Source organism: Thalassophryne amazonica, chromosome 1, assembly GCF_902500255.1.
Source record: "Thalassophryne amazonica chromosome 1, fThaAma1.1, whole genome shotgun sequence".
Taxonomy (NCBI): Eukaryota; Metazoa; Chordata; class Actinopteri; order Batrachoidiformes; family Batrachoididae; genus Thalassophryne; species Thalassophryne amazonica.
This window is the reverse complement of record NC_047103.1, coordinates 171,120,884-171,265,062: the sequence shown is the minus strand read 5'-3', so window position 1 is coordinate 171,265,062 and position 144,179 is coordinate 171,120,884. Positions and strand designations below refer to the sequence as shown.

The 144,179-nt window shown below is 42.1% G+C and overlaps 5 protein-coding genes across 10 annotated transcripts in view; 3 read left to right on the top strand and 2 right to left on the bottom strand.

Annotated features, from left to right (window-relative positions):
* bin1b (bridging integrator 1b) overlaps window positions 1-34,308 on the top strand; it is a 53,692-nt gene extending 19,384 nt beyond the window's left edge. The window contains exons 2-16 of one of the 4 annotated variants that reach the window (XM_034179345.1): window positions 2,669-2,749; window positions 4,119-4,173; window positions 4,445-4,539; window positions 8,389-8,484; window positions 8,949-9,056; window positions 10,010-10,102; window positions 10,216-10,301; window positions 10,385-10,460; window positions 11,222-11,277; window positions 11,362-11,406; window positions 20,032-20,074; window positions 22,260-22,370; window positions 27,705-27,749; window positions 29,409-29,510; window positions 33,805-34,308. In XM_034179345.1, coding sequence (XP_034035236.1) covers window positions 2,669-2,749; window positions 4,119-4,173; window positions 4,445-4,539; window positions 8,389-8,484; window positions 8,949-9,056; window positions 10,010-10,102; window positions 10,216-10,301; window positions 10,385-10,460; window positions 11,222-11,277; window positions 11,362-11,406; window positions 20,032-20,074; window positions 22,260-22,370; window positions 27,705-27,749; window positions 29,409-29,510; window positions 33,805-33,906 — 1,194 coding nt within the window. In that variant the 3' untranslated portion in view covers window positions 33,907-34,308. The remainder of the gene's footprint in view (window positions 1-2,668; window positions 2,750-4,118; window positions 4,174-4,444; window positions 4,540-8,388; window positions 8,485-8,948; window positions 9,057-10,009; window positions 10,103-10,215; window positions 10,302-10,384; window positions 10,461-11,221; window positions 11,278-11,361; window positions 11,407-20,031; window positions 20,075-22,259; window positions 22,371-27,704; window positions 27,750-29,408; window positions 29,511-33,804) is intronic. The other 3 variants (XM_034179351.1, XM_034179368.1, XM_034179360.1) reach the window with 3 other exon arrangements.
* Window positions 34,309-36,697: 2,389 nt separating this feature from the next.
* LOC117518244 (tubulin alpha-1A chain-like) lies at window positions 36,698-39,577 on the top strand. The gene is made up of 4 exons (XM_034179333.1): window positions 36,698-36,866; window positions 37,945-38,167; window positions 38,265-38,413; window positions 38,509-39,577. The coding sequence occupies exons 1-4, from the start codon at window positions 36,864-36,866 to the stop codon at window positions 39,484-39,486; spliced, it is 1,353 nt and encodes a 450-aa protein (XP_034035224.1). The 5' UTR covers window positions 36,698-36,863; the 3' UTR covers window positions 39,487-39,577.
* Window positions 39,578-56,676: 17,099 nt separating this feature from the next.
* ptprnb (protein tyrosine phosphatase receptor type Nb) lies at window positions 56,677-115,875 on the bottom strand. Its single transcript, XM_034179324.1, has 21 exons — window positions 115,727-115,875; window positions 107,687-107,737; window positions 104,745-104,855; window positions 104,544-104,649; window positions 102,957-103,137; window positions 101,848-102,232; window positions 92,942-92,976; window positions 91,431-91,639; window positions 90,341-90,420; window positions 89,945-90,009; window positions 89,614-89,823; window positions 89,241-89,519; window positions 88,820-88,967; window positions 88,231-88,304; window positions 87,842-87,919; window positions 79,096-79,215; window positions 77,759-77,925; window positions 65,625-65,678; window positions 65,471-65,535; window positions 65,015-65,088; window positions 56,677-56,799 (listed from the first exon to the last, which is right to left on the bottom strand). Exons 1-21 carry the CDS (start codon window positions 115,833-115,835, stop codon window positions 56,728-56,730), a joined length of 2,673 nt encoding a protein of 890 aa, XP_034035215.1. The 5' UTR covers window positions 115,836-115,875; the 3' UTR covers window positions 56,677-56,727.
* Window positions 115,876-117,001: 1,126 nt separating this feature from the next.
* Window positions 117,002-125,529, bottom strand: dnpep (aspartyl aminopeptidase). Of its 3 annotated transcripts, none has more exons than XM_034179293.1 (15): window positions 125,419-125,529; window positions 124,857-124,932; window positions 121,846-121,934; window positions 121,563-121,676; window positions 121,189-121,314; window positions 120,751-120,875; window positions 120,574-120,658; window positions 120,237-120,344; window positions 119,298-119,375; window positions 119,119-119,199; window positions 117,944-118,104; window positions 117,801-117,840; window positions 117,632-117,733; window positions 117,299-117,466; window positions 117,002-117,072 (listed from the first exon to the last, which is right to left on the bottom strand). In XM_034179293.1, the coding sequence occupies exons 1-15, from the start codon at window positions 125,422-125,424 to the stop codon at window positions 117,022-117,024; spliced, it is 1,410 nt and encodes a 469-aa protein (XP_034035184.1). In that variant the 5' UTR covers window positions 125,425-125,529; the 3' UTR covers window positions 117,002-117,021. The 3 variants fall into 3 exon arrangements, with proteins under 3 accessions (XP_034035184.1, XP_034035202.1, XP_034035193.1); XM_034179311.1 differs by lacking the exon at window positions 125,419-125,529 and adding an exon at window positions 125,262-125,279; XM_034179302.1 differs by lacking the exon at window positions 125,419-125,529 and adding an exon at window positions 125,186-125,215.
* Window positions 125,530-130,705: 5,176 nt separating this feature from the next.
* desmb (desmin b) lies at window positions 130,706-143,632 on the top strand. Its single transcript, XM_034179256.1, has 9 exons — window positions 130,706-131,302; window positions 138,553-138,613; window positions 138,818-138,913; window positions 141,234-141,395; window positions 141,692-141,817; window positions 141,886-142,106; window positions 142,994-143,037; window positions 143,179-143,267; window positions 143,564-143,632. Exons 1-9 carry the CDS (start codon window positions 130,728-130,730, stop codon window positions 143,603-143,605), a joined length of 1,416 nt encoding a protein of 471 aa, XP_034035147.1. The 5' UTR covers window positions 130,706-130,727; the 3' UTR covers window positions 143,606-143,632.
* Window positions 143,633-144,179: the final 547 nt, after the last annotated feature.

The window sequence follows — 144,179 nt, the reverse complement described above, 5'->3', positions numbered from 1 at the left end:
TATTACACAACAGATTTAATTACATGGCATCTTAAGTCGATGTGGAAGAAATTCCTTGCTGTTGTTTTGTCATTGTTTGGTGATTTGTTTGTTTGTCTAATTTTTAAATAATGTATGAACACAGTGACACACCAGAAGGAAAAATCAGTCCAGTTTGAATGTCTGTTCAAATTTTTTAAGACAATTTTTAAAATAGAATGTGAGTAAAATGAGTATTTAGATTATATGAAATTTAAATTTTTACATCCATGTTTATATCTTTATATCAGTTGATCAGATTGATTTTTCCTTTCACATCAATAAAAACTTACTTTTTTATTTAACTCTAGTGTGATAGGAAATAAATAAAACTACAGAGCACACAATTTTAATTTCAATTTATTTTCATTTATATAGCTCCAAATCACAACAGAGTTGCCTCAAGGTGCTTCAGACAGGTAAGGTCTAACCTTACCAACCCCCAGAGCAACAGTGGTAAGAAAAAAACTCCCTCTGAGGAAGAAACCTCAAGCAGACCAGACTCAAAGGGGTGACCCTCTGCTTGGGCCTACAAACATAAATTACAAAACAATTCACAAAACGAACATACAGGAAATGTTGCCGGTGCACAGGACAGGAGGGTCGCCAACACAAATACCACTCCCATCTCTGGATGGAGCTGCACCTTAAACGGAGAGGAAAAAAAAACAATCAGCCATCAGAAAGACAACAAATACTGTATAATTTGTCAGCATTAAACAACAAGAAAAACAGAAGAAATACTAGCCGGCGATCACGCATTACTCTAATCTGACCACTTCTTTTTAGTAACAAGTAATCTAACGCGTTAATCTTTCCAAATCAGTAATCAGATTAAAGTTACTTCTCCAAGTCACTGTGCGTTACTATTATTTTTACATTGTGGGTCGATAGCAGCATTAAACTTGGTCCGTGGGCAGGAGGTCGGGGTTCGACTGAACTGCCCACTTTAAGCGAGCTGTGAGCTTTTCATCTGCGGTTTTCTGCAGCAGCTCCACTCGTCCACCTCTTAAAGTGCGGTGACAACAGCACACCTGCACTGAGCTTTACAAAGACATTTCATGCTTTTTTTCTCTCCTTTATTTAGAATTCTGAGCTGAGCCGCTCCGTATCTGCTCGTTAAAAACAGCTGATCCTCCGCGACGCGTCAACAACTAACACTATTTTCCACTCAAATGCACCTAAACTCTCTTTCTGAGGACCACGTGATGTGAAAACACAATAAAATTTTCTTACCTGTAAATCTGGTCATGTTTTCTGCATAAATAAATGTTATCCATTCTTTGTGCTCAAACGCCAAAGCAGGGGCGAATCCAGATGGAATGGGGGTGTGGGGCAAGGATGTGCCCCCCCCCACAACACCCCTAGATTAAAGGTCCAGTTTTGAAGCCTTTTTTTTTACTTCAACTAATACTACATATAATAATAATAATAATTTTGACAAGTAAAATGTTTAGAGAGAATTTAAATGTTAGAAAAATGTTAGAAAGAATTTAATAGTTACATTTATAAACAATGTAGGTTAGAAATTGCAAGTTTTACTATTACAGTGCTGTCAACAGTTAAATATGAGGTCAAGAAAGAGGTCTTTATTTTACTTTTTATAAAACAAGTATTTATTTCCACTGAAGTCAAGAAAAGGGTGACTATAAAGTGAGTTTTGGCAAAACAAGCATCATTGTCATGTTGAGGTGGCAGAGGGTTTTTGTCGGCAGCTGGGGAAAGTAACTAAAAAAGTAACTAGTAATCTAACTTAGTTACTTTTACAATTGAGTAATCAGTAAAGTAACTAAGTTACTTTTTCAAGGAGTAATCAGTAATTGGATTACTTTTTCAAAGTAACTGTGGCAACACTGATCGCTGGCCACAAGCCCTAAGCTTCACTAAAAGACCCAGAATTTAGGTAAAGTTGAGGCCGCGGCACGCTCCGTTTACTGATAAAATGAATTATGAAAGGGAAAATAAGTGCATCTTATGTCTGGACTTGAAAGTCTCCACAAAATCTGACTGTTTTATTGACGCAGGGAGATCATTCCACAGAACAGGGGCACGATAAGAGAAAACTCTGTGACCCGCAGACTTCTTATTCACACACACACAACTCGCTCATCTTCAACTGCTTAGTCTAATTAAGGGTCGCGCGGGCTGGAGCCTATCACAACAGTCATAGAGCGTGAGGTGGGTTCACCCTGGACAGGACGCCAGTGTTTCGCAGGGTCACATACAGACAAACAAACAAACATTCACATCTACAGTCAATTTAAAGTTTCCAGTCCATCTAACCCCCATGTCTTTGGATGTGGGATGAAACCGGAGCACCTGGAAGGGAACCCACACAGACACGGGGAGGACATGCAAACTCCACACAGAAAGACCACAGGGGGAATTGAACCCATGACTGTCTTGCTGTGAGGCAACAGTGCTAACAAACAATCCACTGTGCTACTATAGAGAACAATGTTTTTGTTTTGTTTTCTTTTATAAAAATGCAGGTATTTTGGCTTCTTTTTTTGTGAAGGTTTGGTTAAATTCAAGATGTTTGGCTCTTTATCAGGTGATATTTTTGAGATGAAGTCACTGATTTTTGGCTAAACTGATGAAGAGACTCTGTGGAATGTTTCAGGTAGTATTTGTGTTGTTCCTGTTGCAGGTTTTGCAGAAACTTGGAAAAGCGGATGAGACTCGAGATGCCGTCTTTGAGGAGATGTTGGGCAACTTCAACAAACAAATGGTCAGTAGCCTTTTTCCTGATCCACTAGCCACAATTAAAACTGTATGTGATTACTGGAAACACTTAAAAAAAAAATGTAAATTCTGAGCGTGTGGAGCAGCATCTTGATATTCCTATTATTCATCTGGAAGAATCATTATTTTGAGATTCAGTTCCTTTTAGATATTTTGTCATAAAACAAAATTCCAGTTTTAATAATCAGAAAACTAACAAAGAAAGAGGGGAAAAATAGAGCTTTGAAAATAAGTTGTTTTTTTTGTGGTCATACTGCCTCAAGGTGCTGCTGATGGCAATTAAAATCACCGTCAATAATGACATTTTTAAACTGAGGAATAAAAACCGTCTGTTGATTTACTTATTTAACTTATTAGGAATTTTAAAAAATAACTTTTAAGCCTCAATTAAATGTCCAAGAACATCTATCCAAAATGGACAACAGTGTGTTGATGCTGTTAGTTGTTAGCTACAAGTTTTGATTTCATTGATATTTATGGACATAAATTAAATTTTTGATGAATTTGGCCTATAAACAGAGGAATCAAATTCCAGATTTTGGCAGGTCCAGATATTAATGAGCCACTCATTTTTCAGCTTGTTTTGTTGTGACTCATCACGTTGGTGGTAAAACTTACAAAACACAAAGTATTTTTATTTTTTTTTAAATAAAATACAGATTTAAGTGAGGGGCAAAAATTAGTTTGGAACAAAAGTTTTTGTGTGTCATAAATAGGCGTGGCCTGACACTTGCTGTCGGCTAATTGTATAATTCACAAATATCTAACATTGCTGTAAAGTTATTGATTAAAATGAGTAAAAAGGTGTCGGTGAACGTCACCTTTTAACACATAACAGGTGAATAAATCATTTATTTACTCATAAATGAGTGCAACAAGCTAGTTTTCAAGCCAGCTACATGCTAACTGCTGTTTTAACAAAAAGCTAGGCTAGTTAGCTTGCTGAGTGCATACACAGTTCATACATTAACAGTTACAGTCATGGATTTTTAGTTGAACATATTTGTATGATCCAGTCTGAACTTGCACCTGACGGTAAAATTTACTGATCAGGTTTTTGAGAAATATGATTTTATTGGCATGTTAGATAACGTGTTAGCTCGTTTCCCGTTAGCACAAATTAATGTCAAACTTCACCACAGCTGAAATGTGACAACAAAATATCTCAATTGAATGTTTCACCTTAATAATAAATAAATATGAAACAATAATTTGAACAGTTTTTAAATGTGGACGGCCGATTTACTGCCAAAATACTTGATTCTTTGCATGAATGATTCAGACTGAATAGAATGTGTCTGCCATGTTTAAAATGAGGATTCGAGCGTCTGATTCGTTCACGGTTTCTGTTTCAGGCTGATGGAACCAAACTGCAGAAGGACCTGAAGGCGTACGTGGTCGCCGTCAAAAGTAAGTTTTGTTCAGGTTCTGAAACATCAAGCTGTGCTGTATGCAGCCACTGTAGGGGGTGCTGTTTCACATTTCTGTTCTGACGTTTGTTCTGATCAGTAACGGGACATTTTGATATATTTGCGATGGGTCCGGGGTGTTGTTACTGAGTCAGGTGTCCCAAATAAAGCGGTGGCTGAAACACGGTCCAGCAGTCCAGATGTGATCCGGTGTGGGTAAGGATCCAGAAAGGGCTTCAGACTGACCTGAGCACTTCCTGTTTGTGTTCCAGCGATGCACGATGCGTCTCGCCGGCTGCAGGACTGTCTGGCTGACATCTACGATCCCGAGTGGTTTGGAAAAGGGGAGGTGGATTCCCTGGCAGAGGTGAGTCCAGGAAACCTGAGGAGGTAAACACACTCAGAGATTTCTATTTCTTCTCACTGTCACTGTATTTCTGCTTCTACATCAGCTGGCATCTGCTCAGAAACAGTTCCTGAAACCCATAAAGAAAATCATATATGAGTAAAGAATAAAAAAAAACAAACAAAAAAAAAAAAACTGCTAAATAAAAAATGGAAGGAAAACAAGAGGGCTCCCAACCCCGTGGGGCTTGGACCCCTAAAAATACACACACACACTTTCTCTTCCAACTGGAGCCCACAGGTGGAGGCGGGGCAAAGGAGCAGCACTGACATGGCAGAGGGGTAGCTGGGAAATTATTGCGTCTTAAATAGCTGCCCAGTTTAGAGGGCATGTTTTAGAGGATCAGGTAAACAATGTGTTGTAGTAGGAGGTATGTGGTAATTACGTTAATAAGGTGTAGGTGTGTGTGTGTGTGTGTGTATATATATATATATATAGAGAGAGAGAGAGAGAGAGAGAGAGAGAGAGAGAGAGAGAGAGAGAGAGAGAGAGAGAGAGAGAGAGAGAGAGAGAGAACACAAATTGAGTTGTCTGCGTCAAATGTTCACTCCATTTTTTTTTTTTAAGTAGGCTGTAAACATTTATTTCTGCTCAGTGTAAATACTACAGTTTGAAGCGATAACTTCAGCATTGTGATATGTTGATTATATTCAGCACCCATTGTGATCCTGTGTGGGACTACTGTTACTGTAAGTTTGCTCACAATGCTGAGTACATAGTACTTTGTAGTATTATATAATATGGCCACAGCATTTATTTTTAATCATTTGCATTATGTGTTCTAACCAGCGGGTATTTCTGCTAGCTTATTTAACAAGTTTCCCATGATAAATTGATGACTACTTAAACTTCTTTGTTAAATTCTAATTTGACCAGAGAGGTCATTCTCCTTAAAACTGAGTGTTGTGTTCAGGCATCACATTGCAAAATAATCATAACTGAAACAGCTACTGTGGCGCCCCCCCCTGTCTGTAACGTCCCTAATCCGTGGCACCCCTAGGCTCTGCTGTTTCCAGTCTGTGGCACCCCCCTCGTCTGTAACGTCCCCAATCTGTGGCACCCCCAGGCTCTGCTGTTTCCAGTCTGTGGCACCCCCCCCCGTCTGTAACGTCCCTAATCCGTGGCACCCCCAGGCTCTGCTGTTTCCAGTCTGTGGCACCCCCCTCGTCTGTAACGTCCCCAATCTGTGGCACCCCCAGGCTCTGCTGTGTCCAGTCTGTGGCGCACCCCTCGTCTGTAACGTCCCCAATCTGTGGCACCCCCAGGCTCTGCTGTCTCCAGTCTGTGGCACCCCCCGTCTGTAACGTCCCCAATCTGTGGCACCCCCAGGCTCTCCTGTCTCCAGTCTGTGGCACCCCCAGGCTCTGCAGCACCCCCCGTCTGTAACGGCCCCAATCTGTGTCACCCCCAGGCTCTCCTGTCTCCAGTCTGTGGCACCCCCAGGCTCACCAGCACCCCCCGTCTGTAACGGCCCCAATCTGTGGCGCCCCCAGGCTCTGCTGTTTCCAGTCTGTGGCGCCCCCTGTCTGCTGTGTCTGTGTGCACAGTCTTTGTCTAACTGCTGACTTTCTTCTTCTGACCTGCATGCTTCTTTTTCTGAAGGAGATGATAGAGAAGGAGCTGGACAATATTCTGGAGGTAAACTGCTGATGAGCAGAATTTTTTTTTTTTTTTTCTAAAACTAGCTGAGAACAAATCTGTACAAGTAAAAGTGCACAAACAGTCATTTCAGTTTACAGAATGATTTAAATATGTATGAAGGAAAAAACAAACTTCTTTCTTTTCCTGATTTGATTTCTGGTGAGTTACTCATACCTGGTTTTTAAAAAGAAAGATTATGGCCATATTTTACTCGACCCCATGCTCTTAATTAAAACACTGCTACATTTTAATTATAATTAACATTTTATTTTAAATGTGGCCATATTTTGTGAATCATGGCCATGTTTAATTAAAGATTTCAGAAAAATACAATTTTAACTAGGGTATTGCCTCCGGGGATCCAGAGGCTCTAGATTGGGTAGTGTTTATAAAATAGGTAGCTAACCTTTTTTCAAGGGTTGTAATAAATTAGGCAAAGCTTATATAATGAGTTGGAATGGGGTGTGAGTCCAGAATGTAATTGTCAACATCCACTGTTCAATGTTGTTACCTGTAGTTTCTCCAAAAATATTAGTCTTATCAACATTTCATTTTGGTGGTGTTCTTCCTTGACCCAAAATGCATAAACATACCAAACAGCAAATGTCAGCTCTCCCCAGTTTGTCCGTGTTTGAAACTGCACGCATGCACACACTTATTTTTACACACTCACAAACAAACGGTGGCGGAAGACATCAAACGCACTGCACTTCTCACTTATGGCAATGGCAACATGACACTTAACTAACTAAACTGACTAAACCAATAGAACTACAAAAAAACAATAACACTAACAGCAATGTTAAACTAACAGCCACAATAACCTTTACAACCCCAAACTCCCATGGTGCACTGCGGGACACCATCCATTGTTCACTGGTTAGATATCACTAATTTCTCCAAAAATATTTGTCCTATCAACTTTAAGTTTTCGTGGCGTTCATCCTTGACCCAAAATACATGAGCATACAAAACGGCAAATGTCAGCTCTCCCCAGTTTCTGCGTGATCGACGCCAAACACACTTGGCTATTATAATATAGATTATTTTATGTATTTGTGGCTGTTTAATGAATTTGTCTTTGGAATGTTAAGTCATGAACACATTTTGTACTTTTGTTTTTGATGAAACAGGAATTCCGCAGATGTCCCAGTTTGTGTGAGACTGGTGTCCTGCCATGATTATGCCACTTAATACACAGGAACCATGACACCTTTTTTTTTTTTTTTTTGGTCAGAGGAGTCTGATTTCAACCAATTAGCCAACCAAAACAGCCATTTGCTGTATTTTCCGGACTATGTGTGGCAGCTGAGTATTGGTCACATCTGTCCAGCAGTCAGTGTGTCACGAAGGGTGGGGGAGGACACATGGTGCTATGAGCAAAATTAATTTAATCAGTGTCATATTTATTTATAATGCAAACACCACGTTAGTGAGCAGAAGCTAACTGGTTCATTAATGTTATTATATGAAGCACAAAGAATTCAAGGGTAAACTTCCTTCAACTGTCCTACAAAGTGCCAACAAGTGGACTACTCAATAGTATGAAGGTTTTTACTTTTATTTATTGAAGTGTATATGAAGATTATTCTTTGTTTTTATGGAAGATTATCTGAAGGTTATTTCTTCAAGAGTGTATGAAAGTTATTCCCTCTCTTTAACCAAAAGTGCAATCTTTCAGTATGAGAGCATGATTTATCAATTTAATTCATTCTCTAAGATCCAACATATCTCCAATCAGATCTTCTGCTTATTGATTTACGGTGGTTGGCATCCAGCTTAATGGTGCATTACTGTTGCAGTCTATGGTGCAGTGTGAATCACATAACCGCTTTCTGATTAGTATACAGGAGCAGCTTGTCATGCATGTAGATGGTGCTATCTTGTGGCCATAGGTATTAATGCAAGGGGTTTTGTGTTGCTTTTTTGTTTTTGGTGGCTCTGTCACTTTAAAATAAAAGTTTTAGGATAAGAAAAAGAAGTAATGAGTCCAGAAACTGTGGTTAAATCTTTTGATTGCCAATAGTTAAATAGTGTAGAATAATGATTGTTGGACCAAGATGTTTTTGTCATCAGTATGATTTGATGTTAGTGTTTGTGAACTCGGTCGAAATCTGGCGAAAGTCTGTGTGTTTCAGTTTTGAAGATGAAATGCGTTCTGTGTTGCAGGACACAGACACTCTGTGGTTGGACTACCACCAGAACATCACGGACAAGTCTTTGACCTGCGTGAACTCGTACCTGGCTCAGTTTCCAGACATTAAGGTGTGTATTTCTGTGTGGCCGTCCCCCTGGCTCACACTATACACAGATGACATTGTGTTGTGGAGCAAAAAGCAAAGAAGAGGAAGAGAATATTCAAAGTTTGAGGACAAGCTAATTTGTCTATGAAAAATGCTGATGGGTTTAACATGTGGGTCAAACTGGCATATTTAGTCACATGACTCATTGATGTCACATGTTATCAGTGCCATACCAACATGAAGAATTGAGTTTGACGCCACCTTCAGCTCTGGTTCTGGTTTTGTTGTTTATGAAACACTTCAGAAATCAGTGATGAGAGGAAGTTTCAAACAAAAACTTAAATAATTTGTGTGCACAAATTATTAATTGCAGAGAAATGATTTGAAAATCTAGTTCACTCATTACTAATGTTTTGACTTTTGCTCCCCTGGAGTTGTTGATGCTTAACCACTTAGTCACAGTGAGCTCTTCTGCGCCCCCCACAGGCCCGCATCGCAAAGCGTGACAGGAAGCTGGTGGACTTTGATAGTGCGAGGCATCATTTCTCCTCTTTACAGAAAGGAAAGAAGAAGGACGAGGCCAAGATCGCCAAGGTAACCACGTGTGTGTGTGTGTGTGCATGCCAGCACAGAATTTGAAGAAATGGTTCAGATTTTTGTGACTTAAGAACCTCGTTCTCACTGATATAGTGGAGCTTAACGAGGAACTGAGGTACTGTCTGTGGTTCCTGCTGTCAGTCACACCACAGTTCACATTTAAATTTAGAGTGACTCGATCAGCTCTGATCTGATTTAATTTTAGACCAGCACTGATTTTTATTGGATGGGACTTTGAGTTCTATAAAGTGGTTCTAGTAGAAGTCAATGTTATACCATTTTGACCAATCAGAGATTAGTTTGTTTTGTAAGCTTCAGCAGCTAAACTGGTTCCTGGGTCTTTTGTGCACATCAACAGGACAGTTCCTGACTGTAGTTCTATCGCCCTCAATCATTCCATCTTAAGTCAAAAAAAATCTAAACTATGGTTTTTAGTTTGCTCATTAACCTTTGACCTTTGGCTTTATGACTGAAAGATAATTAACATGTTTTGTTTTTGAATTGTTTGCTTTTTCTTTTTGTTCCTCCCATCGCTCCCTTTTTCTGCATTTTCTTATCCACCCTTCATCCTAGGCTCTTTTCATTTTCCTCTCTCTCCTTCACTCTCCCCACCTTGTGCCTCCTTTTCTTTATCTCCCACCACCTCCTTCTCCTTATATCATCTGCCTCCTTCTTTCCTCCCTTGTCTCCTCTCTTCTCTCCTTCTCCCTTCTCTCCTTCTCTCTCTGTGTGCTCCCACCTCCTGGTCCTCCCTTCCTCTCTCACATCTTTACTCCTTCTGTTTTTCCTCCTGTCTCCCTTGTTCCTCACCCTTCTTTCCTCCCTCTGGCCGCAGCTCCTTTCTCTCTCACTCCTTCTTCATCTTTCCTCTCATGTCTCTTTCTGCTTCCTCCTCCCTCTCTCTCCTCTCCTCCTCTCTCCTGTCCCCCGTGCATGCTGGGTGTGGTTAGCCTGCGGCCCTGTTGGAGATGGCGGCTCCCAGCTGGGCTCAGGGTTTGATATCAGCCCACCAGGTGGCTCAGACTAACCTCAGCTACAACCAGGTGAACCTCTGGTTCTTAAACCCTGTGCATGTTTGTCTGCATGCGTGTGCACGTGGAAACCCATGCACCTTTACAGGTGTGTTCGTGCTGTTTGTGTAACTGTGTGTTGGCAGGCGGAGGAGGAGCTGGGTCGAGCTCAGAAGGTCTTTGAGGAACTGAATGTGGAACTTCAAGATGAACTTCCAGCCCTGTGGGACAGGTGAGACCTGACGCAGATTCTTCACTGCAGGTTTCTGCAAACGTGTTTCTGACATGCGTGCTCGTGTGTGTTTGTGCGCGCAGTCGTGTTGGCGTCTATGTTAACACATTCCAGAGCCTGGCAGGTCAGCAGGAGAAGTTCCACAGAGAGGTGGGCAAGGTGAGCCAAACCTTTTTCACACCGACACTTTGAGCGGCTGAGGTTTCAAGAACAAACACTGCGATAATCGTGCACATTCTAATGTTTGAGGTCGGAGGTCAAAGGTAAACAACAGGTTCACTCCCTCAGCATTTAGTTTCATTGATTTGTCATCAAATCAAAGTTAAAATAAAAAATGCTCCTTGTCCCCCACCGAGAAAATTAATTTTTCCACTCAGGTCTAAATTAAATAAAGTGTGGTAAATGTCTGATCCAGGCCGTCCTCAAAAACTGAGTGAGGGAAGCCTCCAAGATGCCTGTGACAACTGTGAAGGAGCTACAAGCCTCTGTTGCTTCTTCAGTCACAGCTTCAAAATGGAAGAAGGAAATCACAGCTGCAGTTTATCAAAAGAAATGTCAGAGTCAAGAGATCAAAGAATCTCATTTTTTTTTAAATTATCATATAAATTAAAGCTGTAGTTTTTTGAAATTGACTTTGAAAACATGTAAAAGATAAAGTGGCTGAATACTTCATGTTTACCCAAGACTGTCCTCAAAACCTGAGAGAGAATACAGGAAGGAAACAAGTGAGGGGAAACATCAAGACACCAATGATAATGTGTGGGAGTTCCAATTTCATTTTTTATCTTTCACATTACATCGATTTTAAACATTTTTTTTTCTGCTCCTCAGTGGCTCTGGATTTGCTCTCAGCATAAATCCACAAAATGTTATTTATATATTATAGATATAAATGTGTTGTTGATGCGTCTCCTCCTCAGCTCAGCCAAAACCTGAATGACATCATGACCAAACTGGAAGAACAGCGGCAGGAGAAGTAAGTTACCCCTAACCCCGACAAGGTTGAAAAGTTATTAAATATAATTAAGATTGATGCCTCTTAAACTGCCCCCTACTGTAGAAAAGGTGCTACTGCAGCAGGAAAGACATCAGATGCTGGGAAGAGGTAAAAAGCTCTGCTGCGTGTTCATCACAGAGGCTGCATGCTCATTTTCGATTAACTAATAAACTTAATGTTTTTGTTTGCCACAAACTTAACTTGGTGTCCGCTGCATAATAGCAAGTCATATTGAGACTTGACCCACCACTAATTGCAAAAAAAAAAAGTTTTATGTGGGATTCCCCTCTGATATAGGTTTAATATTAAACATAAAGGATAATAGAGGGGGTGGAAGGGGCCAAAATATGCTAATTAGGTAGAAACATTAACAGAACCAGTCACACAACTGGAAATCTTATATCTGTTATCAAAAGGACTGACTTGCTGTCCAAACTCACCTGTAGTGATGTTAGAAATACTAGAAACTGAAATCGGGTGCCCTTTTGCATAACTAGCTAATTATGTAATCCTAATTTTAATTATCACCATTATTGAAAAGAACACCTATTTTACCATAGTATTTAGAACTTCAAACATAATGTGTTCAAATAACACATGTAAGGATCATAAAGAGGTTGTAATTATGCAAATATGGCTTAAACAAAAAGTATGCCTTGTGTCAGATAATGATACGGATCTCAGATCAGCGAGATGATTCCAAAGTAGCCAAAACACTTTTTGAAGCTCTGTGATTGTTCATTCATCAACTTCAGTCACAACTTCGGGATCCACTGCATTAGAGCAGCTAGAATCTTTGCAGTCTCCACAAGCAAATGTACACTCAAGGCCACGGCTGCAACAAGTGCATTTCAAAGTTCTGCATCCGGTTACAGTGAATAGTAGGGACTGAGACTGAGCACAACTACAAGTACATACATCTTGGTACTCGTCGATACGGAGTACCGATACGCATACTTAATGATACCATTACAGTTTTATGACTTTGAAAAGATGTTTTATTCATCAGTCGTTCTTTACTTTTTGACTGTAACTGCTACCAGTTTTTATTCACAAACATTTCACTGAAATCATGTAACTTCACTTTTTGACTACAACAAATTGTCCTTTAAAGGAAAAGAAAACCCACTGATAATTTACGATTGCATTGGTAGATAATGATGTTGAGACCCCATATGAAAAGTTGAAGGCATGTGTGATCATTTATGTCAAAGTTAAGTGCGTTTTTGTGTGGCTGGTTTAAAGCCACCTGCAGGCAGCCATGTTGGCTGTTTATACAACAGCGATGTGTGACGTCACATGGGCACAGAGGTTCAAAACGCCAGCAGTGTCGCCCTTCAGTATAGAAGGGGTAAAGCATGTAAGCGCCAAGCAACATCCCAGTTCGGTATCGGAACCCGATACAAACGTAATTCAGGGATCGGAATTTCCCGATCCAAGGTGCAGAATTTTCCGATTGGGTCAATGGCGGCATTTATGAAATCATTGAATTCTGCTTATGCTGACTTTTGTGGCGGATATTTCAGTTGTAAGAGTTCCTTATTTTCATTGATACGCATCAATCATCAGTCTATCTTCCCAGCTGTATTTTATCAGTGGGTTTTCTTTTCCTTTAACATTAATTGTGTGTTTCTTAACAAACATGACACTGCCAGACATCTCACTGAAATGTAAGCTGTGGACTTCAGCACTACAAAATACAGAACTCCAGGAACAGAACTGAAAGTGTCCAACACTTTGTCTGTGAGGACTAAAAGCCTTTTTTGAAAATGTGAGGACAGATTCTTTTTTATGAAAAGAAGCTTCTCTGTGTTATCAGCTGTGAGCCTGTTTCTGTTTTTATCTACACTGAGATACACAGCCTTTCACTCTCCACACTATTTTTAAAATTTTTTTAATTAAATACATACTGGTAACATACAGTATTCAGAATAATAGTAGTGCTATGTGACTAAAAAGATTAATCCAGGTTTTGAGTATATTTCTTATTGTTACATGGGAAACAAGGTACCAGTAGATTCAGTAGATTCTCACAAATCCAACAAGACCAAGCATTCATGATATGCACACTCTTAAGGCTATGAAATTGGGCTATTAGTAAAAAAAAAGTAGAAAGGGGGTGTTCACAATAATAGTAGCATCTGCTGTTGACACTACAAACTCAAAACTATTGTGTTCAAACTGCTTTTTTAGCAATCCTGTGAATCACTAAACTAGTATTTAGTTGTATAAGCACAGTTTTTCATGATTTCTTCACATCTGTGAGACATTAATTTTGCTGGTTTGGAACCAAGATTTTGCTCGTTTACTAGTGTGCTTGGGGTCGTCTTGTTGAAACATCCATTTCAAGGGCATGTCCTCTTCAGCATAAGGCAACATAACCTCTTCAAGTATTTTGACATATCCAAACTGATCCATGATACCTGGTATGCGATATATAGGCCCAACACCATAGTAGGAGAAACATGCCTGTCAGGGTGGGCGGGAGCCCGTCACCAGGGACGGCTGGACCCACAATGCAAACCCCCGGACAAGGCTTTAGTGTGGGAGAAATCATGGTCTTTATTCCAGGCTTGGTTTCGATACACAGGTTATCAGTCAGCGTGGCAGAGGTACAAACAGGATTAGGCTGAGGCGTAGTCACAAACAAGCAGGGTTCAGAGGCACAAGCAAACTCAGACATCTGGGATGAAGCAAAAGGTGTGGTCGAGGTACAGAGCAATGTTCAGAACAAGGCAAGACAAAAACAAGACGGTGAATGGCGCTGGAAAGAGTTCAAAGACTACAATCTGGCAGAGAGCAGTGAGACTGTGGAGGCTTAAATACTTGTGGGCTAATTAGTGCGAAATGAGGGACAGGTGGTGTAAACAAGGTGCACGTGAGGAACAATCTAGAAGGGGTGTGGCTTCTGGCTAAAGAGTAAACACTGTGCAAGATAGTGAAGGAAGGGAAACTGAGTGGAGTGATGTAAAAGACAAAGACACATGAGCTCGTGGCAAGAGTGTGAGTGAAAGACGTGAGGCAGGTACAGTGAAGTGAAATGAACCAAGACGGATGGGCGTGAGGGCAAACAGAACAGAAATCAAACAGAGGACAAAAATAGAGCATGAACATGAGAACAAAACCAGACATAAAAGCGTAACAGACATCACAATTGAGAGCAGCCAAAATAAACTACTGAAAAACAGAGAATAATGCAAATAATAAACAAGATAACAGATAAACAGAAAATGCCATAACTAACGAAGGGAACATAATCGAATAAGCAGCACTGCAGGTAAATAACAAAAAACCCTGTGACTAAAGTATAATAAAGTAACACAAACTAAATGGCAAACAGAGGGCACCAAATAACTAAAGGAACATAACCAGGAGCAAGATAACTGATAAACAGAAGGTGCAATAAATAACAAATTGAACATACAGAAAAGAAGCACTGAAAATAAATAGTAACAAAACCCTGTGACTAAAGCACAATAAAGTAACACAAAATAAATGGCAAACAGAGTGCAACAAATAACTAAAGGAAAATAACCAGACAAGAAACAAGACCAGCAGAAGCATGACAATGATACATGGAATGAAGGAGAGCACAAACATGGAAAAAAGACTTCAAAACAATAACAGCCAGGCCCAACCCGGCTGAATCATGACAATGCCCATATCATGATGCGTGCACCACCATGCTTCACTGTCTTCACTGTGAACTGTGGCTTGAATTCAGAGTTTGGGGGTCGTCTCACAAACTGTCTGCGGCCCTTGGACCCAAAAAGAACAGTTTTTGTTGTGAAAGTGTAGTGACACGGACCCACAACAGGGGGCGCAAATGAACGGTCAATAGATGAGCCAAAAGGTAACAATTTAATGTTGTGAAACGTGCACAACGAACATACAGACAATCTCAGAATATAATTACAGTCAAATTACAAAGGTGACGTGTGGGCAGGCTCGAGGATAGAAGACGTCTGTCCTGAGAAGAGCCGGAACGACACGATTTCCACCCCCACAGAACCTGGTGAATACTGGAGCCGCCAAGTCCCGAATTCCCAGGTGATCACCGTCCCCGACTGTCGGATCTGGTACTGCTGGCGAAGAACAAAGACAGTTAAGTGTGGGTGTGTGTACACCCAGTAACAACAGCGGTGGGAATGCCACCTCCACCTCTCACTCAATATGATGCAGAGTACCGCAGTGATTCCTCAGGGGAAAAGAGTGCCGTCCTGCACTTACTCAGCCTCCACAGAAAAAGGAACCGGTACTCCTGCAAACACTCACAATATACAGATATATTGCAAAAGACACAAACGGCTGAGGATATTACCTCCAATGAAGTATGATATCTCGGCGATGAGGTGGAGATGACGTCTGGTCTTTTTGGAGTGCGATGATGAAGAATGTGTGACAGCTGTCAGGAATTAATGAGTGACAGCTGTCACTCCCGGCTGTGTCCGTGGTGGCAGCGCCCTCTCGTGCCTGAAGCCCGCACTTCAGGCAGGGCGCCCTTTGGTGGTGGGCCAGCAGTACATCCTCTTCTGGCGGCCCACACAACAAGTTTTACTCTCATCAGTCCACAAAATATTCCTCCATTTCTCTTTAGGCCAGTTGATGTGTTCTTTGGCAAATCGTAACCTCTTCTGCACATGTCTTTTATTTAACAGAGGGACTTTGCGGGGGATTCTTGCAAATAAATTAGCTTCACACAGGCGTCGTCTAACTGTCACAGCACTTACAGGTAACTCCAGACTGTCTTTGATCATCCTGGAGCTGATCAGTGGGTGAGCCTTTGCCATTCTGGTTATTCTTCTATCCATTTTGATGATTGTTTTCCGTTTTCTTCCATGCGTCTCTGTTTTTTATTGTCCATTTTAAAGCACTGGAGATCATTGTAGATGAACAGCCTATAATTTTTTGCACCTATGTATAAGTTTTCCCCTCTCCAATCAACTTTTTAATCAAACTACGCTGTTCTTCTGAACAATGTATTGAACGTCCCATTTTCCTCAGGCTTTCAAAGAGAAAAGCATGTTCAACAGGTGCTGGCTTCATCCTTAAATAGGGGACACCTGATTCACACCTGTTTGTTCCACAAAATTGATGAACTCACTGACTGGATGCCACACTACTGCCACCCCCTTTTCTACTTTTTTTTTACTAATAGCCCAATTTCATAGCTTTAAGAGTGTGTATATCATGAATGCTTGGTCTTGTTGGATTTGTGAGAATCTACTGGTACCTTGTTTCCCATGTAACAATAAGAAATATACTCAAAACCTGGATTAATCTTTTTAGTCACACAGCACTACTATTATTCTGAACACTACTGTACCCAAATACAAACCATATTTTTTTTTTCCCCCCCCAAAGGTTGAACATGTAATATTGGAGGAGCACAGCATCACACACACACACACACACACACACACACACACTGTTGTACAGCATCTCTGCAACATGCAGAGGAAAAATGGAGTAATTTTAACATTACTGTACTTTTTCTTTGTGGATCATGGGATAATTTCCTCGCGTTCAGACAGAATCACCTGTTTCCTGGGGTAACTGAGCAGTTAATGAATGAGGCGCACAGTGACTCAGCTTCTGGCACAAAGTGCAACTCGTGGAGGCGAGCAGAGGTTCTGAACGCAGTGCCACAGATATTCTGGAAACAGATTACACCTAGACCAAGCCAGTCTTCATCGGCCTGAACACCCACACCAAATGCTGAAACTCGCCAACCCAAGGGACGACCTCCGCGGCTGAAACCCTGATCGGAGTACTGGTGGAGGAACTGTGGAGCAAAGTGCCGAACTCACGGGGAAACTTTTTTCAGCCACATGAGCACATGTATCGGCCTGATCAGCCTGTTTTCTGAATTCATAATCATGAATTTCCTGTATATTTGTTTTTGTCAATTGCGCCAGTAGCAAGGCCCAAGCAGGGGGTCACCGCTTTGAGTCTGGTCTGCTTGAGGTTTCTTCCTCAGAGGGAATTTTTTCTTACCACTGTTGCTCTGGGGGTTAGTAAAGTTAGACCTTGTTTGAAGCTCTTTGAGGCAACTCTGTTGTGATTTGGCGCTATATAGATTGAATTGAGCAGCATAATTGCATAATTATCTGTAAGGGTACCCAATTTCAGTTTCTAGTACAACCCAAATTCCAATGACGTTGGGACGTTGTATGAAATGTAAATAAAAACAGAATACAATGATTTTCAAATCCTCTTCAACCGATATTCAATTGAATACACCACAAAGACAAGATATTTAATGAACAAAAACAGAGTTCACTGCGCTTCTGTATAAAAAGTACTGATGTCCACATCTTCTGCCATTTTTGTGTAAGTCAGACGACGTCCCGGATCAACAAAGCCTTCACATTGGAAATGATCTGGTTGTTTCAGCCTGTTGATCGGCGCTGGGAGCGCGCTGCGCTCTCAGATGCTGTGGGCGGTCTTTAAACCGGCTGGAGCACTCCTTAATCTGTGTAATCCCCATAAAATCGTCCCTGAAAGCCATCTGAATTTTCCGAATGGTGTCCACCTGGACGTCTCTCACAGTTTCTGGAAAAATTTGATGCAGCAAAGCTCCAAATCGTTCAGACATTTTATTCGCAATAAAAATCCGACGAGGGGTGGACCAGTGCTCACACAAAGCCTGCTCACAGGCGAATGACCCAACCGACAGGCGTGAAAAAACTCACACATGCGCACGAAGGTTCAAGCTTGGCTGATGCAATCACACGTGATTCAAATCCATATGGTCTTTGAAAAAAAATAAAAAGGTCCGATAATTTTCTAACAGATCTCGTATCTAAAAAGGAAGAGTAGAAAAGAGTAGAGTAGAGCCACTTAGGTGCCTGTCTTGAGAACCAGGGATGGTAGGTTGAAAAGCATTTTTAGCCCATGGGAACTCTCCCTACCCACCCAAGCGGCTCAAGAAAAAAGTATATATAATAATAAGACATAAGAAAGATAAGGCATCATATGTTATATTTAAATATTAAGGGTAATAAACAACATATACAATAAATATGGTAGTATATAATATACAGGAGTAGGTATTAAAACCTAAATATTAATACAGGAGAAGATTGTAGTATCGGTAATTTAGTATGTAGACTAGTAGTAAAATTATAGTTAGTAGGCTAAGCTATAAATCTGGTATTTTATTATAGAAACAGAAGCTATGATGTAATGTGTATTGGTATCTATCTAAAGTAACTCTGCTAGCATACTATAGGAAAATAAAAAGCATAGTCTATATGCTATCAAATGGAAATCTAAGAACTTAGGTACTATATGTTGATATCTTTAAAAGAAAACAAACTGATGAATTATTAAAAATCTACACCATGTAAAATAAAATGTAAATAACAAAAATAAGCTACTTTTAGTTAGAGCTAAATTAGCCGTTAATAAGCCAACCGTACCTAGCACTTGTTCAACAGTCTGGGGTCTCCGTTGTCGTGTTTTGTGCTTCATAATGCGCCACGCATTTTCAATGGGCGACAGGTCTGGACTGCAGGTAGGCCAGTCTAGTACCCACACTCTTTTACTATGAAGCCAAGCTGTTGTAACACGTGCAGAATGTGGCTTGGCATTGTCTTGCTGAAATAAGCAGGGACGTCCCTGAAAAGACGTTGCTTGGATGGCAGCATGTGTTGCTCCAAAACCTGGATGTACCTTTCAGCATTGATGGTGCCATCACAGATGTGTAAGTTGTCCATGCCATGGGCACTAACACACCCCCATACCATCACAGATGCTGGCTTTTGAACTTTGTGATGGTAACAATCTGGATGGTCTTTTTCCTCTTTTGTCCAGAGGACACAACGTCCATGATTTCCAAAAACCATTTGAAATGAGGACTCATCAGACCACAGCACACTTTTCCACTTTGTGTCTGTCCATTTCAAATGAGTTTGGGCCCAGAAAGGCGGCGGTGATTCTGGATGTTGTTGATGTTTGACTTTCACTTTGCATGGTAGAGTTTTAACTTGCACTTATAGATGTAGCAACGAACTGTGTTAACTGACAATGGTTTTCTGAAGTGTTCCTGAGCCCACGTGGTAAGATCCTTTACACAATGATGTTGGTTTTTAATGCAGTGCCTCCTGAGGGATCAAAGGTCACGGGCATTCAATGTTGGTTTTCAGCCTTGCCGCATACATGTAGAAAGTTCTCTAGATTCTCTGGACTGTAGATGATGGAATCCCTAAATTCCTTGCAATTGAACATTGAGAAACATTGTTCTTAAGCTGTTGGGTTATTTTTTTCCACACAGTTGTTCACAAAGTGGTGATCCTCACCACTTACTGGTGAAGCAGTGGTGTCCAAAGACATTCCAGAAAGGGCCAAGAGGGGGCAGGTTTTCTTTGCAGGGGATTTCACGGATGAGTTCATCAGTGGAATCACCTGCTGGAGTCAGTGGCTGCAAAAACACCTGCCCCCTGTTGGCCCTTTCTGGAATGTCTTTGGACACCACTGCTTCACCAATAATACTAATGTGCTGGAAGTAAACATCACACACGTCTGCTGTGTATTTATTTTTTTTTTTTTTTAGCTGACACAAACTTTCTGCATGTGAAGGTTGAAGGTTTGAAGCTCATTGTCGCCCCCGTGTGGAGTACTCTGGGTTTTTTTTTTCATTTGTTTTTATTTGCTGTATTTCACACTCTTTGTGTATGTTAATTGTTCCGTACTTGTCATACCCTTGTTTACTTGTTTGATTGTTTGCAGTGAGGATGCCAATCACAGTCAGTCCACCGTCTCATCACCAAAGGTAAAATAAACTGCACCATGAGGCCACCGACCTCCTTAATTATTCACTTATTAATATTTGGAGACAGCCTTGACTTGAGTGCTGGATGGAAACCAGCCAGTTTTTTATTCATTTATTTTAAACATTTCAGGTCTTAAAAATGTTTATCTTTAAAGGTAAAAAGTGTTAACACACATTTTAATATCTAAATGTTTTTATTTTCAAAAGGTTTAGCCAGAGTCAAAATGTCTAAAACCAAAACTGTAAGCCACTGTGCAGCACAGTGGCTTAGTGGTTAGCACTGTTGCCTCGCAGTGAAAAGGTCGTGGGATCGATTTCCACCTGTGGAGTTTGCATGTTCTCTCCGTGTTTGCATGGGTTCCGTCCGGATGATCCGGTTTCCTCCAACATCCAAAGACATGCAGGTTAGATGAAATGGAAACTTTATAATTGTCCAGGTCTCCCTTGTAAGAGAGATCTTGATCTCAGTAGGACTAACCTGGTTAAATAAAGGTCAAATTAAGTGAAATGAAATCAATAAAGACTGATGGCAGTAAAACTACAATCCACCAAGTATCAATTAAAAAGATAAGTAAATAAAATATGGATGTGAGCAAATAAAGTGTAGTCTAATCCAGATTAAACCAAAGCATGAACCAAAATCACAGTATGGGCTGATATTAAGGGCAGACCAGATTGGACAGTTGGGTGGTAAAAGATGATCTTAGTGAGTTTTATAATTGGACGCTGTCCTGCTCCTGTGAAACTTTTAAATCCTGCAGCCAGTCTGCTCTGTCAGCCTGATTCCCATCAGATTTCAGAAGCTAAGCAGTGTGGCACCTGGGTAGGCTTGGATGGGAGACCCCTTCAGAATACCAGGGCCCGTGTGGGTTTGTCCAGATGAAAGTGGAGTTGCATCAGGAAGTGCATTCGGTGTAAAACTGTATCAAATTCCAGTGTGTATCTGGCTGTATCCGTTGTGGCGACCACAAATAAATGGGAGCAACCAAACGGACAACAACAATCTGAAGATTTCTGGGTTTGTCAGACAGGACAGGTTATAGGTTCTGATTTGTGCATATAGCTGAGTGTCATCAGCATAGCAGTAGTTATTTACATACAAATAATTGAACAGAACCACAACAAAGGTCCTAGAACACAGCCCTGTGGTACTCCATGGATTTTTTTTTCCCCCCTTTTTTGACAGTGATTGTTCAGCTATGTGACTTGTCAGCAGGTCATAGTTTCCACTAAAGCAACAAAACTGCTGCATGTTTCTTTGACAACTTTGCATAAAACTGGTTTCAGTTTTCTGTCTCTTCCTGATAAAATCATATTAGTTGTAAAGGCACGAGTCAGCCATTGCAGGAATCGGCCATGCTTGGAGTGGCATGGCTGTGATTCGTCTGTACGTGGTTCTCCCACCTGTGGAAAACACCTCTCAGGGTCGTTGGTGGAACTGGCGGCACAGCTAGTGCAACAAACACTCAGCCAGGTGGAAACTCAAAGAGAAGACTTGATGGTGAGACCAATTCTGCTCCTGTCTTCACTGGAGGACAGCGCCACCTGGGAATAGGATTAGGAACACATTTGGAACCTGGTGGTGCTGAAGCATCACCAGAAGAACGAAGCAATGTGAAGAAACTGGATGTGGCAACATGAAGCTCCTCGGTCGATAATCTGTCACACTGGTGTTTATTCGGACTCTGGTTGGTCCTGTCCCCGTCTCTCCAGAGGTCTTTTGCTGCTCTGACTCCGTCTTTGTCTCCCTCTATTGCTATCATTCTGCATGGTTGTATAGTGTCTGTATGGCGGTCGGACCTCACCAGCAACACCCCCGCCACGGGTCTGTGGGCCACCTTATAGGAATACTGAGAGAAAAACTAGCAGGTGTGGGCCAACTCGCGGGGGAATAGCGGCCCAAGGTGTCAATAACTGTGGCCATCAACCACTATCATCACAGTGAGAAACTAAAAATGTCAAAGTTGATTTCAAACATGATCCTGTTGTCCAATGTGTGTCTGTCTGTGTAAAAAGGTCAATCTCTTTTCTCACAGGTCTGTTGCACGTGGGGTTGTCACTCTGACCTTTGAACTGACCTGACTTCACCTCCGTGTGTCCTGATGTTTTTGCTAACCTCTTTTCGTTGCTGCTGTTTTGCATGCGTGCACGTTGTGGCTTTGGTCTAACCGGACCTGGCCTGCAGAGACCCGGTCGGCTTCCACCCAGACTGATGCCGTCTCCTGACCAGAGACAGCAGCACACCGGCGTGATGTGGGATGAGGCCTCGAAGTCTGACGCTGACGCCGCCCCACAGGTCAGGATGCGATCCAGTATGGTTGCATAGCTAGACAGCCTACAGTAGGTTAGCTGGTGGATTCTTGACGGGAACCTTCAGTCTGATCACTTCCAGCCGGAACAGACCAGATCCGTCCTCTGACATCTCAGTCTGTGGACAGTAACACATAGTTTATGATCCTGCTAACCTGTGTGTGTGTGTGTTTATTGGTGGGCGGGGCAGTGTGAACCCTGCTCAGGGGTCAACCTGCTGCTGGACTGGGGTCTGGATGTATTGCACCCTGTCACATGTCCAGCTCCTGAGGTAGGTCAAAGGTCAGCGAGGACCTCAAGGAGCTGAGGATTTGAAGTGTGTTTAGAACCTGTTTCTGGGTCTGTCCCACGTTCCTGCTGTCAAACTTCAGCCTGGTCACACTCGCAGTTTGCATCCAGCTGATCGTTCTCATAGATCATGGAGTAAAATCGCTGATTCTAACATCTGAGCTCGCTGAATGCTCACCGAACGACCGACCGAGCTTTGTGAGTTCTTATGGTGACTGAACTAGGCAGCTAGCTAACTAGCTCAGATGATTTCAATTTCAATTTTCAATTTATTTCATTTATATAGCACCAAATCACAACAGAGTTGCCTCAAAGCGCTTCACACAGGTAAGGTCTAACCTTACTAACCCCCAGAGCAACAGTGGTAAGGAAAAACTCCCTCTGAGGAAGAAACCTCAAGCAGACCAGACTCAAAGGGGTGACCCTCTGCTTGGGCCATGATACAAACATAAATTACAGAACAATTCACAGAACAATTAATGGACGAATATACAAGAAATGCTGTTGGCGCACAGGACAGGAGGATCGCCAGCACAAATACAACTCCCATCTCTGGATGGAGCTGCACCTTAAACAGAGAGAAAAAACAGAATCAGATATCAGAAAGACAAAAAATACTGTATAATTTCAGCATTAAACAACAAGAAAAACAGAAATACTAAGGTGATCGCCGGCCGCTAGCCCTAAACTTCACTAAAAGACCCAGAATTTAGGTAAAGTTGAGGCCGCAGCCCGCTCCAATTACTAATAAATGAATTAGAAGAGTAAAAAGCATAAAACAAAACTGTACCAGTATGCTACAACCCCTGGCAATAAGTATGGAATCACCGACCTCGGACGATGTTCATTCAGTTGTTTAATTTTGTAGACAAAAAGCAGATCACAGACATGACACAAAACTAAAGTCATTTCAAATGGCAACTTTCTGGCTTTAAGAAACACTATAAGAAATCAGGAAAAAAAAATTGTGGCAGTCAGTAACGGTTACTTTTTTAGACCAAGCAGAGGGAAAAAAATATGGAATCACTCAATTCTGAGGAATAAATTATGGAATCACCCTGTAAATTTTCATCCCCAAAACTAACACCTACATCAAATCAGATCTGCTCGTTAGTCTGCATCTAAAAAGGAGTGATCACACCTTGGAGAGCTGTTGCACCAAGTGGACTGACATGAATCATGGCTCCAACACGAGAGATGTCAATTGAAACAAAGGAGAGGATTATCAAACTCTTAAAAGAGGGTAAATCATCACGCAATGTTGCAAAAGATGTTGGTTGTTCACAGTCAGCTGTGTCTAAACTCTGGACCAAATGCAAACAACATGGGAAGGTTGTTAAAGGCAAACATACTGGTAGACCAAGGAAGACATCAAAGCGTCAAGACAGAAAACAAAGCAATATGTCTCAAAAATCAAAAATGCACAACAAAACAAATGAGGAACGAATGGGAGGAAACTGGAGTCAACGTCTGTGACCGAACTGTAAGAAACCACCTAAAGGAAATGGGATTTACATACAGAAAAGCTAAACAAAAGCCATCATTAACACCTAAACAGAAAAAACAAGGTTACAATGGGCTAAGGAAAAGCAATTGTGGACTGTGGATAACTGGATGAAAGTCATATTCAGTGATGAATCTCGAATCTGCATTGGGCAAGGTGATGATGCTGGAACTTTTGTTTGGTGCCGTTCCAATCAGATTTATAAAGATGACTGCCTGAAGAGAACATGTAAATTTCCACAGTCATTGATGATATGGGGCTGCATGTCAGGTAAAGACACTGGGGAGATGGCTGTCATTACATCATCAATAAATGCACAAGTCTATGTTGATATTTTGGACACACTTGTGATGTTCGGGGATGAAGAAATCATTTTTCAAGATGATAATGCATCTTGCCATAGAGCAAAAACTGTGAAAACATTCCTTGCAAAAAGACACATAGGGTCAATGTCATGGCCTGCAAATAGTCCGGATCTTAATCCAATTGAAAATCTTTGGTGGAAGTTGAAGAAAATGGTCCATGACAAGGCTCCAACCTGCAAAGCTGATCTGGCAACAGCAATCACAGAAAGTTGGAGCCAGATTGATGAAGAGTACTGTTTGTCACTCATTAAGTCCATGCCTCAGAGACTGCAAGCTGTTATAAAAGCCAGAGGTGGTGCAACAAAATACTAGTGATGTGTTGGAGTGTTCTTTTGTTTTTCATGATTCCATAATTTTTTCCTCAGAATTGAATGATTCCATAATTTTTTCCCTCTGCTTGGTCTAAAAAAGTAACCGTTACTGACTGCCACAATTTTTTTTCCTGATTTCTTATAGTGTTTCTTAAAGCCAGAAAGTTGCCATTTGAAATGACTTTAGTTTTGTGTCATGTCTGTGATCTGCTTTTTTTCTACAAAATTAAACAACTGAATGAACATCCTCCAAGGCCGGTGATTACACAATTTTTGCCAGGGGTTGTTGCCATATGAAAGGGAAAATAAGTGCGTCTTAAGTCTGGACTTGAAAATCTTCACAGAATCTGACTGTTTTATTGACGCAGGGAGATCATTCCACAGAACAGGGGTGATAAGAGAAAGCTCTGTGACCCACAGACTACTTCTTCACCTTAGGGACACAAAGTAGTCCTGCACCCTGAGAACGTAAAGCCCGGGCCAGTACGTAAGGTTTAATTAGGTCAGCTAGGTAGGGAGATGCCAGTCCATGAATAATTTTATAGGTTAGTAGCAGAACCTTAAAATCTGATCTCACTGGGACAGGAAGCCAGTGAAGAGACGCCAAAATGGGTGTAATGTGGTTGTACTTCCTGCTTCGTGTCAAAGGTCTGGCTGCAGCATTTTGAACCAATTGGAGACGCCTAATGCTAGACTGCAGTAAACCAGAAAATAGAACATTGCAGTAGTCCAATCTAGAAGAGATAAATGCATGGATCAGGGTCTCAGCATCAGCCATAGACAGGATGGGACAAATCTTCGCTATATTTCGCAGGTGGAAGAAAGCAGTCCTAGTAATATTTCTAACGTGGAGGCCAAAGGATCAAAAATTACCCCAAGGTTCCTCACTGTGTCAGTGTGATGTATGACACGCGAGCCGAGGCTGAGCGTTAACTGGTCAAATTGATGCCGATGTCTCACTGGACCAAGAACCATCATTTCAGTCTTATCAGAGTTTAAAAGTAGGAAGTTTCTAGACATCCAACTTCTCACTGCTGCAAGGCAATCTTCTAAGGATTTTATGTGAACGAGATTACCAGCAGTTATCGGCATGTATAACTGAGTATCATCTGCATAGCAGTGAAAGGTAATCCCAAAACGCCGCAATATGTGCCCAAGGGGTGCTATATAAAGGGAGAAAAGCAGGGGGCCTAAGACAGACCCCTGTGGAACCCCAGTGAGAACGACATTGTATTAAAGCCATAGTAATGTTTGTGAAAGATTTTAGAAAAATTGATCATATGATGCAGGTAGCTAGTTCGTCGGTTTGTAAATTCTTGTATATTTACAGGTCAAAGTTCACCATAGTTTAGCTTGATACGAGACATTAAACATTTTTATTCAGTTTATTCACACAGTGTCATAATGTACAGTGAACAGCTACACCCTCGAATCCTCTGACAGCGACTGAATTACGTGGAAATTTGTTAAAATTATCGACAAATGCTGCTGTGAGTGCCGGCTGTCTGATCTACTGCTTCTGTTTTATATACCCTTAAAAAAAGATGGACGTACAAACGCTCTTCAGGATGTAAAACCAAAATGTGTCCATTGCTCCCTCAGTGGCAGTACAGCTTCTTAACTCCGCCTCCTCAAATAAGTAACTGTGGGTCAACACAGAAAGTAGAAAACACGATAAATAAAATCTTTCCTGAATATCTCACATTGTTTGATGTGATCAGCGGGTTAATTCTCGATCTGCGTTGGTATTTTAGCTTCACTTTCTGTGATTGGAGCTGTGCACGCCATCTTTTTTTAATGAGTTATTAATTATGTGGCTTTGCACGTGCACGCTCACACTGTCTCACCTTGCATGTGAATGAATGTTTTACTTGGAATTGATAAAGTAATCAGACTGATTGACATTGGTGTCAGAATATTTGTTACATGTAACATTATTTTATACTTTTAGCTCGTTTTTGTTGTTTTCATTGTGTAACCTGTGATATTTGTGTATTTATATGATCTCATCTCCTGTTGGAGGATATTTGATTCTGAACTTATGTAAATTAGTTTCCCCGTGTATGGAACATAAATGAACCAACAACCACCGAGCGACGCTCATGTGTTCACTGAAGTATTTAAAGTGTGTTTAAGGAGGCAGCTGAAGGGTTTTTGTGAATTTTTATACGGTGGGATGTTTTCTTTTGCTGCCGTCCTGGAGCTGCCGTCGTGGGATTCATGGGTAAGAATCTGCTTCAGCAGAGAGGCGGTGACTGTGAGGAAACGTGTTCTTCTTATGAGACTTGAGTCTTTATGACACCCTGAAGGTCATGGTGATCTTTCTCTTTTAAACCTCTGCCAACCTTAAATCCTGCTCTGGCTTCCATCCAATCTTCCGCTTTCCTTTCCATCCACTTCCTGTCCTGTCACAACACTACACAACCCTTAACCGCGTAGCAACACCAGACCCCAGCAGCCCAGGAGCCACAGTCCTGCGAGGATGGTGACGATGCCCAAAGTGACTGGGAGTATGATGAAAGAGGCTCCGCCCATCAGACCAGCTGGGAGGACCCAGAGATGGCTCACTGTCAAGAAAACTGGGACCAGGACCAAATGGACTGTGCTCAGCCCGAGTGGAACCATGAGGATGTGGAAGTGAGCGGCTGGTACGATGACGGAGAGGATGAGGTAGGACCAGGATGGAGATGCAGGCACATGGAGAGACAACTTCACTGACCGTGAAACTCAAAAATACTACATTCAAACCCTTTTTCTCTCTTTCTTCTACTTCTTTACTTTTTTTAAGGTGCAGTCTGAAGTTAATTTTTTCACATGAATAATAATCATTATTTTTGTCTCTCCTGATGCAGAATTTGGTGGGAAACAGTGAACTTCCTCCAGGATTCCTCTATAAGGTGACGCTCTGCACGGATCCTTAAATATGTGCTCCGTAAACATGAGATGTGGCACTTTTAAAGACATTCTTACTAAACATGTTAATTTCACACAATAATACCACACACTCACATCGCCTCAATTTGGAAAACGGACTGTTTCAAGTTTAGTGCACATAAACAATGTCAGATGTATTGTGTATTGAATTTTGTTGTCTTAATTCTGATGTGTGCCATTATTACGGTAAACAAGTAATAATTGTGGATAAATTGTTGTTTGTCTGTGGAAATTTGAGTGTGGACGTAATCTCGTTGTTGCACTTGTAATGACAATGACAATAAATCTCATCCATCCAATAATCACAATGGAAGGAATATTAAAGTTAATTTGTTCTTTGTCAACAACTCTGAAAATATATGAATCTACTGTATTTTCTGGAGTAAAAGTCGCATTTTTTATTTCTTTTTTTCACTAATATAGTAATATAATATCAAAATCATGTTTCTTATTCACAAAAATATCATAGTAACTATTTATATTGGGCTTTCACAGGAATCAAAGCAATGAACAGAACTCCAATAATAAAAGAATAAATGTCAAAAATAAGAAGTACACAAAAATCCAAAATGAATGCGCTGATAATACAGACAAAAGGTGCATCTTGTACTCTGGTGTGATTCATATACACTCATCTTCAACTGCTTATCAGGTCGCGGGGCAGCAGCTCCAGCAGGGGTCCCCAGACTTCCCTTTCCCGGGCCACATTGACCACCTCTGACTGGGGGATCCTGAGGCGTTCCCAGGCCAGTCTGGAGATATTAGGTTGGGTTTAAATCGGGGAGACTGTGGTGTCAGAGTCCCCCCCGCCACCCGAAGGTGCAGGGAGGCGACCCTCTCATCTACCAGGGTAAACTCCAATGTAGGGGCACTTAGCCAGGGACTTGTGAGTATACCCACACCCGCCCGGCACCTCACCCCCTGGGCAACTCCAGAGAAGAATAAGGTCCAACCCCTATCAAGGAGATTGGTTCCAGAGCCGAGGCTGTGCGTGGAGCTGAGGCCCACCAGATCTAACTGGTATCACTCCACCTCCCACACAAGGTCCGACTCCTTCCCACACAGCAAGGTGACATTCCACACCCCCAGAGCTAGCCCCTGCCACCCGACTCTGGTCCACTGAGGCCCTCGACTTTCACTGCCACCCATGGGACAGCGCACCCGACACTGGCGGTTCTCCCTGCAGGTGGTGAGCCCACAGTGTGGAGATGGAAGGTCCACGTTGCCTTTTCAGGCTGTGCTCAGCTAGGCTCGGTGGCAAGCCCGGCCACCAGGTGCTCGCTGACGGGCCCTACATCCAGGCCTGGCTCCAGATGGGGGGCCCCGGGCTTCCTCCGGGCCAGGTCACATTTCCTCTGCCTCATTTTGTCATGGTGTCTTATGAATTCATGTTTGTTTTTTTGTTTGTTTGTTTATTGTTGTGTTTTTTCTTCAAGAGGCATTTTTTAACAGGTGGGACTTACGATATACTACGGAAAATATGGTACTAAATAAACTTTAAGTAGTTTATGAAGCAAGATTGTTTATAAAATGTCCCTTGAATTCTCAAATAGCACTAACGGTATGAATGTTTGAACCGGTAAAACCTACTGTTGTTAATATTATTTATTGTTTTACTCCAGGTCAAAGCGATACATGATTATACCGCCACCGATGGCGATGAGCTGGAACTAAAGATTGGAGACGTTGTGCTGGTTGTGGCCTTTGATAACCCTGATGAGCAGGTCAGTCACATGCATTTTGTTGAAATTAAAGATCTCGCTGGTTGTTATTTGTGTTCGTATCAGTTTTTGTTCTTTGAAGTCGTGGAATTTGACCACAGCTATATATATATATATATATATCAATCAATCAATCAACTTTTTTCTTATATAGCGCCAGATCACAACAAACAGTTGCCCCAAGGCGCTCCATATTGCAAGGCAAGGCCATACAATAACCATGAAAAACCCCAACGGTCAAAACGACCCCCTATGAGCAAGCACTTGGCCACAGTGGGAAGGAAAAACTCCCTTTTAACAGGAAGAAACCTCCAGCAGAACCAGGCTCAGGGAGGGGCAGTCTTCTGCTGAGACTGGTTGGGGCTGAGGGAAAGAACCAGGAAAAAGACATGCCGAGAAGGGGGGCAGAGATCGATCACTAATGATTAAATGCAGAGTGATGCATACGGAGCAAAAAAAAGAAAGAAACAGTGCATCATGGGAACCCCCCCACAGTCTACGTCTAAAGCAACATAACCAAGGGATGGTCCAGGGTCACCCGATCCAGCCCTAACTATAAGCCTTAGTGAAAAGGAAAGTTTTAAGCCTAATCTTAAAAGTAGAGAGGGTATCTGTCTCCCTGATCTGAATTGGGAGCTGGTTCCACAGGAGAGGAGCCTGAAAGCTAAAGGCTCTGCCTCCCATTCTACTCTTACAAACCCTAGGAACTACAAGTAAGCCCGCAGTCTGAGAGCGAAGCGCTCTAATGGGGTAATATGGTACTACGAGGTCCCTAAGATAGGATGGGACCTGATTATTCAAAACCTTATAAGTAAGAAGAAGAATTTTAAATTCTATTCTAGAATTAACAGGAAGCCAATGAAGAGAGGCCAACACGGGTGAGATATGCTCTCTCCTGCTAGTCCCCGTCAGTACTCTAGCTGCAGCATTCTGAACCAACGGAAGGCTTTTTAGGGAACTTTTAGGACAACCTGATAATAATGAATTACAATAGTCCAGCCTAGAGGAAATAAATGCATGAATTAGTTTTTCAGCATCACTCCGAGACAAGACCTTTCTGATTTTAGAGATATTGCGTAAATGCAAAAAGGCAGTCCTACATATTTGTTTAATATGCGCTTTGAATGACATATCCTGATCAAAAATAACTCCAAGATTTCTCACAGTATTACTAGAGATCAGGGAAATGCCATCCAGAGTAACGATCTGGTTAGACACCATGCTTCTAAGATTTGTGGGGCCAAGTACAATAACTTCAGTTTTATCTGAGTTTAAAAGCAGGAAATTAGAGGTCATCCATGTCTTTGTCTGTAAGACAATCCTGCAGTTTAGCTAATTGGTGTGTATCCTCTGGCTTCATGGATAGATAAAGCTGGGTATCATCTGCGTAACAATGAAAATTTAAGCAATACCGTCTAATAATACTGCCCAAGGGAAGCATGTATAAAGTGAATAAAATTGGTCCTAGCACAGAACCTTGTGGAACTCCATAATTAACTTTAGTCTGTGAAGAAGATTCCCCATTTACATGAACAAACTGTAATCTATTAGACAAATATGATTCAAACCACCGCAGCGCAGTGCCTTTAATACCTATGACATGCTCTAATCTCTGTAATAAAATTTTATGGTCAACAGTATCAAAAGCAGCACTGAGGTCCAACAGAACAAGCACAGAAATAAGTCCACTGTCCGAAGCCATAAGAAGATAATTTGTAACCTTCACTAATGCTGTTTCTGTACTATGATGAATTCTAAAACCTGACTGAAACTCTTCAAATAGACCATTCCTCTGCAGGTGATCAGTTAGCTGTTTTACAACTACCCTCTCAAGAATCTTTGAGAGAAAAGGAAGGTTGGAGATTGGCCTATAATTAACTAAGATAGCTGGGTCAAGTGATGGCTTTTTAAGTAATGGTTTAATTACTGCCACCTTAAAGGCCTGTGGTACATAACCAACTAACAAAGATAGATTGATCATATTTAAGATTGAAGCATTAAATAATGGTAGGACTTCCTTGAGCAGCCTGGCAGGAATGGGGTCTAATAAGCATGTTGATGGTTTGGATGAAGTAACTAATGAAAATAACTCAGGCAGAACAATCGGAGAGAAAGAGTCTAACCAAATACCGGCATCACTGAAAGCAGCCAAAGATAACGATACATCTTTGGGATGGTTATGAGTCATTTTTTCTCTAATAGTCAAAATTTTGTTAGCAAAGAAAGTCATGAAGTCATCACTAGTTAAAGTTAATGGAATACTCAGCTCAATAGAGCTCTGACTCTTTGTCAGCCTGGCTGCAGTGCTGAAAAGAAACCTGGGGTTGTTCTTATTTTCTTCAATTAGTGATGAGTAGAAAGATGTCCTAGCTTCACGGAGGGCTTTCTTATAGAGCAACAAACTCTTTTTCCAGGCTAAGTGAAGATCTTCTAAATTAGTGAGACGCCATTTCCTCTCCAACTTACGGGTTATCTGCTTTAAGCTACGAGTTTGTGAGTTATACCACGGAGTCAGACACTTCTGATTTAAAGCTCTCTTTTTCAGAGGAGCTACAGCATCCAAAGTTGTCTTCAATGAGGATGTAAAACTATTGACGAGATACTCTAGCTCCCTTACAGAGTTTAGGTAGGTACTCTGCTCTGTGTTGGTATATGACATTAGAGAACATAAAGAAGGAATCATATCCTTAAACCTAGTTACAGCGCTTTCTGAAAGACTTCTAGTGTAATGAAACTTATTCCCCACTGCAGGGTAGTCCATCAGGGTAAATGTAAATGTTATTAAAAAATGATCAGACAGAAGGGAGTTTTCAGGGAATACTGTTAAGTCCTCTATTTCCATACCATAAGTCAGAACAAGATCCAAAATATGATTAAAGTGGTGGGTGGACTCATTTACTTTTTGAGCAAAGCCAATAGAGTCTAATAATAGATTAAATGCAGTGTTGAGGCTGTCATTCTCAGCATCTGTGTGGATGTTAAAATCGCCCACTACAATTATCTTATCTGAGCTAAGCACTAAGTCAGACAAAAGGTCTGAAAATTCACAGAGAAACTCACAGTAACGACCAGGTGGACGATAGATAATAACAAATAAAACTGGTTTTTGGGACTTCCAATTTGGATGGACAAGACTAAGAGACAAGCTTTCAAATGAATTAAAGCTCTGTCTAGGTTTTTGATTAATTAATAAGCTGGAATGGAAGATTGCTGCTAATCCTCCGCCCCGGCCCGTGCTACGAGCATTCTGACAGTTAGTGTGACTCGGGGGTGTTGACTCATTTAAACTAACATATTCATCCTGCTGTAACCAAGTTTCTGTTAGGCAGAATAAATCAATACGTTGATCAATTATTATATCATTTACCAACAGGGACTTAGAAGAAAGAGACCTAATGTTTAATAGACCACATTTAACTGTTTTAGTCTGTGGTGCAATTGAAGGTGCTATATTATTTTTTCTTTTTGAATTTTTATGCTTAAATAGATTTTTGTTGGTTATTGGTAGTCTGGGAGCAGACACCGTCTCTACGGGGATGGGGTAATAAGGGGATGGCAGGGGGAGAGAAGCTGCAGAGAGGTGTGTAAGACCACAGCTCTGCCTCCTGGTCCCAACGTTGCTCTGACTTGCATTGAAACCACTTAATTTCTGCGTCCTGTGCTCGAAGCAGAAAAAATTAAACATGTTTAATTTTTGCTGTCCGATTCGCTTCGTCCTTTGTGCCCCTTGCGCTGCTCTGGCATTGAGCTACATCGTCTCTGCACTGGGTTGCTTCCACGTGGCGTCGTCATGACGCTGCACGATGCAACTCGAAGTGGGCCTGGTGTGAAAGGGGCTTAAACCAACAATGGTGTAGAATTTCCCATTAAGCACTTATTTAACCTTAATAACCATCATCCACCAATGTCTTTGAATACAAACACCCAGAATATTGGTGCCAACATCTTGATCAGCTCGTGCTGTGCTGGTGGCTGAGGGGGTAAACTTTGGTAGTTCAGCCTTTATTTTTTTTTGATTGGTTGCCTGAAAGCCCACCTAGCAACACACCAGCAACCAGTGAACCCCCCACCACCACCAAACTATATACTAAAATGTAGAGTCCAACAACTACCGAGCGAGACACGAACGCCACCAGGGACACTGTGCTGACAACCCCAACACTTTGGCAGGGACCGAGCTAATGTCAGCCAACATTAAATTCTCATGTTAATATAATTTTATTAAATTATTGTGCTTAATTCTTGCATACTGTCGTCATAGTTTGTAAGCCTGTTTGGACTTTGTGTTGTCTTTCAGGATGACGGCTGGCTGATGGGGACGAAGGAGTCTCACTGGTTGCAGAAACGAGATCTATCGGCCAAAGGAGTTTTTCCTGAGAACTTTACCCAGAAGGTTTGAAGTTAGTGTCACATAAAGATTATTTTGGTCCTGTGCTCCAAAACGGCTCCTTTATGACATCTGTCAGATAAAAACACAAAATGTTAGCTAAATGTCAATCTATGAGCCTGTGTTTAGTCAAAACATATAAAAAGTATTACGTGGATGAAGAACTCGTTTAAAATGTTTGAGTTATTTAGATTTATTAATTCCTGACATATTTTGAAATAATTCTGATCTCAGACGGCCTTCCAAAGAGCTTGCTAGAAGTATTTTTAAAAGGAGAAACGAGTCGATGTACTGTATGACTGTCAAAATATTTTATAACATGTTAACAAAAAAAAAGTTTGGACATTTTCATTTGCATGAGGTGTTTGTTTGTACTGTCACTTCTTTTATTACACAATAAACACTGTGACACCAGCTTTGGTTAAATATGGAATCTTTATCAAATGTTGCTGCAGGAGCTGGAAAAACACAAATGTCCTAGACCAACACCCTGGAGAACACTACTGTTTTTTTTTTGTTTGTTTTTTTTTGCTGACTTGAATTTCAAGAAGACGGTTTCTTGTTGGGTTATTAAAGGGAACACGCTTTTTGTTGTTTTGTTTTTTTATTTAATTGGAGGTCTTGAGGAAAGCACATTGCATGAACAATTTTATTTTGATTTTCAATAATTGAAGAAACATCCTAAACATTAGGATCCACCTTACCTGTTTATTTTTTGTTTACCGTCTTTAATTGTGACTGTTTTTCACAGTTTAACTCACATTTTGATCTCTGCTGCTGGAGATGATGTTATTTGACAGCAGAGTATTATTTGAATTTTGGATGAATTTCCATTGATTCTGGGATGGTTGGTATGTCAATCACTGTAAAAACGTCAACCCACTCTGACATCACGTGTGGGAGGAGTCTGCAGTGACGCTAATGTGGCTGCACGTGTTTGTGTTATCAGGAGTGAGTGTGTGCATTTCTTTTTTTATGATCTAACTGTACTTTCAGGTTTTACTTCTGCAGAAACTCTGAAATGTGCATGTTTTCTGTAGCGATGTTTCTCAGAAGAAGAAAAAAAAACCCTCTTTAATGCTGCTGACTGTGCGTCTGCTACACTGATGGTCAGTGCTGTGAGTTCACACTGAGCTGTGTGGGAAAATAAAACATTTAAAGTGGAAACTTTTTTTCCTGTTTCTGTTATGCAGTTAAAAAAACAAAACAAAGATAATCCCATGAAAAGGGATTTTTACACTGTGGCACTGAATAATCAGGTCCATAAGTACTGGAACAGTAATTTTGTCTTTGTCCACCACCATAAAGTTCTTCTTGTGTTGACTTTCAGATTTAACTCAAAGGAGTTGAATAAAAATATCACTTGGGCCATTTTGGAATTACAGCTGTTTTTCTGCATAATCCCTCCACTTTTGGAGGTGAGAGGTAATTGGACAAACTGAATATGAAGAATATTTCTAAGACAAATCATCACTTTTTCAGCCAGTATTCTTTAGATAAATCAGGGGATGGACACATGAACATTTCCATCAATGCAAAGAGTATGATACTGTATGGAAAATCTGCCTGAAGGAGGCATTTCTCAAAAACTGAGCAACTGTGCAAGAAGGAGGCAAGAGAGGGAAGCCATCAAGACCCTCAGACAACTCTGCAGGAGTTACAGAATTCTGTGATTGACTGGAGAAACTGTACATGGTGCATTTGTTGTCTGTTGCATCACCAATTACTCAGCTTCATGACTGAACAGAGAAGGATTTCCTTAAAAAGAAGCTGGACAGTTTTCCAGAAGACACTCGGAAGACTGGAGCCTGGATTTGATCTGTTTTGTTAAGGTCCAGCTTGTGTGTGACTGTTTTATTTATTTATTTTTTTGTTTTTTTTTTCTTCAGGCAATAAGCCTTTCTGAATGACATCTGAGAGCAAACAGGATGATCATTGACGGGGTTCTTTCAACACAACCTGATTATATCTCCATGGTTCCCTCCAGACGCACAACAACACACAACCGTCAAACAATAAAGGGCAGAAAAGAGTTTTACTCTCCTTATGAAGGAAATATGATTAAATTAATGTTCTCTCTTACTGTTTTTTTTTTTTTTTAAGGCTAGTTTTTGTTCTTAAAACAACTAATCTGTTATTTATCTGGATGTAATTTGCTAACATAGACATTGAACAAAATAACAACATGTGAAACAAATATTCTCCATCCCTAAAGAAAAACATACAAAACCAGCCATGTGACTCAGACGACGTACAACAGAAGACTCGGGTTGGATTTTTCTTTTTTTAAACTCCTGAATTCTTTAGTTGTCGTGTTCACAGTGGAGGAGACGGCCTCATTCATTCATTGTGTTCACTCACTGCATTGTTCAGGCTACATGAATTTGTTTGTTGACATATTTTTTGACACATTGTAGATAAACATTTTTACTTCAGTATTGTTGGGTTTTGCACCTCGGGGCCACCTTAGCCTGGTCTCAAATGTCACATCTGCCTCTAATGTTTGCCTTTGAATTGCAAATGAATCTTACAGTGTAACCGAAGCCTGATGGGGTCACAGTTTTTCGGTTTTGTCTGAATGTTTGTGAATAAATGTATTCTGCTGAAGTGTCACTGAGCAAGGCTCCACCACCAGTTTGGATGGGTCTAAAATGAAGATGTGATACCTGACCTGACAGTGATGGGTTGAATTTCACAGCCAATCAGATGATTGTTGACGTTTACTCGTGTGTGTGTGTGTGTGTGTGTGGATCAGTTGACGTGGCTTGGATGTGTGCGTACCTCTGGGTTTTCTTTTTCTCCTCTTCCTCCTCTTCTTTCATCCGAGGCGACTGTGTTTGGCGTCTCCTCCGGTTACCACAACAGGCCGAGCCGTTGCTCAGTGACGCTTTGCTATAAAGCATCTTGTTGCCCTCGTTCCCACTCGACTGATCCCAGGTCAACACCGGAGCACTTCAAGAGACAAAAACATGGTGAGAAACTTTCATCTTTTACAACACAAATGCCTTTAGAGCACATTGACACAAATACTCTCTGACACACAGTTCTTGCTAGCGTTAGAGTAACGGCCCGTTGTTTTCGAGGGTGTGTAGCGGGTAAAGGATCATTTCTCTACATTGATTGTGGATCCACCATTTATTCATCAACCTCCGTCAATTCCATTTAAAGATGTCAATCATGACTCACCTTTCTGCTGATTAAAGTCGCTACCAGGACTCTCTTCTATTGTTGCGGGCAAGAAGTGAGACTTGTCTGCCATTTCACACTAGACAGTTTTTTTCATTCCTCATTAATGTGGGGCATTTTTGTAGGGCAGCGCACAAAGGTACTGCACCAACTGACATCCCATTGATCAACTGGAGATGCCTGTTAAGTCCATGATGAAGAGTCATCAGGCTTGGTTTCTTATAAAGTTCGCCATTCGCCTGTCTAGCTTCCGCGTAAAATCGACCGAGTACTCCGTCAAGCATCTGTCTGTCATAAGTTTCAGAGTTGGTTCATGTCCCTTTTCAGTGACGTATTTGTCAAACAGGTTGGCTGCTGACTGTGTGTTTCTGTGGGTGTTCTTCGCATCTTTTTCATGTAAAATTTGTTTTTAAGTCAGCGTCGCTAACAGACGCAAACCTGACTTCTGCCATCTTGTCAACAAACTGACAGCCAAAGTTGGCGTTGTATCGTGTTATCTGATTGGTTGTTATCGATAGAAGGCGTCGCTCGATAGGCTAGCACTACGCTGCACGCGAGGTATACTCATTTCGCACGCGCGGTCTACTCGGCTCCACCAGCAGTCAACTCGGCATGTGGTACAGCTCAGAAAGTGGCGAATGGGCCAATCAGAAGTTGGCAAAATCACATACCATATAATAATGATTATTATTGTATGATATGGGACCCCAAATGATTTTGCCCAAAGCCCTTTAAGGGCAATTCTTGAGTTGACCCTCACCTCCACACCAAGTCTGGTGGAAATCAGACAAAGGCCTTGGGAGAAGCAGAGGGACAAACGTTCAAATTATAGTGTGACTTCATCTTAAATGGTGGTTCTTGCAGCGTGAGTGCATCTCTGTGCACGTTGGTCAAGCTGGAGCTCAGATCGGCAATGCATGCTGGGAGCTGTACTGCCTGGAACACGGCATCCAGCCGGACGGTCAGATGCCCAGCGACAAGACCATCGGCGGTGGAGACGACTCCTTCAACACCTTCTTCAGTGAGACTGGAGCTGGCAAACACGTTCCCAGAGCCGTCTTTGTGGATCTGGAGCCAACGGTCATTGGTGAGATCATTTCTGTCTGATGTCTAATGACAGATGTGAGTACTGGAACAGGTCTACCAAAACGGTTGACTGTACTGTTGCTGTATTTTGATCACAGATGAAGTCCGTACTGGCACCTACCGCCAGCTCTTCCACCCTGAGCAGCTGATCACTGGAAAAGAAGATGCAGCTAACAACTACGCTCGCGGTCATTACACCATTGGCAAGGAGATCATCGACCTGGTTCTTGACAGGATTCGTAAACTGGTGAGATCACTTGGAGCAGCCTGATACTGTGGTTCTGAAAGCCACCGGTTTGAATTCTTATGTTTGCTTTTTTGTTGTTGTTTGTTCTGCTGTAGGCAGACCAATGCACCGGTCTCCAAGGTTTCCTTATCTTCCACTCCTTTGGAGGAGGAACCGGCTCTGGTTTCACCTCTCTGCTGATGGAGCGCCTCTCTGTTGACTATGGCAAGAAGTCCAAGCTGGAGTTTGCCATCTATCCAGCCCCCCAGGTGTCCACAGCTGTAGTGGAGCCCTATAACTCCATCCTGACTACCCACACCACCCTAGAGCACTCTGACTGTGCCTTCATGGTGGACAATGAGGCCATTTATGACATCTGTCGAAGAAACCTGGATATTGAACGCCCCACCTACACCAACCTCAACCGGCTGATTGGTCAGATTGTGTCCTCCATCACTGCCTCCCTGCGCTTTGACGGTGCCTTGAATGTTGACCTGACAGAGTTCCAGACCAACCTGGTGCCCTACCCACGGATCCACTTTCCTCTGGCCACCTACGCCCCTGTAATCTCAGCAGAGAAAGCCTATCATGAGCAGTTATCTGTGGCTGAGATCACAAATGCCTGCTTTGAGCCTGCTAATCAGATGGTAAAATGCGATCCTCGCCACGGGAAGTACATGGCTTGCTGCCTGTTATTTAGAGGTGATGTGGTGCCCAAAGATGTCAATTCTGCCATTGCCACGATCAAAACAAAGCGTACCATCCAGTTTGTTGACTGGTGTCCCACTGGTTTCAAGGTGGGCATCAACTACCAGCCTCCAACCGTGGTTCCTGGAGGAGACCTAGCCAAGGTCCAGAGGGCAGTGTGCATGTTGAGCAACACTACTGCCATCGCTGAAGCCTGGGCTCGACTTGACCACAAGTTTGACCTGATGTATGCCAAAAGGGCCTTCGTCCATTGGTACGTTGGAGAGGGAATGGAAGAAGGTGAGTTCTCAGAGGCCAGGGAAGACATGGCCGCCCTGGAGAAGGATTATGAAGAAGTGGGCACCGATTCTCTTGGTGATGAAGGAGAAGAAGGGGAAGAATATTAAATGCCCAACACCTGAAACACCATCGTTAATTGGTTTCTCTTTCCTGTAGGCTAGTTCATAGTCAGAATCTTGTGGAAGCAGATGTCTGCAAGAATAATCTTCATTTGTTTCCAGTTTTTTTGTGCAATTCTTTCTTTGCTTTTTCTTTACATAAAAAACTATTTCTCAGCTTTGGATTCTGATTTAAATCACAGCCTGTATCATATTTCCTGTTAAAACCTTTGCTTCATTGTTGTGTGGGATATGACATGGCAGCATTCTGGCAGATAAATCTGTTAAAATTTCATTTATTTCAATGTAATTTTCACTGTTTGCAGACGCCTGTTTATTCACTCAAAAATAAAAAATATCCCCTCACATAACCCTCGTGGATAAGACCAGAGGATCCTCGCTTCAAACACCAGTCTGACCTGAAAATCATGGCAACACCCTGACATCGGTGTGTGTGTTTGTGTGAATGGATCAATGTGAGGCATCATTGTAAAGTGCTTTGAGCGTCTGATGCAGATGGAAAAGCGCTATATAAATGTAGTCCATTTATCTCACCTCCTGCTGATTGATGGAACCAGTGTTGAAAATCAAGTCCGGATCACCTCCAAAATTTAATAGTCTTCCATGCCCTAATATCTATCTCTGATGCAAATTTGGTGAGAATCCCTGAAGTAGTTTTGACGTAATTCTTCAAAGCCTATATAAAGGGAAATCTTGATCCATAATCCAGATCCAGATCACCTCCATAATTTAATGGAGTCTTCAATTGCATAATATGCATCTGTATTGAAAATTTCATCAAAATCCATGATGCAGTTTTGACATAATCCTTCAAAGCCGACTGTAGCAATAGGAATTGCTTATATGTTTTTGGTTCCTACCCGTACTGAGTTGAGTGATGCACACTGAGGAAAAAACGTGACTTCTGTTATGACTTGTATACCTGTTCAATAAATGTTCCCTGTGAGTGGGGGAAATGCTCAACCGTCCAGATTGTAGAGTCATGAGACGGAACAAGCTGAAACATGGTGGCAGTGGTTTCTAAAACTGGAGTACCAGTCGTGTTGGAGCTGTGAGTTAGGAGGGAACAGGTACCGCCAAACAGCGAATGAATGAAGTTAACTAGCACTAGCCATTAGCCCGAGAACGGAAAAACGCTTAAGTGTGCTAGATATGGACGGATTAAAACCGCCTCAACAGTGGTGCATGGACTCTGCCAATCTCTCAAAGTCGTGGAAAGCTTGGAGAGAAGACTTCACACTGTATGTAGATTTGACAATGCCAGAGGCAGAAGAAAGGTCATGAGTTCAACTTTTCTACTATCTAATCGGAGAACAAGGCAGAGAGATCTGTAGTACGCTTGATGGGCTCCGCAGCTAAAGTGACAGTGAGGGATTTGATGGGCAAGTTAGATGAACATTGCAACCCAAATGTAAATGAAATAGTGGAACGGTACAAATTTTTTACTCGCAATCAAGCTCCGGGAGAAAGTATCAACAAATACATGACAGACTTGAGAATGCTAGCTGGCTCATGCAACTTTGGGCAGCTGAGAGATTCACTGATACGCGACAGGATCGTCTGAGGCACGTACAGTTCAGGTGGGAGGGAGAGGCTACTCCGAGAGGGCGACCTTAACCTGGACAAATGTCTCGAGCTTCGTAGAGCAATGGAGATCTCGTGAGTACAGCAAGACAATTGAAGGACAAAACGCAGAGGACATACATGCATTGAAACAAGCAACAAGGAGCGTGAAGTATGGTTAAGTATCATGCAAATACTGTGGGAAAACCCACGAGAAACTGAAACAAAAATGCCCCGCTTTTGGGAAAAGATGTAAAAACTGCGGCAAGAACAATCACTTTGCAGTAATGTGTAGAAGCAAAACTGGAAATAAAGAGCACAAGACAACCGTACATACTGTAGCAGAAAGTGATTCGGACTCGTGTGAGGACATAATGACTGTCACTGCAGTAACTAAGACCACAGCTGAAGTAAACCACATAAGGGACAAACAGAATAAAAAGGAACAACTGTTTGCAGGAATGTTGATTGACAACAATGTTGTGCATTTTCAGACTGACTGTGTAATGTCATTCCAGTCAACATGTTGAACCCAAATGTGAAACTGGAACACACGGACAAGGTTCTGGTAATGTACAATAAAGCAAAATTGTCTCCATTAGGAAAATGTAAAGACGACAAATCCAAGCAATAAGAAAAAGTACAGAGTGGAGTTCCAAGTTGTAGAAGAAGAATGCAAAACTGCTTTACTAGGGCGGAGTGCAAGTGAAGCAATGAAACTCATCCAGGTGCAATACGACAACATTTATGCTCTGGACAGTATTGGGACCAAAAGGCCAGTGATTCAGGACAAATAGCTGATGCAAGACATAAAGACAGAGTTTCATGATGTGTTTACAGGTGACAGCTGCTTGCAAGGTGAATGTAGGCTTGAAATAGATACAACAGTGCAGTCGGTTAAACTCCCAAAGCGCAGAGTACCAGTATCAATGATGAAACCACTAAAAGAGGAACTCATGAGTCTTGTGGACAGACAAATAATAGCACCAGGTGAGAGGAGTACGGAGTGGATCAGTGGAATGGTGTCGGCGCAGAAACCCAATGGCAGGCCTAGAATATGCATAGACCCAAGACCACTTAACAAAGCCTTGAAAAGGAGCCACTTTCCACTTCCAACAATCGATGTTTTACCAGACCTGGCAAAAGCGAAAGTCTTCACAGTGTGTGATGTGAAGCAGGGATTCTGGCACGTGAAGTTGGAAGAAGAGTCAACTTATTTAACAACTTTTGCAACACCCTTTGGTCGTTTCCATTGGCTGAGGATGCCAATGGGAATAAGTCCAGAGCCAGAAATATTTCAACGCAAACTCACACAAGCACTTGAAAATTTACACGGCACATACATTATTGCAGATGATGTACTGATCACAGGAGAAGGTGAAACAAAGCAGGATGCGGTGAAAAACCATGACAAGAATCTCAGGCTCTTCTTGGAAAGATGCAGAGAACTGAACATAAAGCTGAATGCAGAGAAACTCAAACTCAGACAAGAGGAGGTCCCATACATAGGACATTAGCTCATGGCAGAGGGACTCCGGGCAGACCCAGAGAAGATACACGTGGTTTGTGAGATGCCCGCACCAACGAAAGTGAAAGGAGTGCAAAGACTGGTAGGACTTGTGAACTACCTGTCAAAGTTTTATGGACATTTGTCAGATGATTGTGAGATACTGAGGCAACTCACACACAAAGAGAATCTCTGGGAAAGGACTGAGATACATGAAGATGCATTCAAACACATAAAAGAAAAAAATCACACAGGCTCCAATACTGAAATACTACAGCCCAGAAGAAGAGGTCACTTTACAATGTGATGCGAGCGAAACAGGGCTTGGTGCAACTCTGACACAAGTTGCCAGGACAGATCTGGCAACTTGCTTGTTTGTTGCTGTGACGCTACTCTGAACTTCACACGGTTGTATACACTTCTTTTATTTCTGTTTAGCACTCTTCTGGTTATTAATTGTATCTACTCTGAACGTTATTTAACAACAGTCCTGTTGTGAATCGCTAGCGGTTAGCTTTCGCTAGCTAGGTCGACACCTCCTCTCTCCATTGTTACTTTTTATAGCTGTTTCTTTTCTACCCGTTTAATACTTCTGTTCATTTTTCAGTTGTCCTGCTGTGAATTTTAAGTAATTTTTACTCCTGTGTAAAATCTTAGGAGCGGCTAGCATTTTCGCTAGCGGTTAGCTTGCGTTAGCTATTTCTGACCCATCTCATCATTTTTTCATTTCATTTTTTACACTCCTGTTAGTTATTAACTGTTCAGCATATTTTATAGCTGCTGCTTTTTTAACCTGTTTAATACTTCTGTTAGTTTTTCAGTGTAACTGCTGTGAATTTTAATTCATTTATCTGCGTCTGTCTGAGCCTTAGGAGTGGTTAGCTTATCCATTATTGGTTAGCTCATGTTTGCTTGGCTACATTTTTGAATTTCTTAGTGCACAAAGTACACTACTTATTATACTTTACACCCTCTGTAAATCCTGCGTGATGTTGGAAGATAGGGTGGCTTAGAGAGCTGTGTCCGTAAGTTAGAGCAGCTTCTTAGCGCAGTGGAGTTAGATGTTACGGGCACTCCAGATGAGGTTAGTGAAGGCCGGCTAGCGAGCCCATTAGCATCAGCTTAGAAACGCCGGCTGTGGAGGACGGCTTTCGGACTGTGGCTAGGCGGAGGAAGCCCCGTAGGGCTTGGTGCCCGGTTGTGGCAGCCCGATCACACTCGCCAGTGCGAACTGTGAATCGGTTCTCCCCCTTGGATTTGCCAGATGTGAATTCTCTGAGCCCACGAGTGACTTCCACTCCTGTCTCCAGGCCGAAACACCGGACTTTAGTGATAGGGGATTCTATCACCCGCAAAGTCAGGTTACAGACGCAGGCTGACGTTAAATGTATTCCTGGGGCCAGAGCTCCCGACATTGCATCTCATCTTAGGGTGCTGACGCTGCAGAAGACAGACGAAGGAACATGACATGAGATATAGTCACATAGTTATTCACGTTGGCACCAATGATATCAGGATGAAGCACTCAGGGGTCACAAAAATGGACATAGAGAGGACTTGTGACCTTGCCAGAAAGATGTGTCGGCATCGATTAATAGTCTCTGGTCCCCTCCCCTCCCGGGGTACTGATGAGGCGTTTAGCAGGCTGACATCATTAAATAGGTGGCTGGCACAGTTTTGTAGACAGCAAGGCTTTAGCTTTATTGATAACTGGCCTTCGTTCTGGGGCCACCGTGGCTTGCTGATGCCGGATGGCCTCCACCCTACTGGGGAAGGCGCCGCCATCTTGTCTGCGAACATAGATAGAGCTCTACAGGGAGGGTAACATTAGGAATCTACAACAGGCCACAGAGCAGGTGATTAGAGACCCTTCAAGGCTTATGACAAATGTGGGTGTGGAATCCATTAGCTTAGCGGGAAATTTAGTGCAGAAAATCCACTATGGTGATAGTGCAGTTTATTTGTCAGGGAGGGAATTTCAACAAGTTGAGACTGTGGCCTGCTTCCGTAGTTGTGTCCATAAAAATCATAGAGGGATATGCTTTCCAAACTTAATACCCATTACTATATTGGATGATGTGGAAATTGAAGATGGCCCAGTGGTTGTTCCAGCAATAGCAAAGATTTCGTGTCTGCTACCTACAATGCGAGTGGAATGTCTTAAACCCAAACCTACTTCTCGGCATCTTATATATGCTACTCTGGAAACACCCCTAAACCCAAACAGTTCAACTGTCAACCCCACTGAGGTCCTTAGACTGGGTCTCATTAACATAAGTTCACTGTCCTCAAAATCATTGTTGATCAATGATCTAATTATTGATCATCACTTAGATATGATTGGGCTATGTGAGGACTAACCTGTCCTCCCCTTAAATGAGGCCTGCCCACCAGCATATACATTTAGTCACATCCCTCGTGATGCGAAGCAAGGCGGGGGTGTTGCTCTTATTAATAAATCTAGGTTTAGCTTATTAGCTGTTGAGGGTTACAAATATCACTCATTTGAGCATCTGATTCTCCGCTCTGCTCAGGATATTACACATTGCCAAGGTCAGAAGAATAAAAATCAGTCGTATTACTTTGTCACTGTATATAGGCCTCCTGGCCCATATTCTGAATTCTTAGATGAATTTGGCGTGTTCATCTCTAACTTGTCAACTAGTGTAGATAATATTCTGATCACTGGTGACTTTAACATTCATATAAATAAGCCTTCTGATCCCCTCTGCAAATCATTTCTGGAAATTGTGGATGCATTAGGATTTCGGCAATGCATTCGGGATTTGACACACATTAGTGGAAATACCCTGGATCTGGTTCTTGCACGTGGTATTGCTGTCACGAATATTGACATCATGCCTCTTACATCAGAGGTGTCTGATCACTCACTTATTAAGTTTACAGTTTCGCTGCCGTGTTTAGTGGAACAACAACCTTATATATCTTTACGGCGATGCATCAACTCCTCAACTAAGACTGAACTCCAAGCTAGACTGCCTGGTGTCTTAGCTTCACATTTGACAAACACCTAGTCAGTAGACAGACTTGTGGATAGTTTAAACTCAGTGCTCAAAACTACACTCGACATGATTGCACCACCTGTGTTAAAACCGCGCTCCCCCAAATCACAGTCACCTTGGTTCAATGATTATCTGCGTGACCTCAAGCATAAAGCAAGAGGTCTAGAACGGAAATGGTGTCGTTCAAAATTAGAAGTATTTCACCTTGCGTGGCATGATGCTATCTTAGACTATAAGCATGCATTATTGGCTACAAAGCGGACTTACTACTCTGATTTGATCAACAAAAACAAGCATAACTCAAAGTTCTTGTTCGACACGGTGGCAACACTTTTGCATGGACAACCATCTGTAGTTCACTCTCCTTTTACAGCACAAGATTTCCTGGATTACTTTGGGAAGAAAATAGAAGACATCAGGTTAAACATATCCCAGCATGCCTTAATCCAGCCACTACACCCTGCTATTGATGTGGGTGCCACTACTGAGGTATTACCTAGATTTAAAGAATTTGACAGTATCTCACTAGGCATGCTGACGAAACTCGTAATGTCAACAAAAAGCACAACCTGTTTATTTGATCCTATACCAACAAAACTGTTTAAGGACCTGTGGCCCACTCTTGGGCCGACTGTGCTGGAAATTATTAATCTTTCTTTAACTTCTGGATCTGTTCCAAAAAGTTTCAAATCTGCAGTGAATAAACCATTACTTAAGAAACATAATCTTGACCCTAGTGTATTGACAAACTATTGGCCAATATCGAATCTATCATTTTTCTCTAAAATTCTGGAAAAAGTGGTGTCACGGCAGCTCGCAGACTATCTTACTGAGAATAATCTCTTTGAGCCACTGCAGTGTGCTTTTAGAAAATATCATTCCACAGAGACGGCTCTCACTAAAGTGGTGAATGATCTTCTGCTTACAATGGATTCGGACAGTACTACTGTTCTGTTGCTGTTAGATCTCATTGCTGCATTTGATACAGTGGATCATCATATTCTACTTGATAGGCTGGAAAATCACTTTGGGATTACTGGGAGTGTCCTTGCATGGCTTACGTCATACTTGACCAGTAGTTCTCACTGTGTTTTGTACAGTAACACTAACTCTAACCTTAGTGACATGAAATTTGGGGTTCCACAGGGGTCTGTCTTAGGCCCACTGCTTTTCTCCCTTTATATAGCACCCCTTGGGCACATATTGCAGCGTTTTGGGATTAAATTTCACTGCTATGCAGATGATACTCAGTTATACATGCCAATAACTGCTGGTAATCTCATTCACATAAAATCCTCAGAAGATTGCCTTGCAGCAGTGAGAAGCTGGATGTCTAAAAACTTCCTACTTTTAAACTCTGATAAGACTGAAATGATGGTTCTTGGTCCAGTGAGACATCGGCATCAATTTGACCAGTTAATGCTCAGCCTCGGCTCGTGTGTCATACATCACACTTTTTGATCCTTCGTTGTCCTTTGGCCTCCACATTAGAAATATTACTAGGACTGCTTTCTTCCACCTGCGAAATATAGTTAAGATTCGTCCCATCCTGTCTATGGCTGATGCTGAGACCCTGATCCATGCATTTATCTCTTCTAGATTGGCCTACTGCAATGTTCTATTTTCTGGTTTACCGCAGTCTAGCATTAGGGCTCTCCAATTGGTTCAAAATGCTACAGCCAGACTTTTGACATGAAGCAAAAAGTTCGACCACATTACACCCATTTTGGCGTCTCTTCACTGGCTTCATGTCCCAGTGAGATCAGATTTTAAGGTTCTGCTACTAACCTATAAAATTATTCATGGACTGGCACCCTCCTACCTAGCTGACCTAATTAAACCTTATGTACCGGCCCGGGCTTTATGTTCTCAGGGTGCAGGACTACTTTGTGTCCCTAAGGTGAATAAGAAGTCTGTGGGTCACAGAGTTTTCTCTTATCGTGTCCCTGTTCTGTGGAATGATCTCCCTGCGTCAATAAAACAATCAGATTCTGTGGAGATTTTCAAGTCCAGACTTAAGACGCACTTATTTTCTCTTTCATATGGCAGCATACTGGTACAGTTTTATTTTATGCTTTTTACTCTTTTAATTCATTGTATTAGTAATTGGGGCGGGCTGCGGCCTCAACTTTACCTAAATTCTGGGTCTTTTAGTGAAGCTTAGGGTTAGCGGCCAGCGATCACCTTAGTATTTCTCTGTTTTTCTTGTTGTTTAATGCTGAGAAATTATACAGTATTTCTTGTCTTTCTGATGCCTGATTCTGTTTTTTCTCTCTGTTTAAGGTGCAGCTCCAATCCAGAGATGGGAGATGTATTCGTGTTGGCGATCCTCCTGTCCTGTGCGCCAATTGCATTTCTTGTATATTCGTCCGTGAATTGTTCTGTGAATTGTTCTGTAATTTATGTCTGTATCATGGCCCAAGCAGAGGGTCACCCCTTTGAGTCTGGTCTGCTTGAGGTTTCTTCCTCAAAGGGAGTTTTTCCTTATCACTGTTGCTCTGGGGGTTGGTAAGGTTAGACCTTACCTGTGTGAAGCGCTTTGAGGCAACTCTGTTGTGATTTAGCGCTATATAAATGAAAATAAATTGAAATTGAATTGAATTGAAGGTGGCAAACCAGTTGCGTATGCAAGTCGTGCTTTGAGGACTACAGAAAGCGGATACGCACAGATTGAAAAAGAATGTTTGGCTATAGTTTTCGGCATGGAAAATTTCACCAATACACCTATGGCCGACTTGTGAGAGTACAATCAGACCACAAGCCTCTACAGACAATTATCAAAAAACCACTCATCCATGCACCAAAAAGACTACAACGTATGCTGCTCAGGTTACAGAAATATGACCTCATTATCACATACGTTCCTGGACGTGACATGCTACTCGCTGACACTTTGAGTAGGGCGTACCTGCAGAACAGTAGTAAAAGTCAGGTTGAATTAGAAACTGAATGTGTTAATATGATTGACTATGTACCCATCTCATCTGAAAGGTTAGACAAAATACGCATAGCAACAGAGGCTGATCCAATGCTGCAGAAGTTAATTACTATTATGCAAAAGGGTTGGCCAAAAGACAAAAAAGACTTACCTCAGGACATAATGCACTTTTACTCTCTACAAGATGAACTGAGCACTCAAAATGGACTGGTTTTCAGGGGGGAGAGAGTTGTGATTCCAAACTCACTCCAGATGGACATCACACAGCGGATTCACTCGTCACACCTGGGGACAGAGGGGTGCCTCAGGAGGGCGAGGGACTGCGTCTATTGGCATGGTATGAATGATCATATCAAAAATCATGTTGCAAAGTGTGACACACGTCGATCTGTGGACACAAAACAATCGAAAGCGACTTTGCAGCCACATGAGATCGCAACCAGGCCTTGGTCCAAAGTGGGCACGGACTTGTTCACATTTGACAACAAAGAGTACTTACTGACTGTAGACTATTACTCCAACTTTTGGGAGGTAGATTACTTGCCAGATACAAAGTCAAACATGGTCATTTGAAAACTCAAAGCTCACTTTGCGTGCCAAGGTATTCCGGACAGTTTTTTCAGACAATGGTCCGCAGTACAGTTCTGCAGAATTTGCAAACTTCAGTTGCAAATGGGAATTCAGACACAAGACTTCCTCTCCTGGCTATCCCCAAAGCAATGGCAAAGCAGAGTCAGCTGTTAAAACTGCTAAACGGCTGATGAAAAAGGCGAAAGTGTCTGGACAGGACCCCTATTTGGCCATTTTGGATCATCGGAATACACCTACACAAGGGCTGGGCACTAGCTCTGCACAGAGACTGTTGAGCAGATGAACGAGAACCATCCTGCCGATCAGAGACAGTCTCCTTGAGCCAAAACTGACGGACAACAGATCAGGACTTCTAAAAAACCAACAGAGACAATCAAAATACTACAACAAAACAGCCAAAGACATAGAAGCTTTGAAACCAGGTGATCTAGTGCATGTGCAACCTTTTACGCCCAACACTTTATGGGAAAAGGCCAGAGTGAGTGCACCACTTGGACACAGATCATTTGCGGTGGAGCTGGACACAGGCAGTGTTCTTACCGCAGGCATCTGAGAAAAGCTATGGAAACACAACCGGACAGGGCAATACAACCACGAAGAGACCAAATTCTCCACAGAGTCCCGGGACACAGTGAGCACAAGATCAGGGTGTGTGATACACCGTCCTCAGTACCTTAATGATTTTGTATGCACTTAAATGTCTGGACTTTGTGTAAAAGAAAAGGAAATGTGGAAGAAAAGTCATGTTGGAAGAAAAAAAAAAGGTGTTATATTTGAGTTGTGTTTAAGGGCTCTTGCACTAAAAAATGCATTTGTTTATGAGGGGTATAGGGAAATTTTGTTTGTATTGAATATACTTGAAGAAAGTGATGTTATTGAAGAAAATTTAAGTTACATTCAGGGGCCAATTTAAAATGTGATTTTTGTTTATGTAAACAAGAGTACTTTTCCTTTTAAAAGAAAAGGGATGTAGCAAGAGGAATTGCTTATGTTTTTGGTTCTTATCCGTACTGAGTTGAGTGATGCACACTGAGAAAAAACGTGACTTCTGTTATGACTTATATACCTGTTCAATAAATGTTCCCTGTGAGCGGGGGAAATGCTTAACCGTCCAGTTTGTAGAGTCATGAGACAGAACAAGCTGAAACACCGACATAAATTGAAACTTGATCCAGAATCCGGATCCGGATCAACTCCAACATTTAATGGGTTCTTCCGTGGCCTAATATCCAGCTGTGGTGAAAATTTCATCAAAATTCAGGCAGTGGTTTTGATGTAATCCTGCTAACAGACAAATAAACGCAGGTCATTTTATTACGTCATTGGAGGACATAATAAGATTAGAGAAGCTGAAGATAAAATTCAGACTTATTTGTTAGCATTGTCCACAAATCCAGTTCTATCAAAATCCTTCTTTCAAAGAAAATACTGTACAGTACAAATATTTTCAAGTACTTCTTAATTTAATATCCAGGTAGCAACTAAGTTAGGTAGCCTAGCCTAGCCTAGCACCCCCAAAGGCTCCCCAAGCTAGCTGGCTTGGCTAGTTAGCATATAGCTTGCTCTTAACTAATTTCCAAAAGCTTGTTATTAATGAGTTCATAATACCAGTGTACTATGTTGATTAATTTTTATTTTAACCACGTTATACTGGTCACAGAAACACTTCACACCAAGGAAAAAAATATTTGTTGAGCTGCTAAGTCATCACTTAAACTCAGAAACTGCTAGCCACAGGAAAAGCAAAGGCTCGTAACATTACAGACCAAAAAAAGAACAGAGCTGTTCATTCAGATCACTTCATCATGGGGGTTCAGATTAACTTTTTTTTTTCTTTTCATTTCAATGTTTATGTTGATATGGAACAGATGGTTAACTTTGTGTTTGCTAACATCATTTTGGTCTGTGAAGTGTTGCCTCAATGTCAAATTATTAAAAACTAAAACACTGACACTGTCATTGTCTGCTTGCATTAATATTATCATTTATCTTATAACTGGTGTTATAAATGATGAGGCTTACCTGGAGTGTTGGGTACAAGTTGGCGAGTCTCACGTTTGTGTGTAGCAGCTAGCAGGCCGGGCGACTTGACGGTTTTGTCACACCACAAAGTGATGATTTGTAGCCTTTCTTGCTGAGAAGACCATTTATCACAGCAATCACACGTCATCCTATCCACAAACATCAGCAGCTACAATCCGCAATGTTAGCAATCACATAAAACTAGCATCTCAAGCTAAATGTCAGCTAATCACTATCGTTGGGATCGCCATGCACAAAACTACAACAAATTAGTAAACTCATTAACTGTGAGGATAAAATTCCAAAATAAAATTGGGTGGTACAAATGCATGACAATTATGAACTTTATTTTAGTAAGCCAAGTTAGCTAGTCATATGACAGCAGTTTAGACAGGGTAACTAACGTGGTAAACAACATACTAATTTGCTAATAGCAAAACATTTTCGCATCGGAGACTATAAACTGTAATTTCACTATTTGGTACGCAAACACGTCTTGGGTTAAGAAATACGCGTATTCATAAATCTGCATTAATAGAAATGTCACCAATAAGTGATCTTTGACAGCAAGCAAAAACCAAACCAAGGATATGTTCGCTACAAAACCGGTAATGTGTCCTCTAAAATAAAAACAGAAAAATGTCCTGTTTTTCTGCAATCCTCCCATTCTGTGCACCGACATGGATGCACAAAATTCCCTGTACATTCATTTTTGTCAATTGTGTTGGTAGCATGGCCCAAGCAGAGGGTCACCTCTTTGAGTCTGGTCAGCTTGAGGTTTCTTCCTCACATCAGAGGGAGTTTTTTTTCTTACCACTGTCACCTGTGTTCTTGCTCTGGGGGTTGGTAAGGTTAGACCTTACTTGTGTGAAGCACCTTGAGGCAACTTTGTTGTCATTTGGTGCTATAAAAATGAAATAATTAAAAAAAAATGAATTACAAAACCAGTAATATGTCATCTACCAAACTGTAATGTCCTCTACAAAAACCACTAAAATGCTCACTACAAAACCAGTAATGTCCTGCCTGTACAAAAGAGTAAAATGTCCTCTAATAACCAGCAATATACCCTGAACAAAAGGGTAATATATTCTTGACAATATGTCAAAACCACTAAAATGCTTACTACAAAACCAGTGATACGCACTCTACAAAACAATAAAATGTCCTTTCCAAAACCAGCAATATGTTCTCAAAGACTTGTCTGTAACAAGACGTGTTGATGTACTTTGATTTCAGTATTTTGGATTTTTTAAATCCAGAGAGTCAGAGTTCACCCAAAGTGTTTGCAGCAAACAATAAGATTTATTTCAAATCTCACAGTTACAAAATAGCTTATTTTTTTGAAACTTTTAAATTAAATTTTTTTTATTATTATTTTTGTACTTGCATGAGGTATACAATATTAAAATGATGTGAATGGCACAACAACATATTTGCTTTTTCTTTCTGAGAAGTATACAAGGAAAGGAAGCAGGACATAGAAGCTCAGCAGTTTACCCAGAATTCATTGCCATCACTCATTCTCTTCTCTAAAGCCTCAAATTTCTGCTTTTCAAACCTTTTGATGTTTTATTTTCAGCTTTTCTATCAGAAATCACAATATCTGATTTTGATATCAGACATATATAGATAGATAAATCTTAGATTTTGTGGTAAATTTTAGTTAACACTCAGGACACAGAAATGTCAATTGACTAAAGTTTAACATATGGAATTTGAGGAGAAAAATGTGAAAAAATAACAGTGATGTTAATTTTTTAAGCATAAATGTTGATTTGGTTTTACAAATGCATGTTTGGATTTTTCTTATTCATCGTTTATGACCTATGGTGCAAACCTTGTAGCCTGAAAGGTGATTATATATATATATATATATATATATATATATATATATATATATATATATATATATATATATATATATATATATATATATATATATATATATATATATATATATATATATATATATATATATATATATATGTGTGTGTGTGTGTATATGTATGTATATATATATATATACACACGAGGTCTGTTAGAAAAGTATCGGACCTTTTTATTTTTTTTTCAAAAACCATATGGATTTGAATCACGTGTGATTGCATCAGCCAAGCTTGAACCTTCGTGCGCATGCGTGAGTTTTTTCACGCCTGTCGGTTGCGTCATTCGTCTGTGAGCAGGCTTTGAGTGAGCACTGGTCCACCCCTCTCGTCGTTAAGGAAATGGCGGAACGATTTGGAGCTTTGCTGCATCAATTTTTTCCTGAAACTGTGAGAGACCTCCAGGTGGACACCATTTGGAAAATTAATATGGCTTTCAGGGACGATTTTATGGGGATTACACAGATTAAGGAGTGATCCAGCCGGTTTAAAGACCGCCCACAGCGTCTGAGAGCGCGCCGCACTCCGAGCGCCGATCGACAGGCTGACACCCCGCTGAAACAACCAGATCATTTCCAACGTGAAGGCTTTGTTGATCCGGGACGTCGTCTGACTTTCACAAAAAGGCAGAAGGCGTGGACATCAGTACTTTTTCGGCACATTCCACTGTTACAGGAGTTTTTTTTCATGGAAAAAGAAGCGGATGAATGCGCCACCGTGCCGCTCATGGCGCGGGACAAAACCACCTCCGTGTTGGTCTCACAGGACGGCTTTCAGGTGGCTTTCAGACGGCTTCCGGTTGCTTTTCAGTCGTGTGAATATCCGAGAAATTGAGCATGAACTGGACATGCCCCAACATGTCCTGTGAGGGACATCACGGCGTTGCTTTGCGCCATGCGGCTCTGCCGCGATGCGCAGGATCCTCCGCACGTCTGTCTCAATGTGCCGAAAAAGTGCTGATGTCCACCTCTTCCGCAATTCCTGTGCTAGTCAGAGGACGTCCCGGATCAAGACAGCTTCCAGTTTAGAAATGAACGGCACATTCCACTGTTACAGGAGTTTTTGTCATGGAAAGAGGAGTGGAATTCCGCGCGTCGCTGTGGAGCCGCATGGCGCAAAGCAACGCCGTGATGAAGCCTCACAGGACATGTTGGGGCATGTCCAGCTCATGCTCAATTTCTCGGATATTCACACGACTGAAAAGCAACCGGAAGCCGTCTGAAAGCCACCTGAAAGCCGTCCTGTGAGACCAACACGGAGGTGGTTTTGTCCCGCGCCATGAGCAGTATGGTGGCACATTCATCCGCTTCTTTTTCCATGAAAAAAACTCCTGTAACAGTGGAATGTGCCGATAAAGTGCTGATATCCACGCCTTCTGCCTTTTGTGAAAGTCAGACGACGTCCCGGATCAACAAAGCCTTCACTTTGGAAATGATCTGGTTGTTTCAGCGGGGTGTCAGCCTGTCGATCGGCGCTCTGAGCGCGCTGCGCTCTCAGACACTGTGGGCGGTCTTTAAACCGGCTGGATCACTCCTTAATCTGTGTAATCCCCATAAAATCGTCCCTGAAAGCCATATTAATTTTCCGAATGGTGTCCACCTGGAGGTCTCTCAGTTTCAGGAAAAAAATTGATGCAGCAAAGCTCCAAATCATTCCGCCATTTCCTTAATGACGAGAGGGGTGGACCAGTGCTCACTCAAAGCCTGCTCACAGGCGAATGACGCAACCGACAGGTGTGAAAAAACTCACGCATGCGCACGAAGGTTCAAGCTTGGCTGATGCAATCACACGTGATTCAAATCCATATGGTTTTTGAAAAAAATAAAAAGGTCTGATACTTTTCTAACAGACCTCGTATATATATATATATATGTGTGTGTATGTCAAAGTAGAGTCTGCGATTTGGTAGAATTTTCTTCTACTAGTAGAGACTGCGATCGGAGTCTCTACTAGTAGAGTTTCCATTGATTACAAGTTCTTACTTTCTTACTGTGTTCACTTCAGCGTGGTGTGGCTACAATGTGAAGTTGATATGACATATTTTTCTAATTTTCACAGTAAGGTATTGCTGTCATTCTATGCCTAGATATCAGCTTGTCGTGATAATGAATGGCTTGGTAGAATTGAAGTCTCTACTAATAATATATATATATATATATATATATATATATATATATATGTGTGTGTGTGTGTGTGTGTGTGTGTTTTTATTAGGGAAAAACCTGTCAGTCTGACTCATTAAACACTAAGACACACTTATATGTAAACAAACTGCTACCTGAGATTATTCACAGAATGTAAAAATATAATAACATTCTGCAAAGACTTCTGAAAAAATATGATCATTCTGTCCAAGAGTTGACGTGTTGACATGATCGCTGTGGAAAATAAAAGATAAAAGCTGTTTCTGGATTGTGTGCAGGGATTTTTGATTTCTGTGAACAGCCCACAAAATTGATTTTGTATCACTGTGTATTGTATTTCAGTTTCAATATATGGTATCATTACAGATAGTTTTTGTGACAAATCTGTCACATGAAAAGTGAAACGTACTAAACAGCTGTTCAGAATTCTTGGGTTAAAGTTTACAGTAAATTTTGAATGTTTCCTATTGAACACTTTCTGAATTTATTATTATTAAAAATGATTTTAAATACAGTTTTAGTAGAAAACATCCAAAAATTACTGTAGTTTCATAAGAAAATGAAAATTTCTGAAATTAATTTCAGATTTTTCTCCTTCATACTGTGATTTCACACTGAAAACAAAAAGTCACAGAATAAAATTTCCATTTCTGTCTATTTACTCTGGACCCATCAAACCTTCAGACTGGATGTGAATCTGATGTTTAAATTAGTTGCAGTTTATTAAACCAGAATCAAGTTGGAAAAACTAGTGTTTGTTATAATCTGATTACATTTTACTAAAACAGCCTCAAAGATAATAAGACTCATTTTCTGCATTTGTTTTCTTGCCTAAATGTATATTATTGATGACACACCCTGTTGGTCTGGAGGCTTCTAATATGATCAATATTCAAACTAAAACTGATTTCATGACACTCAGACTTTCTCTGCACAAATATATCATCCAGAAGTTCCAGACTAAGGTCAATAACTGAACCTTACCCAATAAAATAGAACATGTAGAATCTTTTCGTAATCTAAGTTACTTTTCATTAAGGCGCATAAATTTAATGAACTATTGATCGATACTCCAAAGTACTGTGAGGTAACACATTCCAAAGAAAATCCCCACATTGATGTTTACATTGACTCGGAATATGGAGAAAAATTTTTTTTTTGACTATTTTGTCATTTCCTTTGAAAAGCAACATACTTATCAATCCCTCCTTTTAACCTGACAACCCAGCTGAAACCAGCACATCATCCGTATATAAAGAAACGTCACTTTCAGTCAGATTCCCTGGAAAAGCTTCAGCAGCTGATCTGACAACACGAAAACATGTTTATGATGCAAAGATTTAAAAACCAGATCCATGCCTGTATGAATCCAGCTGCAGTTTTAGGTCACCATGTCTGACATCAGCACTGTTGTTTCAAGGCAGCGGGTACAAAGAGAACATAATCAGTTATCATCACAGTAATCGTTGTAGAGGAAGAAGGCAAGGTGAAGATACATGTGTGAGGGGAGCGGCTGGAGCGACGGAACAGCAGGCCAGTCCAGATCAGACCGGGTTCATTGGGGCAGAGCTTTGAGAATGGCGTTGACTTCCTCAGCGACCGCCGTCAGGGCGAACTCAAACTGATCCTGAAAAAAGACACGAGCACAGATCAGGAGGGGTCGTGTTTAAAGGAAGGAACTTGCTGGATTCCTTCCTCAAAGATCTGATCTGTTCACAGTTCAAAGGGAATCTGGTAGCATGGGTCAGGCAATTCATGACCATGTTGCCAGATTTGAGTTAATAACATTTGTTGCCAATTCCTGGAGTGAGATAATCAGATGGGATCAGGAGCCAAGAGGAGTGTTAATGTCAGAGGACTACCACCTCCCAGCTATCTTCTAATACAGAATGTGTGTGTAGCTATACACTGAAGCTGTGACAGGTGTGACTGTGTCACAGTAAGAAACACTCTGATAAAGACTACAGACTCACACATGAACATATGAGAGGCGACTGAGAGGTTTTGAGCCTGACCCAGAAAAAGGAGGGTGTGGTTCTCCATCTTTTGCATTCTGGGAAACCAGCATTTCTCAACATTGCACCCAGTGAGTCCAGGCTTCACAAATTCTTAAGAAATGTTGGTCATATTTAGCAGACCTGCATCGCTTCTTCAGACCATCTAAAATTCTACACAGACACCTCTGTGATGTCAGTTTGTCGTGATGTCAGTTTGTTGTCATGTCAGCTTATTTTGATGTCAGTTTGTTGTGGCGTCACTTTGTCGTCATGTCAGCTTATTTTAATGTCAGTTTATTTTGATGTTAGTTTGTCGTGGTGTCAGTTTGTTTTGATCAGTTTTTGATGTCAGTTGGTTTTAGTGTCAGTTTGTCGTGGTATCAGTTCGTCATGGGGTCAGTTTGGATGTCAGTTTGTCATGGGGTCAGTTTGGATGTCAGTTTGTCGTGGTGTCAGTTTGTTTGGATGTCAGTTTGTCGTGGTGTCAGTTTGTTTTGATGTCAGTTTGTTTTGGTGTCTGTCGTGTTGTCAGTTTTTGATGTCAGTTTGTTGTCATGTCAGTTTGTCATGGTGTCAGTTGTTCGTGGTGTCAGTTCGTCATGGTGTCAGTTCGTTTGGATGTCAGTTTGTCGTGGTGTCAGTTTGGATGTCAGTTTGTCATGGGGTCAGTTTGTTTGGATGTCAGTTTGTCATGGGGTCAGTTTGTTTGGATGTCAGTTTGTCATGGGGTCAGTTTGTTTGGATGTCAGTTTGTCATGGGGTCAGTTTGTTTGGATGTCCGTTTGTCATGGGGTCAGTTTGTTTGGATGTCAGTTTGTCATGGGGTCAGTTTGTTTGGATGTCAGTTTGTCATGGGGTCAGTTTGTTTGGATGTCAGTTTGTCATGGGGTCAGTTTGTTTTGATGTCATTTTGTTTTGGGGTCATTTTGTTTTGGGATCCATTTGTTTTGGGGTCATTTTGTTTTGGGATCCATTTGTTTTGGGGTCATTTTGTTTTGGGATCCATTTGTTTTGGGGTCATTTTGTTTTGAGGTCAGTTTGTTTTGATGTCAGTTTGTCATGGTGTCAGTTTGTCATGGTGTCAGTTTGTTTTGATGTCAGTTTGTTTTGGGGTCAGTTTGTTTTGGGGTCAGTTTGTTTTGATATCAGTTTGTTCTGGGGTCAGTTTGTTTTGATATCAGTTTGTTCTGGGGTCAGTTTGTTTTGATATCAGTTTGTTTTGGGGTCAGTTTGTTTTGATGTCAGTTTGTTTTGGGGTCAGTTTGTTTTGATGTCAGTTTGTCATGGTGTCAGTTTGTCATGGTGTCAGTTTGTTTTGATGTCAGTTTGTCGTGGTGTCAGTTTGTTTTGATGTCAGTTTTTCGTGGTGTCAGTTTGTTTTGATGTCAGTTTTTCGTGGTGTCAGTTTGTTTTGATGTCAGTTTGTTTTGATGTCAATTTGTTTGGGGTCAGTTTGTTTTGATGTCAATTTGTTTGGGGTCAGTTTGTTTTGATGTCAGTTTGTTTTGGGGTCAGTTTGTTTTGGGGTCAGTTTGTTTTGGGGTCAGTTTATTTTGATATCAGTTTGTTTTGGGGTCAGTTTGTTTTGATATCAGTTTGTTCTGGGGTCAGTTTGTTTTGATATCAGTTTGTTCTGGGGTCAGTTTGTTTTGATATCAGTTTGTTCTGGGGTCAGTTTGTTTTGATGTCAGTTTGTTTTGATGTCAATTTGTTTTGTGGTCAGTTTGTTTTGATGTCAGTTTGTCATGGTGTCAATTTGTTTTGGGGTCAGTTTGTCATGGTGTCAGTTTGTTTTGGGGTCAGTTTATTCTGATGTCAGTTTGTTTTGATGTCAGTTTGTCGTGGTGTCAGTTCATTTTAATGTCAGTTTATTCTGATGTCTTTGTTTTGATGTCAGTTTTTAAAACCTTTATTTAACCAGGTTAGTCCCACTGACAGTGAGTACGGAGCTCTAGAATTGTCACTGCAAAATATTTTGAATGGTGAGACAATGTGCATTTGTTTTACTGCATTGTGTGCTCATTGTGCCAAATTGTGTGAATGTTTCACTAAATTATGCTCTTTTTACCATGTAAAGATGATTCTGTTGTTCATTGTGCCATAATTAACAATTTAATCAAATGCCAATACTTGATACAAGTGATTTTATATCACAAATGTGTCAGAAAAATAAATAGAGGTTAGGAATGAACACCACATTTCATGTACTGACCTCTGGAAAGGGCTCCGAAACCAAATGTTCATTACATTTTCAAGATGCATTTGAGTAAATATAAGATGTACATATTTGTCTTTGAATCTGTATTTTTATGTCAGTTATAGAAGCTGAAACCAGTGTTTTGATTCATGGAAAGTGAACTCAACATTTTTATAAATGTTTCTCATTTCAAAGACATTCAAGTTAAGCAATCAAAAGTATGCTCCAAAAAAACATTAAAAAGTGGGTGGGTAACTAAATACTAGGGTTCTCCTGGTCGTTACCATAAATTCGGTGTAAATATCTTTTTCTGAAATGCTGTAGTATGAAGAATATCAAACAGTTTTAACAAAGAAAAACTCCCCAAAATTATGCAAAAACAATTTTTTTTCACCAACTGAGTGCTGTAATATAATCAGCAGGCAACCATTGATGGATGTCGTGGATTTTGTGTCACTACACCTTATACCAGTGGTTTTCAAACCGTGACAAGGCATGGGTATCAAGAACCGGTTCTTTTTGAGAATCGTTAAGAAATGATTCGATCCACCGACATCAACAGCCTTTTTGCTTAAAGATTCCCTTATCGGTCCTTCAGAGCGGCCATTGTTTTTGAGGGTGTTTTTTTGAGAAAATGATCATTTCATTTCTTTACGTTGATTGCAGACCCTGCAGCGAAACAGTGGAGCTCTGCTTCGTTGGTTCAAGCTTCACTGCTTTTCAGAAGTGGCAAGTCTGCTTCTTAACTCCTCTCAAAGCCATTCAAAAATGTCTATCCTGAGACACTTTTGTGTGGATTAAAGTCACTAACTGGGACTCTTGTCTTGTTGCAGCTAAGAAACGAGAATCGTCCTCTGTTCCGTTCACACAGCTCCAAATGCTGCTCCGCTCTCTGCCGAGTCAAGTTAGAGTATGGCCGGAATCAATAACTTCAAAGTGAATCACTGCTTTAAATCAAATGACACCTCTTTACACACGTTGTAACACAACAAACTACAACAGACTAAAAAGTTTTTCCTCCCAAAATGAGACGTCCTGCGCTGACGTGCAGCAGCCGGCTGAGCTCGGCTCAGAGGTACGGAGAGACATTCATGCCAAAATGTCTGAAAGGAAATGCTTTTGACAAAAACTACAGATTTTATTTAGTTTTATTTATGTCCAGAGATCAAGGATCCAGTGATCAATTTCACATTTATTTACTTTAAAACTCAAAATGTTGTTGACATAGAAAACCTGTAAAGCCTATTTTTAGTATACAGAAAATTCACAAGAGGTATTGATAAGGGAATCAATAAGCAATCGGTTTGATAAGCGGAATTGATATCGGTAAAATCGTATCAATTCCCATCCCTGTTTGAATTAATATTATTTATGTTAAAATGTGTTAGTTATGCCAAAGATGTTTAAAAACACACAGAGATGTTTTAATGTTAAAAAAAATTATGTATAAAATATGACAAAAGATAAAAATAGAAGAACAGAAAGTTGTTTAAAATATTTTAAAAGGGTGTAAAATGTGTAAAAGAATAGAAAGTTCTTTAAAAACATGTTTAAAATGTTTACAAAGGCTGTAAAATGTGTAAATGCAGCGACATTTCCTTAAAAACACACAAATACTTTTAAAATGTGTTCAAGATGTGTAAAAGAATAAAAAGAAACACACAAAGATGTTGAAATTGTGTGTATGTGTGTCAGTGGGGGTGTGTGTGACCATTCATTTGTTCTCTGGGGGGAGCTCACTCTCCCACACTTTGAACCCCCCCCCCCCCCGCCTTATACCATTGATGCTATTGAAAATATGAACAATGAAAATACATTTTTCCAAACTGAATGTTGTAGTATAACCAGCAGGTGACCACTGATGTGTGAATAATAAATAAATAGCTTTGAATAATAAATTATTAAGATTTTATTCAAATTTATAACAATAAAAAAAAAAATCTAAATTATATAATCATACATGTTCCCAATCTATGTGCTAGAGTACAACCAGAGGGAATTCACTGATGTGTGATGTGAGTTTGGTGGCACTAAAAACCATAAATGTGACGTTATTGAGTTTTTTTCCAACGCATTTCCTTTCGCCATGGTAATTTGTTGATGGTCCCTGAGCTCCGGTTTTGCAGCCAGCTGCACGTCAAGTTCAACGTAATTCATAAAGAACAGAGGACCCCCCCCCCCCCCCATTTTGGGGGAAAAATGGTTTTGGTCGGTTGTATTTTGTTGTCTGTATTACAATGTTCTTTAAGAGGTGTCATTTGATTTAAAACAGCAATTCACTTTGAAGTTATTGATTCCGAAAAATTTAATCTTTGAGTATCTTTCCAATTTTACATAACTGTTACAGACAGCCTACAAGTAGCCCAAATCTCTGTACAATAGCTTGTAAAATGACTAAATGTAATCACCAAATACATATGTCGAGAGCTCAGTTTAGGCTTATAATGTGCTCATGTTTTATTACTTTGAGGGCTCAATTAAAGGAAAACGTGCTCACAAATTATCATGGCCAGAAAAATCTGACTTTAAGTGACCTCTCCTGGGCAGTGGCGGCCCTAGAGTGATTTACTCCCAGGATGAAACCCCCTGCGCACACTAATGTGGCCACCACCTCCGCCCCACCATCCATGAAAACACTAACTTCGTCCAGAACACCCACAATCCCACAAATTAACTCAACAGCTATTTTCAAGAACAAATTTCCAGTTTTAATGACTACTGCAATAACAAACACAAAGAAACTGGCACAGTCTAATGTGTCATCATCCATGGACTTATCTGCAATGATCATCTCAAAAGTTTACAGGAGGCATCATAATTGTTTGCCACAGTGCTCACTATCCGTGATGTGAAATTCCATCGAGTAGGAGCATTTCTGGGCAACCTTGAGCAGTCTGCAGACTCAAGAAAAGACATCCTCTTTGTGGATTTGGAGAAAAATGTGGCAAACCCAGAGAGTGATGCAAAAAATATTCTGCACTCAGATAAGCATTTAGCCCCCTGAGACAGAACCAGATTCAGTCTGTGAGCAGAGCAATGCACAAACATTGACCTGGGGGCTGTTGCTAGGGTTGCCAACCGTCCCTTGAAAAACGGAATCGTCCCTTATTTGGAAATAAAAGTGTGCGTTCCGTATTGACCTGAAAGGGGACGCAGTTTGTCCCGTATTTCTGTGAGAATCAAAAAGTGTGTAAAATGTCAATGGAATTGACTGGCGCTTTATATGGAAACTTACGGTAAATTTGATCCCAGCCTCTCTCCTGCTTTTCACCAATGAACTGACAATACAGAATCACTCTTATCTCATTGGTCGAGGGACATCTGCTCGCAAGAAGATACCGACGTCATGAGCCGACAACGGTCGTTGGACGACAATAACAAATCAGCATGGCTGATATCGATACAGACACCGACACTGGCACTGCAGATATGTCTACGGACAGCAATGTCTGTAACGTCGTTACTACTCCTCCTAAAAAAAACAAACAAAAAAGAATGCAAAAATACAGGGGAGAATGAGAAAAGGAAAATGGGCTGGGTGGAAAGGTGCGCGACAACAGTATTGTTTACTTTTCAGACTTTATTTTTTGCACTTTTTATTACACTAAATGTGTAAATGTGCACTGTTACATTGTTTTGGATGATGCAAATTTTCTATTGTTTTTTTTTTTGTTAATTTATACAATTTTAAGTTAAGCAATAGCACTACAGAGATTTATTTTTAAAGAAGACAGAATGCTCATATTGAAATTGTGAGTGAAAATTTATTTTGCACTAAAAATAAATTGCTAAATAATTTGTTTTCCACGTGTTCATATCAGAACAAATGCATGTGTGCATCTACCTAAATTCCGGGTCAAGTCAACAGTCAAATGGTTAAAAATCGTTTCACACAGACGCTGGGAAGGGTGAAGGCGATGGTCAGTCGGCCGGTCGGCCCTGGCGGTGAGGTGTCCCTTATTTATTTTTCATAGAGTTGGCAACCCTAGCTGTTGCTTTAACTTTGGCCTGCAAACCATTGAGAGCTGAAGCCATGACAGCAGCCACGGCTTCTTCGTAAGGAAGACTATCAAATGACTTCACCAAAATCTGGTCCACAACATTCAAATTGTCTGCCATTATGTGCAGCTTGCTACCTAGCTAGCTCGCTAGCTGGGACTGGCGGGAGGCTAGTGTGAAGTTCGTCCGCCTGTGAGCGCTTTGTGACGGTGGAGGAGCTCAGCAGCACCCGCTGCTCGGTAGGAACAGAAACTGAGATAGAAAGTCAGAAAGAGTGATAGAAGTCAGTCTCCAAACACAAGCAGCTACAAAAAAAACACCAGAAATAGAAGCTCGATTTGTCGCTAGTCGCTTTTAACAAAGAAAATGCCGCTAAGAGGATTAGGAAAGTCTACAGTTCAACTCAGAACAGAATGAAAATTAAAAAATGCTCCCATGGATGTTTACACCAAAAGATCCCTGATTCGCTCATTTCGCTATCAATCAAAAAGGGATTCAGCCTCAGACAGATCATCCAATCATCATGCAGAAGCTGAGTGCCCGGGCCGGCCGAGGCCCGCCCACTGCCCCATAGACCCCCAGACACGCTGAGCGTCCGATGGGCGGGACAAAGCCCAGCAATTATCCAATGACTTGTCTCGTTTTGCTGCAGTCTTTGCTTCGCTACTGTTTATAGCACTGTGAAGCTGCGTGAATGAGTGAGAGGAAAGCTGCCATGGGACGGGAAGGTGGGGGCGCCGCTCTGCCGTAACGTAACGTAACCACGAACCTCCCCATCAGGACAACCCCCCCACCCCGTTTTTTTTTTTGACCGTTTTTTTTTCCCGCACGGTCGTGCCGCCTCCCCTGCGATGCCGCCCCGGGCAGCTGCCCAGTCGGCCCGCCTTCAGGACCGTCCCTGCTCCTGGGTTCCGTACAGGAGAGACCTGGGGAGGAAGCTGGAGCACCCAGATGGAACCTGAGCAAACACGGGGAGAACAAGCAAACTCCACACAGAAAGGCCACAGGTGGGAATCGATCCCATGACCTTCTTGCTGTGAGGGAATAGTGCTAACCATTAAGGCACCACACTGCCCTTCAGTTTGTTTTGATGACAGCTTGTCACGACATCAGTTTGCAGTGATGTCAGTTTGTTGTGATGTCAGTTTATTTTTATGTCACTTTGCTGTAATGTCAGTTTGCTTTGATGTCAGTTTGCTGTGATGTCAGTTTGCTTTGATGTCAATTTGCTGTGATGTGAGTTTGCTTTGATGTCAATTTGCTGTGATGTCAGTTTTTCATGATGTCAATTTGCTTTGATGTCAGTTTTTCATGATGTCAATTTGCTGTGATGTCAGTTTGCTTTGATGTCAGTTTGTTGTGATGTCAGTTTGCTTTGATGTCAGTTTTTCGTGATGTCAATTTGTTGTCATGTAAGTTTGCTTTGATGTCAGTTTTTCATGATGTCAGTTTGCTGTGATGTCAGTTTGTTGTGATGTCAGTTTGCTTTGAAGTCAGTTTTCTGTGATGTCAGTTTGCTTTGATGTCAGTCTGCTGTGATGTCAATTTGCTGTGATGTCAGTTTTTCATGATGTCAATTTGCTGTGATGTCAGTTTGCTTTGATGTCACTTTGTCACGACATCAGCCTGTGACCTAGTCAGTTGCTCACCTTGGTGCGGACCATCCCGGGCCTCTGGTCTCGAATATGTTCCAGGGTAGCAGCGATGTCAATCTCCTTCACGCCTGCCATTTACAAACATGAAAACATTGAAAAAGCTGCCGTTTACAACTTCTCAAAAGGAATTTTGTGATCAGTTACACAATAACAACAGAACAAACAAAAACATATCAATTATGATTCTTGTGAACATTTTGTTTTGCAATTTGAATTAAAAAAAATCATAATAGGTATGACTTGATTACATTTTCTATCAACTGATATGATGAGTTAAAGATTATCAGAAACAATGACAAACTTCTGAACAAACACTGCCCTCTAGTGGCTATTAGTAGAAACTGACTGTCCTTCACAACAAAAATATTATTTAAAATGTGACTAAATAAATATAAATTAATATAACAAAATATATAAATATAAAGACACTTAGATAAAGTGAACGCTCACCTTTAGCCATGCGATTCAGAACCATATCGATCAGGATGTAAGTTCCTGTTCGGCCAGTACCATCACTACAGAATCAAAATAAACTTTATATAAGTATATTAAGAGCTTTTAAAGACAACTTTATGTTGTTATTTTGTTGTTTCATTTTAATGACCTGCAGTGCACGATGATGGGGCAGGATCGTCCTCGGTAGCATTTATTCACCTTCCTGTAACATAGAAATAATTTCTAAAATAAACAGCACAATTACAACAGGGTCCTCGCAGGACTTTGTCCAACTTGGGCCCTAATTAAATACATCACTTCAAAAAACATGAAGTAGAACACTGAGTTCTGTCACAGAGTTCATCATAAAAATGATTAAGTGGCAGCTAACAGAGAATTTAACAGTAAATATCAAACTATTTTATTGTAATTTACTAGGCTCATGCTAGCTAACATAGTCACATAATGATTTTGTAAATGTGCTGCATATAAAAAGCTGTAAGGCAGAGTCAACAGTACAAACACATTCATTTCTACGTAACGTTTAACTTGTAATGTTGGTGCAACAAAGCTTGCTGGCTAGCTAGCACAGCCCAGCGGATTAGATATCTGACTGTTTTGTAAATCTTCTTTGTCTTTCGGCTGTTCCTGTTAGGGGATTTTTTTCCACAGCAGATCAATATGTTCCATCTCACCCTGTCCTCTGTATCTTCCTCTGTCACACCAACCACCTGCATGTCCTCCTTCAACACATCCATAAACCTCCTCTTTGGTCCTCCCTCTTCTCCTCCTGCCTGGTGGCTCCATCCTCAGCATCCTTCTCCCTATATACCCTGGGTCCCTCCTCTGCACATGTCCAAACCATCTCAATCTCACCTCTTTGACTTTGTCTCCAAACCGTCCCACCTGAGTTGTCCCTCTGATACGTTCATTCCTAATCTTGTCCATTCTTGTCACTCCCAAAGAGAATCTCAACATCTTCAGCTCTGCCACCTCCAGCTCTGCCTCCTGTCTTTTTGTTAGTGCCACTGTCTCTAATCCGTCCAATAATCAATCACAAATCCCTCCTGCCACCTTTCTCCACCCACTCCACCCTGCCTGCGCTCTCTTCTTCACCTCTTTACCACACTCTCCATTACTTTGGACAGTTGACCCCAAATATTTAAACTCATCTACTTTCACCACTTCTACTCCTTGTAACTGCACTATTCCACTGGGCTCCCTCTCATTCACACACATGGACTCAGTCTTGCTTCTACTGACTTTCATTCCCCTTCTCTCCAAAGCATATCTCCACCTCTCCAGACTAGACTCAACTTGCTCTCTACCCTCACTGTAGATCACAATGTCATCTGTAAACATCATAGTCCATGGGGACTCCTGTCTGATCTCATTAGTCAACCTGTCCATCACCACTGCAAACAAGAAAGGACTCAGAGCTGATCCTTGGTGTAATCCCACCTCCACCTTGAATGAGTCTGTCATTCCAACTGCGCATCTCATCGCTGTCACACTATTCTTGTACATGTCCTGCACTACCCTAACATACTTCTCTGCCACTCCAGACTTCCTCATTCAATACCACAACTCTTCTCTTGGCACCCTGTCATAAGCTTTCTCTACATCTACAAACACACAATGTAACTCTGTCCTTCTCTGTACTTCTCCAACAGTATTCTCAGAGCAAACATTGCATCGTAGTGCTCTCTCGGCATGAAACTATATTGCTGCTCACAGATCTTCACCTGTTTTCTAAGCGTAGCTTCTGTTACTCTTTCCTATAACTTCATGCTGTGGTTGATCAACTTTATGCCTCTGTCGTTACTGCAGCTCTGCACATCACCCTTGTTCTTAAAAATAGGAACCAGTACACTTTGTCTCCACTCCTTAAGCATCCTCTCACTCTCCAAGATTTTATTAGATAACCTGGTAAGAAACGCTACTGCCATCTCTCCTAGACATTTCCATGCCTTCACTGGAATGTCATCTGGACCAGCTACCTTTCCACTCTTCATCCTCTTCATAGCTGCCCTCACTTCTTCCTTACTAATCTTTTGCCCTTCTTGATGTACTTTTTCCACTTCATCCAGCCTTTTCTTTTTTCATTCATCAGCTCTTCAAAATATTCCCTCCACCTTCTCAACACACACTCCTCACTTGTCAGCACATTACCATCTGCCTCTTACCACCCTAACCTGCTGCACATCCTTTCTAGCTCTGTTGATTTGTCTGGCCAGTCAGTACAAGTCCTTTTCTCCATCCTTACTGGTCAACTTCTTGTACAGCTCGCAATACGCCTTTTCCTTCACTTTTGCCACTTCTGTTTTCACCTCACGCTGCATCTCCTTGCAATCCTGTCCATTTTAAACTTGAACTTATTTATTTGGCACACAACTCATCAATAACAAAAACTGATATACAAGACAATTCCACAGTGACATGTGTGAACAAAAAGGGGGTGAGCAGAAGCAAGGCTTATAAACGCCCACCCCATATATACATACATACATGCATACATATACACATTACCAACCCCCAGAGCGAGCACACAGGCAACAGTGGTAAGGAAAAACTCCCTCTGATGTATTGAGGAAGAAACCTCAAGCAGACCAGACTCTAAGGGATGACCCTCTGCTTGGGCCATGATACAGACACATTTAACAACACAAACTCAAATCCCATTATCATAAACATATCAAGTAAACACCGTGTCTTCGTCTACATACATATTTACATACATATACAGTATACACACACCAACATACACCTACACATACATACATAATTACACACACACACACACACACACACATATATATATACACCCATACATACATACATATATACATAGATATACATACACATATACATACATGCACATACACAAATGAATGTTACTGAACAAGTTCACAATTACAACTGACAACACAAAACTCATCGTACTTCATTAGATACATATCTTGAAAACATTTTTTTATATTGCTTTTTAAACTGATTGATATTTGGACATCATTTGAGTTCATCCGTCAGGTTATTCCATATTCTAGGGCCACACATGGAGACACAGAAACCTTTCCTGGTTGTCCGAGCGCCAGCAATTTTAAAATGATACAAGCCCCGTAAATTATATTTTCCTTCTCTCTCAGTAAAATATTCTTGAATCCTAAATGGAACTTGTTTATTTTTCACTTTGTACATTAATTGAACAGTCTTGAATGAAATCATATCATTAAGTTTTAATATTTGAGATTTAATGAACAGTGGTTCTCGATAACCTGCATTCTGAATTGTCCTTAATGCTCTTTTTTGAAGAATGAATAATGGTTGCAATGTAGTTTTGTAATTGTTGCCCCAAACATCAGCGCAATAAGTCAAGTAGGGTGCAACCAAAGAACAATAGAGAGTGTGTAGTGCTCTGCAATCAAGAACATGCTTTACTTTATTTAATACTGCAATACTTTTTGATACCTTCTTTTGAACATGTTGAATATGAGCTTTCCAATTAATTTTTTCATCAATAATGACACCTAAAAACTTATTCTCTTTGACACGTTCTATGTTTACCCCATGTATATTTAACTGAATTTGTATGTCTTTTTTACAATTTCCAAAAAACATCAATTTAGTTTTAGACAAATTTAATGATAATTTGTTAATATCAAACCATCTCTAACTTTATCATTCCTGTTCCTAATAATTGTTGCAGATTTTCCCCTGAGCAAAACAGGTTTGTGTCATCTGCAAAGAGCACAGTTTTAACCATATCTGAGACTTTACATAAATCATTAATGTATAAAATAAATAATTTTGGGCCCAACATAGAACCCTGTGGTAGCCCACAAATGATGTCCAGATATGAAGAACAGTAGTCCCCGAGTTTAACAAACTGCTTCTGGTTTTGTAAGTAGCTTTTAATCCAACTCAGAGCAACTCCTCTGATCCAATACTGTTACAACTTTTGAAATAATATATTGTGATCAACTGTGTCAAAAGCCTTTCTTAAGTCAATAAATAACCCTTCAACTATTACCCTTTGGTCCACATGTTTATTGATCTCTTCTATGGAATCGAGCAATGCCAGTGTCGTGGACCTTTTTGCTCTAAAACCATATTGACTTTCATCAAGCAAGTTGTGTCGATCTATAAATTTATCCAGTCTGATGTTGTAAAGTTGGACCTGTTGTGTGGACCGCTGAAGAGGAGGTACTGCTGGTCCACCACCAGAGGGCGCCCTGCCTGAAGTGCGGGCTTCAGGCACAAGAGGGCGCAGCCGCTTCGAGGAGGCAGCCGGGAGTGGCAGGTGCCACTCATCATCTCATCATTTCATCCATCCATAAAAGCCGGACAGCAACTCCACCTCCCTGCCGAGATATCGTTCTATCCGTCAGATAAAACTCTCAGCCGTTTTTTCTGTGCCGAACGCACGTGTTTGTCTCTGAGTTTTGCAGGAGTACCTGTTAACTACTGTCAGCTGGGAACTGGGTTTGTGGTTAGTGGAGGAGTGACGTTCTTCACCCCTCACTCCAAACCAGATAAGTAGCACTTTCAGGCTCTGCACGAACTGTGTTCCTGTGTAGGAGGTGGAGATTTTCCTACAGAAAGAAACTGACTGTTTGCTGACTGTTTTGCTGGGTGTGCACTCACCCACCATAAGCTGTTTCTGCTTCCTGCCAGCAGTACCAGGTCTGACAGCTAGAGACGGTGGCCACCTGGGGATTCAGGACTTGGCGGCTCCAGTGTGCTCCAGATCTGTTGGCAGTGGAAATCGTGTGGGACCCAGCTCTTCTCTGGACAGACGTCTTCTATCCTCGAGCCTGCCCACACGTCACCTTTGTATATTGACTGAATTCTAAATCTGTGATTGTCTGTATTCCGTTGTGCACATTCACAACAGTAAAGTGTTATCTTTTGGTTCATCCATTGTCCGTTCATTTACGCCCCCTGTTGTGGGTCCGTGTCACTACACTTTCCCAACAGCTCCAGTATCTTTGAAAATTGTGACAGTAGAGACACAGGCCTGTAGTTAGTAAAAAGATGCTTGCTACCAGATTTGAATAAAGGTATCACTTTTGCCACTTTTTAGGAACAATCCCAGTTTGAAATGATTTGTTAAAGATATATGATAATGGTTTTGCGATTTCAGAAATTATTTGCTTTACTAAGGACATATGCACCTCATTATGATCCGTTGACTTTTTACTTTTACATGTACTAACTATGTTAATAATTTCCCTTTCATCTACTGGGCTGAGAAACACTGTGCAGATTTCTGGTGATTAATTGCTGATTTTCCATGGGGTGTGTGGGATTTCAGCTGCCAGATCTGGCCCAACATTAGCAAAAAATTTATTGAAACTATTCACTACTTGGCTCATGTTATATTCATTTTTGTTGTCCTAAGTAAAGTATGTTGGATAGTTATTTGATTTGGGTTTATTTGCCATAATACTATTCAATATTTTCCATGTTTCCTTTATATTGTTTTTATTATCTAGTATTTTTCCAAAGTATGATCTTTTACAGTTCCGCATAATAGTTGTTAGTTTATTTTTATAGTCCTTATATTTAACCTCTGCCTCTCTTGATTTACTTTTAATGAATTCTCTGTATAGCCTATTTTTCTTTTTACATGCCTTCTGAAGACCTTTTGTTATCCATGGGTTAGCTTTCTAGTTATTATTTTTATTATACTGTATAATTGGACAATTTTTGTTATATATATTGAGAAATATGTTTTCAAATTCGGAATATGCTAAATTCGCATCTTGCCTATTGTAAATGGGATTCCAGTCCTGTAAAAGTAAATCATTTTTTAAGGCAGTGATAGCTTCTTCAGATTGCAGGTGCTTGCAATATTGTTTTTTCTCAGTACCTTTTTTATTAAACTTCAAATCAGTTACTATAAAAATTGGTAAATGGTCACTAATATCATTAATTAATAAGCCACTTAGTGTTTTGGTATCAATATCATTTGTAAATATATTATCAGTGAGAGTAGCTGAATGTGAAGTGATTCTTGAAGGCCGAGTAATTTTTGGATATAGATTTAGACTGTACATAGTGTTAATGAAACCCTCAGTTACTTTATGCTGATGTGGGTTTAAGAGATCAATGTTTATATCTCACTTATTACCCATCTGTGAAAACAATTTCTCTGTCTAATTTTGAAATTCTTCCATTTTAGAGCCTGGAGCTCTATATATGCAGCTAATAATTATATTTTTGCCTTTTTTCACACCTATTTCAATTGTGATGGCTTCCAAAAGATTTTCCACAGCCACAGTCATTTGATCTTTAATTTTGTAGTTAATCCTTTTGTCAACATACAAAGCCACTCCTCCTCCTCTATTTCGTCTATTCAGATGATTGAATTCATAACCCTCCAGCTCATAGTTTGTATCATCACCCTCTGTAAGCCATGTTTCCGTTATGGCAATTATACTGAAGGGTTGACAAAATTGTTCTAAATAGTCTTTGATCCTCCCAAAATTTTTGTACAGACTCCTGCTATTAAAGTGGATTATTGACAATTTCCCATCACATGAAATGCAGTTATTAGCAGGGGTGGTGGCCAAGTGGTTAATGCGCTTGGTTTCAGTGCAGAAGGTTCCGGGTTCAAATCCCACCCCTGCCACATTTCTCCGTGTAATGTGGAGTTGCGTCAGGAAGGGCATCCGGCGTAAAATCTGTGCCAATTCAACATGCAGATCCACCTTGGATTTTCTGTGGCGACCCCGAGTGCAAACAAGGGAGCAGTCGAAGGGACTTACTTATGAAATGCAGTTATTGTATTGTTCCTCTGTGTAATAATAATACAATAACATGCTTTTGGAGGGCGGTGTGCATTTTCAGAGGCCCGACGTTCACGCTCAGTTGCCCAAAATGACAGATATAATATCTGTCATTTTGGGCAACTGGATGGACGGAGGGACTCAGAAAAATGCACACCGCACGACAACAGCATGTTATTTGCATTATTATCACTTTCTACTGAGATACACAACACGTAACGCGTACATAAGAAGTTGGCTCACTTTTGTCGTGTCTCGCGCTGTCTGGCGCGTGCTGCTCTCCCTCATCAAGCTGGTTGCTTTAGCTGCTGTTCATTGTCGTACTATCCATGAGAAAAATCATCCGGAATATCCATATTGGGACCAAAACACACTGCTCGCCTTTTCATCTTTTCCTCTGCAGACAGTTTTTTTTTTTTTTCCTCTGCGTACAGTTCTTGGGCTGCGCGCGCGCGCTATGATGTCATTTGTTTACGCACAGTGGGCGGGTATAGCCAGATACCGTTGATGTAAATCTACGATACCGGCCTAACAACGCCCCGGTAAAGTGATAATACTGACAGTTACTATCTATGAAGGCATAGAAATGATTGTCCAGATCTATCTCATATTCTGGATCCTGTTTATGATGCTCATTGTACTTAAAAGGTTGTAATTCCACATTCTCATAACCATGTATGATCCCAGTTATATTATTACTGTTCAGAAGCACCGATGAATGGTCTGTATGTTTGTCAGTCATTATGAAAGTTGGTTGCATTTACTTACCATGTTTTAGTCATATTTTTCCAGTTCCTCCATGGTTCTGATCAGCAACACTTTGGCTTCTTCTGGAGACCCGTTCAGTTTGATGAATACTTTACAGTTTGTAGTCCATGTGTTTTGAATTTTTTGTTGTTTTCTCAAGTATCTTGCCTTCTTTTCTATATCTGCGTTGTGTTTAGTGAGATGTTCATTTATGTAAACACTGGATCCTTTAGGTTTATATCCTTGTTTGAGCAGAGCTGTTTAGTCTTTCCTGTTAACAAACCTCATGATGACTGTAGGTTCGTCTGATGAATTCTTCCTGGGTAACGGATGACTTGCTTCAGTAGTGTTTACATCCAGATCAATCCCCTTTGTTTATAGAAAAGCAGCAACTTGTTGCTCTGTGGAGCGTTGGTCTTGTTCATCGGGCTCCCCCGTTACCAGGGGCTGCTGCCCGAGCACACGATCTGAGTCTGATGTAGAGCCCAGATACAACATCATCATTCATTCGCGTGTACTGCTCCATTTGTCACCCTTCTTTCCAGCGACGCAATCCGTTTGTCCTGCTGCTCAATAAGGCCTCTCAGGTCCTTAACTTCCTTCACTAGTGCCAGTATCTCCTTCTGCTGAGTTTTTACGGCACAAACCTCCTCCGTGAGAGTATGCAGAACCTTCTTAATATCCTCCAGATCCTCCGTCACAGGTGCTTTCTTTGGCCCCATTCTCACCGTCTTATTTAACAGCTGTTGCACAACAGATGGCTGATGGCGTCCACCAACGCGCCTGGTCCTGGCTGGGGCCTTCGGCAGCCCGTGGACTCTGATCGAAGTTGTACAACGGTACGGCCGTCTACCCAGACGCTGACCGTCCGCTCCTCACGCTGCTCCATTTCCTTCATCTTTCCAACTATCCCAATTCTTTTTTGCCAACTTCTTTCTCCTTATGCTTTCCAAAACATCTTTGTTCCACCACCAAGACTCCTCATCTTCCTTCCACTGTCCAGATGTCACACCCAGTACCTTCCTGTCCGTCTCCCTCACCACATCTGCAGCACTTTTCCAATTGTCCAAAATTGCTTCCCCTCCAACCAGTGCATCTCTCACCTGCTCACTGAATTTCACACAAGTCTTCCTCCTTCAGTTTCCACCATCTGATCCTTGTTGAGCTCTCACTCTCTTCTTCACCTCTAAAGTCATCCTACAAACCACCATCCTATGTTGTCTAGCTACACTCTCTTCTGCCACCACCTTACAGTCTCTAATTTCTTTTATGTAGCTTGCATCTCCTACACAGAATGTGGTCCACCTGTGTTTCCATTACTTCCTCATCACCTCTGTTCCCTTCACCAACTCTTTCATGCTTGGGTTCACTCTCCACCACCTCATCTGACTCCGTCTCCTTCTTGCTCCTTCCTGGCGTTGTTTGTCCCAGCCTGCAACGAGTCACAGCAGCTTTGAGCTGCAGCTTTTTTGAACTGAATCTGTCATTTCCCGTCCTTTGTGCCATTGTTTATCGTCCACCAAAAAATAATAAGGACTTTATAAATGAGTTTGGGGACTTTCTGTCCAGGACCGTGGTGTAATACGATATTTTAATCTGCTGTGAATCCCGTCCTCTGGTCAAGGACTTTTTAAACCTGATTGGTTCCTTTCATTTTACCGTGTGTTTCTGGCCCGACTCATGAAAAGGGGCAGATTGTAGTTCTTGTGCTGTCTTCTGGTTTATCTGTCTCTATTAAGGAAATCTGTGCAACTCTGTGTACTTCCGATCATCTACCTGTGCTGTTCATTTTGACGCTTCCGTGTTCGGCGGATAAACCACCACCTTTTCTCTGTGCTCTGCTGCCCTCGATCAGTTCAAGCCTTTGTCCTTCTCCCGGCTTTCTGATATAATCAGTCATCTGCGTCCTACAAATTGTTCTTTGGACATCATTCGTCCTCGTCTCCTCAGAGACATTTTTCATTTGGTGGGAGCCACTATTTTGTTGCTGGTTAACACCAGTCTTACCTCTGGCTGTGTGCCTTTAGCTTTTAAACATGCTGTGGTGAAACCTTTAATAAAAATGGCAATCCTTCTATCCTTTCTAATTTTAGGCCTATATCTCAACTCCCCTTTTTATCCAAGGTGTTGGAGAGACATCCAGTTGCAGTCATTTTTAGCCCAGCATGACATTTATCAAAAGTTTCAGTCTGGCTTCAAACCCAGACATAGCACTGAAACCGCTCTACTGAGAGTTTTCAATGATTTGATTTTAGCTGCTGACTCGGGTAGTCCTGCCATCCTGATGCTTTTACACTTCTCAGCTGCCTTTGGCACAGTGGAACACGTGATTCTGCTGCATCATCTCGAGCAGCGTGTGGGCATTACAGGCTCTGTTCTCAGCTGGTTCAGTTCTTACCTCACAGAGCAGAGCTCTTCTCTGCAGCTGGGCCAATTTTCTTCAGATGTGGCGCCACTGACATGTGGAGTCCCTCAAGGCTCCATTCTACGTCCTGTTGTTTTCCTTTTGTACATGTTGTCTCAGCGGTATCTTTTGAAAATACCAAATATCTTTCCATTGCTTTGCTGAAGATGTCCAAATTTACCTGCCACAAAGGTCATTAGGCAATGACCCAGTGCAGCCATTATTGGATTGTTTGAGTGAGGTCAAATCTTGGATGAGTGCTAACCTATTAAATCTTAATGAATCCAAGATGGAGGTTATCCTGTTTGGGGGGAGCACTTCCACAGCCTGCTCTGCTGATGTCCTGGGTCCCCTGGGTTCCAACCTTCACTCCTGTGTGAGAAACCTTGGGGTGATTTTTGACAGCCATTTTAAATTTGATAAGCAGGTCACTGCTGTTGTTAGAACAAGTTTCTTCCAACTTCATCTGCCAGCCAAGTCCAAGCCATATTTCTCTAGGACTGACCTTGAGAAGGTTATCCACGCCTTAGTCACAAGTAGACTAGATTATTGTAACTCTCTGTACGTTGGCTTGGATCAGTCCTCTCTAAACCGCCTCCAGCTTATTCAGAACGCTGCTGCTTGTCTTCTTTCAGGAAAGAAATGTCCGAACACATTACGCCGGTCTTGGCTACTCTTCACTGGCTTCTGATCTGTTACCAGAGTGATTTTAAACTTCTTTTAATTGTTTTTAAAGCCCTCAATGGCCCCAGTGTATCTTTCGGAGCTTCTTTTTCCTTACACCCCAACGAGAGCCTTAAGGTCTTCTGACCAACTGTTGCTGGAGGTGCCTAAAACCAGATTAAAGATGAGGGGTGACAGAGCCTTTGCAGCGGCCGCCCCCAGGCTTTGGAGTAGTCTCCCCTTTAATATTACATCATCCCTGTCCCTCGAGACTTCTAAAGCCTCTTTAAAAACCTATTTCTTTTCTCTGGCGTTTCCTAAATGAGCGATTACATCTCTGTTTCACCTTAGGATTTCTTCTGTTTTGCTTAATGCTGACAAATTATACCTTATCTGTAGTCTTTCTGCTGCCTGCTCCTGTTTTTTGTTTGTTTCTTTCTTTTTAATGTGCGACGTGCGGCACCATCCAGAGGTGGGAGTGGGTGTCTTCTTCTGCAGGCCTCCTGTCCTGTGCACCAGCATGGACTCCCAAAATTTCCTGTATATTTGTCTAGTGTGTCGGTAGCATGGCCCAAGCAGAGGGTCACCCCTTTGAGTCTGGTCTGCTTGAGGTTTCTTCCTCAAATCAGAGGGAGTTTTTCCTTGCCGCTGTCAAGTGTGCTTGCTCTAGGGGTTGGTAAGGATAGACCTTACTTGTGCGTTGTGCCTGAGGCAGTTTTGTTGTGATTTGGCGCGATGTAAATTAATTAAATCCAATTAAATTATTTCCTACTACTTTTTACTCTTTATTTTACTTTTTTTATTTGTTTTATTGCCTGTTGTAATTTTATTGTTATTTTTAATGGAGTAACTTGGTGCCCATTTTTTAATTATGTACAGCACTTTGGTCGACTGCTGTTGTTTTAAATGTGCTTTAGAAATAAAGGTTGAGTTGAGTTCATCTCACAACCTACCTGTGGGGCATATGCACTGATGATATTCATCATCACCCCTTCAATTTCTAACTTAACACTCGTCACCCTGTCAGACACTCGCTTAACCTCCAACACACTCTAAACATACTCTTCCTTTAAAATGACCCCAACACCATTTCTCTTCCTGTCCTCACCATGATACAACTACTTGACCCCACCGCCGATGCTCCTGCTCTTACTTCCCTTCCACTTGGTCTCTTGCACACACAATATGTCTACCTTTCTCATCTCCCTCATGTCAGCCAGCTCTCTCCCTTTACCAGTCAGACTGCCAATATTCAAAGTCCCAACTCTCACTTCCACCCTTCTAGTTTTCTTCTTCTCATGCTGTCTCTGGACCTTTCTCCTCTTCTTCTTCTTCACCTAGCAGTGGCCCAATTTCCACCAGCACCCTGTTGGGCAATGGCACCGGCTGTTGTTAACCTGGGCCTCGACCAATCCGGTATGGAAATCTGATTTGTACTCTGTGTGTCTATTTTGGCTTGTTTTATGTCGGATGTCCTTCCTGACACAACCCTCCTCATTTATCCGGGCTTGGGACCAGCACTCAGAGTGTACTGGCTGTTTAATTACTTCACTTACAAACTTATAAAAGCAATAACAACAGGAATCTGACCACCAAACATCATGGACCCTCGGGATGTCCGGACACAAACACACACAGCAGTAAAAACAGAAACAAAAGATTTGTGTCTTTGTACTTATGTTTAGATTAGTGCAGTACCTCCGGAAGTCCAGTAGGGGGCGTGTGGAGGTGGGGATTCCCTGAGCGGGCCAGCTGAGGAAGTGGAACTGTGTGAGCGTCCTGGTTTCCTGTGTTTGAACGTTCTTCAGGTAGAAGCTTCGCACCAGAAAGTCATTACACCAAATGTGCTCCGACACCAAGTTCACCTTAAAAATATATCAATAAAAGGCATGTTTTATTGATTTTATTACAATGTGAACTCAGATTGTTCTACAACATTTTGGTTTAAGTGGTTTTTATTTAAAAGTTCCAATGGACTGGGTGTGGTTCCTGTCAAGGACCCAAGGTGGCTCTGTGCATGCTCAAAGACCTGACCTGAACAATGATACAGTTATGATGAAATCAGTATATAAATTAAAATTAAAGAAGACATAGTACTTAGCTCAGTCTAGGTCCAAGACCATCCAGATGTAGTCCTTTATTTCTTTCTCCCACTTTTATTCTCTGGTTTTTAACACTGCATGAGTTGTGTGGTCCTCTGTTTTATTGGTTTTGTTTTTATTTTGGTAGATTTTATTGGTTTTATCTTTTGTATGCTGTATGTATGTATGTATTTATTTATTTATTTTGCACATTTTAGTTATTTTTATTGTTAATTTTCTTATTTTTAATTTATTTCTTGACTATTGGGGTTTTATCTATCGTGATTCTATTGTATGTGCAGCACTTTGGAACGTCTTTGTTGTTAAATGTGCTATATAAATAAAGTGGATTGATTGGATTGGATTTATTCTACAAAATATTAAATTCTTTTACCACATAGAGACAGGACTGTTTACACTTCTTTTATGATATCATGAAATGAAAAAAGTTAAATACGAACTCAGACTCGTTGCCTTTGCTACATGCTAACTAGCTAAACTGTCTGACTAAGCTAGTTTGACTACCGCAATAATACGTTAGCAAGACACTGTATGGTCCAGTCTGTTCTTACTGCACACAAGAACACTATCACATGTTTGGAACAATTATTTTATACATTAGTTTTTAAAACAGTGCAACGTGACAGTGCTAGCTAATGATCTGCCATCTCTATTTAAACTACTTCTTTAACTATCAAGTTCACCAGACAAAAAATAAAGTTCAGGTCTGTGTGCTTTATTCCTATAATGTTTGGACTTCGAACTAAATCCACAAATTTGAGGCGACTGTAAGTTTCACAGTATTACAGATGGACTAATTACTCACCACTGCCACCTGCTGTTTTGGAGAATATCACAGCAGAGAAAGTGTGTTGAAATGTGTACATGCTGTATTTTTTTTTTTTTTAATGACGTGTTTTGCTGTGACGCACTCTTTGTACAGCGCCGTCTCACCTCGTAGATGTGGTAGAGGGACGAACCCTCATCAGGCCAGTAACGGTCGCACTGTTTCTCTCCGTCCTCCACCAGAGCTGTCATCATCACGATCACCGTGCAGCCGTTCTCCCAAACCATCTGCACAGCAACAACAACACAAGCTCTTCATTTAATCAACAATACCGTTACTGGTAGTAGTACTACTGTTATTACGGTTGTTACAACATGACCTCATTCCTGCTGCAAAACGTATTCTATGAAAACATTTTGTAAATAAGAATCAAGAGTCTCCACGAGTTCCACTCCTGAGAAACGAGAATTCTGAAGTAAGTCCTTTATTGTCAATATTCCTTATAAAATAAAATCCAATTCAGTCTAAGGAAGGTTCAGAAAACAGAGCCAAGTCAGGACTGATGTCTTGGCAAAACCAAAATAACTGTTTTAAACTCTGATTACACTATTATTTTTTTTTTTTTTCTTACAATCAATTGTAATTGTTCTGTCTTTAAAATGGCATATAGACACCCCCCCCCCCCCCCCCATAAAAAATACAATTTCTGAAAACCCACAGAGGATAAACAAAACAGTCCAAAACAAGAGATATTTAAACATTTCTACACCAGTCTAAGCCAGTATGAACCAGTTTAGCAACAACTTCAAACCTTATAAAATAACTACATTACTACTACTATACTACATTATCTTCAATGGAGCCACATTAAAGAAATGTAACATTCATTTATAACAGTTTAAATCCAGATCAAAGTGGAAGGTGAAGTCCAGGGTTCCCCCAGCCAATGTACAGGTCCGGCAGCCCGCCAGGCCAAAGCTGGTCAACAGGCCTGAAAATTTCAAACCAGAAAAATAACTCAGCTGTTTTGAACTTGAAGAGAAACACGTAAAGCTGCAGATAACTTGTGTTTTCATGAATATCTTTCACAATAAATGTACTTTAACACCAAAGATGTGCCAGCTGCAATCAGAGCAAAGCTTTATAGTGAAAGTTTGAATTTACAGTGCTACGGCTAATGTTAGCAGGATAATGTGTCAAAATAAGCATTAAAGTTTCACTAAAAACAATGGAAGCTTTATTCAACACTGACAGGAAATTGTTCGGAAACTTTGCCATTATATATACTCAACAAAAATATAAACGCAACACTTTTGGTTTTGCTCCCATTTTGTATGAGATGAACTCAAAGATCTAAAACTTTTTCCACATACACAATATCACCATTTCCCTCAAATATTGTTCACAAACCAGTCGAAATCTGTGATAGTGAGCACTTCTCCTTTGCTGAGATAATCCATCCCACCTCACAGGTGTGCCATATCAAGATGCTGATTAGACACCATGATTAGTGCACAGGTGTGCCTTAGACTGCCCACAATAAAAGGCCACTCTGAAAGGTGCAGTTTTATCACACAGCACAATGCCACAGATGTCGCAAGATTTGAGGGAGCGTGCAATTGGCATGCTGACAGCAGGAATGTCAACCAGAGCTGTTGCTCGTGTATTGAATGTTCATTTCTCTACCATAAGCCATCTCCAAAGGCGTTTCAGAGAATTTGGCAGTACATCCAACCAGCCTCACAACCGCAGACCACGTGTAACCACACCAGCCCAGGACCTCCACATCCAGCATGTTCACCTCCAAGATCGTCTGAAACCAGCCACTCGGACAGCTGCTGAAACAATCGGTTTGCTTAACCAAAGAATTTCTGCAAAACTGTCAGAAACCGTCTCAGGGAAGCTCATCTGCATGCTCGTCGTCCTCATCGGGGTCTCGACCTGACTCCAGTTCGTTGTTGTAACCGACTTGAGTGGGCAAATGCTCACATTCGCTGGTGTTTAGCACATTGGAGAGGTGTTCTCTTCACGGATGATGCAAAGGAGATGTGTTGCACTGCATGAGGCAGATGGTGGTCACACCAGATACTGACTGGTATCCCCCCCAATAAAACAAAATTGCACCTTTCAGAGTGGCCTTTTATTGTGGGCAGTCTAAGGCACACCTGTGCACTAATCATGGTGTCTAATCAGCATCTTGATATGGCACACCTGTGAGGTGGGATGGATTATCTCAGCAAAGGAGAAGTGTGTTATGTGTCGACGCGGGTTGAGGAGCGAACCTGCGTCTGACGGAACCCAGCGCTAAAATAACCAGAAAGCGGTTCCAATAACAAAACAATTTATTTCTTTCACCTCTGGTGCAAAACAAAGTGTATAAACAAAAGATGCGTCAGTCTGGTGGAGTGAAGGCTGGCACGCTCTCAAGCGCCTAAAAGGATCGAGGCCCGGCGCTTCTGGACTCACTTTACCGCCAAACACCCCCCAGGTGGACACGACAAACCGACTCTCTGCGAAGGATAGAAGAGGTGAGGTAAGTCAGCAGTTACAAGCAATATCCTTCAAAAGGCACACACTATCAGCAACACATTCAGGTCTGTATTTAAGCTTTATGTAAATGAGCAGCTTCTCACAACAGGTGGAGGATCAGTTGTCCGCACGCCACAGCAGTGAGAAGCGAGCTGCACAATTCTCATCACAATTCAAATATACTGCGTAACAAAATACCAAGTTACTATCAACAAGTAGTCAAACAATTAATCACCTCTGATGTGTGCTGACAGCATGTGTCCCTCACCCGTCCTCCTTCACAGGCACGATGTGTCAAACCCAGGTGCGGTCCTCAGCGTCTCACAAACGAACATCACAAGGTCGAGTTCCCGGCAATTCTGCTTGAATCACACATGGCTTAAATGCAGAACGCCATCTAATTATCTGCTTCAGCTGAAAGTCTTTAAGGTTGCATGTGAGCACCATTCACAGGTGCTGCACATACTGTTGATGAGGGTGAAGGACTCTTCTGCCAGCACCTTCTCCACAGACAAATCAGTTTTCATACCACCTGGAGAGCAAAGAAAAGAAAAGAACACCAAAATGTCCAGCCACACCCCCCCAACACACAACAAAGTGCTCACCATCACAGATTTAGTCTGGTTTGTGAACAATATTTGAGGGAAATGGTGATATTGTGTATGTGGAAAAAGTTTTAGATCTTTGAGTTCATCTCATACAAAATGGGAGCAAAACCAAAAGTGTTGCGTTTATATTTTTGTTGAGTATATATATATGCGTGTGTGTGTGTGTCTAGAACAGAATCCTGATCCTGACTCAAGGAACGGCTTCACCCTGAAACTGCAAAAAAAAAATAGTGCACATTTCTGCCCAACAACAATCCCTCCACCAAATATGAGGGGTCTTTCCACTTAGCAAAAGTAGACCTTTGTGATGTCATACAAATACCAGGAAATAGATTAAACGACAATAAATGCAAGAGTCTTTGAGATTGATTTGGTTCACCACCAAAAACCATCTGTTGTGTGGGCCGCCAGTAGAGGAGGTACTGCTGGCCCACCACCAGAGGGCGCCCTGCCTGAAGTGCGGGCTTCAGGCACGAGAGGGCGCTGCCGCCACAGACACAGCCGGGAGTGACAGCTGTCACTCATTAACTCCTGACAGCTGTCACTCATTCTTCATCATCGCACTCCATAAAACCCAGACGTCATCTCCACCTCATCGCCGAGATATCGTACTTCATTGGAGGTAATATCCTCAGCCTTTGTGGTATTTTCTGAATCTGTCTATTGTGAGTGTTTGCAGGAGTACCGGTCCTTCATTTGTGGAGGCTGTGCAGGACGGCACTCTTTTTCCTCTGAGGGACCGCTGCAACACATATTGAGTGAGAGGTGGAGGTGGCATTCCGACCGTTGTTGTTACTGGGTGTGCACACCTACACTTGACTGTCTTTGTTCTCGCCAGCAGTACCAGATCCGACAGTCGGGGATGGTGATCACATGGGAATTCGGGACTTGGCGGTTCCAGTATTCACCAGGTTCAGTGGCGGCGGAAATCGTGTGGTTCCGGCTCTTCTCAGGACAGACGTCTTCTATCCTCGAGCCTGCCCACACGTCACCTTTGTGGATTGACTGTAATTATATTCTGAGATTGTCTGTATTTCGTTGTGCACATTTCACAACATTAAATTGTTACTTTTTGGCTCATCTATTGGCCGTTCATTTGCGCCCCCTGTTGTGGGTCCGTGTCACTACACTTTCACAACAGGATATCTCGGCCAGCGTCATGGACTCCGAGGGGCGTCACCCGGCTGTTGAACGACCAATGGGAGAGCAGGGAGCGCAGGCGTCTGCAGGAGGCGTGATTGGTGAGCTGCAGCACATTCTCACCGCCTTTACGGCTCGGTTGGATCAAATGACCGAGCAAAACATCCTCCTGAACTGCAGGGTGGAGGCTCTCTCCGCGCAGGTGGCGGCGAGCGCTCAGGGCGCTGCTGCAGCTCCTCCTCCTGCCGACCCTGTGCAGGATATGAACGTTCCAGTGGTGGTTCAACAACCCCTCCCACCATCCCCTGAAGCATACATAAGCCCTCCTGAGCCGTACGGAGGTAGTGTGGAGACGTGCGCGGACTTTCTCATGCAGTGTTCGCTCGTCTTCGCACAACGTCCCGTCATGTACGCGTCAGATGCTAGTAAAATAGCTTATGTGATTGCTCTGCTTCGGGGTAAGGCACGCGCCTGGGCTACGGCGCTCTGGGAACAGAACTCACGGTTGTTATCAGCAGACACTGGGTTTGTGGGGGAGTTCAGAACAGTGTTTGATCACCCTAACAGAGGAGAGACCGCTTCAACAATGCTGCTGTCAATACGACAGGGGCGCCGGTGTGCAGCCGAATATGCAGTCGACTTCCGCATCGCGGCTGCGAGGTCCGGCTGGAATAACGTTGCGCTCCGCGCCGCCTTCATAAATGGACTGTCGTTGGTCCTGAAGGAGCATCTGGTAGCTAAGGAGGAACCGCGGGATTTAGATGGGCTTATCGATCTCGTTATACGGTTAGACAATCGGTTGGAAGAACGCCGTCGGGAGCGAGGCGAAGGACGTGGCCGGATACGCGCCGCCCCTCTCCCTTCCGGGTTCGAAAAGGGGCCGCCCTCCCCATGCTCCACAGCTGCAGTGCTCTGTGGGGCAACAGCTCCCCCTGCTGACGTTGTTAGGGAAACGCACAGGGCCAAAATGAGGAGGCTGATCCGCGGGGAGTGTTTTCTCTGCAGCTCAAAGGAGCACACACAGAAAAACTGCCCCAAACGGCAACAACAACAACCGCCCTCAGAGACTGGGCTAAGGGGGGGTCAAAACATTCACGTGAGACACACACAGATTGCCACACGACTCCCAGTTACAATCCTGAGCGGGGATTTAACCCTTCAAGCCCCAGCACTGGTGGACACGGGGTCAGAAGGGAATCTGCTAGACAGCAGATGGGCAAGGGAGGTAGGGCTCCCTCTGGTGGCGCTTCCTTCACCATTGCAGGTGCGGGCACTAGATGGCACCCTCCTCCCTTTAATCACACACACAAGACACAACCAGTAACTCTGGTGGTGTCTGGAAACCATCGGGAGGAGATTGAGTTTTTTGTAACTCCTACCTCCCGCGTGATTTTGGGCTTCCCATGGATGTTGAAGCACAATCCCCGGATTGATTGGCCGTCTGGGGTGGTGGTTCAGTGGAGCGAAACCTGCCATCGGGTGTGTTTAGGATCCTCGGTTCCTCCCAGTTTACAGGCTAAGGAGGAGGTCAAAGTCCCTCCCAATTTGACGGCAGTGCCGGTTGAGTACCACGATCTTGCTGACGTCTTCAGCAAGGATCTGGCACTCACCCTTCCCCCGCACCGTCCGTACGATTGTGCCATTGATTTGGTTCCAGGCGCTGAGTTCCCGTCCAGCAGGCTGTACAACCTCTCACGACCTGAGCGCGAATCAATGGAGACCTACATCCGGGACTCATTAGCTGCCGGGCTGATACGGAACTCCACCTCCCCGATGGGGGCAGGTTTCTTTTTTGTGGGCAAGAAAGATGGCGGACTCCGTCCATGCATTGATTACAGGGGGCTGAATGAGATTACGGTTCGCAACCGATACCCGTTGCCATTGTTGGATTCCGTGTTCACCCCCCTGCATGGAGCCAAAATCTTTACTAAGCTGGATCTTAGAAATGCGTATCACCTGGTTCGGATCCGGAAGGGAGATGAATGGAAGACGGCATTTAAGACCCCGTTAGGTCACTTTGAGTACCTGGTCATGCCGTTCGGCCTCACCAACGCCCCCGCGACGTTCCAAGCCTTGGTTAACGATGTCTTGCGGGACTTCCTGCACCGATTCGTCTTCGTATATCTGGACGATATTCTCATCTTTTCTCCGGATCCTGAGACCCATGTCCAGCATGTACATCAGGTCCTGCAGCAGTTATTAGAGAACCGACTGTTTGTGAAGGGCGAGAAGTGCGAGTTTCACCGCACGTCTTTGTCCTTCCTGGGGTTTATCATCTCCTCTAACTCCGTTGCCCCTGATCCGGCCAAGGTTGCGGCGGTGAGAGATTGGCCCCAACCAACAAGCCGTAGGAAGCTGCAACAGTTCCTCGGCTTCGCTAATTTCTATAGGAGGTTCATTAAGGGCTACAGTCAGGTAGTTAGCCCCCTGACAGCCCTGACCTCTCCAAAACTCCCCTTCACCTGGTCGGATCGGTGCGAAGCCGCGTTCAAGGAGTTGAAACGACGGTTCTCTACTGCGCTAGTTTTGGTGCAGCCCGACCCTAGCCACCAGTTCGTGGTTGAAGTGGACGCCTCTGACTCAGGGATAGGAGCCGTGCTATCCCAGAGCGGAGAGACCGATAAGGTTCTTCACCCGTGTGCCTACTTTTCTCGCAGGTTGACCCCAGCTGAACGGAACTATGACGTCGGCAATCAAGAACTCCTTGCGGTGAAAGAGGCTCTTGAGGAGTGGAGACACCTGTTGGAGGGAGCGTCTGTGCCGTTCACGGTTTTCACTGACCATCGGAACCTGGAGTATATCAGGACCGCCAAGCGGCTGAACCCCAGGCAAGCCCGCTGGTCACTGTTCTTCGGACGTTTTGACTTCCGGATCACCTATTGCCCTGGGACCAAGAACCAGAGATTGGATGCCTTGTCCCGGGTACACGAAGACGAAGTCAAAACGGTGCTGTCGGATCCACCGGTGCCCATCATTCCGGAGTCCACTATCGTGGCCACCCTCACCTGGGACGTGGAGAAGACCGTCCGGGAGGCCCTGGCACGGAGCCCGGACCCCGGAACACGTCCGAAGAACCGTCTATACGTCCCACCAGAGGCCAGAGCTGCAGTCTTGGACTTCTGTCACGGTTCCAAGCTCTCCTGTCATCCAGTGGTGCGAAGGACCGTGGCAGTTGACCGGCAGCGCTTCTGGTGGGCGTCTATGGAGGCCGACGTCCGGGAGTACATCCAGGCCTGCACCACCTGTGCCAGGGGCAAGACAGACCACAAGAGGTCCCAAGGGCTTCTCCAGCCACTTCCTGTGCCTCTTCGCCCCTGGTCCCATATCGGCCTGGATTTCGTCATGGGCCTCCCGCCATCCCAGGGCAACACCACCATCTTCACGATAGTGGACCGATTCTCCAAGGCGGCCCACTTCGTGGCCCTCCCGAAGCTCCCAACAGCCCAGGAGACAGCAGACCTCCTGGTCCACCACGTCGTCCGTCTGCATGGGATACCCACCAACATCGTCTCTGATCGTGGTCCCCAGTTCTCCTCACACGTCTGGAGGAGCTTCTGCCGGGAACTGGGGGCCACTGTGAGCCTCTCGTCCGGGTATCACCCGCAGACCAATGGACAGGCAGAACGGGCCAATCAGGAATTGGAGCAAGCCCTGCGCTGCGTAACGTCCGCACACCCGTTCTGCCTTGTTGAAGGCCCGGACGAGGGCGAAGACCCATGCGGACCGCCGGCGATCCCCGGCCCCTGCTTACCAGCCCGGGCAGGAGGTGTGGCTGTCCACGAAGGACATCCCCCTCCAAGTGGACTCCCCTAAGTTGAAGGACCGTTACATTGGACCATTCAAGATCCTCAAAATCCTCAGTCCTGCCGCAGTGAAGCTCCGACTCCCAGCTTCACTGCGGATCCACCCGGTTTTTCATGTGTCCAGAATCAAGCCTCACCACACCTCACCCCTCTGTGCTCCCGGTCCGGCGCCGCCTCCTGCCCGGATCATTGACGGGGAGCCGGCTGGGACAGTGCGCCGGCTCCTGGACGTCCGTCGAATGGGCCGGGGGTTCCAGTATTTGGTGGACTGGGAGGGGTATGGACCCGAAGAACGCTCCTGGGTGAAGAGGAGCCACATTGACCACCTCTGACTGGGGGATCCTGAGGTGTTTCCAGGCCAGTGTGGAGGTATAATATCTCCACCTCATCCTGGGTCTTTCCCGGGGTCTCCTCCCAGATGAACAAGCCTGGAACACCTCCCTAGGAAGGCACCCAGGGGGCATCCTTAACAAATGCCCGAACCACCTCAGCGGGCTCCTTTCAACGCGAAGGAGCAGCGGCTCTACTCCGAGCTCCTCACGAATGACTGAACTTCTGACCTCATCTCTAAGGGAGACACCAGTCACCCTCCTGAGGAAGCCCATTTCAGCTGCTTGAACCCATGATCTAGTTCTTTCAGTCATGACCCAACCCTCATGACCATAGGTGAGAGTAGGAGCAAAGATTTTTAACTGAATAATGCCAACAACAACAATAATGATAATAATAATAATTATTGTCTAGAATATTTATTTATTGATGATTTTTTCTTTTTTTTTTGCTTTTTTTTTGCTTTGTGCTGCAATTCACAGATTGAAGAAATATCCACCTACCTGCCAAAAGTCAGAGATGGTGTGCGACAGTGGCCCCTGGGTGGCGATGTAGGCTGGCATCCTGGGGTCATGTTCAATCTGAACAGAACATGACGAGAAAGGGGTCAGAGGTGGTCAAAGGTCACCTCAGGCTAAGCACAAAATCTCAGTCAAATGGATGAAAGATTCATGGACTCTGAGGAATAAAAAGACATTAAAGTATTGATGATAAAAAACCAGACTGGATCCAGAACGTTTAATTTATCGAACTGTGACCAGAACCTGAACCTGTGGTGATGAACTTCATCAGATCAACAACATCTGTCCTCAGTTTTGATTTCTGGGAACCAAAGATCACAGTGAATAATGTGGTTACTATGGTGACTGTGTGTAGAGAGGCGGAGCCTTACTATAGTGCTGGCGTTGATATAGTCAGAGCGCGACGGGTTGAGTTCCGCCTTCAGTTTCACCCTCGAGTGGTCGTCTGAAGGAAACAGTTAAACAGCAGCCAATCATCAGCCATACAACAGCAACCTCAACATCAGGGCGGCCTGTGATTGGCTGCTGGATTACCGTGAAGGTCAGAGAAAATCATTTTGAAATTTTGCAGAAGTATGATTGAAGTGTTGGCTCTAAGGAGTCGGACGGGACTTGTTTTGTGGATTCGTTTTTACATGGGAAATAGACTGCATTTATACCGCGCTTTTCCAACTGTATCAGACGCTCAAAGTGCATTACAATGATGCCTCACATTCACCCATTCACACAAACACTCACACCCTGATGTCAGGGTGCTGCCACACAAGACGCTCACTACACATGGGGAGCAACTAGGGGATTAAGGACATTGCCCAAGGGCCCTTAATGATTTTACGGTCAGGCTGGAGTTTGAACCGAGTCTCCTCTGGTCTCAAGCCAAACGTTTAACCACTAGACCATCACCTGTATTTGAGTGTTTGTTGCAAACCGTTTTTACCGCTAATGATTCGTCAGACTCACAGGGGGCAGAGTCGGAACAGCGGTTCTTCTTGGCGTTGGCGTCGCTCTGAGCCACGGACACGGCACTGGGCTCGGCCTGGTAGGAACACAGCGCCTCCCACTCCTTCATCAAACGGTCCTTGTTCCTTAGGTGATCCTCCATGTAGGCCTGAAGGGGGCGCACACACAAGTGAGACAATATCGAATGCCGAGCAACAGATTTGGGTCTTCTTCTTCCCGTCTAGTCGGGATTGAACCTACAACCCTCCAGCCACATTATACCACACCCACTTTTCAGCACAGTAACAGTTGCTAAGCACTGACTGGCTGATTGCTGTGTCAATCCAGACTCTGTAAACAGTTAAATCTTTTCTTTGGACCCACAAAGTGCCTTCAGTGCTCACTGACACCGGGTGGCACTGAAGGGCTCTCCGGTACTGACCAGGATCATGTGACCGGTGGAGATGTCCATGTTGGCCTGGGCGGGCTCCTCGCACCATGACGGCGTGCTGCTGTGGGAGCCGGGGCTGGCCTGGGCCGCGTCGCTGAACTGGGACGACACACTGCTCACCCTGGAGTCGCCACCTCCGCCTCCTCCTGCTCCTCCCCCAACACCAGCACCTCCTCCTCCTCCTCCACTGGCTCCTCCCACGGCTCCCAGAGCGGCTGCTTCCAGTCGTCCGAAGGCGCCTTTAGAGGCCATGTGCTGGCGACACAGGTCCTGGTGAGCCAGTTACGTCGCATCTCGTTGTTACACTTTATGTTTCTTCAAACGTGCGCTCAGTGAAATCAAATTGTGTCTCTCTGCTCCTCACCTGGTACTCCTGATGGGTGAAGGCGCCTCCTTCTGGACCCAAACCCAGTTTCTTCGCTGCCAGCCGATGGGCATGGTGGCGCAGACAGGCGATGGTCGTGGCTACCACCAGGAGGCTGCCAATGCAGGCCATGACCACCAGGGCGGCGACCCCCCAGCGGGAACTCGGCTGGACTCGAGCCGCCAGGGGCAACGCCTTCACGTCACCTTTCTACATTAAAAAAAACAACATCCAAGAGAAAAACGACAGAGGTTTTAATTCTAACATCAGATTTATATTTTACATTTGTGTTCAGATGGAAGAGTTTTTAAAATCATAGACCAGCAGCCACCTGTCCAGCGCCGCTCTGCAGGGTCTCCAGAGCCGTTCCAGACTCCAGCAAGTTCTTCTCTGCAACTGAGTCCAAATAAAACACATTCAAGCAAACATCTGCAGCGTGGACATAAAGTACTTTAGTTTTACTCCATTTATTCGTGTACTTTTACTGCACAAAGTTTGATACGTTTTAGGAAATAATGGATTTTGTTTTGTCCGTTTGTTTTTGGATGACTTATAAAACCGCTCTCGGGTTCTGGTGACTCGACGAGGCCACGGCTCTAATCCAAGTGTAATTTGTAGTTTGGTGTAACAGTGCCCCCACAGGCAGGGTGGTGTATTGTTGTGTTTGCACTTTGTGAACAAACGACTGTAAATATCATTCTGTGGGGATTTCCAGACGTGCACGTACCGGCTTTCTCTGCCACGTCTTCAGCCGTCACGTTCTCCGAGTTTGGTCTGACCCGGAAGGTCAGCGCCGGTCCGACCGCACTGCAGAGGAGGAAGGAGGAAAACACAGGAAGGAGGAGTTCTCTCTGTGTGCAAAAATCTAAACATCATAAGATGGTTTGATGAGAAGGAGCAGAACCAGAGGAGAAGAGCAAAGAGGAGGTGTGAAGGAGGACAAGCAGGAGGTATGAGTGAGGAGGAGGAGGAGGTAACAGAGTTCCTCAAAGTCACAGGAAGAAATGTTTACTACTTCCATTCACAGCCACAGAAGCCTGTAACTTCTTCTGGGTTGTCTGGGTGTCTTGGTGGCTTTCCTCACTCTTCTGCATTAGTTTTTGAGAACTGTCTCCTCCACACAGATTTACCACAGAGTGTCATACTGTGTGTATTTCTTCATAACTGATGTAAATAAAGTCTAAGACATATTCAGTGGGAGCTTCACCATCAGAGAGCCTCGACCACAAACCACCGCAAAAGACTCCAAGCTGTCAGTGATGTTAAAAGGGGCAACACACAGTATGAAGAACGGGGGGATGGAAACTTTTGATCAGGGTCATTTGGGTCGTTTCTGTTGTCATTATGATTTAAAAAAGAGGAAACACAGTTATTTGACAACAAACGGCTTCACACAACCAGTAATCATGAGTGGAAATATGTTAATATGTTATCATTCGTATTCTCATAAAATTTCATTAAAAAGTTTCATAAAAAATGGCCAAAAACTACAATTCTGCCAGGGTATGTAAACGTATGAGCACCATTGTATTTCCTGAGTAAACAAATAACTTCTAGCAGGAGTTAGTTTGCTCGTTTGAGTCGCTTCCAGTGTCATTTTAATGTTTTCTTCTTTCTTCTGAAATCATTTATCTTTTGTTCTTCACTCTTTTCTTTCTTTTTCAAATAATTTCTTTCCTCGTCTTTCTTACTTTGGTACGTCAAATGTTTTTATCGTTTTAAGTTGTTTTTTGGATTTCAGGACATTGAAGTTCCTCTGTGATGAGATCAAAGAGAAACCAGAACGTGACTCCGTGTTACAAACGTGGGATACGGACCTGTGGTTGGTGATGATGTAGCCGTACTCCTTGGCCTTGGCTAGCCCAGTGCCAGCGCCGGCGCTGGGGTTCTTCTTTCCCAAACTGTCCTGTCTGGATCTGGACTCAGTACCAGGATTGGCCTCCTTCTGGGACATGCCTGCTTTGGGAGATTTGATGGCAAAAGTTGCTGGGTCGATCATCTTATATACCATGGCGTCCTCTGTGATCTGACAAAAAACAAATTCCAATAATAAAAGCAATTAAACAGAAACAGGATTTGAAGAAATTACATTTTCATCAAATCAACAACAAATTTTATAAATATGTCACTTAAGAAAAGAGAAAACAAATCTGTGTCAGTCCCAAGTCCGGATAAATGAGGGAGGTGGCATCAGGAAGAGCATCCAGCATGAAAAGCCACAATAATTATGCAGGTTACAACAACAATAACCACCACTGGTGCTGCTGCCCAACAGAGAGAAGACCAGAAGGAGTTACAAAGCTTACGACAGGGTGCCAAGAGAAGAGTTGAGGTATTGTATGAGGACGTCTGGAGTGGCAGAGACGTATGTGAGGGTGGTGCAGGACATGTACAAGGACAGTGTGACAGCGGTGAGATGTGCAGTCGGAATGACAGACTCATTCAAGGTGGAGGTGGGATTACACCAAGGATCAGCTCTGAGTCCTTTCTTGTTTGCAGTGGTGATGGACAGGTTAATGGATGAGATCAGACAGGAGTCTCCATGGACTATGATGTTTGTAGAGAACATTGTATCTGTAGTGAGAGTAGAGAACAGGTTGAGTCTAGTCTGGAGAGGTGAAGATAAACTCTGGAGAGAAGGGGAATGAAAGTCAGTAGGAGCAAGACTGAGTCCATGTGTGTGAATGAGAGGGAGCCCAGTGGAATAGTGCAGTTACAAGGAGTAGAAGTGGTGAAAGTAGATGAGTTTAAATATTTGGGGTCAACTGTTCAAAGTAATGGAGAGTGTGGTAAAGAGGTGAAGAAGAGAGTGCAGGCAGGGTGGAGTGGGTGGAGAAAGGTGGCAGGAGTGATTTGCGACTGAAGAATATCAGCAAGAGTGAAGAAGAAAGTTTACAAGACAGTAGTGAGACCAGCTATGTTGGACGGCTTAGAGACGGCGGCACTAACAAAAAGACAGGAGGCGGAGCTGAAGATGTTGAGATTCTCTTTGGGAGTGACGAGGATGGACAGGATTAGGAATGAACATATCAGAGGGACAGCTCAGGTGGGACGGTTTGGAGACAAAGTCAGAGAGGACAGATTGAGATGGTTTGGACATGTGCAGAGGAGGGACCCAGGGTATATAGTGAGAAGGATGCTGAGGATGGAGCCACCAGGCAGGAGGAGAAGAGGGAGGACAAAGATGAGGTTTATGGATGTGCTGAGGGAGGACATGCAGGTGGTTGGTGAGACAGAGGAAGATGCAGAGGACAGGGTGAGATGGAAACCATTGATCTGCTGTGGCGACCCCTAATGGGAGCAGCCGAAAGAAGAAGAACACACTCACCTTCTTTCCTGTTGCTGCATTGTTTATATATTTATCTGAAAATAAGAATAACAAAAATTAAAAGATTTCTAATAATAATCAACACTGTTTTGCCAACATTTGTCATATTTAATCGTAAGAACTAAGCAAAAGCTGATTTTCAGCGCCACCATCAGGATAATGTCAGTTATGTTCCACTTATCAATGTACTAATAAAAGATTTGATTAAATGCAAACAAACACATTTTTATGTTTTATTGTGATGTCAAATCAAAATGAAAGTAAACAAATGGCCTCAAGTGACACATAAGTGAAAAACAAATCTCTTCAAGTGTACATATATAACAACATTTACATAGTAACATAAAATTCAAAGGTCTGGAGTTGATTTTGTGTCTGTTTCAGTTCATTTCTATCAATGATGAAGAAGCATGACGAGTATGAAGCAGGTTGTCATCAAAAACTGAGTGAAGACACAAAGGAGATTAGTGAGGGAAGCCATCAAGTCACCCATGACAGATCTGAAGGACTAACATGCTTCATCCTTTTCACTGTGTGATGAAGAAGCTTTTATTTTGTATCAAAGAACCTTGTCTTTTTTGTTATTGAGTGGTTTTTATGAGTCTGTCTGATTGTGGACGCTATAAGTAAGTTAGTAAGTTTCCAGATTTTTACAAAATAAAAATGGAAACGTTAAGTTGTCCGTAAGTGTGCGTGCGGATGTGACTGTGTTTGTTTGTCTGTTTGTGACCCTGTGACAGTCTGGCGTCCTGTCTAGGGTGAACTCGCCTCACACCCTATGACTGCTGGGATAGGCTCCACCCCCGCGACCCTCAATTGAACTAAGTGGTTGAAGATGAGTGAGTGAAAAACAGACTGTCACTTTGATATTGAAGTCTTCAGTGAATATTTGCTGTTGATTCAAATCAAATCAATTTTATTTATATAGCGCCAAATCACAACAAACAGTTGCCCCAAGGCGCTTTATATTGTAAGGCAAAGCCATACAATAATTACAGAAAAACCCCAACGGTCAAAACGACCCCCTGTGAGCAAGCACTTGATGACAGTGGGAAGGAAAAACTCCCTTTTAACAGGAAGAAACCTCCAGCAGAACCAGGCTCAGGGAGGGGCAGTCTTCTGCTGGGACTGGTTGGGGCTGAGGGAGAGAACCAGGAAAAAGACATGCTGTGGAGGGGAGCAGAGATCAATCACTAATGATTAAATGCAGAGTGGTGCATACAGAGCAAAAAGAGAAAGAAACAGTGCATCATGGGAACCCCCCAGCAGTCTAAGTCTATAGCAGCATAACTAAGGGATGGTTCAGGGTCACCTGATCCAGCCCTAACTATAAGCTTTAGCAAAAAGGAAAGTTTTAAGCCTAATCTTAAAAGTAGAGAGGGTGTCTGTCTCCCTGATCTGAATTGGGAGCTGGTTCCACAGGAGAGGAGCCTGAAAGCTGAAGGCTCTGCCTCCCATTCTACTCTTACAAACCCTAGGAACTACAAGTAAGCCTGCAGTCTGAGAGCGAAGCGCTCTATTGGGGTGATATGGTACTACGAGGTCCCTAGATAAGATGGGACCTGATTATTCAAAACCTTATAAGTAAGAAGAAGAATTTTAAATTCTATTCTAGAATTAACAGGAAGCCAATGAAGAGAGGCCAATATGGGTGAGATATGCTCTCTCCTTCTAGTCCCCATCAGTACTCTAGCTGCAGCATTTTGAATTAACTGAAGGCTTTTCAGGGAACTTTTAGGACAACCTGATAATAATGAATTACAATAGTCCAGCCTAGAGGAAATAAATGCATGAATTAGTTTTTCAGCATCACTCTGAGACAAGACCTTTCTAATTTTAGAGATATTGCGCAAATGCAAAAAAGCAGTCCTACATATTTGTTTAATATGCGCTTTGAATGACATATCCTGATCAAAAATGACTCCAAGATTTCTCACAGTATTACTAGAGGTCAGGGTAATGCCATCCAGAGTAAGGATCTGGTTAGACACCATGTTTCTAAGATTTGTGGGGCCAAGTACAATAACTTCAGTTTTATTTGAGTTTAAAAGCAGGAAATTAGAGGTCATCCATGTCTTTATGTCTGTAAGACAATCCTGCAGTTTAGCTAATTGGTGTGTGTCCTCTGGCTTCATGGATAGATAAAGCTGGGTATCATCTGCGTAACAATGAACGTTTAAGCAGCACTGTCTAATAATACTGCCTAAGGGAAGCATGTATAAAGTCAATAAAATTGGTCCTAGCACAGAACCTTGTGGAACTCCATAATTAACCTTAGTCTGTGAAGAAGATTCCCCATTTACATGAACAAATTGTAATCTATTAGATAAATATGATTCAAACCACCACAGTGCAGTGCCTTTAATACCTATGGCATGCTCTAATCTCTGTAATAAAGTTTTATGGTCAACAGTATCAAAAGCAGCACTGAGGTCTAACAGAACAAGCACAGAGATGAGTCCACTGTCTGAGGCCATAAGAAGATCATTTGTAACCTTCACTAATGCTGTTTCTGTACTATGATGAATTCTAAAACCTGACTGAAACTCTTCAAATAGACCATTCCTCTGCAGATGATCAGTTAGCTGTTTTAAAACTACCCTTTCAAGAATTTTTGAGAGAAAAGGAAGGTTGGAGATTGGCCTATAATTAACTAAGATAGCTGGGTCAAGTGATGGCTTTTTAAGTAATGGTTTAATTTCCAGATCTTCCAATTCCAGATAAAATCTTCTAGATTTTATCTTCCTGGTTGTTGTCCTCCTTGACGCTCGTCCGCTACAGAATCTGTCGATCAGCACCGGGACCAGCGAGACTCAGGACCTGGACAGGACTGACTTCTTCTTTACCATTCTCAGCTTTATGACATCACAAAGATCTGAAGTGAGACTTCTAGCTGCATGACTGTTGTGTTAACCCTCTGGGGTCTGAGGGCATTCTTTGGACAGTTCACTCGCCTGGCATAAATGTTTTATTATTGCTGTTAACAGCTCTGCCTGCATCCCACAATCAAGTTTTATGTCTCTTTTTTCAGGACAACCTATCCTTCAGAATATATATGTTTTTATTGTGTTTTATAAGTGTAATAAAGGTTTACAATCAAAAATAGACAAGGAAAAAAATAAAGCAAAAAATAATTTTCCACACACATTTATTCAAAACACACAGCAAGCTATAATAAACAACTGTTTTGACACTTTATAAAGGTAATTTGAGGTCCTGTGTGAAAGACTGTACAACAAAAAGGTTCAAACAATAAACACAAATGCACATTTTGAACAATATATACAAAATGGTCTATGCGTTTTGTTGTCCATTGATATGGTAAACAGTGTTTTATGCCGAGAAAGCAACAGAGTTATCCAGTAACATTCACATGCAAACTAGTGGAGCAATCCTGATAGCTACACACTCTTTGTTTGAGAACGTGAGATTGTCATCAGAGGCTCTCCGACTGCTTTCACTGATCGCTGTGCGTAATGACGCAGGGTGCATTTGGAGCCCAATAGTATGTACTCACTGGAGCACCCAGGGGGCTATTCAAACAGGCCAACTAGTAACATATCACTCCTGAAAACGATCTTTGGCTTTTCACGTGAGGTGAATCTGCCCTACAATTGGATTTTGGAAAACCATGTGACGGTGAACCAATTCCGAGTGGACACTCACATTGCGCACATCATCACACAGCTTCTAAGAGGAGAACAAAGATGGCCGATGGCTGGCTCGAAATTCAGCGGAGTTAACTTTTCAGAAAAAAAAAAAACCTAAGTTTCTATCTCATATCATTAAAAAGTTATTTATAATTAAGTCAAGCTTGGTCTTAGCCGTCGTATACGATGGTGTCAGGCCCACAGTGTTAATGATCGGATGTTGAATTTGGCTCTCTGTTGGGACTGTTTACACAGAGACTGCTACCTGCTGCTTTGGACTTGAATTAACAGTCTTTTTCAAGACTTTTTTACTTTTTACCTTTTTACTTTTTTTTTTTACTTTTTTACTGTGCTCCAACGCCTAAGGAAGACCTCTAACGGTCGAAACATCGCGACGGAGCACTTTTATCAGCTAACTTTCATCAGCGTTGGCAAGCTAACTAGCTTGCTAACGCTTTCGTTTTTATTTTTTTTATTTATTTTTTTTTATTTATTTTTTTTTTTAGCACTGTTGTCGTGCGTTATCTGTGCTGCTCCACAGCGTGTTTAGTCGATTTTTATTTTATTTTAGCACCGTTGTCGTGCGTTCGCTGTTGTCGTGTCTTGCCTGTGCTGCTTCATGGCCTGTTTGGTGCCTTGATTGGGGCACTCCTTCTGCTGAATCACCTCTAAATTATTTACACATTATTCACTTTGTGTGTTTTTAGGAATCCGCTAGGTTGCGTAGCTACTAGCTCTTAGCCGATTTAGCATGGCGGCTTCTCCTGTCTCTCCCGTACTTTTCTGCTCTGGGTGTGAAATGTTTAGTTATTCCTCGGCCTCCTTTAGCAGTAACGGTACTTGTAATAAGTGCAGCTTATTCGTAGCTTTGGAGGCCAGGCTGGGCGAATTGGAGACTCGGCTCCGCACCGTGGAAAATTCTACAGCTAGCCAGGCCCCTGTAGTCGGTGCGGACCAAGGTAGCTTAGCTGCCGTTAGTTCCCCCCTGGCAGATCCCGGGCAGTCGGGAAAGCAGGCTGACTGGGTGACTGTGAGGAGGAAGCGTAGCCCTAAACAGAAGCCCCGTGTACACCGTCAACCCGTTCACATCTCTAACCGTTTTTCCCCACTCGACAATACACTCGCCGAGGATCAAACTCTGGTTATTGGCGACTCTGTTTTGAGAAATGTGAAGTTAGTGACACCAGCAACCATTGTCAATTGTCTTCCGGGGGCCAGAGCAGGCGACATCGAAGGACATTTGAAATTGCTGGCTAAGGCTAAGCGTAAAGTTGGTAAGATTGTAATTCACGTCGGCAGTAATGACACTCGGTTACGCCAATCGGAGGTCACTAAAATTAACATTAAATCGGTGTGTAACTTTGCAAAAACAATGTCGGACTCTGTTGTTTTCTCTGGGCCCCTCCCCAATCAGACCGGGAGTGACATGTTTAGCCGCCTGTTCTCCTTGAATTGCTGGCTGTCTGAGTGGTGTCCAAAAAATGAGGTGGGCTTCATTGATAATTGGCAAAGCTTCTGCGGAAAACCTGGTCTTGTTAGGAGAGACGGCATCCATCCCACTTTAGATGGAGCAGCTCTCATTTCTAGAAATCTGGCCAATTTTCTTGGATCCTCCAAACTGTGACTGTCCAGCGTTGGGACCAGGAGGCAGAGCTGTGGTCTTACACACCTCTCTGCAGCTTCTCTCCCCCTGCCATCCCCTTATTACCCCATCCCCGTAGAGACGGTGCCTGCTCCCAGACCACCAATAACTAGCAAAAATCTATTTAAGCATAAAAATTCAAAAAGAAAAAATAATATAGCACCTTCAATTGCACCACAGACTAAAACAGTTAAATGTGGTCTATTAAACATTAGGTCTCTCTCTTCTAAGTCCCTGTTGGTAAATGATATAATAATTGATCAACGTATTGATTTATTCTGCCTTACAGAAACCTGGTTACAGCAGGATGAATATGTTAGTTTAAATGAGTCAACACCCCCCGAGTCACACTAACTGTCAGAATGCTCGTAGCACGGGCCGGGGCGGAGGATTAGCAGCAATCTTCCATTCCAGCTTATTAATTAATCAAAAACCTAGACAGAGCTTTAATTCATTTGAAAGCTTGTCTCTTAGTCTTGTCCATCCAAATTGGAAGTCCCAAAAACCAGTTTTATTTGTTATTATCTATCGTCCACCTGGTCGTTACTGTGAGTTTCTCTGTGAATTTTCAGACCTTTTGTCTGACTTAGTGCTTAGCTCAGATAAGATAATTATAGTGGGCGATTTTAACATCCACACAGATGCTGAGAATGACAGCCTCAACACTGCATTTAATCTATTATTAGACTCTATCGGCTTTGCTCAAAAAGTAAATGAGTCCACCCACCACTTTAATCATATCTTAGATCTTGTTCTGACTTATGGTATGGAAACTCCCTTCTGTCTGATCATTTTTTAATAACATTTACATTTACCCTGATGGACTACCCTGCAGTGGGGAATAAGTTTCATTACACTAGAAGTCTTTCAGAAAGCGCTGTAACTAGGTTTAAGGATATGATTCCTTCTTTATGTTCTCTAATGTCATATACCAACACAGAGCAGAGTAGCTACCTAAACTCTGTAAGGGAGATAGAGTATCTCGTCAATAGTTTTACATCCTCTTTGAAGACAACTTTGGATGCTGTAGCTCCTCTGAAAAAGAGAGCTTTAAATCAGAAGTGTCTGACTCCGTGGTATAACTCACAAACGCGTAGCTTAAAGCAGATAACCCGTAAGTTGGAGAGGAAATGGCGTCTCACTAATTTAGAAGATCTTCACTTAGCCTGGAAAAAGAGTTTGTTGCTCTATAAAAAAGCCCTCCGTAAAGCTAGGACATCTTTCTACTCATCACTAATTGAAGAAAATAAGAATAACCTCAGGTTTCTTTTCAGCACTGTAGCCAGGCTGACAAAGAGTCAGAGCTCTATTGAGCTGAGAATTCCATTAACTTTAACTAGTAATGACTTCATGACTTTCTTTGCTAACAAAATTTTGACTATTAGAGAAAAAATTACTCATAACCATCCCAAAGATGTATCGTTATCTTTGGCTGCTTTCAGTGATGCCAGTATTTGGTTAGACTCTTTCTCTCCGATTGTTCTGTCTGAGTTATTTTCATTAGTTACTTCATCCAAACCATCAACATGCTTATTAGACCCCATTCCTGCCAGGCTGCTCAAGGAAGTCCTACCATTATTTAATGCTTCAATTTTAAATATGATCAATCTATCTTTGTTAGTTGGTTATGTACCACAGGTCTTTAAGGTGGCAGTAATTAAACCATTACTTAAAAAGCCATCACTTGACCCAGCTATCTTAGCTAATTATAGGCCAATCTCCAACCTTCCTTTTCTCTCAAAGATCCTTGAGAGGGTAGTTGTAAAACAGCTAACTGATCACCTGCAGAGGAATGGTCTATTTGAAGAGTTTCAGTCAGGTTTTAGAATTCATCATAGTACAGAAACAGCATTAGTGAAGGTTACAAATGATCTTCTTATGGCTTCGGACAGTGGACTTATCTCTGTGCTTGTTCTGTTGGACCTCAGTGCTGCTTTTGATACTGTTGGCCATAAAATTTTATTACAGAGATTAGAGCATGTCATAGGTATTAAAAGCACTGCGCTGTGGTGGTTTGAATCATATTTGTCTAATAGATTACAGTTTGTTCATGTAAATGGGGAATCTTCTTCACAGACTAAAGTTAATTATGGAGTTCCACAAGGTTCTGTGCTAGGACCAATTTTATTCACTTTATACATGCTTCCCTTAGGCAGTATTATTAGACGGTATTGCTTAAATTTTCATTGTTACGCAGATGATACCCAGCTTTATCTATCCATGAAGCCGGAGGATACACACCAATTAGCTAAACTGCAGGATTGTCTTACAGACATAAAGACATGGATGACCTCTAATTTCCTGCTTTTAAACTCAGATAAAACTGAAGTTATTGTACTTGGCCCCACAAATCTTAGAAGCATGGTGTCTAACCAGATCGTTACTCTGGATGGCATTTCCCTGATCTCTAGTAATACTGTGAGAAATCTTGGAGTCATTTTTGATCAGGATATGTCATTCAAAGCGCATATTAAACAAATATGTAGGACTGCCTTTTTGCATTTACGCAATATCTCTAAAATCAGAAAGGTCTTGTCTCAGAGTGATGCTGAAAAACTAATTCATGCATTTATTTCCTCTAGGCTGGACTATTGTAATTCATTATTATCAGGTTGTCCTAAAAGTTCCCTAAAAAGCCTTCAGTTGGTTCAGAATGCTGCAGCTAGAGTACTGACGGGGACTAGCAGGAGAGAGCATATCTCACCCATATTGGCCTCTCTTCATTGGCTTCCTGTTAATTCTAGAATAGAATTTAAAATTCTTCTTCTTACTTATAAGGTTTTGAATAATCAGGTCCCATCTTATCTTAGGGACCTCGTAGTACCATATTACCCCAATAGAGCGCTTCGCTCTCAGACTGCAGGCTTACTTGTAGTTCCTAGGGTTTGTAAGAGTAGAATGGGAGGCAGAGCCTTCAGCTTTCAGGCTCCTCTCCTGTGGAACCAGCTCCCAATTCAGATCAGGGAGACAGATACCCTCTCTACTTTTAAGATTAGGCTTAAAACTTTCCTTTTCGCTAAGGCTTATAGTTAGGGCTGGATCGGGTGACCCTGGACCATCCCTTGGTTATGCTGCTTTAGACGTAGATTGTGGGGGGTTCCCATGATGCACTGTTTCTTTCTCTTTTTGCTCCGTATACATCACTCTGCATTTAATCATTAGTGATCGATCTCTGCCCCCCTTCACGGCATGTCTTTTTCCTGGTTTTTTTCCCTCAGCCCCAACCAGTCTCAGCAGAAGACTGCCCCTCCCTGAGCCTGGTTCTGCTGGAGGTTTCTTCCTGTTAAAAGGGAGTTTTTCCCTTCCCACTGTGGCCAAGTGCTTGCTCATAGGGGGTCGTTTTGACCGTTGGGGTTTTTCATGATTGTTGTATGGCCTTGCCTTGCAGTGTGGAGCGCCTTGGGGCGACTGTTTGTTGTGATTTGGCGCTATATAAAAAAAAAGTTGATTGAAGTTGATTGATTGTTACCATGGTGATGGTCTGAGCATTTTAATTCTTTCATTTTATTAATAATTTTCTGAGGCTCCTCGAACTGATTGAGCCTCAGTTGTTGTTTGAACATTACAGTAGTGTTACAGCGCCACCGTGTGACTGTGTGTGTAACTGCTCTCACCGTGGAATCCTGGCAGGGCCTCGGACTCCTTCTGCTCCTTCTTCTGTGCCTCCTCATGCTGCCTGCCGATCTGGGCCACCTGGGAGACATAATCCTCCCCGTAGTCCAGAGGGAAGTCCAGCTCTGGGAAGAAGGAAGATGAGGAGGACAGTGAGGAAGGAAAGGCGCCTGGTACCGCCCCTCTGTGGCGGGAGGGGGGCTGTGCAGGCGAGGAGGAGGAGCTCAGGTAGAGCGACACCAGGTCCTGGAGGAGCTGCTGGTCTCGGTCCAGACTGGTTCCTCTGGATCTGGTGCGAGGCGGCGAGGCGAGGTAGGCGGGACTCTCTTCCAAGGAGTTGACGGAGCGCTCCTCCTCCTGCTCCTCCTCCTGGTAGTCGTACTGCTTCTACACAAACACAAATCACGTTTAAAATCACGTTTGTTTGCATGACTTCATTCAAACATTTGAATTAAGAATTCAGATTTTAACTCTGTAGGAATTTTGCTCTTAAAAGATTTGGAACATTTATGTTGGAACCACAAACAAACAAAACACCAGTGTGCAAATGTTTTAGGCATGGCTGTAAAGCATGAAATGTTTGGACAGATAATGAAAAATTTAAAATACGCTGCATGAAATCATCATTTACCTCAAAGCACAAACACAAGTCACATCCAGACCAAAATCATCAACGAATAAAAAAATAAATGATGAGAATGATGTCACCACTTTTCATCTTTTAACACATGCTTTTCATCATTTCTTTTCTTTGTCATCAATGATCATCAGTACTCATCTTTGTGATGTCATAAAGCTGTCAGAAAACCCACAGAGAAAATAATAATTTTTGTTGTTATTTTTCTTTTGCCTAATTTTATACATTTTTAACCACTTAGTTTTTTTTATTTTATTTTCAATAAAATAGAAAAAAGTCTCAATAGAATTTTACTGGAATAGAAATATTTGAACACATCAAAGTTCTGTTGACTCAGTGATGAAAAAAATGGAAACATCAAATGAAACATGGGAATAAGAACTTGAGGGCGCCTAAAACGTTTGCACAGTAACTTCTGTTTTAGGAAAATTAGGAAATAAGTTCCTTGATTCTCTCTGAGAGTTCATTACCCACCTGGCGGAACGTGGACGGGTCCAACAGTGGAGCCTGCATGTGGACCGAGGGCCGGGACGGATCGAGGACCATGTAGTCCAGGTACTGCTGCATCAGCTCGCGGCCGCTCGGCTCCTCGGGCCCCTGACGCCGTCTCTGGCTGAGCGACGACCCTCCGGGCGACGACCCGCCGGGCGACCTGCCAGCGAGCATCGCGCTTGTTTATCAGAATCTTTATTGTTATTACTGAAGGTCACATTTGTGAGTCTCGTGTGCATTCTTCCTCCATTTTGAGTCAAACTAATTTTAGTAATGTCGCCCCCTGCAGGTCAAAGATTTAGATAAACATAATCATTGTAAAGCTAACAATAGCATTCAGGGAACACATTAGCATGATGACTAGTATGCCTTTCTACATTTGCTATCACAACAGTGTTAACATTTAAGCATAGTAATCTTTAATAATGTTTTCTAATATATCAAAAGCATTAATACGATCAGTTCCTGGGCGTCGGCCATCCAGGCATGATGTGCTACTTCCTGTTACAGCTAAGCTAGCAACCAAATGACCAATGACATCAAACCATCACACCCAGGGTATGAAAACAAACAACAAAAAAGTGCCATAGTCGGTTAACACATTCATAGTTTACGGCAGGGACGGAATTTTTTCTTTTTTCATGACAGAAGGGCTAAGTGTTAGCGTTTGCGTATTTACTTAAATTTTATATTTCTGGTTATAAAGACAGTTTTTCTGTCCCTTTTACCCATCATCAGTCATAATTTTGTGACCACAAACTTAGCAATCACATACAGAAACTATCATCTAGAGCTCTTATTGGACCCAGAATAGCCGCCTCATGATGTCACACCGACCCCAAGCACAGCGCGTCATTAGCGTACCTGCGCACATGCCAACATTCTGATTTTAGCATGTTAACGCCACAGATAGTAAAATGAAACAATGAATTGTCTTTATCGCCCCTAGTGCCTGATTGGCATGGAGAACATTAACCCCTCTTTCACTGTGCGTGTCACACACACGGGCACAAACAAACACACATACAATAAACAAACAGTCACGTTTTATCTGTTATTTTACCAAATACACTCACAGAATTATTTAACCCTAACCTTTAAGATTCATGTAATTTTATTACATGACAAATTCCCATTTACATTTTTTAGATAATTTTAATACAAACCTACCAAATAAACCTTACATGATGCATATTTATTACTGTAATAAATCCTATTAATTTGAACTGCATAATCCTCAGCTTTATGTATTTAGTATTAATAAAATATAATTACTCTAAATCAATAATAATGACAGTATTTATTTAAAATACATAAAGTATATTGTTTGAATTGCATAGTAATTATGTTACCTATGACATTTATCTTGTATAGGTAACAAATGGGAATTTGTCATGTAATAAAATTACATAAATCTTAAAAGTTAGGGTAAATATTTCTGTGAGTGTAGCTTTTAGTTTGAATAAATTATCAGGTGGATTTGAAAGGGGCGTGGCCTCCTTCAATAACTGGAGGGATAGCTGTGATTGACAGGTAGCTGCCAGACAGATAAATAGATAATATTCTTACTGTTTGATTGACTTCTCCTGAAGCCTGGGGGCGGAGTCGTCTTGAGGAACGCCACTCAGCACTTGGCCAATGATCTCCTGTGTGATGTCGTCCTTCCAGGTCAGACCTGTTCAGCCACAAGAAACCACAAATGTCAATCAGACGTGGACGCCAGCATGGAAATCATGCAGTCTGGATGTCTGTCGTGAGGCGTGGCCTCACCCAGCCTCATCAGGTCTTTGAGGACTTGCTGCATTTTGTAGAGCAGGGACAGAGAGACCTGGTACTGGACCGGGTCCTGGTGAGGAGGCCGGCACTGTCCAAACAAACCATCTGCACAAAAAGAACACAACCGGTTACTGACATCCCACAATGCAACAGAGAGACTGTCTTCACGATGGAAAATGTCAAATCTGGACTCGAGCATGTCTCATGGCATGTGGGCGGACCAAACCGCCTCTCCAATCACAGCCACTCCAGCCTGAAGGAACACAAGTATAAAGTGAGGCATCATGGGAACACACACGCTCAGTAACGGCTCTCACATGACTCAGCACAAATCTGCCCCCTGCTGGATACAATTTAAAAACCTTTAAAGAAAAGAACAAAAACACACAACACACATGGTGTGTCATTGCATCGTAAGATTAAGGAATGTTGGAGCACTTTAACTGTGACACGGACACTGACAAAGACATGGATACTGACACTGACATGGAAACTGACACTGACGCAGACATGGACACTGACATAGACACTGATGCGGACATGGACACTGACATGGACACGGACACAGACAAAGACATGGACACTGACACGGACACTGACATAGATATGGACAAAGAAATGGACACTGACACGGACACTGACATAGATATGGACAAAGAAATGGACACTGACACAGATATGAACACAGACACCAGTGGTCGGCACAGTTCCGCTAATTTCGAAGCTAACTTTTTTATTAGCTGATTAGCTTTTCAGTTAATTTCAAAAACCATCAGCGGACCAATTAGCTTCAGATAAATTTAGTTGCGATAACCTTTAGACCGCTAATGTTTATTTTTTTACATAGTAATGGTGAAAAACATTTATAAACACTGCCTAGATGTCACTGCATAGAACACTGCCATGGCAGTGTTCTATGCATTTTGACACATCTGCTGGATGGCATATTATATACTGGCATATTATGTTACTATGATGTTTACTATTTTACTATGCTTTGTAATTTTTTAATTAATTTTATGATGTTTTCTGAATTGTTTTGTGTGAAGCACCTTGAGGCAATTCTGTTGTGATTTGCCACTATATTAAATGAATAAATTGAATTGAAATTGAGGCTCAGTTTTTGGCATCTGTGTGTGTTAATATGTTCAAAACTTCAGAATTATTTCATTATTTTAAATTTAGAAGATATGCATTATATTTTCACTTTGTACAAATGACAGACTTGACATTAATGTAGTTAAACTATCCGGATTCATTTGGTTTATAAATCAAAACCATATGTCAAACCTGCACCCTGCGCAGGGCGCACAAAGACAGAAGCGCTGACATTGTAGGTGTAAATAGCATCCAACTGTCATACGGTCACCATTCGGTGTGCTCCTGTATCAGACTTAAACAGAATTTTATGTTTTGCAAATGCCTGTTTTTTTACAAATGAAAAAAAAATACATATTTACAAATACAGATTTATTTGTAAAACCAACTCACATGTTAGCTTGTGTGTTGTTGTTTTTTTTACAACCAGTGATGAGGAGGCTCAATTTCCCATAATGCCTTTGGGCTTCTGTGAGTTTTAATGCTCAAACAATCAGAATTAGTGCATTACTTTAAAACGAAAAGATATCTGTGATATTTTCACTTTGTAAAAATAGAATATTTATTGTCATTGTAACATGTACAACAAAATTAAAAATGCTAGACCAGTCAGTGCAACATGCAACAACATTCAGATCATATAAAACTACAAGACTCCAAAACTAAAACTATAAAAGCATAAAAAATATATAAAAATATATCTAAATAAATAATTATAATACAAACCAGCAAACACTCAACCAAACATTCAACATTAATTGCACAATCCCTTAGTTGGACTAGCAGCAGTATTACATTTTGGCTTTACTTGAGACACAGACACTGACATGGACACAGACACGAACATTGAGACACAGACACTGACATGGACACAGACACGAACATTGAGACACAGACACTGACATGGACACTGACACGAACATTGAGACAGACACTGACATTGACACTGACATGGACACAGACACTGACATGGACACTCTGACATGGACACTGACACGAACATTGAGACACAGACACTGACATGGACACTGTAACATGGACACTGACATTGACATGGACACTGTGACATGGACATTGAGACACAGACACTGACACTGACATGGACACTGTGACATGGACATGTGGAATGCCGACCAAAATCAAAGTCTGTAAAACCAACAGAGCCATTAGAAATGTCCAGCACGTCATCACCTGAGAGCAGTCCCCATAAGGGCACAACAAGAAGAAGACACACACACACACACACACACACGATATGTGTGGGAGGGGCAGTGATGAGTCATCACCTCCGTCTTTCTTCATCTCTCATCAAACACATATATGAGGGAGACACACGGTTGTCAGGCAAGTGATGTCACCGTCGTCATGGAGACGGTCAGGGCGAGCCACGATAGGCTGAGAGCAGGTGACGGAGCTTGTTTTCAGTCTTCTCTTCATCTCTTATCTCCCTTTCTCTTTCTCTCTTCATCCATCCCTCGCTTCTCACTTTTCGTTCTCCCTCATTCTGTCTGGGTTGATGGAGCTCGACTTTCACACAAACGCTCGACTGTGACGCAGAATTAAAAAAAAACACTCTGCCATCTGTCACTTTAAATGTTCCACATTCACAGTACAGGAGGGATCAGCAGCGTAGCGCCACCCTGAGGCCAAGAACAGCCAGATGAACCGGATCCGGTTCTGTTTGCTCATTCAGAGGATTATGAAAAAACAAAGGAAGAAATTTACACCGAATGTATTAAAAATGACTGAAATTTATCAAAAGGAGAAATTCGGAAATTAAAATCACAAAGACGGTGACAGTTACAGTCTGAAGGAGTGAAAAGTGGAGAAAAACTCACCGTCGGCGCACAGCTGATCATTTCCACACAAATTCTTCTCAAACAAGCAACCTGCAGACAAACAAACAAAAATGTCAAAATAAATTCACACAAAGGAAACAAATTTCACTTTTTTTTGGAATCAGCTCTAAACTTTATTTTTTTTAAATCTTCATGTTGTTCTGTTCAACCTTTTAATGATATTTCAGAATAAAATTTCAAAATAAAAAGCCTCACATATGCTGCAAATGTGACATTTTACTCTAAGATCAAAGGTGAAACTGAATTTTACTTTGAAACAAGGCATGAGTTTCAAAATAAAAGCCTCCACGTGAAACATGTTTTTTTATTATTATTATTATAAAAGTCACCTTGTTTGTCTTCACATTGTTACGTCTCTCTGCAGTGATGTTTACACAACAACAACCAAAACAACACAACATTTTATGACATTAATTCAGAAAACACAGTTACTGTGATGAAAGCTGTCGTTTTACATTTGCAGTCACAGAGACGAGCGCGAGCTGTTTTCACTTTTGATTCATCTATTGATCAATTTTATAAAACAAGACTGGATAGAACAAATTGATTCCCATCAAGCGGTTTATTAACAGGATAACAATCAAGCTAGTAAACAAGGTAGTTAGCGTAGCCCAGGATGGACACTACCCCAGCGCCCACTGGTGGCCGTTTTTGGCCAGCAAAAACATCACCAAACTCAGTACACATGCATGTAATGTGGTCACTCAGTTTAATGTACAGTGGTTCATTCCAGGTCAGCTTGGTGTATAAATCTCAGCTGTCAGCTGGCTGATAGAAAGTTAGAGACAAAACCAAACCAGCTGATTTTAACAGACAAGCCTACAAACCAAAGCGTGTTTTCACCGAGCGGCCAGTCGCGGAAATACGAATTCTCACCTCCGGATTCACCACTTCACCGGAGGTGACGTGTACCCGCCCTCGGCCATAATCCAGGGAGGGACTTTAGCTACGTGAACACACTTTTACCACCAGTCCTAACTGAGTTTGAGACAGATTAACATTCATAATTTATGATTTGCGTAATATCTGGCACTTCACTGCTAAAATTCGCAGAGGCTGAATCGTGTAAGAACTTATTTTTACAATTAAATACGGTTGGGGTTTTATACCAAACATAAAGTCGTGATGTCGGTTCTCCCGTACAATAAACAAAATTTACTGTATGGGAGCTTTTTTTATATGTTTGTGACATATATCACAGAAATAAATACTTAGACATCTGCTTAAATTGTGAGGCACGCCCACTTTGTCTGTTCTCCGTAAGACACGCCCACATCATGTGTTCCCTGCTTCCCCCCTTAAGAGAGGGGGCGTGGCATCCAGCCAGAAAAGCACAGAAAGAGGTGGGGTTTTTGAGAGCTGAAAATCGGTTTCATGAGGATTCATCACCTCGGCCACATTTACCCACAAAATGTTTAGATGAGTGTAAACATCCTCTGTTCCTTTACAGCATCACAGCATGTATGGAGCACGTGACAGACTGGCCGTTAAAGACAGATTCTCCATCCGTCTCTCCTCCAGCGCCTCCGTCCAAACCCTCCAGGATGACTCATCCTCCGCCCGCACTCGCTCCATCCAGCTGAACATTTATCTCATTAAAGTCATCCTACAGATTTAACAGCCTGTCAATCAGTCTCCTTACTCACATCATTACCTGTTAATTAAGAGAACGTCAGTCTGTAATTAACAGGAAAAAAAACAACAACATCCAGTCTGATGAGCTGCTTTAGGATCTTTTTTTGGTTACAGACTCTGACTCGAGTCTGATGTGTCCGACCTTCATTCACCTCCCAAACTGAGAGCCAGACTTCTTCTTCTTCTCTGGAAAGGTGAGGATGGACCATTCGTCTGTCTAGGTGGTTGCCATCCAGAACACAAGATGGTTCCATGGTGTCATGGATGCGGTGAAGCACGACACCAGTGCATGCTCCCAGACTTATTGCAAAACTCTCTGAAATCAAATAAGAAATATCTGCTTATCTCTTTGTGTCTGTTTTCACAACACTTAAAGCCAGTCTTCTTTGTGCAAATTCACTGAGTGAAATGACTTTAAAACCAGGGATGAGAGATTCTGGCTGAAACCAGAAAGTAATAAAAGCTGTTTGCCTCTGATTCATTTTATAAATGTAATTTTACTCTGAAGAAATGTTGCCCCTCACACACAGATATTAGTGTGATCGCTGTCCGTGGTGCTGAAACTCTCTGCTGCATTTACTGCTGTCAGAGGAGAAATAACACGTCACATGACATTACTATTATTACATTATCACCCTACTGACAGCCATTTATGGAGCTTAGAATAAAACATGAGTCATAACTGACCTTAATATTATTACATTACCACCGCACCAACTTTGCCAAAACAAAATTTCGCAAGATGTTACTCAGTATGTATGTTTTTTGTTTGTAATCACTGCATTTTTCACCTTTAACTCGCGGTGCAGCACACAGTTTACACCGCAGACTCTGGCAACTTCACATATAGCCAGCCGTAGCAAGATACCTTTCCGCACACAAAAGGATCAAGCTCAAGGTCAAAGGTTAAGGTCACAGCAAGGTCAAAAACTAAATTCAACAAAACAACTTTCCTGGTCACAATTTTTTAAAATTTTGCCTCCTGATTTGGCATTGACACCATTACTTTGGATAAGCGATCGACCTTGACCTTCAGGGTTTTGCTTGAGGTCAAAGGTGACCTAAATTAGGTCAAAATTCACATGACAGTAAAACATGTCATGTAATACATCAAATTAAAGGGCTTGACGAGAGGATCCAGAATATATCAAGTTTTAAGCTATGATGTCATTTGATGATGAAATCACAAAAAACGTCCTTTTTTAAGAGTGTTACAAAGCGTGTAAATGAGCACTGCATACTCTTGTAAAATCACATATAGCAGTCCTATGGAGATACCTTTCAGCACACAAAAGGGCCAATGTCAAGTTCAAGTTCACAGGAAGGTCAAATTCTAAAATCACAATAAAAAAAACTTTGCTGCTCGCAATTTGTGCTTTTATCTCTCCAAACTAGGCAAGAATATTATATTCCCTTGCCTGTCAGTCCCTCTTCATGGTGGTCGTTCCTCGTGGTAGTCTCTTCTGTTCACTTTTTGGCAAGATCCTGGTCACCCTCAGGGTGACAGTTTTCATTTATTAGAATAAAACTGTCACATTTCTACATTGTCTAACATTTTACACATTTTTTGAGCATTGGTCAAATCTTCCAAATTCACTTCAAGCCCGAACAGCAATAATTAAAATGGTTCATTTTTACTCTTCTATGAGCCCTCTTGCTCCCCCTTTGGGATATTGGGATAAACTTCAATCATTAGTTTCTATATTCATATGGAAAGGAAAGAGACCATGCCTAAAACTCACAACACCCCCACAAGATAAGACACTAGGGTGTCCTAGCTCTACCAGATTTTAAAATCTACTTTTGGTCTTATGTGCTTCACCCTCTGTCTACTTGGTTCAATCCTAGTTCCTCTGTTTCTTGGAGACCTATTGAGGAGAATCTTGTACTTCCTCACAGACTGCAAGATGTGGTGTATGCTAATATACCTTTGAAAAAAGCAGGATTAAATTTAGGCCACATTATTTCATTTCTACTCTCATCATATTGTAATGAAGCATGTTGGCACAGACTATAAGTTGTATGATCACACACTGATTTTCAGTCATTTTTCACTTCTTATTGGTAATATGCTCTTTTCATTTTTGCATTGGAAGAATAGGGGAGTGAATGTTCTAAAAGATCTTTACAGCGCCCATGGCTTACAAGCTTTTAATGATCTACAAGAATGAATTTGAGCTTCCAGGTTCATCATTTTTCTTCTATATGCAATTAAGGTCATCTATGTGAGAAATGTAAATCATGACATCTCCAAATTGCCATCTTTGCACACTCGATGCCCAGAGGTCATTCTTGCGTGTTTACTGGCAGTGCCCTGGCACGGTTAGACTCTGGAAGGAAATATCTCTCACTTTAAGTGACATTCTTAAGATCAGGATTCCAGTCTCCCCGACTTTACTTCTGCTCAGTGATGATTCGTCTTTAAATTTGTCTCTGCAGCAAAGGCACATTCTATGGGCCAGTCTCACAGCAGCCAAGAAGATGCTGACCCTCAGGTGGAAACTGCCACATTCCCTTGCTTGGCAGCAGGGGGACAATTCATTTCTTGAAATTGTCCTGATGGTCTGTCGCCCATATGCACGGAGCCAAACGTGACTCTGCAGGAACTGGGAGGCAGAACACGGTTTAGATAAAGAAAGCCTGCAGCGTGGCCAAACTTCATCTTGCTGTTAGATTTTTATTGGGGGAAGAGATCCTGGGGGGGGTCATGGGGAGTTGCTTTAGGAAGGGTGGGGGTTAGGGGTTCTAATATTGTTACCTCCCTGTAAATGCATGAATGACTGTTCGTGTTTGTACATACTGTGTAGGAAAAGAAGGTGAGGGAAGAAAAACTATCGACCGACCGACCGACGGACGGACGGACCGACGGACGGACAGACAGACAGATCATTTTTCAAGAAAAAAAATGATCACAAATTTTTTTGTGTGTTGTCTGGAAAAAAAAAAGAATTTCCCCTTATGGGAAAACATTGAAGTGATCACACGGCCTTGAACTCTGCTCGGTAGCGACACCTACAGTCTATGATTGTGATGTCAAAAATCAGGTGAGGGTTTCCACAGACTTGCACAAGGGATTCTGGGAAGCACATGGCAACAGCCAATCAGAGCACAGATGCACAGAATGTCAGCCGATTGCTCCTGTGATGGAGGCCAGCAGGAGGCGCTGTGCATGTGGTCGTCAACAGGCCCCACTGCCCCGGCAGCTAAAGGAATCTCTGGACAATCAAACCAGAGTCCAGGTTTTAGCCGTCTGGACAGAGCGTCCGCCTCCCGCGCCTGAGATGGTGAGGTCACATCCCAAGCGGGAGGACTCAAAAACACAACACAGACGAGACGAGTACAGCCGCTACGCTCGGTCAAATAAAATAAACCAAGATGGGGGAAAAAGCTCCAAACATCTATTTCTGTATAAATTAGGGCTGAAACGATTAGTCAAGTAACTCGAATAATTCGATTACAAAAAATGTTTGATGAGGTTTGAAGCTTTGTTTAACGTTGTAATACATATGCCAGGCCTGTGTGTGGTGCTGCAACATCCCCAGAAAAAAAAAAAAAGAGAACGACTACAGCACAGCAGCTAATCAAATTAGCAATCATAGCTACCTCTTTCCAACGTGACACAGAGTAAAATAAAGCCTTTTAAGAGAAAGACAGTCCACGCTGATCACCTGAAATAGACTTACTGTGCATTTAAAGAGAAGCAGTTTGTTTGTTTTTAAAGAACACACAGTACATGGGCAGTGACTTTTGACCCGGCGGCCAGCTGCTGTCTCTGTCTGCCCGGTGGGAGGAGCTCTCAAACCAGGTGAGTCACAGCTCCGTCCTCGGCTACACTGACAAACAGCAGAAGTCCACTATTTCTTCTGTGTTTCCTTCAGACTCACACTGAGTGTTTCACTTTTTAACTTTCGCTTTTTTTGGCCAACACACAACGCTTCACAAACACGGTAACTTAAATAAAATAATAATAAAAACTGACTGTGAGGCTGCATGTTCAACCTCCAGCTGAAATGCATCTGCTGAATCACAGAGAAAAAGGGATACAAAATAAAAAATCACGCAGGGACCCAGTCCACCAGCCTTAAAAACAAACAAACAAAAAAAACCTTAAAATGGTTACATTTTACAAGTTGGAGAAAACAGAACAAACAAAACAAAACCACATCCCATCACCATTTCAGCAAAATGTCAACACTGCGATGCAGCGACACTGTGTCACTGCTTAGGGAGTCCTGGACTACTGATGTTTAAAAATGCAAAAGTACTTTTGATCCAATTACTTGATTAATTGCCAGAATAATCTATAGAATACTCGATTACTAAAATAATCAATAGCTGCAGCCCTAGTATAAATTTAAAGTTTTAAAAGTTAGCGAGAAATAAACACTTCTCAATGTAAAAACCCTGCTTTTGTAACCAGATAACAAACACCTCTGAAGTGTTTTATAGACATCTTACAGATATTAGCATGCACACGCATCACACAAGGTCAAAGGCCAGTCATTTTAAAACCTCATGCATGAGCACATGCGCGTCCTCCAGCAGACGCTGTTAGGAGGAAAAGACAGTATTCCTTATGGAATTCCCCCCAGATAAATATCTTCTCTTCTTTAAAATCAACTGGAATGTTGAAACATGTTTCAAACATAACCCGATATTAACCTCCATAAGCTTCAGGTGGTTCAGAATGCAGCTGTTCGTATCCTCACCGGAACCACATCCACCCGCCACAGAACCCCAGTCCCACAGCTGCTCCACTGGCGCCCGCTTAGGATCCACATCAAAGTCAAAAATCTCTTGTTAGCTAACATTCAAGACCATCCACAACCTCACACCTCCACATCTGTCTGATCTCCTCCATGAGGCCACGCCCTCTTGCACCCTCACTGGACTGCCCCCACCCACCTCACCACTACCAGGTGTAGAGCATTCAGCCGGTCTGGAAGTCATCACCACCCGTCCTCAGAAGCTCTCTTCCACTCTTCAAATCCTAAGTCCTAACCCCTAACCCGACTCAAAATCCATCTGTTTCAAGCAATCACACTGTCTCATTACCTCCACCAGCGTTTTCACCCCGAGTGCGTGTTTATTTATTTGTTTGTTTGTGAACAGCCTGAAACCCACAATTTTTCCATGTATCATTTTTTTTTTTACAGAGGATTCCCGATAGGCAACAACTGATTCAATTTTCAAGGTCATAGGTCAAAGTCAAGAAAAATTTCGGAAAATTGGAAAAATTACGATCTTTAGCATTGAACGAATTTTCAAATATTCACAATCTGTCAAAAAAATCCAGAGTTTTCTTCAAAAATATGAGCTAGAAATCTAGTTTATGGATAAAGTTAGGAACAGACAACAAGTTAACATTCCAGAACTTTCCATCACAGATCCACCTCGCCTACGAGAGTGATATTCTGGTGACCCTTCACCTCTTAATCCTCCAGTCTAAGCTTTTTTTCTACTTCTTCTTCTTGTGCTCTTTGAGCTCTGAGCCACCTTGCCATCTGCTCCTGCACTCGCTGCATGTGAAAAGTTTTTGCAGCAGTCTGAAGGAGCAGCAGGCGCACTGAACCATTTTATGTAAATACGGGGGTGTGTGTCCAAAACAAAGAAACTTAGTGTTACCAGTACATTGTCAATAAAATATATGTGTGATTGTAAGTTTATAAGTGCATGTCAAATTATTTTGTCAGTGTTATGTTGGGGGCCTCTCTGGGCCCCTGACATGCTTCCCCTTATTCTCCCCTTTTGGGCGCCCCTGTTGAGGTGGCAGGTGAGTTGGCAGCTGCTGAAAGTAACTAGTAAACTAACTTAGGTACTTTTAAAACCAAGTAATCAGCAAAGTAACTAAGTTACTTTTTCAAGGAGTAATCAGTAATTGGATTACTTTTTCAAAGTAAGTGTGGCAACACTGATGTGACAGAACCCCAGTAATGAAGTAATGAACAGAACTTCAGATAAATCCCAGGTTGAAAAATGTTAAACTTCGCCTTTAACTAAAGTTTTGTTTTGTTTGTTTTTTTGTGGCTACAGGAAAATTGAAACTGTGACAATCAGGGCTAAAAACAACAGCTGCATTCTATCAGCCACAAAGATGAAAAATACACCTGAATTTTCACGTTTTGCTCTGCTACGTTTATTCTGTTTTGGAAAAAACAGAAAGCAACAATTAACTTTTTTTATATATATATATATATAAAATAGTGATTAAACGTGTGAGAACTGTTCCCGGTTTCCCCTATCGGACAAAAACAGGCTCCAGCAAATCCTGCATCTATTTTTTTTTTTTAATTAACGACGGGAAATGACAGGCACGTTTGAAAAGCTTCGGTTCGAGGCCCGGGCGGCCGCGCGGGGACTCGAGCGGAGCTCCGGCGGACTCACCGTGAGGCGCGGCGGCGCTGAGGCGGCAGCAGGCGGCGAGCAGCAGCCAGAGAGCCGCTAACGGCCGCGGAGACATCACGGTCCGAGATCCTACCTCCATCACCTCCATCACCGAGGAGGAGGAGACGAGCGACTGACGGACAGGAGGAGCGCGCTGAGAGGAGGAGCACGCCTCACCGGCAGGGGGCGCCACACCGCAACTATCCAACTCCATTTTTCTTTTATGACGCTCCAAATCACAACAAAGCTGCCTCAAGACGCTTCGCATGAGTGAGGTCGAACCTCAGTCACAACACCCCGAACAAGGACACAGGACACAGTGGGACAAAAAAAAAAAAAAAAAACCCTCTGATGATGTTGAGCAGACCAGACTCGGAGGGGTGACCCACTGCTTAGACCACTCTAAAAGTTACAAGGTTTTGTTTTTTTTTTACAGATTGTACAACACGCCCAGCACCAGCAAGCTGCAGAAAACCCAAGTCATCATCAACAGACAGTCAGGAGCCCAGACAGGGAGAGTCACCACCTCCAGTCCAAAACCTCGACTCCTGGGATGACAGCTCTGTAATCAGGTTTGACTGGTCTAAAATGCAGAAACCCCTAGGGGGCGCTACTCAACACAGGATTTACTTTATTTGTCACGGCTGAGTCCAGCCGGATCAGCGATAACTAGTACCACGTTATCAGGAAAAACTGGTACCAAGTTATCTTAACTACTTAAACAGACTTTCTGTAAACATTAAACACTCCGTTGTTCCAGTTGGCCGCCAATGGTTTTGCGTGTTTAACTATGCACACGTGTCACCAACGCCATCTCACAGCACAGGCCTCTCCAAGATGGCTAAGCCCCACCCATTTTCAAACTGTCCAATCAAGCCAGAGATCGTGGTGTAATGGTGTAACCATGGAAACAGACTTTTTGTGGAAATACAGCCAAAGGTGTGAACGCTGCTTCAGGAAGAGAACGTTCCCTTCACCACAAACAAGCAGCCCAGACTTCCTGTCAGATCGAGGTTACTTCCTGTCAGATCGAGGTTACTTCCTGTGTGATGTTACGACGACACGCTGGCAGATGTTTGCACTCTGAGTACATCTGAGGAAACATCAGAAACATCTGCAGCAAATTAAACATCACAGACTTTCTTCTTTTTCCATCCAAATGACTCGTGGAAACTTTTTAATGTTTTATTTTTTAAAACCAATTTACAATCAAACACTTGTGGAACACGTTTGCAGGATTTTCTTCATTATTATAAAAAACTGTTTATTCGTCGATGTCTGAATTCTTTGCAGCTTCAATCGACGAGCAGCGAGCTTCTCATGGTGGGAAACAGCTCAAAGAAGCCCTGCAGGACCAAAAAATAAACACGCATCAGGAAATATCTGCAGAACGAGACACGAAAGAAAAACCTGCTTCATCGTAACATCAACACAGATTTAAAAACACAAAAAAACAAACATGTTTTCCGGGCCTTTTCTTTTTAATGACTCTTCACGTCTATGCAGCATCACAGCTGTTCATCATGAAGTTCAAACAGAGTGCACTTATTCATGCTGCGTGGGCGGAGTCACCTTAAAGAGGGCGGAGCTCTGCAGCACACTAGAGGTGCAGCACATCTCCCTGATGGAGTGCATGGACAGCTGAGGCGCTCCCATGTCCACCACCGGGATGCCGAGCCGAGCGGCCAGGATGGGTCCGATGGTGGTTCCACAGGGGCTGTCATTACGGACCATCACGTCCTGGAGGAGGCGGGGCCACACAAATTAAGAGTTTTCAGGTGGAGTGTTAAAGTAAAAACTGCAGAAAGACACGAACTCGAGAGGAAACCAAGTACAGAATTTGCAATATAAAAATGGTTGTGCACTTTCGCCCCCTGCAGGCCCATCAGCCGTCACTGCGCATACCTGCAGAGGCACGCCGACCTTGCTGGCGACCTCTCTGATGATGGAGGCGGTGACGGCCGTGGTGGCGTAGCGCTGGTTGCTGTTGAACTTGATCACGGGTCCCTGAAAAAGGACTCAGACTCAGATTAACTTCATCAGAGCACATGGGGGGGGCGCAAAAATACTTCACCTTGTGGAACATTGGGCGGTGACTTTCTTCATGTTTCTCACTGAAATCAAAATCATCACAACATTCCATTAAAATACAGGTCAAACCGTATGTCACACGCGGAGACTCGCGAGCTGAGTGGCGGCGGCGGCGTGGAGACTGACTGGTAGTTGGGGTGGACGGCGTGCGCCATGTCGGCGCTGATCATGAAGGACAGCGGCACCGCCTGCTGGAAGGCGGTGAGGTTGGTGGGGGAGGAGGCGAGGCGGCTGAGGATGAGCTCCGTCAGGTTGGACTGGGCCCCCTGAGCGCTCTCTGACCCCACCTACAGGACACACATGGCACAGCAGATTATCTTTCAAACTTCAGATGAATTCGAGGAGGATTTCATGTTAATGATCTGATAGTGATCAGAGGATGAAATGCACAAATCCATCTGCTGCAGATGATGTGGTTCTGTTGGCTGCTCAGGCAGTGACCTCTGATGACCTCTGACGACACTGAGCAGGTTTGAGGTCGAGTGTGAAGTGACTGAGATGAGAATCAACACCTTCAAATCTCAGACTGTGGTCCTCTATCTGAAAACAGTACATTGGCCTCTCTGGGTGAGGGGGGAGTTACTGCCCAAAGGGGAGGAGTTAAACATCTCGGTGCCTTGTTCTTGGGGGGGGGGGGGGGGGGTGTTGGAGTGTGACACTGACAGATTGGGGGGGAGTCTGATGTTTTACTGTACTGGACCGTCGTGGTGAAGAAGAAGCTGAGCCTGAAGAAGAGACACTTCATCTACCAGTTGATTTATGCTCCTGTCCTCACCTACGGTCATGAACTTTGGGTCACGACTGAAAGAAGAAGGTCGCGGATGCAAGCGGCAGAAATGAGATTCCTTTGTCGGGTATCTGGACTCACTCTCCTGAACAGGGTGAGAAACTTGACTATCCGGGAGGGACTCCGAGTAGAGCCGCTGCTTCTTCACATCGAAAGGAGCCTGCTGAGGTGGTTCAGCCACCTGATGATGATGTCCCCTGGTCATCTCCAGACACGTCCAACTAGGAGGACACAGGACACATGGGAGGGATTAAATGTCCCAGTTGGCTTGGGAACACATCGGGATCCCCTGGGAAGAGTTATAGGACTTGGGACGATGATAGGGAGATGTGGTCTGAGCTGCTTGGTTTGCAGGCAACACGACCCGGATAAGCAGCAGAAAAAGACAAAGTAACTGCTTCTCTGTAATATGAATCCTGTCAATCTATGAAAAATAAATTAACTTACCAACACGTTTTGTGGAAGCTTTTAAATGCCGTGAATTGATTAGTTCAGTCTGATCACCTGGACTCACCTCTTCATTGTCGTACAGAGTGATCATGCGGATGTTCGGATCTTTGGCCAAAGACTCACTTGAACACGACTCCAGAAGCCCCTGACAGGAAACAAGTCCCACAGGACGGTGAGACATCAAAAGCTCATGTTCACATTTTGCTGCTGTGGACTCTGGAGCAGAGACGTTTGTGTTCTGACCTGCAGTGCGCAGTAGCAGCTGTGCAGGTTGTCGAGGCGAGGAGAGAAGATGAACTCCTCGAAGACGCCTCCTAAAGCCTGCAGACCGAAAACAAAACCGGACATCAAACCGGCATTCACACGGACGAGACCTTCACACTCACACTAATCCACAATCACGTCGTCCCTCTGGACGCCCCACAGCACCAAAAAAAACATTATTCAAGATTAGAAACATGAAACATTTGAAACATCAAAAATGAGCAAAAACATTTATGTATTTTTTCTGAATAAAAATTCTCTTAAACATTGTTCAGATTTACGTAAATTAGCAGCCGACTTAGCATATTTATATTGTCACATTCTGAATATATCGTCTCTAATTTTTGAGTAATGACACTTCGTCCTTAATAATATTTAAATATATGCACCAAATCATTCTGAAATGTGATCAGTCATCTCCTTCCAGGGAGTACCTACGGTATCAGTATCAAATGTTGACTGTCTGTTCTTATCAAATTATCACAGACACACAACAATATGATGTCCCATAAAAAAAGTTTAAAAAAAACATGCTTAAAACAAGTGTATTTCCCAGAAATGTGCAGTTGACAGTGAAGATAAATAAAATAAAAAATATAAAGAGGAACAATGAAGCGACTTAAAAGCCAAACTCCAGAGAATGAGACAGATAAGCACTCAGAGAACAGATAGTTTGGCCAACAGCTAGTTCATGGTTTTATTTCTTGGCCGATGTTCAGATTTCTGTCTTTTCCCATCAGGCCGTTCTGCACTTACATGAAGCTTAATGCAGATTTACTGCAAACGACAAACTGACAGTGGCACTCTTAAAAAATGAAAAGCACACAGTGACCTTTAACCTGTCAGACGTTAGGTTCAGCCTGAGAGCACAGAGCCTTAAACCTGAAGGTTAAGGAGGGAGGAGGCGTGTGGACTCACCGCCGGCTGGGTGTCAGTCAGACACAGCTCGAAGTCCAGCAGGGCGTCCGCCTCCACGTCCAGCTCTGAGCACAGCACCTTCACCAGCGCTGGCTGGTGCTTCTCCGCCTGGAGACCAAACATCAAACAGCTCGACTCAACATCTTCACTCAAAACTGTCCTTCAACATCGCTGCAGGAATACTGACGGGATTCAGTCATTCAGCTTCAGGGTTCAGAGTGTGCGAGTTCAGTTTTGGGAGGAAACTCGGTCCATAAAACAAAAACTTAAGAAAGTTAAATGTCATCATTAAATACTTAAATGTTCAGAACATTTTTTTAATAAGAATTTATTTTACCGTTTTGTCAGCACTGACTGCGTCTCCAGAGGATGCAGACCCCGCCTCCAGCTCCTCCTGGACAGCAGTGGCGAGGATGGGCATACTAGGACACAAACAAACATCGATCAGCTACAAATTCCACCAACAAAACCCCAATTAGGCAAAAACTGATTGATTGATTTTTTTTTTTTTTACAGGTGGGTCTCCTTGTTGGGCCCAAAGGAGTCGTTGATGTCCCTTTGCAGGTGGATGGCGAGGTGTGGGATCCTGAGCAGAGGCCGAGGAACATGAACCAGCTTCTGGACCAGCTGGTCGCCGCGCTGCAGAAACACACACACACACACAGTCATGTGCTAACAGTATTTCGACGTCATTATCAAACCTAAGGAAAGAGTCAAAAACAGGTTTTTTTTCCTTCAATACGATTCTTAATTTGCAGTAAAGTGACAGCGTATAATAAAAAATAAAATAAAAATCCCAAAGTCTGAAACTTTCAAAACTTTAAATTACACCAAAAATTCTCAAAACTGAAATATTTTACTCTTTAAATTTCATGTGTGTTGAGTCGTTGTAGCCACGTGTCTCAACAGAACCCATCCTAATAATAACCCAGACTCATCTCGTGCGCGCTACCTTGACCATAATGCGGCCGGCGATGGTCAAGTCGCGGTCGAACCAGGTGTTCCAGATGCCGCCGCCGTAGCACTCCACGCCGACCTGCAGACAGCCCTGTTTAGTCCTCTTGGACCTCGGCTTCACCTAAAACACACAAAACTATTACAAAACAAAAGTCGATGTATTTTGGTAAATTTGTGTTTTTCAGGTTTTGTTTTTTTTGTTGTTGTTGTTTTGAGGCAGAAACATGCAAACATTAATATTCTATTCTCAACCTTGGCCCTGGGTACCAAAGGCCCGGTTAGGAACCCGGGTGGTTCCATGAGGTGACACAGTGTTCATCAAACGTAGGCTACAAGGCAGCCGGTGGGAGGATGTGGGCGGGGTCTCACCCTGAGGCAGGGGCTGTCTGTGTGGGCGCCAATCATGGAGAAGCCATTTCCTGGAAGGTAGCGCCCGCCCACAGCGAAGGCGATGAGGCTGGAGAAGTTCCTGGTGACAAAGTACTGCAGGAAACAGATGTTCAAACAAAGTTTAACTCAAACATCTTTTCCCATGTCCAAAATCAATACATTTAATTTATAAATTTTATTTATATAGCTCAAGATGAGGTTTTAATGACTAGCTGGCCCCGCCCATCACGTGCAGCCTCATCTTGGCTCATGTTTGTTGTACCTTCTTGGACGGCTTGATGTCCCATTGCTCTGCCTCCTTCAGCTCGATGAATCCCGATGTCAACAGACGGCGTCTGCATTCCTCCACCACTGAGAGACAGAGAGAGAGAGATAATTGATTTCATTAGAGTATTTTCAGAACTCTTTTTGTGAAAAGTTTCTGCATTATGATCGAGTTCAGCCAAAAGTAAATACAAGCTGCTGAGCAGCAAAATGGATGTAGATTCTGCTCCGGATGACAACCATGACACAATACGATAAAATAAATAAAATAGATTTTATTGCAAAGGAGCCTTTAACATAGTCTATAAAGATATTAGTGTTTCAATCTTAAAACATTCACTTTCCCTCTTCATTGAATTTGTTTGATCTGTTCTTCTGCATTCAGCGAACATTTTGGGGCCACCTAGCGGCAGAATTACTTACTGCAATATTTATCAGTCACAAAAAGTGTTGTCCATTTGGTTGCTCCAGTTTTTGTTCGGGGTCGCCACAGCAGATAGATCCACATTGGTACGCGGCACAAGTTTTACGCCGGATGCCCTTCTTGACGCAGTGTAAAGTCTTTTTTTTTTTTTACATGAACTTGCACTTTATGAAAAGTTATTTTACAGATACATAATCTCCCTTTTTGTTCTGGTTCTCTGTTCATTCTGATCATCTTCAGACTTCTTTCACCTCCTGTCATACTCCTCTTCCTCTCCTTATTCACATCCAGGGGAAGGGAAAGGGCAAAGGTCATCATTTAGGACGCCACCACTCACGGAGCAAAGGTCAGACACGTTATGACACGCTGGCAGAGTCTGATCTTATCGGCAGTTCAAAGTCGCCCACAAAGCACATCAGCTGGGCGATGTACCGCCGCGTTACTGCGAACGCATGCATTACTGCAAATGTGTGCACGCCGCTTTCTTCTTTCTTTGTACTTCACACCAAACTGGCACACACACACACACCATCTGTCACGTATCAGTGCACAAACTGAGTCTGAACCCCCCCACCTTTTTTTTTTTCTTTTTTTTTTTTAAAGAAAAGTGAAGAAAGAGAGAAAAAAAAAGCTGCCGGGGTTTATGACCTGGTTCACACACTTTACTGATATTAAATATTAACTTGCTGTTTTTATGATAAAATAAACTAAAATTAAGTCCTAATTCCTAAAAGCCAAAAGAAGACATTAAGATAAATCTCACTGTGACCCGAAGCAGCCAAAATTCTAAAAATGATCTCCCCCCTTCTCATTTAAAAACATTTTTCTGTTTCACATGACTTTGTGGGCTCAGTTATCTTCAAATCAAACATTTTAACCTGACTCGATCCAGATTAGACCTGCTCCATATCAGTTTTAAAGTGCTGTCCCACATAAATCCTTGGCACAGAAAACTAAAACCAGATTATCTACATTTTATCTGAGCTTTACAACCAACTAAAACCAGCTCAGCAACATTATTTACAACATATTTGAAAATGTTTAAAAGTGGGTGTAACCAGACAGCCCTTATTAAAAAACAAAAATCCCCACTTAAAATCATGTTCTCTAATTTTAGCAGATTAAACCAGATTTTCTAATTTAGTCCCAAGATACTGATTTTAAAAACCAGTTTCAAACAGGTTTTTACTTAAACTGGTTTATTGAAACCACTGCTAAAAATCGGAGATTTGTACCGTGGTTTATTTAAATCATTAAGATAATCTGAGATTTGTACCGTGGTGTATTTAAATCATTGAGATAATCTGAGATTTCTACCGTGGTGTATTTAAATCATTGAGATAATCTGAGATTTCTACCGTGGTGTATTTAAATCATTGAGATAATCTGAGATTTGTACCGTGGTTTATTTAAATCATTGAGATAATCTGAGATTTGTACCGTGGTGTATTTAAATCATTGAGATAATCTGAGATTTGTACCGTGGTGTATTTAAATCATTGAGATAATCTGAGATTTGTACCGTGGTGTATTTAAATCATTGAGATAATCTGAGATTTGTACCGTGGTGTATTTAAATCATTAAGATAATCTGAGATTTGTACCATGGTTTATTTAAATCATTAAGATAATCTGAGATTTGTACCGTGGTTTATTTAAATCATTAAGATAATCTGAGATTTGTACCGTGGTGTATTTAAATCATTGAGATAATCTGAGATTTGTACCGTGGTGTATTTAAATCATTAAGATAATCTGAGATTTGTACCGTGGTTTATTTAAATCATTAAGATAATCTGAGATTTGTACCGTGGTGTATTTAAATCATTAAGATAATCTGAGATTTGTACCGTGGTTTATTTAAATCATTAAGATAATCTGAGATTTGTACCGTGGTGTATTTAAATCATTAAGATAATCTGAGATTTGTACCGTGGTTTATTTAAGTCATTAAGATAATCTGAGATTTGTACCGTGGTGTATTTAAATCATTAAGATAATCTGAGATTTGTACCGTGGTTTATTTAAATCATTAAGATAATCTGAGATTTGTACCGTGGTTTATTTAAATCATTAAGATAATCTGAGATTTGTACCGTGGTTTATTTAAGTCATTAAGATAATCTGAGATTTGTACCGTGGTGTATTTAAATCATTAAGATAATCTGAGATTTGTACCGTGGTTTATTTAAATCATTAAGATAATCTGAGATTTGTACCATGGTGTATTTAAATCATTAAGATAATCTGAGATTTGTACCGTGGTGTATTTAAATCAAGATAATCTGAGATTTGTACCGTGGTTTATTTAAGTCATTAAGATAATCTGAGATTTGTACCGTGGTGTATTTAAATCATTAAGATAATCTGAGATTTGTACCGTGGTTTATTTAAGTCATTAAGATAATCTGAGATTTGTACCGTGGTGTATTTAAATCATTAAGATAATCTGAGATTTGTACCGTGGTTTATTTAAGTCATTAAGATAATCTGAGATTTGTACCGTGGTTTATTTAAGTCATTAAGATAATCTGAGATTTGTACCGTGGTGTATTTAAATCATTAAGATAATCTGAGATTTGTACCGTGGTATGGAGACACTCCTCTGTCGACAAACTGTAGAAACTCTTTGGCTGCTTCTTTAGAACTCATCCTCACAAACTAAAAGGAAAAAAAAAAGTCACAAACAGGAAAATATAAAAAGTGACAGAGAAAAATAAAAATTAAAGTCAGCCAAAAAAGTCAGAAAAAAATAAAATAAATCACAGATAAAAATAAAGTCACAGAAAAATAAACAAAATCAGAGAAAAAAAATTCACAAACAGAAAAATAATTTAAAAAACAGAGAAAAACGAAAGTGAAATAAAGTAATTCAGCAAAGCGCGACACAACTCAGAAACCAAAGCTAACAAACCTTTGATTAACGTTACTAAAATAAATGAAAAAGTTAACAGCTTTCTGCAGAACTTTACTTATAAAAGAATATTTACTGCGCGAATGTTTCTTTTGTCCGATAAAAAAATAACAGGAGGCTAAAGCCGTGAGTTTTTCTTCTTCTGTCACTGAGAGGCACAACACCGCCTCAAAGCCAGACGGTCGACAATCAAACCCTGGAGGAAAAAAATCAAACAGGTTTATAGCTCCTACCTGCATGAACACGACAGTCTGAACTCTGACCGGCGGCGCACAGAAGGTGCCAAAAATGTTCACAACAGAGTCACAACCAGCGCACTGATCAGCTGACTGCCGCAGCAGAGGCACATCACCACACTGCCACCTGGCGACCAGGAGGATTATCACAGCTCAAATCCAACTATAAACTGCAGCCTATCCCAGCAGTCACAGGGCGTGTTAGGGTTAGGGTCACAGGGTCACAGCCCAAACCAAGCTCAGAATTCAAATATTTAAAGGTCAAAGATAAATTTAAAGGGATTAATGTCAAAGAGTCACTTCGGTGCAGACATTAACAGCTTTACATTTATTCACATCCAGTGCTGAATACAACAAAGCTTTTATTATTGAGGTTATAATATTGATGGAAGAGTTCCACACAGGATTTTTTTTTTCATCTCAGCCGATCAGCAGATCAGTCATCATCTTCTGGGGTTAACATCACATCCACCAGTCGTATCAAAGCTGTTTTGTCCATCATGATTTTTTTGTGCTTGCAATGTGTCAGTGCCTAGTGTTTCCTCCACATAGTTCCAGATGTTCCTTGATGTTCTAACATCAAACCGCACTTGTAATGCATAGTTCTCCAGGCTGCATACAGGTCCCAGATTAATAAGAAATACGTGTTTGTTACTTCTCAAAGGCGTTCATCTCCAGTCCACCTGATGTCAGAGGCCAAAGTCAGACTGAATCTTAGTGCTCCCCTGACCTCTGACCCCTCACAGGCTCTTGCTTTCCATGAGAAGTAATTATCAAATAAATATGATCAAATTAATGGTCAAATAAATAATATACTTTTTGTAAGTGACACCATGAGAGCTCAGGGTTCAGGGGCAGAATCGAGAGTCAAACAACTCTGCCTTGTGCTGTTCCACATGGTTCACTTCTGGGATCTGTTCCATTGCCTTTGCACACAATGTGTTTTAGACCCAATCCTGCTTTAATGAAGTTTCTTACTCATGGTTTTTACCTCTGCCAACAATGTTTGGCGGAGATCATGTTTTCACCCCTATTTGTTTGTTTGTTTGTCTGTTTGTGAACAGCCTGGATCCCACAATATTTCATACATTATTAGGATGTTTTTTTTTAACAGGGGATTCATATCCTGATTGGCAAGAACTGATTCAATTTTCAAGTTCATAGGTCAAAGGTCAAAGTCAGGAAAAATCTTGGAAAATCCCTCTCTTGAATAAACTCTCAAAAATTCATAACTCTGTCAAAAAAGATCCAATTTCTTTCATATTTGAGAGTTTTATGTATGATGGTACCCTTTATTGCCAAAACATTTTGATCCACATCTGATCTGGATTATGGATTTTGTGGATATTTGAATGTAATATTTAAAAGTCCATTTGTTGTACATTTTGCATTATATCTCAATCAAAAGTGTCTCAGTCACTCTCATTTTTCTGTTATGGATTTACCTACACCACCAAAATTGGATGGAGGTTCCAATTTTATGCCTGTTTGTCTTCTGGTTATCAGTCAGAAACCAAGTGGCAAAAAGCAACAACACATTGTGCACAGCAGAGAAAAAGTTGGAAAAAAAACCCTGACAACACCACAAAAAAAAAAAAAACTTGATTCAAGTGCATGAACTAAATACATCCTCCTGACATTTGATCACATCTAATTTAGTTTATGAAAAGTCACTTCTAACAGTTCTTTGACCTTGAAAATTTTTTCCAAGGTAAAATTTTGTGTAATTGGAGACCAGAGTTGGTGGCGGTTTGTGCTCTACGAGTGCGCGGTGCTCGAGTTTTGTTTGTTTTTCTCGATGGCGTGTGTGGTGTTGCTCCTGTAGATGTAATGAAGTTCATAAACTCTCCAACTTGGCCACATGAAATGGACCACAGTTCCGTCACATTTCCAGACGTTTAAAGCACTTTACATTGATGCCTCATATTCACCCATTCACTAACACACACACGCACACACACAGAATTTCTGTTAATAAGAGATCAGTAGTCACTCACTGGTCCTGCTCCTGGAGGTCACCATCACCTGCCCTGCATGTTTTTGATGTTTCCTCTCACCTCCTTAAGTCGGGTGTTTCCTGGCTCTTGATTGGCTGAGTACATCTGACATTGTTAATTAGCAGTGGGTGGAGCCATAAGAGGTGTAAACCATGAGGGAGCAGGGTCAGTGACCCCTGAATTAGAGGCTTTGGTCGTTGGACTTCACACCTGATTCCTGAACAGTTCTGAAAACAAAGCAGAGATTCTTGGTTTGATGTTTAATTTTGGAGAATTATCCAACCAAGAATGATTGTTTCCCTCCTGTGACTCAGTGATGTCAGTGTGTCCTCTCCCCACCTGCACACATTCATCAGGAACCAGCCTTATATAGTCCTGCAGACCCGGCGGGTGAGGAGGGGGGAGTCGGGGGGGGGGGGGGCACGGTTTACTTCAGCTGTCATCTGGAATCATCTCTGCTCAGGATGAAGAAACCCAGAGGGATGAAAACTGATAAACACACACACAGTAACACGTTAGACATCACACTCTATGAATAGACGACAGCTGCTCTGAACACACGGCTTTTAATTTCGTTAATCTCACTTTAAAGATGAGTTTGACTGGTTTCAAACTGTTTTTCATCAAATGCTGCTTTAAAACTGGCTTCAATTTTACCATCTACAAACACTATAAAGAAAGATACAATCTGTTTCAGACGGGTTTAAATGTGGGATTAACTGGGTTCATTCATAAATGGACTGCATTTATATATTGCTTTTTCCACCTGCATCAGACACTCAAAGCGCTTTACAATAATGCCTCACATTCACCTTGATGTCAGGCTGCTGCCACACAAGGCGCTCACTACACACCGGGAGCAACTAGGGGATTAAGGACCTCGCCCAAGGGCCCTTAGTGATTTTCCAGTCAGGCTGGGATTTGAACAGAGGATCCTCTGGTCTCAAGCCCAACGCTTAACCACTAGACCATCACCATGTTGTAAATAGTTTAAAACTGTGTTAATACTTCTTCAAACATGTTTTAATACAGAAGGTACCTCAGTTTTACCATCGACAAACAAAACCAGAGGTCTCAAACTGATTACAGCAAAGGCTGAGAGGCTGCAGGTTTTCTTTGGAACCACCACCTCCACCAGGTGACTTCACTGATGTTTTTTCTGCTTTTTAAACCTTTATTTAACCAGGTTAGTCCTGTTGAGGTCGAGACCTTTTTTGCAAGGGAGACCTGGACAATTCTAAAGTGTCCAGTCCATCTAACCTGCATGTCTTTGGATGTGTGAGGAAGCGGGAGCACCTGGAGGGAGAACACACAAACACCTGGAGAACACGCAAACTCCACACAGAAAGGACACAGGTGGGAATCAAACCCATGACCTTCTTGCTGTGAGGCAACAGTGCTAAACACTAAGGCACCGTGCTGCCTGATAAAGTGATTTTAATCTTTAACTGAAGTAAGCAGTTATAGAAAATGAATTAATGGATTAAATCAAAAATACAAACATATTTATTAACTTTAAATTTCACAATTGTAAATCAAATAGTAAAATAAAAAAATAAAATCTTAATTTGTAATGTGGATAAATTAAAGACAGTCCGATTGTAAACTTTTTTAAATGAGTTGAATTTTAAATTGTTATACAACCAGATTTTAAATAAGATGTTTGCTGTTCTGAACTTTTTTTTTTTTTTGGACTGTTCTTTGATCCAAACAGTAATTTGAAGACATTATTGGTTTGAAACCCTTTAAACATGCCAACATGACTCAGCACATCTGATGCCAGAGCGTCTCTGTGTAAAAGTGCTTTTTCATCTTTCTGAAATCTTCATTAATGGGAATGTCAGCTCGGAGAAGTTGTGCAGGAACTTTGTGTACATCTGTGTCCAAGCACAGGATAGTTTTCCTTTTTAAGGAACGCTGGGCGCCGTCATGAGCGCCCTGCGCCGCCTTGCCATGTGAGGACGGCGCAACGTCTTCATCCTGGTATTTTTATACAGTGAGCTCAAACACGACTGGATTTCCTCATTATCATGTGCCTGCAGAGTCACCGACGTACAGGATGATGTCAGGCTGCGGTGCCCAAACTGGAGGTCGAGGGTCCTGTGAGGGACACAAAATAAACCTTTGGGTCGCCACAGCGAAGCGGCGAACAAGAAGCCAAGATGGATCAAACTGTGGGAATTTTAGTTGGATAGATATCGAGAGGTCATTAGAGTTTGGAGTCATTTGGTCAAAGGTCACGGGTCATGGTCAAGGAAAACATGGTCTGAGAATCGCATTTGTAAAAACATCTCAACAACCAAGAAGCCTGGATGGATGTTCAAATGCAGATATTGTTCAGTAAAATATTTGTGATTGATTGGTTTGAATGACATCATGATGAAGCCATAAAGCCAAAAACACCCTGACAGACAGATTCATATCATAATGTGTAGAAGACGCAGCGTTGTGGATCAGCCCTCTGAGGCCTGTCAATTCTTTTAGTCAAAGTAAACAACAATAACAAAACACAAAACAAGTCAGTGAAAAGTTTAACATCATCTGCAAAAGGTAGTAACAATGGAAAGAAAGTGAATGGCAAAAGGTGGGAAGAAGGTGAAGAGGGGTAGAAAAAGGAAGACAGTGGGAGAGGAAGAATGAATTAGTGGAGAGAGAGTGAGAGAAAGACAACAGAAAAGACAGAGAGGTGGAATGCAAGAGAATGAAGGGGAAAGACAGAAAGAGGGAAGAAAAAGCGAGAGTGGAGAAGAACCGTGTCAAGTCTGGGATTATGCGCTGGTGCTGCATCCACAACACCACAAAACTGCAGCAGGTCCTGGATAGCAACCACCGAGGCAGACAGCCAGTCCATTCCCACATCTCTAAAATAACCATCTATCTGCAGCAACCAGGTGAAATGTGGGCGTGCCCTGGACCTTCTACAGCTACCGGGGTCCTCAACACTCAGACACTTGCGTGCTGGACCAGACACAGGGAAACGGGCCACATGGACAAGATGTCAAAGCTGACACGCCCTCACAGTGTCAGCGATCGTCCTCATCCACCACTCATTTGACACAAAGTCATTCCAGTGGTACCCAAAGATCCTCTGAAGACACCTAGACACCGAGTACCAGAGACATCCAGTCATCACCTTCAGTCACTGGTTAGCGTCCAAGTCTCATAACCATACAAGGAAGGGTGGAATGAAGAAGATGAAAGTGAGAGAGAGAAACAGAGGGAGTGGAGTCCAGCAGAGGGACGGGAGGGGGAACTACAAATAGTCCGGGTCTCTGCCTTCTCCTCAGTGCTGCACCAGACTGCTCCAGCATGGCCTCCTACAGCTCCTCTGCCCACACCACCTCCTCCTACCGCCGCAACTTCGGCCACGGCACCTACGCCTCGCCCTCCCTCAACCGCTCCCTACTGGGCCACAGCGGCGGCGCCGGCAGTCACGTCAGCTCCAGGGTGTATGAAATGACCCGGACCAGCTCGGCACCAGCCTACCGAGTCTCCTCAGGCTACCATGGCAGGCCACTGGTGACATCACGGGCATCTGTTGGCCGCTCCTACACCGGCATGGGTGAAACGCTGGACTTCAGCCTGGCAGACGCCCTCAACCAGGAGTTCCTCACGACTCGGACCAATGAGAAGGCGGAGCTTCAGCACCTGAATGACCGCTTTGCCAGCTACATTGAGAAGGTGCGTTTCCTGGAGCAGCAGAACCAGGCCCTGACGGTGGAGGTGGAGCGACTGCGCGGCCGTGAGCCAACGCGCATCGCGGATCTCTACGAGGAGGAGATGAGCGAGCTGAGGAGGCAGGTGGACATCCTGACCAATCAGAGGTCAAGGGTGGAGGTGGAGAGGGACAACCTGGCCGATGACCTGGACAAGCTTAAACTCAGGTGGGAGGAGCCAAACGGGGTGTGTGTGTGTGTGTGTGTGTGTCCCTTTAAGAAGAGCTGTGACTTCATATCATCAACATCAGAATCAACATTTTAATCAAGACACACAGAACCATAAATATCGAGAGGTCATTAGATTTTGGAAACATTTGGTCAAAGTTCAGGGGTCATGGTCAAGGAAAACATAATCCGAGATTCGCATTTTTAAAAATATCTCAACAACTAAGAAGCCTGGATGGATGATCAAATGCAGTTATTGATCAGTAAAATATTTGTGATTGAGTGGTTTGAATGACATCATGATGAAGTCATAAAGAGTCAAAATTTTAATCAAGACCCACAGGACCATAAATATTTGGACGGATTACATTTTTTTTATTCATATATTTGAATTGAAAGCAAATATGAACATGAGCTTAAAGCACAAACCTTTAGTTTGATAGTTGTTGCATTTTGTGTTTGTGGTCCACAAGTATTTGGACAAATGGCTGCTGTGCTGCTGCTCAGATATGCTCCACCCCCCATGACCCTTAGTTGGAGTAAGTGGGTTTAGAAAATGGGTGTACGGCAGCTGCGCTGTTTCATGTCCCGGTGTCCCCGAGCAAACGGTCCCCCCTAAAAATCGGTCCCCCTGCCTTCACTGTGCATGCGTTATTTCGGAGCTCAGCAGCGATTCGCTGATTATCACCATTCGTTCCACATGAAAATTCAGTAGGTATATCTTATATAATATATTCCAGTTCTAAGGTGGAACTATGCTAGTATATAAAGGTATATCTAAATATGTAAAAAGGAAGAGTAAAATAGGAAAGTAGAAAAGAGTAGAGTAGAGCCACGTAGGTGCCTGGTTTTGAGAACCAGGGATGGTAGGTTGAAAAGCTTTTTTATCCCGTGGGAACTCTCCCTACCCACCCAGGCGGCTCAAGAAAAAGTATATATAATATAATAAAAGTATAGAAAATGATTAATAGCTAAAAAAAATATATATAAAAAAGTAGAAAGAATAGCTAGGAATAACTATATAATATACAAACAGTATATGGAACATATATGAAGATTACCAGGCACAAATAAACGTGTCATATCAAAACTTAACCTAAACCAGTCTGTCAGGGTAATGAAACCACCAAGCACAGAACTGGAAGTTAAGTAACTACATGAAAATTCAGTAAGGTATATCTTATATATTATATTCCAATTCTAAGGTGGAACTATGCCAGTATACAAAGGTATATCTAAATATCTAAAAAGGAAGAGTAAAATAGGAGAGTAGAAAACAGTAGAGTAGAGCCACTTAGGTGCCTGGTCTTGAAAAGTCAGTAGACAAACACAATCAAGTCGATTTCAGGTGATAAACTCTGCTCACTGTAAACCCAAAACAGAAAATGTTTGGATACTGAACAAAGTTACAAAATTACAAAGTTACAAATATAAACATTGTAACAAGGTTACAAACAAAGTTACAAACACCAGAACAGAATTACAAATACCCAAACAAAACTACAAATACTTGAACAAAGTTACAAATACAAAGTAACAAAATTACAAACACCAGAACAGAATTACAAATACCCAAACAAAACTACAAATACCTGAACAAAGTTACAAATACAAAGTAACAAAATTACAAACACCAGAACAGAATTACAAATACCCAAACAAAACTACAAATACCTGAACAAAGTTACAAATACAAAGTAACAAAATTACAAACACCAGAACAGAATTACAAATACCCAAACAAAACTACAAATACCTGAACAAAGTTACAAATACAAAGTAACAAAATTACAAACACCAGAACAGAATTACAAATACCCAAACAAAACTACAAATACCTGAACAAAGTTACAAATACAAAGTAACAAAGTTACAAATACAAAGTAACAAAATTACAAACACCAGAACAGAATTACAAATACCCAAACAAAACTACAAATACCTGAACAAAGTTACAAATACAAAGTAACAAAGTTACAAATACTCAAACAAAATTAGAAATACTGAACAAAGTAACAAGGTTACGAAGTTACAGTTACAAATACCCAAACAAAGCTACAAATAGTGAACAAAGTAACTAGGTTAAAACTACCAGCTAAAACTGCCCAAAGAAAGTTACAAACCCTGGACAAAGTAACAAAGTTACAACTACACAAATTAGAAAAATCAGAGCAAAGTTAGAAATCATAAAACAAGGTTTCAAATTCCAGCCTGAACAAAAAGTCTGAAATACCCAAATAAAATTACAAATACCTCAACAAAGTTATAAATACTTCATCAAAGTTAGAAATTGCTGTGCTTTGGTGAGTATTTATTTATTTGGTGTTTGGGGGAGGTGATGGTCTAGTGGTTAAAGCGTTTGGCTTGAGACCAGAGGATCCTCGGTTGACTGGAAGATCACTAAGGGCCCTTGGGCAAAGTCCTTAATCCCCTTGTTGCTCCCAGTGTGTAGTGAGTACCTTGTATGGCAGCAGCCTGACATTGGGGTGAATGTGAGGCATTATTGTAAAGCGCTTTGAGCATCTAATGCAGATGGAAAAGCGCGATATAAATGCAGTCCACGTTCCACACTCTGTATCTGTGCACACAATACACGTCACAACTTACCTTTAGACATGACAAAAGCCTCCATTTCTCACATGACAAGCAAAGCAGTCGGGAGGTCAGGTGTTGGATTCCCACATGAAGAAGTATTAGCTCTGTTGAAGTGCCTTTGAGCAAAGATGGAAAATCCAAAAGCAGAAACATGAGTCAATGAATTAGATGAAGACTGCTGACAAACATGAGTGACTCTGTTTTCTAGAAGTACTTTACAGGTGGACATACTCGGGTCCATATACACGTGGACACTGACAGCTTTGATTATTGAACTTTTCTCTGTCCAAACATTAATGTTAATAGTAAATACTGAATATGCAAATCGTCAGGAATGAAACCACCTTGTATGTGTTGGATAATTGTCTCCTGTGCTGTTTTATGTCCAAGTATGTGTTATTCCCTCATTATTTAATACACAAGCCAGCAGATTAAAAACTCTAAAATTGATTTGAAGTGTTATATCCAGATGTCATTGTGTCATTGTGTGACAGGGAGAACAGGGAAATATAGCACAGTATCATCAGCATACAATGATGAGAGATTTAAAGCAACATGCTGTGTGTGCAAGGAGTGCATATACAACCCTTGGCAAAAATTATGGAATCACCAGCCTCGGAGGATGTTCATTCAGTTGTTTAATTTTGTAGAAAAAAAGCAGATCACAGACATGACACAAAACTAAAGTCATTTCAAATGGCATCTTTCTGGCTTTAAGAAACACTATAAGAAATCAAGAAAAAAAGATTGTGGCAGTCAGTAACGGTTACTTTTTTAGACCAAGCAGAGGAAAAAATATGGACTCACTCAATTCTGAGGAATAAATTATGGAATTACCCTGTAAATTTTCATCCCCAAAACTAACACCTGCATCAAATCACATCTGCTTGTTAGTCTGCATCTAAAAAGGAGTGATCACACCTTGGAGAGCTGTTGCACCAAGTGGACTGACATGAATCATGGCTCCAACATGAGAGATGTCAGTTGAAACAAAGGAGAGGATTATCAAACTCTTAAAAGAGGGTAAATCATCACGCAATGTTGCAAAAGATGTTGGTTGTTCACAGTCAGCTGTGTCTAAACTCTGGACCAAATACAAACAACATGGGAAGGTTGTTAAAGGCAAACATACTGGTAGACCAAGGAAGACATCAAAATGTCAAGACAGAAAACTTAAAGCAATATGTCTCAAAAATCGAAAATGCACAACAAAACAAATGAGGAACGAATGGGAGGAAACTGGAGTCAACGTCTGTGACCGAACTGTAAGAAACCGCCTAAAGGAAATGGGATTTACATACAGAAAAGCTAAACGAAAGGCATCATTAACACCTAAACAGAAAAAAAAACAAGGTTACAATGGGCTAAGGAAAAGCAATCGTGGACTGTGGATGACTGGATGAAAGTCATATTCAGTGATGAATCTCGAATCTGCATTGGGCAAGGTGATGATGCTGGAACTTTTGTTTGGTGCCGTTCCAATCAGATTTATAAAGATGACTGCCTGAAAAGAACACGTAAATTTCCACAGTCATTGATGATATGGGGCTGCATGTCAGGTAAAGGCACTGGGGAGATGGCTGTCATTACATCATCAATAAATGCACAACGTTGATATTTTGGACACTTTTCTGATGTTTGGGGATGAAGAAATCATTTTTCAAGATGATAATGCATCTTGCCATAGAGCAAAAACTGTGAAAACATTCCTTGTAAAAAGACGCATAGGGTCAATGTCAACCAGCAGATGTGATTTGATGCAGGTGTTAGTTTTGGGGATGAAACTTTACAGGGTGATTCCATAATTTATTCCTCAGAATTGAGTGAGTCCATATTTTTTTCCTCTGCTTCTTATAGTGTTTCTTAAAGCCAGAAAGTTGCCATTTGAAATGACTTTAGTTTTGTGTCATGTCTGTGATCTGCTTTTTTTCTACAAAATTAAACAACTGAATGAACATCCTCCGAGGCTGGTGATTCCATAATTTTTGCCAGGGGTTGTACATAGAGAACTCAGCTGGACCAAGAAATAATCCTTGAGGCACACCACATGTGAAATAAGTTAATAATGATCATTAACAGAAATACTAACTCAGCCACATGGAGTGTGCAGCCAGTTCAGTACTGGTTCCAAGCCCGTATAAATGAGTAAGGTTGCATCAGTAAGGGCATCTGGCATAAAACAAGCCAAGAGGCATAAAATTGATCAGCCACGGCATCAAGTTATGGAAAAGAGTTGTAGAAGTTAGGCTTAAAAAGAAGTGGAGATCTGTGAGCAGCAATATGGTTTCATGCTGAAAAAGAGCACTACAGATGCAATGTTTGGTCTGAGAATACTGATGGAGCAGTACAGAGAAGGCCAGCAGAAGTTACATTGTGTGTTTGTGGATTTAGAGAAAGCTTATGACAGGGTGCCAAGAGAAGAGCTGTGGTATTGTATGAGGACGTCTGGAGTGGCCGAGAAGTATGTGAGGGTAGTGCAGGACATGTACAAGAATAGTGTGACAGTGGTGAGATGCACAGTAGGAATGATAGACTCATTCAAGGTGGAGGTGGGATTACACCAAGGATCAGCTCTGAGTCCTTTCTTGTTCACAGTGGTGATGGACAGGTTGACTGATGAGATCAGACAGGAGACTCCATGGACTATGATGTTTCCAGATGACATTGTGATCTGTAGTTCGAGTAGAGAGCAATTTGAGTCTAGCCTGGATATGTGGAGATATGCTCTGGAGAGAAGGGGAATGAAAGTCAGTAGGAGCAAGACTGAGTCCATGTGTGTGAATGACAGGGAGCCCAGTGGAATAGTGCAGTTACAAGGAGTAGAAGTTGTGAAAGTAGATGAGTTTGTCAACTGTCCAAAGTAATGGAGAGTGTGGTAGAGATGTGAAGAAGAGAGTGCAGGCAGGGTGGAGTGGGTGGAGAAAGGTGGCAGGAGTGATTTGTGACCGAAGAATATCAGCAAGAGTGAAGGGGAAAGTTTACAAAACAGTAGTGAGACCAGCTATGTTGGACGGCTTAGAGACGGTAGCACTAACAAAAAGACAGGAGGCAGAGCTGAAGATGTTGAGATTCTCTTTGGGAGTGACAAGGATGGACAAGATTAGGAATGAACATATCAGAGGGACAGCTCAGGTGAGACGGTTTGAAGACAAAGTCAGAGAGGTGAGATTGAGATGGTTTGGACATGTGCAGAGGAGGGACCCAGAGTATATAGGGAGAAGGATGCTGAGGATGGAGCCACCAGGCAGGAGGAGAAGAGGGAGGACAAAGAGGAGGATTATGGATGTGCTAAATGCTAAATGGACTGCATTTATATAGTGCTTTTCCATCTGCATCAGATGCTCCAAGCGCTTTATAATAATGCCTCACATTCACCCCAATGTCAGGCTGCTGCCATACAAGGTGCTCACTACACACCGGGAGCAACTAGGGGATTATGGACTTGCCCAAGGGCCCTTAGTGATTTTTCCAGTCAGGCTGGGATTTGATCAGATGATCCTCTAGACCATCACCTCATCTGTGCTGAGGGAGGACATGCAGGTGGTTGGTTAGACAGAGGACGATACAGAGGACAGAGTGAGATCTGCTGTGGCGCCCCCTAATGGCAGCAGCTGAAAGTAGGAGAAGACTGAGAGAAATAATAACATTTTAGTCAGACACACTGAGCACTTTCTGAGGGTTATCACCCGCCGGATGTTATGTGTCGACGCGGGTTGAGGAGCAGACCTGCGTCCGACGGAACCCAGCGCTAAAATAACCAGAAAGCGGTTCCAATAACAAAACAATTTATTACTTCACCCTCTGGTGCAAAACAAGGTGTATAAACAAAAGATGCATCAGTCTGGTGGAGTGAAGGCTGGCACGCTCTCCAGCGCCTAAAAGGATCGAAGCCCGGCGCTTCTGGACTCACTTTACCGCCAAACACCCCCCAGGTGGACACAACAAACCGACTCTCTGCGAAGGATAGAAGAGGTGAGGTAAGTCAGCAGTTACAAGCAATATCCTTCAAAAGACACACACTATCAGCAACACATTCAGGTCTGTATTTAAGCTTTATGTAAATGAGCAGCTTCTCACAACAGGTGGAGGATCAGTTGTCCGCACGCCACAGCAGTGAGAAGCGAGCTGCACAATTCTCATCACAATTCAAATATACTGCGTAACAAAATACCAAGTTACTATCAACAAGTAGTCAAACAATTAATCACCTCTGATGTGTGCTGACAGCATGTGTCCCTCACCCTTCCTGCTTCACAGGCACGATGTGTCAAACCCAGGCGCGGTCCTCAGCGTCTCACAAACGAACATCACAAGGTCGAGTTCCCGGCAATTCTGCTTGAATCACACATGACTTAAATGCAGAACGCCATCTAATTATCTGCTTCAGCTGAAAGTCTTTAAGGTTGCATGTGGGCACCATTCACAGGTGCTGCACATACTGTTGATGAGGGTGAAGGACTCTTCTGCCAGCACCTTCTCCACAGACAAATCAGATTTCATACCACCTGGAGAGCAAAGAAAAGAAATAAACACCAAAATGTCCAGCCACACCCCCCCAACACACAACACCGGACCGAGGACATGAGGGTTTCTTACACCCACATAGTTAAATGACAACCTCTCCACCTCTACATATGTGTGTTTATCTCTCAAAGACTCCAGGAAGAGATTCTTCAGAAAGAGGAAGCAGAGAATAACTTGGCTGCGTTCAGAGCGGTGAGTCGTCCACGACAAGTCAAAGTAGATTCACTGGAGTCACTGATGGTGATTCTTCACCTTCAGTTTAGATTTTCTTTTAGAAAAACTCTATGATCTGCTCACTGACATTTATATGTTATTTATTACAGCAGGAATATAAAAACATCTCACTGATGCATGTGTTGTATAACGTTGAGTCATTTTTAACCGATGTTGCTGCAGGATGTCGACGCCGCCACGCTGGCTCGCCTGGACTTGGAACGACGTATCGAGACCCTGCAGGAGGAGATTGCCTTCCTGAAGAAGATCCATGAAGAGGTCCGTCCTCCATCTTCTTCTGTTCATGGACACGCTGCACCACGATCACGCCAAGATGATGCAAACAGTATTTCAGGAGCAGGGTTGTAGTACCGGTAGTCGGCCAACACCAGATTTACCGTGACAGGGCTAACAGGGTAAAAAATATACAGACTTATAATACTTAAAAATCTAGTTTTTACCAACAAGGGAACAAAGTAAATCATGAGATTAAAAAAATGTTCAACTGCAGCCCTGCGATAGACTGGTGACCTCTCACCCACTGACCGCTGGGATAGGCTCCACCCCCTTGGTTCTTCCCTGGAATAAGTAGATACAGAAAATGTACGGACGGGTGTTCAGTCGCCCGATCACAAGCTAGCTTGATATTGCTACTTTGTAAATCAATAGAAACAAACTGTCTCAAAAAAAAACAAAAAAAAAAAAACACTTACGTATTCTTCCTGACCAGAGTATAAAGTGTTTGTTTGCATGTGATTTGCGAAGCCTTGATTGCAGGGTTCTCTTGGTGGCCAGTAGAGGCCACTGTTGCTTGTATTTTAAACCGCATGAGGCATTAACATAGATTTTACATATAGGGTATTAATGTCTAAAACAGATTGGTTTTTACTGCACAACCCACACGGACTCACAACGTCACCACACACTTCCTGTGCCGATTTTCAGTGACGACACCCAAATATGTTCCTATTTCACAGTGGGACAGGCATGCTATGCTAATATTATAGCATCTGCATGCTAAAAACACTGAATATATTTGCTACATAAATGTCAAATTTGTTAAAATGGAAATATGGACACACTGAAAAAAAACTGGGAGTGATATTTACTTGAAAAAACCTAGGAAAGTTTTTTTTTCACTCAGAAATTCAAAGTAAATTTTACAAGTAAATTTTACTTGCATATATTAGTTTTTCTAAAAAGAATAACTCAAGTAACGTTTACTAGCAATCATCAATTCAATATTTTCTTTGAATTTTACTCTGTCTTCATTCATAAAAAGTAAAACTTTTCAGCTGTTCCCCTTGTTTTCGCTCAAAGTTGCCACAGCAGATCCAATTTGGATCTGCATGTTGATTTGGCACAAATTCTACACCGGATGCCCTTCCTGATGCATCCCACATTGCAAGGAGAAATGTGGCAGGGGTGGGGTTTGAACCACGAACCTTCCACATTGAAACTAAGCACACTAACCACTCCCCCCCCCCCCCACCTCTGCCTACTCTGGATTATTAAAAATACTTAAATTTGTCACACAGTGAGACAAAAGAAATTCTGTTTAGAAAAAAGATGCATCAAGATGAATCAATGGTTGTTTTATAATGAACACATTCCTGGACTAATGATCCAAGATCTGCTGTGGTGACTCAGAGTGCAAACAAGGGAGGAACCAAAGGGACTTAAAACTCAGTGCAGCAAAATTAAATGAAAATATTGAATTGATGATTGCTAGTAAATGTTACTTGAGTTAATCTTTTTAGAAAAACTAATATATCCCAGTAAAATTTACTTAAGAGTTCCCCTTGTAAAATTTACTTGGAATTTCTGAGTGAAAAAACTTTCCAAAGTTTTTTCAAGTAAATATTACTCCGATTTTTTTTTCAGTGCACATTAACAAAATGACAATGCCAACAATCAGCAATGAAACACATAAAATCTTAGCCTAGCTGTTAGTTATTAACATTATCATGCTAACATGCAAAGCATCATCTTCACAATCATCTGTCGGCCGTGGCCGAGAAACAGGGCACGACCGTACGCCAGCAGTCACAGTCACCCGCGGCTGCTCCCAGGGAAGGAACGTCTCCTGTTCCTTGATGGCTTCCATAAAATTACCTCTGAAATGAGCTCATTTTTTGCTCAGTAGCAGTGACCAGCGAATTCAGTCCAGCAGTGAATAAACTGCTCACTTAGTGGTGGAACGTCTCCCTATATTTGCCTGAGTGGGACGTGAGGACCATGAAAGGTTCTGTTTCCTTCTGAGGAGATTTGTGTCACAGCCGTCTACACGTTTGTGTAGTCAGGTTTCTGAGCTGTAACATCAAAATCAGTTCTATGACCATCCTGAATAGATCAATTTTAAGATCGTTTGGGAGATCTGATCACCAGGTTTGGTCCATCTTACTGCATGAACATGCAAAGCAAAGCAAACATGCTAATGATGCTATCATAGCTACGACCAAAAATGTACAAAATCTTGAACAGCTACACGCTAACATGCATTATGATGATACATGTTAAGGTCATTATTGATGTAAATTCAAGTGTGCTATCGAGTTCCTATTTTATTATTAGCATGCTAACGCTAATTACTGTGCAGGAGATCCGTGAACTACAGGCTCAAATGCAGGAGACTCAGGTCCAGATCCAGATGGACATGTCCAAACCAGATCTGACAGCAGCGCTGCGAGACATCAGAGCCCAGTACGAAGGCATCGCCGCCAAGAACATCGCAGACGCTGAAGACTGGTACAAGTCAAAGGTGAGACGGAGATCAATGGCAGCCGTATCCATACGTTGACTTGTAGCCTTCAAGACGTTTCTCTTTGCTCTGGATGACTCGGTATCTTCATTGACACTTGTAGAACTTGTTGCTGCAACATCTTAATTAAAAGCTGCTAAATGATCGTGGGGTTGTTTCACTCATAAATCAGTTCAGCATCAAGACTTTTCTCTCTTTTGGCTCATAATTCCATTGATGATATTCAATACGGCCATAAATGTTCAGCTTCAGCAGCACCACGGGCTATACCTGACCTTTGACCTTTGACCCTGCAGGTGTCTGACCTGAACCAAGCAGTGAGTAAAAACAACGAGGCGCTGAAGCAGGCCCGGCAGGAGACCATGGAGTTCCGACACCAGATCCAGGCGTACACCTGCGAGATCGACTCCCTCAAAGGAACCGTACGTCAAACCGACTACAGTCCACCGCAAGTTCTACACAGTTCTAATCTCAACTGTCCTCTCTCCAGAACGAGTCACTGATGAGGCAGATGCGGGACATGGAGGACCGGCACGGTCGTGATGCCGGCGGCTACCACGACACCATCGCCCGGCTGGAGGCGGAGATCGCCAACATGAAAGACGAGATGGCGCGTCACCTCCGCGAGTACCAGGACCTGCTCAATGTCAAGATGGCGCTGGATGTGGAGATCACCACCTACAGGAAATTGCTGGAAGGAGAGGAGAGCAGGTGAGCCTGGCCCCATGTTGGAGGTCCAACAGGTAACATGTTTGATGAAGATTTTATGGTTTAATCTCAGCAGCTGGATCAGATATTAAACATGTCAGATCACTTAAAAAGTCCTACTTAGGAAAATCTTTTTGGTGGCTGATACGGATGCTGAGTTTAGAGAGTAAAAAATTTATGACTGATATAAACTGCCAATATATACTTTACAAATGGCAGTGATTTGTATTGTTATTAAATGCTTATGACAAAGAAGAGTAGTTTATTAAAAATAAATGTAAATATAACCAATAACCGGCCACACTGTCTTCTCTTGGACTGTCAGTCGCCGTGTCGCATCATTTACATAAAATACACTTCTCGTCTATTTTGGCACTGCCTAGCTGCTGGAGTCATGACCACTTGTCTCTTGTAGCTAATGTGACCAAGGGGTAATGGGGGTCCCAGCCATGCTCGACAGCTTTGTAAACAATACTGTGAGAATGCCCTCTGCTGCACAAACCATGTAATGACACCATTTCAAACCACCATAGTGTTTTTCTTCATTGTTTATTTGGTGGAATAAAAGTTTCCATGTCGGCAAAAATAACAACAAAACTGACACGTTCGTGAAAGGTTCGTATCGGTTGACATTATGGGCCGATTGATATATCGGTCGGGCTCTACTTTTTAACTGTGAAATCATTTTGATTCTGGAAAATTCTTGAAATATTGATTTTGGGACCCCCCCCCCCCCCCCCCCCCCCCACCACCACAAAAAAGAAGAAGAAGAAATCATCACCACAGTGGTTAATTTTTCCTTTTTTAATCAATAATCGGAAACCTTCAGACTGGTGATTTCTGCTGCATGTATCGATTATTCACACCGATTATTGATGATGTGTCTGCAGGATTGCCTTACCTGTGCACAGCTACTCCAGCCTGAGTTTCCGAGGTACTCACATACCCGCTGCTGCCCAAACACGTCACTAGAGGGCGCAATAAACACAAATCTGCACTGGAAAACCAAAACTCAGTTGATTGTTCTTGAAATATTTGAGCGTGTCACGTTGATAATATTAATATTTTTGGACAGAAACCAGCCCAGAGCAGCAGCAGCGCTCCTCTGAGACACATTCAAAGAAAACTGTCCTCATCAAGACCATCGAGACCCGAGACGGAGAGGTATCACCCGCACGGGTCAGCCGAAGGGGGTTTTTACATTTATTGATCTGTCATAGTCAGTGATATTTTTTTAATCTTTTTCAATGCAACTCAGAAAAAAAAAGATCTTTTTGAGAGGAGACGCTGTAGTTTAAAAGTGCTGCAATAATGACATCTAGCGGTGAGTGGTGCTACTGCTGTGCTGCAGCCGTAAGGATCTTTATTTTCAGGGAATTAAAGAACAGCTTCAGTTTAAAACATGAGTGCTGTTTGAATTCACTGACAGGTTATTTTCAAATGTCTGTTTTGATCTTCAGGTGGTCAGCGAGTCGACGCAGCACCAGGAGGACGTCATGTAACTGAAGAAGACAAGAAAAACCCAAAACAGAAACAAAAATGCACCAAACACACTTTCTTACTTTGTTACTGTGATGAAGTCATTCAGAATGCATTAATGTGTCATTACCGCCACGTTTCAGGTGGATTCATTTTAGGAAGCAAAAATCTGGAGTTCATTCGATCAAAACACACACACACACACATATATATATACTCACTGTATTTGATTCAAAGAATTAAAAAAAAACAACAACTGGGGGCCTGAGGGCCTCATACAGCGGCGAAGCAGCCGTTTTGGGACACAATGTACCTCATGATGCGTCATTAAGTATAAATGATGTTTGTAAGACACCTGACATAACCTAAAATGAGATGCTTCATGTTTAAATGTGTCTTCTAGGGAGAAGCAACGACATGCAGAGAATTGTGGGATTTTCAGGATGTTTAAAATTGAATGTGTGACTCCATGTTAAACTTGTCCACAACAGGCTCATTTCCACCACAGGAATGTGTGGATGATTTTAGGGCGTCCAACACACGTGTGCTCAACCGCAGGGAACGCCTTTGAAAAGTTATTCTTCAGAACCTTTTTCG

Coding starts and splice junctions, on each gene's coding strand:
- LOC117518244 (XM_034179333.1), top strand. Junction 38,168..38,264: donor TCTGGAGCCAACGGTCATTG/GTGAGATCATTT, acceptor TTTTGATCACAG/ATGAAGTCCGTACTGGCACC. Junction 38,414..38,508: donor TTGACAGGATTCGTAAACTG/GTGAGATCACTT, acceptor GTTCTGCTGTAG/GCAGACCAATGCACCGGTCT.
- ptprnb (XM_034179324.1), bottom strand. CDS start 115,835: ATGGAGGTGATGGAGGTAGGATCTCGGACCGTGATGTCTCCGCGGCCG. Junction 102,233..102,956: donor ACCCGTCCACGTTCCGCCAG/GTGGGTAATGAA, acceptor GTGTTTGTGTAG/AAGCAGTACGACTACCAGGA. Junction 89,520..89,613: donor TCACCCATCAGGAGTACCAG/GTGAGGAGCAGA, acceptor CTGGCTCACCAG/GACCTGTGTCGCCAGCACAT.
- dnpep (XM_034179293.1), bottom strand. Junction 120,876..121,188: donor CCGGCCGCATTATGGTCAAG/GTAGCGCGCACG, acceptor GTGTTTCTGCAG/CGCGGCGACCAGCTGGTCCA. Junction 119,376..120,236: donor TGACTGACACCCAGCCGGCG/GTGAGTCCACAC, acceptor TTCGGTCTGCAG/GCTTTAGGAGGCGTCTTCGA.
- desmb (XM_034179256.1), top strand. CDS start 130,728: ATGGCCTCCTACAGCTCCTCTGCCCACACCACCTCCTCCTACCGCCGC. Junction 138,914..141,233: donor TGAAGAAGATCCATGAAGAG/GTCCGTCCTCCA, acceptor ATTACTGTGCAG/GAGATCCGTGAACTACAGGC. Junction 143,268..143,563: donor TCGAGACCCGAGACGGAGAG/GTATCACCCGCA, acceptor TTTGATCTTCAG/GTGGTCAGCGAGTCGACGCA.